The sequence below is a fragment of the Phoxinus phoxinus genome (assembly GCF_949152265.1).
Source record: "Phoxinus phoxinus genome assembly, chromosome: 19".
Lineage (NCBI taxonomy): Eukaryota > Metazoa > Chordata > Actinopteri > Cypriniformes > Leuciscidae > Phoxinus > Phoxinus phoxinus.
In genome coordinates, this window is record NC_136894.1 from 16165156 (window position 1) to 16309334 (window position 144179).

The window sequence follows — 144179 nt, forward strand, 5'->3', positions numbered from 1 at the left end:
GGAGTTTGGCTGAATGGATTCGAAAACGGTAAAACTCAACTGTTTAACTCTAGGGGAGTTGGAAAATGAGCCTATTTCCAAAAGAAGTGGAGTGTTCCTTTATGCTGTAATTTTGCAGCAGGCATGGATGATCAGGCCTATCATGAAATTTGTTCAGATGTCACGGCCTGTACCTTGCACATTATTTCCTTTCAAGACCTCTATATTTATAGTTCAAAAGTAACATTCAAAAACTACCATTGAAACTATCATGCAGATTGCGATTTGTTGCATGAAATGTAAGCACTTTGTTTTTAGTAGTTTCAAAACAAATGTACTGTTGCCTGTTACTAAGTTTTTTGTCAACACTTCTGTTTTTAACATTACTGCAGTTTTAGCACTGTTGTATTAGGGATTCACAAACAAATGTATTGTGGGCTAATCCCACCTGTGATAGTTTTTTGTTTTTCATTTTCTTATATGAATGTGCAATGTTATGAAACTCAGCACTTCTGTTTTTACCATTAGTTCAGTTCAGTTCAGTTCAGTTCAATTTTATTTATATAGCACATTTAAAAACAATCGTAATTGACCAAAGTGCTTAACAAGATCCATCAAAGACTTTAGAACAAATTATCATACAGACAATAACACACAAAGTACAAATAAAAATAACCCACAGTTTAAGATGTCAAAGCTCAACTAGAATTGAAAGCCAAAACATAATAATGCGTCTAAAGCAAAGACTTGAATGTTTCGATAGTCTGAGCTTTCCTTATGTAAATGGGTAGACTATTCCAGATGTTCGGAGCAGCCACTGAAAACGCTCGGTCACCTTTATTTTTTTATTTTTTTATTAAAGCATTAGTGCAGTTTTAGCACTTGTTTTAATGATTCACAAACAAATGTACGGTGCCAGCCTATTGCCACATAAGGGCAATGTTGATATGCTGGATATTTATATGGCCAATGTACAATATGAGTTCTAAAATTTCTACAGAAACTGACTGTTATTAACTGACTGTTATTAAACATTTTCGCTATTTTTTTATGGAAATCATTAAAGATAAGATCAAAACAAAGTTATTTCTGTGTGTATTTGAAAGACGTTTTACAACCTCTCATACTGTCAATTAAATACTGCTGTATATGTTTAACTAGTAGTTTGAGCTGGATAATTTTGAACACTCAAAATAAATAAATAAGAAATCAATAATTTAAGCAGAAGTAACAATTAAATAGGGGTGGAATTATAAAATGTTTTATACTAATGTAACTAAATAAAATTGATTAAGTTCAACTAAAGGTGTTAAATGTATTATTAAGTAGAAGTAACAATTAAATAGGGGTGGAGTTACAATTTTTTTATACTAACGTAACTAAATAAAATTGATTAAGTTCAACTTAATGCATTTGTTTAAATATAGATCAAATCAATTGATTGCAACCACTTTCGATAATTTTTTTTATTTATTAATTTCAACTAATATTTTTTTTCAGTGTGCAGCAGTCATCATCACTTGATCTTTCAAAGGCTGTTGATTTAGGTCAAGCCTTGACAGACCTTGCTTGAGTACAGAAATGTTGCATTTTTTATGTCCTTTGGACTGAAGTGATAGATATAGCTGGAAAGTGTAATATTTCAGAACAACCAAATAAAAAAAGGCAGACACAGCTAAGTTCACAATTTAGTGGACATTGTGTTCTCTCTACAACTGGTGGGAGAAGGGCAGATGCAAGTGAAGGAGGTTTTCGTTCTTCCTTTTTTTACAGAGTGATTGACCAAATGCTTTCTGAGCTCAACATACGGTTCTCTACCCATAAGTGTAATATTTTGAATAACATCCAAGCTCTAAATTCCAAAAGTGACTTTCTCAAAGAGTTTGGCCTCTTTTCTTTGGGTAGAATGTATAGCTCAAATATTGAGGATTTGGGGCATGAAATACATCAGTTCACGAGTCTGTCTGCCAATGTAGTCTTAGCGTAAGTGGTAAACGGATTTGGCTTGTGGTCTGCTATAGAAGGGCTCAGAGAGGATATTCTACTCAAGTTCCGATTGCCCCCTATTACACAGGCAAAATATGGTACAAAAGGAGGAGAAGGGGAGGAGGAGGGATGCCGAAAGAACTAACGATGAGAAGTGGTAAGAGGCTGGTTTTTATACCTTGGTATTAATTAGAAGATTAGATGGGTGTACTCCTCCTGAAATTACGCAAAATCAGTGTTGCAATTTCAATCAGTACTGCTTCTTGTGAAAGGAGCTTCTCCACTCTAAAACTGGTAAAGACACATCTGATATCTACTATGGCAGATGAGAGAGTGAGCAACTTGGATGTTTTGAGTATTGAGTCCAAGCGTGCAAATAAATTGAATCTTGAAGAATTTGTTGATGTGTTTGCAAGGAACCACCAAAACAGCAGCATACAGCTTTTATGAATACATGATACTGTTACAGATTATCATAAACTTTTTCAGACGACAGTTGATTTTTTGGTTGTTCTGTGTTATCTTGGTTGATCATCACACTGCAATACAAAATAACTTGTCAAATAAGTTGGTTATACTTCCAAAAAGTAGAATCTGTGATTCTGAATGAAAGTATCCACACCGGCGTGGCGACTGACAGCTGCACATTCTCCTCAAAACATTGGATTCATATGCTCTGTGTCGTGTCGACGCACAACTCACGTAAAGTTGATAATTCCACTAATAACTGCAATTGCAGATTTCGAACAGAGATGGCGACAAAGATGAAAAACTGCGTACTGCAGCTATAGGCAGCTATAGACGCGTTTTTCAGGTTCGAAAACGCGAGGCGCACATCACACAGAATGTGCAGTGTGCTGTGTTTTTTATGTTGCTAGGCTACCACCGAAACAGCTGTCCTGTCAGTAAACGTCAAATCAGATTTTTATTAACTTTATTTACTTTCTGTTAACATTGTGGTACAGTAGTTACGGTCCGTGAAGTCGTTAGCTCCTGGTAACCCGCGAGAGCACCACAAGTTTATCCTCCCTCAACACACTCTCCGGGCGTTCAAAGCAACTGTAGCTTTCATCACTACAACGGAAGGTCCGCCTCTCCATTCATTCGATTGGACAGTGAAAAAAAACGCGATGACGTCAGGCACTTTTTACACTCGGAGTTGATTTTTTTTCAACTGCAAAACGAGGCGCAGCAGGCGGTAAAACGCGAGGCGCCCGGGGGGCATAAATAGCGTGCAGAACGCTCACTGCCTTAGGAAAACAATTTAAAAAAGGCGCCTCTCACTGCAAAAAACGCGTCTGGTGTGATTGGGGCCTTAAACTGGACTGTGATGGTATTTTCTTCTGGAAACAAACTTTGTTGCATTATTTTCCTGTTATCTCTGTTAAGCTGCTTTGAAACAATCGGTATTGTAAAAAGCACTATAAATAAATGTGACTTGACTTGACTATTGACTGTTGTTACACCGTGTTTAAACGAAGCGACCATTATAGCTTCATGCCACAACAGCTGTCTACAATGGACATGACATTGTAGATTGCATCTGGATTGCATGTCCATTTGTCCATCGAAAACATAAGTAGTGCAAGAGCTTTGAGTATGTCAGGAATAGAATTTGGCATCAGTTTACTGTCTGGGTTTTGTTGTGTCATGTCATGCGTCGCCCCGCATCCAGCGTAGTATCACTGATTATAATGGGTTCTATTGTCTTTGTCCGGTCTAAACAGTGTTAGGAAATACCAGTGCCTGGCCGCATGTTCTCAGTGTTTTGCCTTTGAATCCTAGACATCAAGCAAGCTTAACCTGACATATTCATCTGCCATTAACAACAAAGTACAGGTTCATCTGGTACAGTGGAACCCCGGTTGTAGACGGCTAGAAATTTTAATACATGGCTTAGTGTGGATGGCAAAACCAAAATGACATATTACTTAACAATTAGTTAATAGTCATGCTCCTCAACAAGTCATAACATAATGATAACTTTGCAAATCATTAGATAATGATTAATTAAAGCAGACAAATAGAAGTTCAAATACATGGCTTTGTGGTAATTAACACATTAATTTACATTTACATTTACATTTAGTCATTTAGCAGACGCTTTTATCCAAAGCGACTTACAACTGAGGACTACAGCAAGCGAGTCATCGTGAAGAGGCAAAAATAACGCAAGAAGTGCTCAAAATACAAAGTTCTGGCATTGCTCAGAGTAGCATAAGCCAAAACAAGGGAGGGTAAAGGAGAGGTTTGTTTTTTTATTTTATTTTTATTTTTTATGTCAAGTGCTCACGGAAGAGATGAGTTTTCAGTTGTCTTTTGAATGTGGTCAGGGATTCTGCATTCCGGACGAGGGTAGGGAGGTCATTCCACCAGCAAGGAACCGTGAATGAGAATGTTCTGGAGAGTGATTTTGTGGCTCTCTGTGATGGTACCACGAGCCGTCGCTCATTGACCGATTCGCAGGCTTCTGGTAGGGATGTAGACTCGTAGGAGCGAGTGAAAGTAGGAGGGAGCTGAGTCTGTGGTCGATCTGTAAGCAAGCGTCAATGCCTTGAACTTGATGTGAGCAGCCAGTGGTAGCCAGTGCAGAGAGATGAACAGAGGAGTGACGTGGGCCCTTTTGGGCTCGTTGAAGACAAGACGGGCTGCAGCATTCTGGATCATTTGTAGAGGTTTAATTGCACATGATGGAAGACCAGCCAGAAGAGCATTGCAGTAATCAAGCCTAGAGATAACCAAGGCCTGGGCGAGAAGTTGTGTTGCCTGCTCAGTTAGGAAAGGCCTGATCTTCCTGATGTTGTGCAGTGCAAACCTGCATGATCGAGCTGTCTTTGTGATGTGGTCTGTGAAGGTCAGATGCTCATCAAATGTTACTCCAAGGTTTCTGACCGACCTTGATGGGGTGATTAAAGTTGAATCTAGCTGGATAGTGAAGTCGTGCTGTAGAGACGAATTGGCAGGGAGGATGAGAAGCTCAGTCTTTGCCAGGTTGAGCTTCAGGTGATGTTCCTTCATCCATGCCGAGATGTCCGCCAGGCAGCTTGAGATACGTGCAGCTACTGTGGGATCATCAGGTTGAAATGAGAGGTAGAGCTGGGTGTCATCAGCATAGCAATGGTAAGAGAAGCCATGTGCCTGTATGATGGGTCCCAGTGATGTGGTGTAAATGGAGAAGAGGAGGGGTCCAAGAACTGAACCCTGAGGAACCCCTGTAGTCAGTTGATGTGCTTTGGATACCTCGCCACTCCATGCGACCCTGAAGGACCTACCTGTGAGATAGGACTCAAACCAGTGGAGAGGAGTTCCTGTGATGCCCAGTGATGAGAGGGTGGACAGGAGGATCTGATGATTCACGGTGTCGAAGGCAGCAGACAGATCCAGGAGAATGAGAACTGATGATTTGGAGGCAGCTTTTGCGATCCATAGGGCTTCTGTGACTGACAGCAATGCAGTCTCGGTTGAATGCCCTTTCTTGAAGCCAGATTGGTTTACGTCTAGTTGGTTGATTAATGAATCTATTTAATTTAATCTAATCTATTAGTTAATATATATGTTATTAAGGAATTATAACATTATGACATTTAATTAATAACAATTCATGTATTACTTAATATAGCATCTTTATTAATTGCTGATGCTGTAATCATTAATAAATTATTTAGGTCTTCATGACTCATACATTAGTCATACATCAGTCGTACATTAACTCGTGATTATCTGTGCATTAGTTAAGCATGAATGAATGCATTAGTGCACCCGTATTGTAAATGTTATGGTTCAGGGTGAATTATCGGCTTCACTTGTTGTCTGTCACTGTCCTGTCATTTTCTGCACATTCTGGTCTATCCAATCACTATCTAATACTTGGAGTATAAAAAGATAGTTACTTACACATGTTTGAGTTCGCAGATGATAACATAAACATTAATCTCCATCCTCCCCACCACCACCGGTATAGTCCCTGTCCATCTTCAGGCAGGATATGCAGAGTCCGCTACCCTCCAAATGTGAACTACGGACGGGGCCTGTACCAAAGAACTTTACCATCCAATATTGTTGTTTTCATTTTATGGTCTATTAATTAAATGTCATTGTGATATAATCTTGCCTTCTGAGTCTTTCTGGTGGAACTATGCCTTACCTGTGTTTGCTGCTGTGCCCAGAATGTTTAGATGTCTCGTTCCCCATCCCATTGGGTGCTGCATCTTGGGTGTTGGTCCGTTGGTGGCTCTACAGAGAGCTCTGGAGCTCCCATATTTTTCAATATCTGTTCATGTTTGTCACTTCACTTTGGAGGTTGCTTTTCCCCCAAAGTGTTCAAGTCTCACAAACTACCTTAATTTAGTCTCTGTTCACCTCCTCCCTGCAAGTAAAGTGTCACCGAAAAACTAAGTAGGCTACGAACACCAATACAATTTTTTTAAATGTTTTAACTAACCCATTGCTAGCTTGTTGACAATGCATATCAGACTGTAACCAGTAGAAATGTAAAAAGAGTACTTTGACTTGAATTCGAGTACAGGATTCATATTTTTCCACCACTGCATACATTGGCTGTTATTTGCATAGGACATGTGATGCACTGCAATTAGCAAATGTGAACAAAGTGTTGGCTACAGCATTTCTAATGTGTGCAGCAGATAATTGGGATTCATACAGTAAGTTCTTTCCTTGACCAACATGTCTTCTCGGTCGTCCTCATTATAATACTCTCTGAGTCTTCTTGCAGCATATGCATAAAGGCTATACTTCTGTTCAGTTTGAATCAATGCAGACCAGCTAATGAACTGGTGTTGATAGCTGTCTCTTCAAGGGTTAGCCAATCCTTAATATAGCTGCAAGATATCAGACTAAGGCATAAACTTCAAGAGAAAACTTCTTAAAAAGGAAATTGTTACACTTTACAAAACTTTGTGTAGAAAGAACTAATGCTTTGATCAGACACTGCTTAGTTCGCAAGGCTACCATACGAATAATCCATGCACCTGCTTTATTCTATTTTTACGAGGAATAAATACAACTGGTTGCATCAGGCCATGTCTGTTAAAGAATATTCATATTGTGTTCAAAGGTTTTAAACAATGATAAAATGAATGATGGAAATTGTGGAAATTGTTCCTTTAAGCAATCACACTTACAGTGTGTTGTACAGGTGAGGTGGCATTACCTGCTCTGGCTTTCCAGCCTGTCGCACCTCCTCCGGTGCCTTTGGGACAGCTGCAGGGTCATCAGCTGGACACCGCCGTTCATAGATGTTTCGCCCTCACGACCAGTACATCTCCAGGCGGGGGGATCCTCTCCCAGCACCCCCGTGGCTTTCCTCAGACTTGAGCCTGTTACGCCCACTCCATATAGCAGCTGGACTGCTACATTAGTTAATTTGTCTTCAAATTGCCAGCGGAAAATATAAATAGCTTTGGCTATTTAAACAATAAGGGTTTAACTTACAAATCAAAATTGTATAATAATCAGTGAATGAACAGGCAATATTGAAACATTCTGTTTTCAATATAAGACAATTCATACTAGATACAAATAAACAAAGACTTGTTAATCTACTTTTTTTTTTTTACTTTTGTTTCACTTGTTAATTTAAACTGTTTCAATGATTTAAAAAAGAAGACGACAAAACTACTAAAAGTCAATTGTTTAGAAGGGCCAAAAAAGTGTTATTGTACATTACACATTATATTTTAAATCCTTGCTAATCAATGACTAGAAGATAACTACACATAAGCTACGTAAATTCATCAACTAACCATTCAGAAATGTTGTCTAAAGTTTTCACATCTTCTTGAGTCTCTCCATCTTTCTGAAAGTTTTTGAAATGTCCAGTGCATGTCTGAGGTAAAAGGACACAAGCTCTTGAAACTCCGCCCCTATGTGCCGGGAGCAGCAGCTCGTTTGCATTTAAAGGTGTGTTTTTGCTCACCCTCAAAAAGTGAGAACTTTAACATGCTATGTATGTGGTGTATTTTGAGCTAAAACTTCACACACTTTGGAGACATCAGAGATTTATTTGGCATCTTGTGAAAAGGGCATTATACCACCTCTTCAGCAGAATAAATAAATGAATACAGGTTTGAAACAACTTGAGGGTGAGTAAATGATGACAGAATTTTAATTTTAAAGTGAACTATCCCTTTAATATTGTACTGGGAGCAACTAATTCTGTTTTATGTTGTATGGTGCAATGATTCCCGCTGAATCCAGCACATACTGTAGTGGATGATAAGAAGCTGTGGCGGATCAAATTCAATTAGTTTAAATTAGAAGATTAAGTATTCAGAGCCTTCCTGATAATACACACTGCCAATGAGAAACATGTGTTCATAAACTGTTTTAGATATTGATACAGTATATACAGTATTAGCCTGTTCAAGCAGGCAGTTCCTTTGATAACAGATAGACTTGATCACATGCTCCAGTAAATCTCACATTAGCTGCACAAATCTTGATTGTTATTAACCGTCTAGGCAAAGCAATTAAAAACGTTGCCATTGGTAACGGCTACATTTGAGAGACCTGTGGGCGGGCAGAGGATGTTGGTGGCATGAGCGTTAGAACCCTGAGATAGTGCTCAACAGAGGACAGCAGAGCAGGTCTGCACTCTTGATGGATCGCTTTACTGTGCTGCTGCATGTTGAGGCTGGAGGGGGTTTCTAATGAATGCTTGTTAAAGTGTGAACAGCAATACTCACTGTATAAACAAATGAAAGCCAAAACCCAGTAGCATTGTAATGGTTAACAGTTTATTGGAGCATTAAGTTAATGCTTCAGAAGATATTAAAAACTATAGATCCATAGGAAAGAAATATATTTTTAATATCTCAGTTGTTTCTCCTTGATAGCAGTTTAAGACTAAAAGAGGAGTTTTGTTTGTCTCCTGCTTCTCAAAATAGTTTTAAGAAAACTAATCCAGTAGTGTTACCTGTCTCTCAACGTCACAATGCCACTCATTTAAATAATCCCCACCCACGGAATATACAGAAAAAGGAGTAAGGCATGTTGTGCTATACGCTAGAAAAAACAAAGAAGCAGACCTGCTTTAGCGTGTTTTTTCCAGGTTGAATAGACTCCAATTCCACCCCAATTCCAAAACCCTTTTGTTTGGCCTTCCTAAGGTGGGCGAACTTAGAAAACAGTGGTTAAAGTATATATATATATTTTTTTTTGCACTGTTCCTGAACATTATAACCACAACATGTATCTGTGTGCTGCACACGGAGGACAGCTTTCAGAACCTAAGAAAGTACAATGCTGGCTACCCACAAAAGATGAAACACGGAGCAATTCTCACTTTGTCGGAACAATCAGTTGTTTATGGATTACAACCTGTAAATATGTTTGTAAACACTTTCTATGAAACCCCTGGTTGAGAAATTGTCTACAACCTTATAATATGTTGTAACATCTGATAAATAATAACAGTTACAATACATATTACTATACTATTTGTGGTTAAAACTAGTACAATGTATTATAACAATAGATGAAGACTGCATTTATAATCCATCATAAGAGTATACTATAATGCAATATTAATAATGCCTTATAAACAACCTTATAATGTGTTGTGTCTGATTATAATGAATAATCTTAACACCAGTAATAATACTTACCTATGTGTGGTTATGACTATAACCACATGATGGTTATAGTATGTCGATTTATAACACACGATTAACATAATTGTATCCACAGTTTTAGTGGATTATATATCCCATAGTTTCATAAATTGTATTTTCAGAAGTCTCATATCTTGACAGTGTTTACTTAAGATCTGCACAGTATCATACTACATCTTATGTGTGGTATTTTACTGCTTAAAGTGACAAAAACTAATTCTTATTTTAAATATTTAAAACGTTTTATCATGTCGTTATTATATCCATATAGTGGTCTTTGTCTGCTTTAAAGCTACACTGTGTAGGATTTTCTCCCATCTAGCGGTGAAATTGTATATGACTACTAACTGAATATTACTTTCTAGCCCCTCGTATTCCCAGGGCTTTTTAACTCCTTCTGTAACGGTCATCAGCTGGAGTGCCCTTGAGAGCCACCTGAGGGCACTCCACATCAGACTATCATTATTCACTCACAACTACATTTCCCATAATTCACTGCCCAGACTCATCATCCCTGATTATCACATTCACCTGTGTCACATTATATTGTTTATTTCACCCCATATAAGCCTGGTTCACCTCATCATTCCCTGCAAAGTCTTGTACGTTATTCCACTGCATTTCTGAGTGTTTCCTCTGTTGTCATTGTTCCTGGTTCTTGGTCTCTGCCTGTGTCCTGGTTTTCCCGTTATTGCCTCACCCTCTGGATGTGTCTGTTTGTTTGGATTGCCTGCCTGTGTATGACCTTTGCCTGGATTCTGATTACGATTTTGATTTACTTTAATAAACTGCATTTGGATCCTCAACCTTCGTGTCTCTAGACAGTTCGTAACACCTACGGTGGGCGTATTATTCCAAGATTAACATGGCTTCCAGTTCGACTTCGTCCATGAGTGTTCCTCGTGGTGACGAGGTTACCTATTATACACAACCAGGCAATAGTTAGCTAAGCAGATTAGTCGTGTTACCTCTTTTAGCCGGAACTGTTGCCCCACACACTCTACAGGGTATACTCTATATATAGTTTGCTGCTGTTCGTCGGACGGTTTAAATCCGAACCAAGTCCAAATAATGGATGTTGCACCGGTCTTTTTCACCAGCTCCTCCATTACGCTTTCAGCCATGTTTACTCAAGGTTGTATAACGATCAGTGAATGACTTAAAAGCTTGATTAACTTTTCTTATTTCTTCATTTTTGTGAATCTCGCCCCAGTGTGTTATTTTTATTTTTAGATAATAAAAAATAAAAAATAAAACATCTGAGACAAAGTTGATACTTCAAAGTAAACCCCAACTGAGTACACAATTTAAAAAAAAAATTCTTTGGAGAGACAATTAAACCATTAAAATCTATGTGGAAATATATATGGAAACTAATATTTCCTGCAGATATTTGGGAAAAAAATATTTGTAAAGTAGTCATGGTACAACAGCTGTTAACCCTCTGGGTTAGGCAATCACGCCGGCGTGATCTGCTCGCTTTTTTTCTTATTAGTGCAAAACAGACTCAAAATACTCTGTTGATTTTGATCTTACATAATCATGTTGGACATCATGCAAAACTGTTAAATGTCTTCTTTTATTTGTGTACACTCATAATAAAAACAAAATGTTGTGTTTTTCGTAAAATAAAGAAAATAAACATGATGCGCGTTCTGCCGTCTCTCTCAATGTGAAGGGTCAAACCCAGAGGGTTAAAGCTCTGTTGAATTACAATTACCTATGGCTATTACATGTAACAGTCCAGTTGTCCAGCCACAACATATTCAATATATAAACAATGTCCACTACTATTTCAAATGCACTATATGCATGTACTAAACATGTGAACACATTCAGTCATTGTGCACCTCTATCACAGTTCACAGAGTATACAGTTTACACCGGGTTTACAGCATACAGCAGCATCATATGTACTTTGGGAGTAATACGTATGCGTAAACTAAACTAAAAAGGGACACTAATAATTACCCATATGAAGCCTCTCTGAAGAACAACACAGGATATTTTTAGTTTAAGGCACATCAGTCAATCACCCAGCATCCATTTGTGAGTAGCAGCAACCCTGTCCTTATTCCTGAAGCAACCATTCCCCATGCAGCTCATGTTCCCCTTTTCCATTCACTTGTTTTCACCTCTTTGTTTTTCATTATGAACCCAGTTTATGCGGCAAGGCGAAGACTTAATAGATAGTGGGCTACTTCAAAGCACTCCACCTGAAAGGCCATCATTCACCGGCACTGAATTAGCATTAGCAGGAGAGCTTGTGTGATAATGCAACGCGCTCCTCCCCTTGCAAACAGAGGAGGTAATGGAGCTCTTCAGCACTGCACAAATCATTTGCCAGAATGGAGTTGGACGCCAATAAAACATACTTGGCAATTGATGGATTCATCGATAGAAAACTTAAGGCAAAAATAACTAATAGTGATGTCAACTTGATTAGCCTGAAACATTTGTAGATGTGGGTACTGAATGCTTCGATCCATGTGTTTTATTACTGATTACTGCTAGCATGATTAGCATGTTGCTAGCATGTTATATTGTGTTTCTAGGCGGTTGCTAGGGTATTCTGGGTGGTTGCTAGGGTGTTGCTATGGTGTTCAGAATGGTTGCTGGCTCGTTGCTAGGCAGTTGCTAGGGTTTTCTGGGTGGTTGCTAAGTGGTTGCTAGGGTATTTTGGGTTGTTGCTAGGCAGTTGCTAGGGTGTTCTGGGGTGTTGCTAGGCAGTTGCTAGGGTGTTCTGGGTGGTGGCTAGGTGGTTGCTAGGATATTTTTCGTGGTTGCTATGGAGTTTCTAGGCGGTTGCTAGGGTGTTCAGGGCAGTTGCTAAGGTATTCTGGGTGGTTGCTATGGTCTTACTAGGTGGTTGGTAGTTATCACAGATGGTTACTGTTGGAGTTCTTAGCATTTTCTTGGCATGATTTAGCACTTAGCTAATCACTATTAGCATGTAGCTATTCACTGCCAGCATATGTAGCATGTAGGGAGTCCTGTTTGCTAGCATGAGTCAAAAGAGGCAACCCCCATTGAAAGAGACCCCCATCTCTAGCTGATGTTCTTATGCAGAGATATTGGTCTTGCAAAATGCTAGGGTACTCTGTTTGGTTGCTAGGGAGTGGCTTGGCAGCTGCCAATCATGAAACTCCAAAGGCTGCTTGTCAGTATGAATAATATAAACCAACTCCCACGTCTCTGTGACATTTAGAATGGAAGGTATCCCTCTGTGGATTTTGGTTACTAAGGTGCTAGACAATGGTTGCTAGGGAGGGGCTAGGAAGTGCTGATGTGATTCATGATTGGCTGTTTGCTGCCCCGAGTCAAAGAGACCACCCTCATGTTTCTATGACTCTTTTATCCAAAGATATCCCTTTGATCTCTTTCAATGGAAGTCTATGGAACTTGCTGCTAAGGTGCTCTAAATGGTTGCTAGGGCGTGGCTTGATAGCTTCACAATGATCCTGAGAGACTGATTGGTCGTGCAATGTTAAGTCTATGGGATTTTTCGCCCTTGGGGAAAACACAGCACAATCTCTCATAAAAGTCATAGCACACCATTCCTCAATAGGCCGCACGATTTGACACCTCATTCAGGGGTCTGTGACAAAAACTGCGGGAGGAAATTTTGGCGGAATAAAAAGAGCAATAACAATACTGTTGCTAGCAAAAGCAAGCACCATTAATAACTAAATCAACCTACAACCATCTAAAAACACTGCATGAATCAGATACTTTGTGTCCAAACAAGAATAAAAGAAGCTAATTTATTTAGCCTATTACCAGCAGGGTAGATTACTGCAGTGGACTCGTCGTGTGCCTTCACAAAATACAAAATGCTAATACAAAACACTGCACTGCCAGGCTCCTAACCAATACCAAGAAAACGGTGCTGCATATCTGTAGATATAACGGCGTGCCGTCAGATCACGCACAGAACTTTCCACTCCCATCGGCACTGTTTTGGAATTGCGCTCTCACGCTAATTTGCCCTGTTTAGCAAATCTAAAGTCAGAAACAGGTGCATGTGCAATAATTGTTTATGGCTGATTGATCAAGCATTAAAAACATTGTTTAAAACATTTCCAATAATATATATATATATATATATATATATATATATATATATATATATATATATATATATATAATTTATATAAGCATTAAATAAAGGCTTCTTTCACTCTGGTGGACTAAAAAACACAGAAGGAAATAAACAAATATGGAATCAAGCAGGAAACACTGTTTTTCATGGACAGATGGATATTTTGATTATATATTGAACTCAAAATGTAAAAGTTTCATACTCACCTGATCATTTCCTATCAGCACACTTGTTTACTCAAAGTGCAACTTTGACGTGAAATTGAAAAGCTGTTATTCAAATCAGACACAAGTCAGGCGAGTAGCTAATAATAACAGAATAGAAAATAAGAATATGTGTTGGACACACACTGCACAGTAAGATATAAGTAGCAATTTTTGTCCCAGCTATCTGTGATGTACAAACTCTGTGGCAGATGGAATGACGTGCAGCTAGGGCAAAGGCAAGAGGAGGGCAATCGATGCATATGGAACTTACCCCAGCAACACACAAACACAATTACACAGCAAGTCGACTCATTCCGGTCTGTTGTGTCTGTTGAGATTAACAAATTTACTCGTGTCAGTCTGTCCTTCCTGTCCCACTGATCTGGCTGTGCACGTTTAGTACCTCTGTCCCCCTTCTGTCCTTTTCTCAACACCTCAGGAATCAGATGATAGACTGAAAAGTCATTAATCTGTTGAAATACACAGATTGATATTAAGAGTAATTTTTAACAGCTTTTCAGCATTAAGATGGTAGATGTTTACAGGGTTTGCCCATCTTGCTCGAAAAGGACAAGTGTCTGCTGGTAATGTCTGTGCAGTTCTGGCTTGTTCACTATTGTAATAATCAAAGGCTAAGATGAATTAAATGTAGTCTTAACCCTTTACCGCATAGTGTCGCCATATGGCAACATACCCTTTATGTTAATTTCCTTGCCACTGTCTCTTTAAGAAATCATTCTCGTGTTTTTTGTTGGAATGAGAAGACCTTAGTTTAGCCAATGATGTGCTTTGGTTAAGTCACATGACATGCAGTTATTTTCTGTGGCATGGTTTTTGACAGACTGCGGTCTCTTGTCGGTAGTTGCTGAAAGCAAACTAAAACGTCAGTAACAAACAAGGACCAGCCCATATCACATACACAAAAAAAATCGGAAACATCACCTCAGGTAAGTTATGATGACATATTCACCACTCAATTTTTTTTAAATAAAATTAGTTTTTGGTAAATCGATAAAATGTCTGTGTTGCCAAGCGGCAACCCTGTACAATAGTGGAATGACATTATTGCAATCGTTTAGCTATAGCTATACTAAACAAAATTATAAATGCAACATTGTTTTTGCCCCCATTTTTCATGAGCTCAACTCAAAGATCTAAGACTTTTTCTATGTACACAAAAGGTCTGGGGGGCACTGGTGCGGTATGGGGTATGGGGTATGGGGGGGGGGGCATTAACCAATTAATAACGAAGCAAGTGGCTTTATGTTATGAATCATTGACTAATGATTTGTTCAAAGCTGCAGATTCGTTCACAGACACTGCGTGCTGGAGTTCTGCTGTGGCTTTCGTTGGAGCTATTATTTTGTTGTGAAAAATACTGACAACTGTGTTGAAAATGAACATGACTTAGTATTAATAATTCGTTTGTTGAACTTTTGTATAAAATCAATGTCACATTTGCAATCGTGGAAACACAGGAACTCACACAGGGTATGTCTTTGTATCGAAGAGAGTTTGAATCTTATTCGCCCTCTATATTGGCCAGCCGCCCCTGCTTAAATAATCACAAGGTCAGCACTCAAAAATAAATCAGACCTGTTGCCCAGGCAATACGGCAGTCGGAGGCTTTAGAACCAATCATTGTTCAAGACACATCGCATTGTATCTCTCTGTATGCAGATGACATTTTAATTTTTACAAAAAATCCCTCTAAATCCCTTCCACATCTTCTTGAAATTTTTAAGAATTTCAGTAGTATTTCAGGCTACAAAATAAACTGGACAAAATCGGCTTTATTGTTGTTGGGGGGACTGGATGACCAGATACCACTTTTTAATATTCCAGTTGTTATAATCTTACATATCTAGGAGTGTCCATCAGTCCCTCACTCAACTTGTTAACTGCTGACAATTATAATAAAGTTCTAAAAAATGTGGAGGGTGACCTGAATAGATGGGGGACGCTCCCTACTTCTTTTCAGTCCAGACTTTCAGTTATTAAGATGAACATATTGCCTCGTGTTAATTTTGTGAGTAGTATGATCCTCCTAGCTCCACCGGGTGGTTACTGGAAGAAGCTACATTCAATCATTAGCTCTTATTTATGGAACAGGAAAAAACCCAGAATCAAAGCATCTACTCTACAAAGACATCGATTTTCAGGAGGTGTAAATTTGCCCAATTTTGAGTGGTACTCCTGGAGCTTTGTTTTGCGCCAACTTGCTATATGGTCGAATCCAGAGATTTTGGTGTCATGGTGTCCCATTGAAGAACGTTTAACATATCCATATTAGTCTATTAATAATCCATATCAATATCCTAGTCTGGTATATTCTAATATACCTCATAGTATAGTTAAACGTGATCTTGGGCCAATAATCTCTTATTTTTTCACGGTGTGGCATAAAGTCCACCGATGTGCCAAAATTCCAAACAAATTTTTCGCTCAATCCCCTATTTTAAATAATCACTCGCTTTTAATTGATAAGAAACCAATTATGTTCCCTCAGTGGCGCAATAGAGGGGTCTGTGTCCTTAAGGATATCATAGGGGAACAGGGTCTTCGTGCATTCCATGACCTAGAGAGAGCTTATAATCTGCCGGGCACTTTCTTTTTTTATTTACAGTTACGCACAGCTATGCGCGCTCAGGGCGTTCCTTGGGGTATTGAGTTGGGGAATCATCCCCTTCATGTAATTTTTGATACTAAGGGTAAAATCAAGGGTATTGTTTCAGAGTTATATAAATTCATGACTACAGCTTCACATAAACCTTTATCATTTATCAGACTCTGGAAGACAGATATTAACATCTCCCAGGACCCAGACTGGTCTGTGGTTTGGTCAAATATTTATTTATCATCTAGAAACCCAGATCATCAAATTATACATTATAGATTAATTCATAGGTCCTATTTAACCCCGCGAAGATTACAGCAAATGAAATTTAGAGACAACCCATATTGTGATTTCTGTCCAGACAATACCATTGCTACTTTTTACCATATGGTGTGGCAGTGTCCAGAGGTCAATAGATTTTGGCATAGTGCTTCATCCATCATGTCTAGTATCATCAAAGGACCCATTCCTTTCTCTCCATGCTTGCTTCTGCTCAATGACACATCGTCTTTAAAGCTAAGTATTAACGATAGGCATCTTCTTTTGGCTGGTTTGACAGCCGCCAAAAAAATGATAGTCTGTCGTTGGAAACCCTCACATACATTGTCAATGAGGAAATGGCTCTCCTTCTATAGGGAAATTGTTCAATTAGAGCACGTTTACATTATGCTAAAACAATATTGACTGTTGGTCAGAGGTATTAGAGAAAATAAATGAAATGATGTAGATAAGGTCAGACTTTTTCTTTCTACTATTGTTTACATCTGATTTTTCTTGATTTTATGGTGTGAGGGAAGAGGTTAGGATGTGCTTGATACTTTCAGGTATGAGATATTTATCTAACATATACACAATATCCAATGTCCTGCTCTGGGTTCTATGGTGTGGTGCGGCTCTCTGTGGATGTCAGAGGGGTGGACGGGTGGCGGTGGGAGGGGGCTGTGTGTGTGTGTGTGTGTGTGTGTGTGTGTGTGTGTGTGTGTGTGTGTGTGTGTGTGTGTGTGTGTGTGTGTGTGTGTGTGTGTGTGTGTGTTTTTTTTGTGTGTTTTTTTTGGCTCAAGACCTTGAGCGAATCTTGTTAGGGGTTGGAGGTTTTTTTTTGGCTGGGTAGGATATGGGGAGGAGAAGAGAAACGGGCATCAGAATAAATAACATTTTAATGTGCTTATGTATATTCAATGATGATGTAATTGGCCTATTTTTCTCTTGTGAAGGTGTTTCCTCTCCAGTGTGTATGATTGTAAGAAAATAAATAAATAATTGATCACAAAAAATAAATAAATCAGACAGCAGGACTGAGTGTGGCCAGCAGGGGGACTCAATGGGCACCATTTTTACATTTACATTTATTCATTTAGCTGACGTATATATGCTCTGCCTTTAGCCGTGATAGGCTTACTAAATAGACCCCAAACAACCAATAGTAGCCTGAAGCTTAAAGGGCACCTATTATGGAATTTTGAAATTTACCTTTCATGTAGTGTGTAACATAGATCTAAGTGAACAAAAACATCCTGCAAAGTTTGAAATATGAAAGTGCACCGTATATAAAGTTATTGTCTTTCAAAAGTGAGAGTCGACTCTGAGTCATTTTTATGAATCGTTAGAAGACCGAAGCTTTTTCTCTGACTAGATGACGTCAACTTGTCAAGTTATTTGAATACGATACGCCCACTTATTGCGCTCCAAGGCCAGGGGAAAACATCAGGGCGACGAGACGCTGTGTTCTGAAGTGCGGCTCAAAAGCAAACTTTTTTCATCTGCCCAAGGAGGAGCATTTGAAGACTAAGTGGCTACAATTCACTATACCACAGAAGTATAGTCCGAGCCTTGTGCTTTGTTCGCGTCATTTTGAAGACGATTGCTTTTTAAATGCAATCAAACTTGGATTCGCGAGCTGGCTGATATTGAAGGAAGGTTCAGTTCCAAGTGTATTTGTATCAGCTTCCTCCTCCGTATCACAACCTGTAAGTGTTATTAATAATTTTTGCTTTTATATTTTATGTAGCATGCTTAATAATTATTTTGTTTGTTGTGTAAGCACCGTTTAGCTTCTAGGTCTTCAATGACAATTGTATTGAGATATGTGAAGTGTTTGTCGTTGTTTTCGGAGTTGTCTAAAGAATAGAGTAAAACTACCTCGTAGTAACGTAACTGCATTTTTTTTTTTTGTAAAAACGTTATGTTTATGCATCGGGCTAATGCAAACAAAGACTGATTGTGCTTTTACAATATGAACTCTGGGCTATGCTCGCTAACATAACATTAAATTCTTTATCTTATTTTTCGTTTTTTACTACAAACTATAAAGCAGTGGACTATAATCATTATTATAATACAATTTAATTGATAAAAGCATCATTGCACTCCATGTTAAAAATAAGTATCATCTCTGTAAACACTGCTGGGTCATCTGACCAATCAACGCAGATTAGCGTCGCGCAAAGGAGGGGTTTGGAAAAACGAGTCGTTGAACGAATCATTTGGGAGTCGGTGAGCAAATCAGGTAAAAATAAATGCATATTATATACGAAAACAAAAGTGTTTTTTGTCTTTGCATGCAAGTAAAACTGTTGTTGGGGACTCCCACAACAACATTAGGAACATTTTAAATGTCATAATAGGTGCCCTTTAACATCCATACTGCCACATACAAATCTTACTAACATTGTAAGTGCACCACAGGAAACAATAAAATTATAAAAAAATAAATGGAGTTAATCACCCCTTTAAAATTAAGTTTCAGTTGGCACATGGAGAGATTACATTCTAAGATGTCCACTGTGATGGAGCTGAAGCCCAGAGACACGGTCGATCAGCAGATAGTAACTCAGCGGTTTGTTGTGTGATCAGCAGGTAATGAGTAATGGTTCTCCCATTAGGTTTTGAAACACAGTCGACCCCTTAGGCTCAGGTCAGCACATTTGCAAGTGGTTTGGCGTGTTCATTACTAACACTATCACAGGGACACTGTGTATTTTTCACAGGGACACTGTTTTTCAGAGAGTGCTGTTATGAAAAACATTGTATGTGCATCCCACAGTGACAGCAAATTAACAACTTTAATGATGGTGTGTCTCATAATTTGTCGATTTGCATATTTCTCTCCCTTCTTTACTTTTTCAGTTTTGTTGGTTGCTCTTAATTTGCTGATAGCTGGAGGTGTCTGACTCTGGAGTGTGTTTTTTTTACTTGGCTGGTCCACTGAGTGTACCTACACTAGCTTACTGAAGCTACAGTCACGACCACTCTGTCTCAAGAAGATTCCTGACTCTCTGATGATGCCCAGAGGCTTTAAAGGCTACGTTACAATAACAGACACAAGAGCGAAATCGTTCAGACGAGTGGTCCTCAAACTTTTCAGGCCTCTACAAAAATCATACCACCAAAGTCAAAACATTAAATGCAATCCTAAATGATTTGTTCACCCAAACATGACAATTCTGTCATAATTTACTAATATTTGTGTTCCAAACCTATAAGTCTTCCATTCATCTTCGGAACACTATTGAAAATATATTTTTTCATTATTTCATTGCTTTTGTCCATCCAATGAAAGTCCACACAACCAAAATTTTAACACATCAAAAAGTACAAAAAACATATTGTTAAAATAATCCATATTTTATCAAGAATTTGAATTGTCTACTAACTACACTGAACAAATTTATAAACGCAGCACTTTTGTTTTTGCCCCCATTTTTCATGAGCTGAACTCAAATATCTAATACTTTTTCTATGTACACAAAAGGCCCATTTCTCTCAAATATTGTTCACAAATCTGTCTAAATCTGTGTTAGTGAGCACTTCTTCTTTGCCGAGATAATCCATCCACCTCACAGGTGTGGCATATCAAGATGCTGATTAGATAGCATGATTATTGCACAGGTGTGCCTTAGGCTGACCACAATAAAAGTCCACTCTAAAATGTGCAGTTTTACGGTATTGGGGGGGTCCGAAAACCCCCCTAGAGTGACCACCATTTGCCTCATGCAGTACAACACATCTCCTTCGCATAGAGTTGATCAGTTTGTTGATTGTGGCCTGTGGAATGTTGGTCCACTCCTCTTTATCACATAGCACAATGCCACAGATGTCACGTTTTGAGGGAACGTGCAATTGGCATGCTGACTGCAGGAATGTCCACCAGAGCTGTTACCCGTGAATTGAATATTCATTTCTCTACCATAAGCCATCTCCAAAGGCGTTTCAGAGAATTTGGCAGTACATCCAACCGGCCTCACAACTGCAGACCACGTGTAACATGCCCTGGACCTCCACATCTAGCATCTTCACATCCAAGATCGTCTGAGACTAGCCACTCCGGACAGCTGCTGCAACAATCTGTTTGCATAACCAAAGAATTTCTGCACAAACTGTCAGAAACGTCTCAGGGAAGCTCATCTACATGCTCGTCGTCCTCATCGGGGTCTCGACCTGACTGCAGTTTGTCGTCGTAACAAACTTGAGTGGGCAAATGCTCGGCGTCTGGCACTTTGGAGAGGTGTTCTCTTCACGGAGGAATCCCGGTTTTCACTGTACAGGGCAGATGGCAGACAGCGTGTATGGCGTCGTGTGGGTGAGCGGTTTGCTGATGTCAACGTTGTGGATCGAGTGGCCCATGGTGGCGGTAGGGTCATGGTATGGGCAGGCGTATGTTATGGACAACAAACACAGGTGCATTTTATTGATGACATTTTGAATGCACAGAGATACCGTGACGAGATCCTGAGGCCCATTGTTGTGCCATTTATCCATGACCATCACATCATGTTGCAGCATGATAATGCCAATATCCAGCAACTTCGCACAGCCATTGAAGAGGAGTGGACCAACAACTCTATGCGAAGAAGATGTGTTGCACTGCTTTTGCCTCATGCAGAAGTCACCTTTTTCCAGAAGTCACCAGAAGTCACCGCTTTATTAATACTCTGCCTGATCAGTTTCATCTCCTCAGCATCCCAGATAGCTTAGAAGAACTCAATATTGCAATAGAAACTATTGACTCTCTCTTTTCCGCTCCTTTGAACTTGACCCTCCTGTTACCCTCAAATCTACCAAGATTTTTTACCCACAGCAATTAAACCCCCAGAATATGATTTGTTTTCCCCAAATGTTTAAGTCAGGTACTTTTATATGTATTTGTTGACTACTTAAATAGCCCTTTATTTAAATCAATTGACACTAAACCACATTTTAGATTTGCTTAATTTTTCTCTATTAATTCAATCAATTGTTTACATTTTCTTTGTTAAGATCTTCAATGCTTTTGAATGGTTCTACAAATAACAGGTGATAAGTTAGTATCACTCAAACTCAACTACTCAATCACACAACTCAAATTCCCCACACACAGGGTCACTATAATTCTAACAAAGTATAACCTAAAAAATTAATAGTTCTATAAAAATATCTTCACAGAAAATTCAGTAAAGCCTTATAAAGTATCAATTTCTAAGAATTTCCAATTATTACAAATGTTAGGGCACACTTTCGGGGTGAAACAATACACTTTGAAAGCAAACACAAATACGGTAGTGGTACCCTACACAAACACAAAACCACTGTCAGCATTTTCATCATGTGCATTCAAGCACCATTTCACGAAAATCAATTATAACATACACATGATATTATGCACGTCATTCACATTTGTTTAGCACATACACATTACATTAACGACTTACCGAACTCTTTTATACAGACTTCGTAATGTTGGTCACGTGCATCGATCAAACATCTCCGGTCATCTTGAACTCTAACCACAAAAAACACATTATACATACACTGGATGAAACTAACACAGCCTATTACACCAGATTAAATGATGATCATCACATTTACTCACATAGAACATCGATTAAATCAAGGAGGATGATCAATTTGACACACGACTGAATTAGTCTCTCATGCACTGTTTCAGCCATAGACAGTATATAAGATGGACACAGCGACCCCATAGATTTCAACGGAGAAAAGTGAAGCCCATCTGAAGCACTCACTTCCTGATCGCCAGGCGTACTGCGCAGGCTCAATCTGACCTTGACGACGTAGATTTGACGTGAGCAATCTGTCTGACAATTATAAGTCTTCTAGTAGCTGTGCCAAGAGAAATCTGAATCATTCCCTTCCGAATCTCGCAGAGACGGAGAGCGTGAGTATTAGCTGTCCATGAGCTAGCAGCAGGATCAACTTTATCACTCTCTGGGCTTCTCCCTTGACTTTATCGGACTTTATGCCTCTACGTCAACTCCGATTGCTTGCGAGTTTCTCCGCCTATATATGGTAATTTCTCGACTGTGCGACAGAGAGTCGCATTGTTATGACGCAATCGTTAGCCTATTTTTACAAAAACGGTTTCTATGGGGCCATAACGTAAGATAAAGTAATGGAGCCTTTTATACATTGTCGTGTTTCTTTAGAAATAAATAATGGACAAATGGAGTCTTTAAACGTCTCAGATGTAAAGTTATTCACTGTCAAAGTGGCGCCAAAATGAATGGGAGTCAATGGAATGCTAACAGCAGGTGATGTTCTGCTACAATGGAAGCCCCCGGGGAGGCTTCAGTTTCCGGCGAATGGATTACCCCCTTGGTTTCAGCCGTCTTTCTCTGTATCGCGCTATTATCACGTCATCATCAGGGCTCACTTTTCTTAAAGGGGAAGTACTCTCTCTCTTATAACTTCAAATACTACCCGGCAACAATAAAAAAAAAAACTGGTTATTTGGTGCCAAGGACAAAAACTGTGAAATTTGGGGTTTTGAGATAAAGCTTTTTGCAAATATGTGTAGCTGGGTGGAGTAACTCCACCTATTGGGAGATTGTGCGCATCCGTGTGGCTTATTGGCTGCCCTTGTGTGGAATATAAAAGAAGTGGGTTTTGGCTACCGGATATGCGTCCTGGTATTGCCGTGGTGTGACGTCATCTGTTGCCGCAGAAGGTATGTGGAATGGCTGGGGTAAATCCGTGCACTTTGCGTTGTGCAGGTTTTTAACTTTGAGTTTACCTGTTGCTGCCAGGTTTAGACTGTAAGCCCCTGTCGTCCTGTCTACTGTGTGTTGCTGCCTTCTCCTCACCGGTATGTCGTTCAGCCATGTTATAAACACGATTGACCGCGTTTAGATACTATATGTTCTATTTCCAGTGAAATATTCATAGCATGTCATTTACAGCTGTATGTTTTTGATCGAGCTGCTGTATTCCCGCATGGTGCGCGACCATGAATGGTTTTGTTTACGTTGACCATCCGTGGAATGTATAAGTATAGCTTTGTTAATTTAGTAATTTGTTACTTTCTTTAACATATTTTTGTCATGCTCTGTAGGTTTATCTGCAGATCTGAGGGTCTCCCTGGCTACTTGCTGGGATTGAGTGTCCATATTAAATCGTGGATTATTATAGGAACTGTCTGCACTTTGTTGCAGTCGTCTCACGCCTCGGCGGTCGGGGGTGGTGTGACTTGCTGGCCAGTCTGTCTGCGCCCACTGCCACCTGCTAAATCTTGGTGGAGCATCAGCATTTTGTTACATATTTTGTTTATTATTATTTTGTTGTTATGGTTTATAATTCACTCTGGGCATTGTAATTTATAACGTCTGAACGTCTGAGTGCATGGTGCTTTAAATTTAATCTGTTCTTTCTAAAGAGAAAAGCCATTTGTATTTTTCTTTTGTCTTTGTTTTCTTTTGCTGTGTTCTGCTTATATTGTGTTTTATAAGTTTGTTGATTTGTGTTTTTGTGTTTTTTCTTTGCAGGAGCTGGGGGTTTCTGGAGAGGGGAGGCTAGTTGCTATTGTATGGTGTGTGGTGATTACACATAGTGTCATCCAATCCTCACGTGTATGTGTATGTTGCTGTGATGTTTTATCTATTTATTATTCAATGTTGATGAAAATCAAAGTGTACATTTTTCTATATACGACCCACGTCTCACCCATTCTTTTATAAAGAACCTGTGCGCCCTTAGGGCTGTTATTCCCCAGTATTCTGTGGTGGCGTAGTCGACCGTTATTGCTATTTTAGGTGTCTCCTTTGGAGTTTGAACCCTCCCCACTTTGCCACATATATAAAATGCCTCTGATCACTCTACAAAATAATCTAGAAAAATGTGAATCAACATCATAACAACTGAAGCAGCAAAATCTTCAAATTTGGCCACAGCTGTACCCTGTCATTCAAGTGGGAAGTGGGACCATAATATTAAATTTTAGAGACCATTGGGGATATTCAATTTAATTAATCAATGAATAATACTATTGATTAGCATTACCAAACATGGACGTTTTATTATTATTTTAATTTAATACTGTGAAGCTGCTTTGATACAATCTGTATTGTGAAAAGCGCTATATAAATATTCTTGACTTGACTGACTTGACCATAATAACATTCCATTTTTGGAAGGTAATGTATCTGCTACACAACATGAGGGTCAACACTAGGAGTATCATGCTCATCTGAAGAGGATGCCTCATAATCAGGGTCCTCCTCAACATTATCGTCTATCTCAGACACATTCTCCTCTGTCACGGTCACTTTCAAAGAACTATGACAAAGTGTAATTGACAGAAAACCTTTGCTTATAGGTAATTCTCAATTGAGAGAGCATAAAGAGAGAGCTCACAGAGCACAAAGAGAAATGGTTTATAAGGCTTATGTGGAAGCTTTCATATATTTGCTCCTCCTATATTATGTTTTCCCCTCCCCCACTGCACACATTATCTTGCAAGAATTATGTTTTCCCTTCCCTGGAAATATATAATTGGCACTGGAAATATCTAATTTCTTGTGAGAATTATGATCCCCCCCTCCACTATATCCTATGAACTATCAGTGGTTCTCGCAATACTTCAGGTAGGCCTATATGGTAATGTTAGGGCCCTAAAGCGGAGAGAAGTTTTTTTTTTTTTAATCATAAAATCTCAAGTTATAATGACCTCAATATCATCCAAAACAAATGTGTGATTTGTGCCAATCACCAATGTGTGAGAAAAAAAAAAAATTCGTACATTTCTTACGTTTTATACAGAAAAATTAGCCTGGGGTCAAATTGACCCCAAATAACACTGATGCTACAAAATGTGTACAGAACATTGAAAACATATCATGTTGATTTTATGTTTATCCAGTTGTCCCCATTAATTTAGGAAAAATGAAGCAAAAATGTTTTTTTAATTTTTTTATTATGTATTTAGAGACGTTAAACACTGAATGGGGGTCAAATCGACCCCAAAGGTAAATAGGAGGGTTAAATAAGATAGAAGAAAATAGTCCAATGTTGTGGTACAATGAGCACACCCGGGTCCCCAAGAGAGCAGTTCGAAAAATGGAGCGTAGCTTGAAGAAAACAAAACTAGAATTTTTTTTGCATTTCGTGGAAAGATTGCATATAGAAAGATCTTATTTAGATCTTAGATTTATTTATTTTTTAGATCTGCTTATTTTTCATCTCTCTTAGAAGAAAACAAACACAACCCTATATATTTATTTGATACAGTGCCTAAATTAACAATAAATAAAGCTGTTTCCAAACAGCATAGGAGTAATGACTTTATGAACTTTACTTGCAAGATTAATAATATTAGGGAGAAAATTATAACTATGCAACCGTCTACTATCAGACAGGTACCTGAGGAAAAATTATATTCATTCGTTTGCAATAGGAGAGGAAGAATTGTCTAAACTCTTTAAATCATCTAAATCAACAACATGCATGTTAGACCCTATATCGACTAAGCTACTAAAAGAGATGCTTCCAGAGCTCATAGACCCCCTACTTAAAATCATTAATTCAACTTTGTCATTATGATATATACCAAAAACTGTATATTATTAAACCTCTTACTATAAAAAACACAACTTGATCCTACAGAATTAGTCAATTTCATGCCAATCTCAAATCTACCCTTTCTGTCATAAATACTAAGAGGCAGTCTCCTCACAATTATAGAAATAAATGACATCTGCGAAGATTTCCAATCATGATTTAGACCTTATCATACTGAGACTGCTCACATTAAAGTTACAAATGATTTGCTCTTATCACCCGATCATGGTTGTATCTCCCTATTAGTGTTAGTGCTGCATTTGAGACCATCCATCGACCACAACATTCTTTTGAATAGACTCGAATATTATGTTGGCATTAGTTGAATTGCATTAGCATGGTTTAAATCATACTTATCTAACCTTTATCAGCTTGTAGCAGTAAATAAAGAGATGTCATATCGATCACAAGTTCAGTATTGAGTACCGCAAGGCTCAGTACTAGGAACATTGCTTTTCACCCTGTACAGTACATGCTATCCTTAGGAGACTGTTTTCACTGTTATGCTGATGATACTCAGCTCTATATTTATTTGCGCCCAACAAACTTTTTGATGTAAAATACTTCTAACATTATAAGTACACCTCAGTAAATAATAATAAAAAATGCAATTCATGACCCTTGTAATGCTGCCATCTGTTAACACCCATTTATTTGACAGACAATATGGCTCTGTAAAAGGTTGTTTGTGCTGAAGTCTTTGCTGCAGATTTCAGATGTTCAGACATATTGTGAGATGAATCATAGCCTGTGGTTATGCTATTGAACACAGTGAGAAATATGCATTATGGCATGTGAGTAATGCCCTGAGACCCTGTAAAATATCACCATACATTCTTCAATAGATCGAAAATCTTGAGACTGGAGTCCTGGCGGAGCAGCAGATGTTCATTTTGCTACAATATGTTTACCTTTATGTAGTTATATAATGTTTTACTCGTATCTCTTATATAAGTAGCCAATGTACACATACTTAAAAGGGTCATTATCAGTCTAAAGGCTTATAGCGGTATGTCAACTGTCACAAATACCAGATAAAATTCTGTCTTTTCCTCATACAATGCTATGAAATCGCTTCATACATTTTTAACTCCTTTTGTGTGCCATGAAAAAGTCAAATCATATTAATTTGCAACACTTAGTAAATAAAATAATTGTCCCAAAGTGTCCAAATTTACCACATATTTGCTTTAGCAATTGAGTGTGTGTGTGTACAAGGAAGAGAGAAAGAGCAGCAATATTCTGAAATTGTCATTGTGTCGTGTTTGTCATGTTTTCTTCAGTGTCTTTGTGACTTTTGGTTATTTTGCTGTAGTGGGCTGCAAGGGTCTTTGAAATAAATTAAATAATTTGGAGAAATAACATAAAACGTCTCGGTTACGTATGTAACCCTCATTCCATGAGTAGGGAACGAATGGGGTTTCGCATAGAAAGCCTCTCATCTTCGAGAAATAAAACGAGCCAATGGCAAAGAAATGCCATGGGTCTGCGGAATTTGCATAGCGTAACTCCGGCCCACCTCGTGGGTATATAAGGAAGTATGCTGGCAACATGCAGATATGTCCTCGCTGAGGAGCCAAGACTGAACTCAGGCTGTTCCAGTGGTTCAGCGGAATTGGCAGGGAGACGTAACGTCTCCGTTCCCTACTAAGGGAACAAGGGTTACATACGTGACCGAGACATTCCCTTTCATAGTCACAACTAGTTACGTCATGACGACGAATGGAGTTCCCAGTCTAATCACGCCACCTCGGCTGTGTTCCAGTGCCCTGCGTAAGTCTGAGCTCCCTGTCGTGAGACTAGCATGGACGAAGGACTCCTACTTAACAAAGGAATACCAAGGTAGCGCTTACAGTTTCACCACCTGATCTCAGGATCATGTGAGAGCGGGCTGGCCTGAATTCCAGGCACGCTTCGTCAACCGAAAAGGCCTGAATGTCCCCTACCCTCTTGATGGAGGCCAATACAACAAGGAGCGCTGTCTTAATTGATAGGAACGTAAGCTCCACTGATTGCAGAGGCTCAAAGGGAGCACTCTGCAGGGCAGTTAAAACCACTGAGAGATCCCAAGTGGAAACGACTCAGGAACCTGATGATCAGCACATCATGCGCCGCACATCAACGACGCAGTCGACGGTAAGTCCATGGGAAAGCACGACACTGATCGGGCATTTTCTGGGGTCTTCTTGGTGAGAAGAGCACCAGTTGTTGAAGAGGTTCCACTTCAACGCGTAGGCATGTCTCGGGGACGATGCTCTAGTGGAAGTGATTCCACCGCTTATGGTAGGGCACTCAAACCTGCCTTGTCCCGTCCAGGAGCCACACGTGGAGGTTCCAAAGATTGGGACGAGGGTGCCATAGGGTTCCCCGTCTTTGAGAAAGGAGGTCCTTCCTCAGAGGAATTGACCAGGGAGGTGCTGTACAAGTACAAGTTCGGAGAACCAGGTCCGGCTGGGCCAATGAGGCGTAACCAATCCGGGAAGAGGCTGAAGCCATGAGAGCTCATCGGCTTCACAGTTCAGGTCTCCCGGGATATAAATGGCACGAAGCGACCTCAGATGCTTCAGACTCCATAGGAGGAGGTGGTGGGCAAGTTGCGACATACGGCGGGAGCGTAGACCACCTTGTTGGTTAATTTACGCTACTGTCGCGGTATTGTCTGATCGGACTAGTATGTGCTGGTTCTTGAGTAGCGCATGGAAGCGGGGCAGAGCGAGACTTACTGCCAGCAATTCAAGACAATTGACATGCCAAAGGCGCTGGGGTCCTGTCCAGGAGCCTGTGGTAGCATGTCCATTGCACATGGCGCCCCAGCCAGTGGTGGAGGCATCTGTTGAGACAACAACATGCCTGGAAACTTGTTCTAGGGGCACTCCGGCCCGTAGAAAGCTGAGGTTCATCCACGGGGTGAAGGTCTGAAGGCAGGTCGGAGTAACTGGTACTCGGAGCGTGTCTTGTTGCCATGCCCACCTCTGGACTCGATTGCGAAGCCAGAGCTGAAGCGGTCTCACATGAAGCAATCCGAGCGGCGTTGCTGTGGCTGCGGATGCCATATGCCCCAGGAGCCTCTGAAATAACTTCAGTTGAACCGCACTTGTGCCCTCGAACTGTCTCAGGCAAGTCAGCAGTGACTGCGCGTGCTCGCTCGTAAGCTGCACGCACATGGCGACCAAGTCGAGTTCCATACCGATAAAAGAGATCCTCTCCACAGGGCAAAGTTTGCTCTTCTCCCAGTTGACCCGAAGGCCCAGGCGAGCTAGGTGCTGGAGCACTAGGTCCCTGTGTTCGCAAACCTGGTCTCGAGAGTGAGCTAGGATCAGCCAGTCGTCGAGATAATTCAAAATGCAAATCCTGTGTTGCCGTAGCGGCCCAAATGGGAGAACTGCGTACTGGTATGCCTGCACCTCGAAAGCAAACCGTAGGAACGGTCTGTGTCGAGGAAGAATGGAGACATGGAAGTAGGAGAGCTCACAAATGTGTGACAAGTATTCGCTGAGTTTTGTTTATGTTTATAGACGTGCTCAAGAAAAAAAAGTTCACGAGACGGAGAGGCAGAAAGCACACCCTGTTTAATTTCTTTATTTTACAAAAGCACAACGTTTTGTTTTGATTGTAAGTGGACACATACAAAAGTAGACATCTCACAGAATCTTTTTTCATATTTATTAAGTCTGTATGACCATACCTGACGGAGTATTTTAAGTCTATGTTGCTGCTATGTAAAAAAAAAAAAACAGCAAAACGCGCCCGCGCGTTTGCCGACCCCAAAAGGGTTAACCCTCTGGGGTCTAAGGTGTTTTTGGGGTCCTTGAGATGTTTTGACATGCCCTGATATTTGTATTTTTTTTCAGTTGCTTATAAATATATTAATGGCAAAGGTGTAATTACACTCCATTTAGCACGAACATGGCTATCATAATATGTGAGCAACATGTATGTACATGTTTGCATTTTTGAGAGAATATTATTTATGCGTGGTTATTCAATAAAACTCAAACTTAAATTTTCTGATACCACAAACGACCAACTTCACATATTCCCACAATACTTTTGACTAATGGATGTTGTCGGCTAAAGTGTTTACTTCAAAATGATCTGAAAATCATCCAGGCTAATCATTCACATTAAACAATAGATTGATTTAAATTTTGTAAGACACTTTTTGTTTGGAAAGGCAATATGCAGGTGGGCGTGAATGATCCAACAAGGTCATGAATAATGTCCTAATTCACACCTGAGAGAAGACAAAGACCTGCTAATGCTGCATACTAATGAGCCTTTCACTGAGCCACAAGAAAGAATGCCAAGACAACATATATACACACACACATATATACATACACACACACACATATATGTATACACACATACACACATATATATACACACATTTCTAGTAATTGTGCAGTTAATTCTCATTCGTATTATCAGAAAGTTTTGCAATATGTAGGCTATCCTCTCCCCAAATTTGTCACTAATAAAACACAAAAATAATTTAGGCTTATATTGACCTTTTAAGATTTTGTTTGCACCTTGTAAATTAGGTTTTGATGTGGCAGTAAAAACTTTATAATCTATCGAAAACGAAATGTTGTCTTTCATATTTCGTCTGTAACATATCGTCTTTTATAATATATATTAGGGCATAAATGTTAATTTGCAGTTTAATATGTTGCTTATACAAAGACATTTTATTTCAATGTATTCAGTCGATTTTTACTCATCTTAGTAGGCAATATAGATAGTTTGCTAAAAGCGATATTCATTCACACAGACACGCGTGAGCTGTAGTAGCTAAACAACAACATGCATATGTGCCGTTCATTCATTCAAACAGAAACGCGATTCAAATTTAAACAGTCTTTTGCGGTTTACAGACACCATTTCATATCGCGATTAGAACAAAGCACTTACTGATGATCTGCAGCTGGATCCGTTGTTAGGCTACTCCAGCACGTTTGAGGTAAAATTTCCAGGATTATAACGATATTATTATTCCTCACAGCGAGTGTGTTTTCCAGCTGTTGTGGGCGTTGACTGGTTTGTGTTGCTTCAGATCTGCGTCTGAATAGCGCGCGCTCTCCATGGGCGTGTCACATTAGCAGAGTAATGAGCTTGCCAGAACGATAATGAGAACGGCTGATCTCTCGCTCTTTATATATAGATTACATAAACAGAGAATATTTCGTTTAGTTTTGAATTAGATAATTTAAAACTACACACTTAAATGATTATAGAGATATGTATCTCATGTCTGAGTGAATAGTATTCGCTGAGTTTTGTTTGAGTTTAGAGACGTGCTTCAGAAAAAAAGTTCACGGAGACGGAGAGGCATAAAGCACTCCCTGTTTACTTTCTTTATTTTACAAAAGCACAATGTTTTATTTCGATTGTAAGTGGACACATAAAAAAGTAGACATTTAACAGCTTATTTTTAAATATTTCTTAAGGCTGTATGACCAAAACTGACAGAGTATTTTAGGTCTATTTTGCTGCTACGTAAAAAAAAACGAGCAAAACGCGCCCGCGCGTTTGCCGACCCCAGAGGGTTAAGAAGGGTGATCGGCTAACCCCCGTTGCTCTAGCTCTGCAGGAGTAAGGTTCTTGGAGTTCTGATGTAGAACTGGAGGCCATGGGAAGCAATCCAGCTGAGTTCTCTCTTTATCTTTGGCTCTATCCTGATCACTTGAAGAATATTCAATGTATTGGTCTGCTGCCACCTTGAACTCTGCGGAGCTCTGACACATTATGTCTCAGCTTGGCCTTGGCTCCTTAGACATTTACAAAATATATGGATGCAGCTCTGGCCCTGTTGAGGCTCAAGGGCAGAGGTGTTGGTCAGACTCTGGCCCTCGAGTTTAGCTCCAATCCTAGTCAAATACACCTGAACAAGCTAATCAAGGTCTTCAGGATTACTAGAAAGATACAACCAGGTGAGTTTGATCAAGTTTGGAGTTAAATTCTGCAGACTCAAGTGCCACAGTTCACCAGCCCTGCTCCAGGGCATACGGGTACTAATTTCAATTGGTAGTCCAATTGACCCTTCGCAGGGAGTTTGATTGAGAGGCGATCTGACCAATCATAATCTGCCATCTGCCGAATCCGCCATTTTTGTCCGACACAGCAGTCAGGAGAGTTAGTAGATTAACTCTTGAAGATTTTAACTTGAAAAATGGAGTATACTGATATCTTTCCGTGGTAAAAACAACATTCCTTCTTATGGTCATTCATGTTTATTTTATGCTATAAATTAACTAGAAGGAATAGATGATCGGTTCACGAGCAGCTTTAACTGAGGCTCTACAGCAATGTCAGACATATTAAAGAGCCACAAAACGGTATTTATTGTTTAGATTTCTTTTAAAAAATTACCACATTTTAAATTACCACATTACCACTTATATCAAAAGTAACCTGTGCGTTGTCAGTGTGCTCTCTTCTCCGCAATCAATGTATTTTTTACTGAGTGAGAACATAGTGGGGCGTGAGAGCGGCGTGGCTTGTCAAACATATAGCAACAGTGACTAAAGGGGACGGGTCTTTGCGAACGGTCAATTGGCAGTCCAAAGTCGGATTTAGTATTCGATCTTTTGCTAAGACTGGGTTTGAGAATAAACATTTGGAGAAGTGTGCTACCATTAATGCAGCAGATGGCTTCTGCTGATGGCTCCGTTTTAGCCATCTAAACAAAGCTTGGTTCTTGATCTCTTGTTGCTTCTGCGGGGAACCTCCTTGGGAGGTTCTGATCAAAGAGTGCCTTCTTTCTCTGGCTCGGGGCTCAGGGATTTTCTATCCCAGACTGAAAATAGGGTTTGTTTTGACCTCTAAACAAAGCATTTGACCTTTCATTTGAACCAACACCATTTTAAATGCAAGAGCCCCTTCCACAAGGCATTTCTAGTATTTAAATATCATCTTTTTAAATTTTGGTGCATGTAACAACTTTTAAATCCAGTTCACTGCTCTGTAGGTCCAGTGCCGACTTTTCTACAAAAGCGTTTTTTCTGCGAGTGTGACCCTAGCTTTGTTAAAGCAGAATGTGGCAGCTAGTGCTGCTGAGCAAGTGCCCATTAATGGTGTCATGGTTTGTGTCATGAGCTGGGTTTGTTCTCTCTCTCTCTCTCTTGCTTTGGCTCTGTCTATTTTCCCACCTGTTCATCGTTGAAATTAGCGTTCGCGCTGCTTCTCTGTTACACCTGTTCTCACTTTAGTCTCACTTTCTCTCTACCTCTACCGTTTGTTCCCCTTTTTCCATGTCGGATTGTTTTGTGTGTACGTGAGTCATGTCTGTGTGATATTTTATCTGCATGTTATCTTTACCTTTTATTATCCTGTCTAGTCTAGAGAAGTTGTGCTCGTCTTGTGTGCTTCATCTGCCCTGTCATCCTGCTGCTGGTCTGCTAGTGTCTACTTTCTGCAGCTTAGTAGCTTCTTCAAGGACTTTGTTACTGCCACCTGTGTTACCAGCTCTGCAATCTATAACCTAGGCCCCGTTTACACGTACATGGTTATTTTGAAAAACGGAGACATTTCCCTTCGGTTGTGCCCCTCGTTTACACGCAAACGGAGAATTCTCCTCTGAAAACGATTCTTTCTAAAAACTCCGGCCAGAGTGGAGATTTTGGAAAACTCCGTTTGCACGTTTGCATGTAGACTAAGAAACACGGAGTTTTAGGCAGCGACGTCACAGTATGTGACTATTTTCGTGATTCTGGTTGGCTAACATGGGCTTGAGCTTTTCCTTACACTGCCACCTACAGGTTTGGCATGCTCTTGACGGCATATACACGGGATCGTGTGCACAGGGTTATTTTTGAAAACGAAGAGGGGTGAAATGTCCGTTTATGAAAATAGCCGTCCACGTGTAAACGTAGCCCTAGACAGAAGTCTTCCGTATTGCTGATCTTCTGCAAAGTTCATGATATTTGAGTTATTTCAGTTTTGTGTCGTTGTTTGACATACTGCATTTGTTTCTTCATTAAATAACTATTGCAAGAACTTGCCTTTGCACTTGGATACTTTGATTCTTCTGACAGGTTTGCCTTTTAAGTATGGGGTGAGACGGTTGACGATCCATGGTTTTGGAGGCTTTGACAAGTCCTACATTTGAACCTCAGATGATATTCTGACTTTTATGGATAGTTATAGTTATTATTACATTTGACCGTCATATCTATTGTCAGGTACACACTGCACGATTTTAGCTCCGATTTTCACTTGTCAACAGTTTGGATGAAATCGATGACAAATGCCGAAATCGAAGGGGAACGAAATATATGGCAGGCCATAATGCTCGTACATAACCCTTTTTTTAAACCTAAAGGGTTGACATTCTACTAACTATAAGTAACTTTGTAACTACATGTCAACTACCAGTCCTTGGAGTATTAGTAGACTGTCTGCTTAACATCTGCTAACACTTTATTTTGATGGTACCCCAACAGACATGCTACTGGCAATAAGTAGCTTTGCATCTAGATGTCAACTTATTTCACTTACCCAAACCCTAACACCTAAACCTAACAGTCTCAGTCACCTTTATTTATATAGCTTGTGATTTCATTGTTCATTCATTCATTTATTTTAGTTATTGCTATTGTTCTTGGTGTACATGCATACAGGCCATATCTGTAGGCTGTTTATGGTTACCAAGCAACTTAACAACATGCATTAATTTACTGTAGAATGTGCAGTTACGATGCATTTATCTTCAGTGGCTCAGAGTCAAAATTATATATTTTTGTTATAAATATTTATATACTTGCACAAAACCAATTGCTGTTCTGTTTTGAATGAAGAAACTTTCCCATTATGTATACCGTCAAATCAAGTTAAGGTTTTCTGAATGTTTATGGATGTTGTCAGACAGTTGGAAATGAAACCGAAAAGGAGACACCCACCTCCATCGCTAAAATCAGTCCACAGACGAACTGATTCTATAAACCTAATTCTCTGTCATCCGAGAATATGGGAATATGAAATCAAACTTTTCTTTTCACTTTTCTATTTCCTTTCTCCTTCATCTTTTCTATGCTCTCTTGCAATCTGACTTTGCCTCTGTATTTCACACTAGGAATTATTCAGACGACAGTCAAGCACTCTGCAGGGTTAAGCTTAATACCGCACACCAGCAGTGGAATAAAAAGAAGAGGAACTTCAATGAGCCTTTTTTTTATTTATATTTAAGTTCCTCCTTGTTCAATGATCTGAGTGTTGGTTTTTAGGGGTAACATTTGACTCTAAATTAACTTGGACAGATCAGGTAAGGAAAGTAGAGGAAAAGTGTAAGAAGATTTTGAATATAATGAGGTGCTTAACTGGGATAGAGTGGGGTTCTAGTAAAGGAGCCTTAAGAGGGGTGTATGTGGCTTTAATAAGACCAGTGATGGAATATGGAAGTAAAGTGTTTAGATCTGCATCGAAAACATCATTAAAGAGACTGGAAATTATACAAAATCAAGCACTGCGAATTTGTTGTGGAGCTATAAGGTCCTCACCGGCTTGTGCATTGCAAGTTGAGGTGGGCGAGCTTCCATTAAGTTTAAGATTTGAACAACTGATGATGAATTATTGGACTAATGGCATAATGGAATATGGCATCCTACAGTTAAGTGTCTTATCCCTTGTTGGGAAAGTGGGAAGGCTAAGATAGAATGCTTTGCTTGGGCATAGTAAAATAGCAATTGAAATGAAATAAGTTCAGTCCTAATGTTCCCTTTTCAAGTATGCCGCCTTGGTTGTTTTCGCCACTAATAGACTTCTATATTCAAGGAGAAAAAAAAATACTTAATGGGAAAGGAAACTGGATAGGAAAAGTGGAGGATAGAATAAGGTCTATATATAATTCATTTATAGCTGCATTTACGGATGGCTCAAAAGATCCTAAGAGTGGGTTTACGGGTTTTTCATTCACTATTCCAGAATAAAAGATAAATGTTAAGGAAAGAACCTCAGATCATTTGACAGTATTTACTGTGGAAATGTTAGCTATTTTAAGGGTATTACAGTGGGTAGAGGAAAACAAAATTACCAAGGTTTTAATTTGCTCTGATAGTTTATCATCACTAATGTCCCTTCAGACGTTATCATCTAATAGTAGACTTGATATTGTGTACGAAATATATGAGATTGTATATAGACTGCAACATATTAATGCAGCGGTCAGATTTTTGTGGATTCCGGCTCATAGGGGGGTTGAGGGAAATGAGACCGCAGATATGTTGGCTAAGCAAGCTTTGAAACTCGATAGAATTACAAAAGTGGCACTAAGTAAAGCTGAAGTTAAAGTTAAAATAAAGGAAAATATTATGAAGACATGGCAGAGACAATGGGATGAAGGGAAGAAGGGGCGACATTTATACAATATTATGCAAGAAGTAGGGAAAAGGAAACTATAGATCGATGTACTAAAGAAAGTAGCATTATTTCGAGGTTGAGATTAGGACACACTGGATTAAATAAAACTATGTATTTATTGAAAAAGCACCCTACAGGTTTGTGTGATTGTGGAAGGGGAGAGGAATCAGCTGAACGTGTGATTAGTGAATGTGTCTCATATGAAAATCAAAGGAAAAAGTTAAAAGAGGAATTATTGAAATTTGGCGAAAATATGTTGAACCTTAAAAATCTTTTTAAAATTGGAGAGAAGATAATGGGAGATTTGTTTAACTTTTTGAGAGAAACTGGTTTAATGAAAATGATTTAATTGATCAGTGAAGTTATTATAAAGGTAGAAAGAAGGTAAAGTAGAGGTTGTATTTTTTTTTATTATTTTTTTTATCGTGATAAGATGCTTATATTTCTGGCCCACACTCCAGCACAGTAGGTGGCGGATATGCATCTTAAATGCCGGTTGCCACCCGCCAATAAAAACAAAGAAGAAGAAGATGTTCTGAGTCAGTATTATTGTTTGTGCTTTGCACGCTGTTTCTGTTCATCGTAGTATTTAGTGTGAGTAAACCTTCTGCCTGTCTGTACCAGTTGGATTATTGTTAGTAAAACATTTGCATTAGAACTTCTGAGTCTTCGTCATCTTCTGACTACACCACACCGTTACAGAATAACGGACCAAAAACGAAATATGGGTATTTCCCACACCCATCTCTCTTCAATCGATCGTCTACTGACCTGTTTCCAGGATGGCCGTCCGTTTGAAGGGGTGCAAGATTTCCTGGAGAATTCAAACGAGGTAAATTGGGCAGATGATGATCGTCAAGACCGTGCCAGAAAATGGTCTATGGGACATTTGCACCAGCAAGCTTCAGCAGCAGTGATCCCGGGCATGTTCACTCAATATCGGGATTTTGTGCTGTGGTTGAGCGGTTCAGCCTTCACTGTGGGTGAGGCTGATTTTAACATTGCCGCTCAACCACCGTCACCAACCTCCATCTCCACACCTACTGTCTTCACCCAGAGCCCAAGGACAAACCCTGCCGAGACCACCCCTCCCGAGTCTCGTCCTGCAGAGACAACCCGTCCTGAGTCTCGTCCGGCCGAGATCGCCCCTCAAGAATCCTCTGTTCTTGTCCTTGTTCAAGGTCCTGCCAAAATTAACTTAATTGACTTTGCCACTCAATCACCATCACCAACCATCTTTCTCGCCACACCGCCTAAACTTCCTTGCGTCACACCTGACCAGCCAGATCTTCACGTCACGCCTGACCAGCCAGATCTTCACGTCACGCCTGACCAGCCTGATCTTCGCAACATGCCTGACCAGCCTGATCTTCACGTCACACCTGATCTTCGCGTCACGCCTGACCAGCCTGAGCCTCTGCACGTCATGTCTGCCGAGCCTGGGTTCCTTCACGTCATGTCTAACGAGCCTGAGCTTCTTCACGTCATGTCTGTCCTGTCGAGCCTGGACGTCTCGTCTATCCTGCCGGGCCTGGGTCTGTCTATCCTGTCAGTCCTGACTGTCCACGTCATGCCCGCCGAGCCAGAGACTGTTCACGTCATGCCCGCTGAGCCAGAGAGTGTTCACACCTTGTAAGCCTCCACTGAACCCTCACCTCCAGCCAAGATGTCCGCCTCGCAGCCTGAACCATCAAAGCCTGTCCCCGAGAAAAAAAACATTTTATATAATAAATGTCCTATGTTTGGGTCATTTTACAACACATAAAACCTGTATTAACAGGTACTCATCTCAAAGATTAGTACATGTCAATACAAGCTAACCGCTTATTAACTCTTAAAATCTTTTTTAAATTAGCGTTTACCTTTTTGTGACTGGGTCTGCCTTGCTTCTGAAGCATTATACTTGTACATTATAGCATTATACATTAAATTTGACTAGTCAAATCTAAATTACGACTAGAGCCAGGTGTATTAAATGCTAAAACGGCTTGCCATAAACAAACTTATTAAACAAGTGCTTTTAACTGTGCAAGACCGATAAAGGGATAGAGACAGTGTATGGATGAGAGAGTGCAGTGCTGGAGTTGAAGAGGTGTTCGGAGAGCAGTGCAAACCCATTTAAAATTCATGACACAAGAAAACTTTAAAATGTCATGATGGGTGGGCTGTTCATAAACATATCAATAAGGGATGCACAATGGCATCCCTCTTTGCAAGCTTATTAATTAACATTTCAAAAGCTTTCGAGTGCTCATAAAAAGAGATTTAACTCCGAGATGAAACCACAGCTGACGATCACGCTTTTTGATACTTTACGTTTTAAACAAGATGCTATAAGAATAAATATGGTGGTTGATCATAAATGCACGACTATTGCAGAACAGTTTGAAACATACATATATCACATATTTAAGAACATCTTGATCAGACAGGAAAAAAATTAAAGGTAATGGTAAAGGAAACACATGACAAGTAGTAATTTTGAGCTAATCTATAATGCCATCTACAGGCCACAATAATGCAAATGGCTTTATAGCACAGCATACGTTGTTACTTTAGCTTGTTTCCCCCACACAGTCCAGACATCTTGTTATCATCCATCCATCCAGTTAATTTAGCATAAGGTAGAACACAGGCGGTTCAATGTCAGGCATTAGATGGCTTAATACCATGGTACTTCGATATAAAAAATGGTATTACCATAATACCAACCATCATTATACTTTGATATCTGTACCTTAATAGTGAATGATTCTCATATTCATTTCAAAACGTTCCAAAACCTGTGACAACATAAAAAAGGATGGAAAATCTGACACGTTTGTTGGTGTTAGTGAACACATTAATGAGGCATCCAAGGAACACTGATATGTTCCATGCATCAATACACTGGGATGTCTTATGTAAAATAATAATAATAAAAAATAAAATGAACCAAATGATACTCACAGTTTAGGTTTTAATTAATGTGAAGTGAATGTACATGTATTAATTGAAAGACCTTTAAAAATACCTTTACATAAAATAAAAAAAAATTAACTATACAGCTGTTCTGTATCAAATTATTATATCACTTAACCTGTAGCCATACTGTTTGCACCTTATAAAAACAGGATAGTGTAATACTATAATTACAATTAAAACAAATGTTTGATGTCAGGAAGACGAGATATACAATATAATCAATCTACAGCATGTCTCTATACAGTGCACAGGTGCCCTCTGGTGGCCTACAAAACAAAGTGTACCATAAAACCAGCAGTGACATGGGAAATAATTCACGTTTATGTACCAGTCAAAAATGCACCAAGATTTTTCACAATGATGTAACATCAACCATTTTGTTTTAAATTGTTCAATGAACTATATTCATCATCTACAGCTGAATCTTGTGAAACCGGTCAATAACATGTCCAAGTCATATTTCACCCCAATACAAAACAATACAAAAAAGAAAAAAAAAAGAAAAAATGTGTTGGCTAAAGAAAATTAAGCTTAAGATCATTAACATTTTTGGCATTGTGAAAAAAAAAATATATATAAAGCAGTAATATGAAAACAAATTTAATTTCCATTATGGTAGCGTGATAAAAAAAAAAAAATTCTTCACTCATTTTAATGCATGCTAATATGAAAAAGTATTGAATTACAGTATTGCATTGAAATAAAGTAAAACAAATTATTATCAGTAACAATTGACAAAAATGTAGAAGAAAAAGTTACAACAAATTATAATAAGAATATTTTGGGGAAAACATGCTTAAATGTCATGAAAATAATGTCACAATGCTAAAAATCGTAGTGGTTTCAAGGCTTAATTTTCATCATGCCAAAAATTAATTTTTCTTATGATTTTGGGGTAAAATATTGCAAGTTTTTGTGTGATTAAGCTTGAAATATCTAAAGTGAAGTGCTGTTAAAATAGAAGAATATTAAAGAAGGTGGTTTAATCTGTGTGAAAAAGTAAAAAATTATGATAATTTACAGTAAAATGCACATAGAAAGTGACACCGTGTGCTGACGTCCTGAGAATGACAAAGATGAGCTTTCAGATCAACACACATCAATGTGTGTTCAGGGTGAGAAACAGTGTTATATGCAGACTTTCTTCTGTATTACTCTATGCTCAGGCTAAAAAAGTCATTTCGTACCAGTGTTAAGGCATGAGTGGACAGCATTTATAAACACACATACACACACACACAGTCTCTCTCACAATCACTTGCCACTAAAAAAAAATTTATCACCAGTGTCATAATTTCCATAAAAGTATTATTGTTCGAGTACACGCGCCTATTCTTGATCACAGAAATGTGTGTACCATAAAGACAATTAAACACCCCCAATCCACACAGTTCTGTCCTCTTTTCCCTGAAATACTCCAACAAAGTGATCCGGGCCATGGGAATCATGGGAACTCTACATTTAGCTGGCACTTCAAACCTGCTGCCCAAAAGTGTCTGAAGTATCAAGTACCAGTGTCCTGCACACACCCACATCACTTCCTCCTCCTTTTCACTCTAAAGCACTGAGCAGCTGACCTGGGCACTTATCAGTATACGCTGGAGGATCATGGGAAACAGGATGCTGGAGTGAGATGGAGGCTTTTAGCTGCAGTTATAGGGGCAGCTTTTATCTGTCTAGGGTTTCCTCTTCAGGAATGCGGATTATGGCCGATGAAACCTGCAAAAGGAATCGAAAGAAGACATTTTGTTATGCACATTCAGTCCATGTGATGGTTAAAGACAATGATCATGTTCACATGCAGATTATTTTAATTATAGCCTTTATTTAGAAAAAAAAGGAAGTTTGGGAATAAAACGGTAGCCGCCCCCCTAAACTCTTTCATTATTATTCTGCAATCAGCTCTGTATTTCTCCATTTCTCACTTTGTTTAATAAAAATGTCTTCTTTGTGTATCCTACCATTTAAAAGTGTGGGGTCAGTGTGATCAAATAAATGCAGCTTTGGTGAGCAGAAGAGACTTACCCAAATATTTAAATGGTTCCATAGATACAGATATAAATGAAGATCCCATGTGGATATTCTGAATTAAGTGTATATAAGATCCAGAAAGTAATATAGGCATATGAAAATTTAGAAAATTAAGTGAAGAAAGTGTCAGACCTGGTGTATATCTTGCTTTCCTGATGAACTTCCATTTCTGAGCTCTTATACTCGTTCAACTCTTTTCTTATGGCCGCCTAGAGGAGAACAAAGAACACAAGAGTAAAGAGAAAGAACAACCTGAACACTCATTGTGCTTTTTTAAATAAGCTTTGTTTGGCAAAGAGGTCTTGCTTTATTAGACTAGACATTTTCAATTATGTGCAATTGTTTTATGTAACTCTACAATTTACATAAGTCAAAATTGAAATGATCTTATATCGGTCACCACTAGGGGGCAGATGAGACCAGTAATTTGTTCAGACCTTGTCAGCAGGTGTAAGTTTGGTCCAGGGTTTGTCAGCACGCCGGTCATAGTCTTGAGCATGAGTGCACTCCACATACTCATGAAAGCGCAGGATTTTTCTGGCCTGGAGCTCAGCCACTGTTGGCCTCTGTGACAACTGCAGATGTAAAGACACAACAACATTTACTTTCACGTCATGCAAGATTAGTACCTACTTGCACCTCACTCAAAATATTTTTGACACAATTAGAAGCAGTTCGTAACCGTTCATGTAACTTGGTTAGTTATAGTTTTTGTGAACTATGCATTGATAGTCAGAAGTGAGTAGTGAACAAACTTATTTTTATTTTAATATTTATTGTATTACAAACTAACAGAGTGAGTATGGCCGCTTTTATTCTGGAAAAGGATAAGAAAATTAACTTGTTAAATTTAATTATAATTTTAAATCACTGCTGATTACCATAACGTTAAACAAACAGAGACAATTTATACAGTACAGTTAAAAAAATTGGTGTCAGTAAGATTTATTTTTTTCCTTTAGAAGAAACTGATGCATTCAATTGATCAAAACTGTCAAAGACATTTAAAATGTTACAATAAATAAGTAAATAAATGCTGTTCTTTTGACCTTTCTATTCATTCACCTTTTCCACACTTCATTAAGCAGCACATCCATTTTCAACTAGTTATAATAATAATCATAATAAGAAATTTGTCTTAAGCAGCAAATCAGCATATAATGATTTCTGAAGGATCATGCGACACTGATAGACTGGAATAATGGCCGCTAAAAAATAAAATCAGCTCTGCCATCACAAGAATTAATTCAAAATGTACAACATTTTAAATAGAAAACTTATTGTAAATACATAGTAATAATATTTCACAATAGTACAGTATAGTTTTACTGAATTTTTGATCAACTGAATGCAGCCTTGCAGCATAAGAGACTTATTTCATAAAAATTCTTACTGTCACCAAACATTTGAACGGTAGTGTATTTGTCTTTCAAACTAATTCTAAACATGTAAGCCTTTAGAGGTTTTCATGACAAACAAAATGAGTCAAGTAATGAATGTGCTTCCAAACCTTTCTGGTCAGTCTGCGCTTGATTTCGCTCCTTTCTGCCCGTCGGTCCGCTTCATTCTTGGCTGAAAAAGAAGAACACGTAGATATTGAGACATTTTATTTTTTGAAGCATTCAAAGATTGCGATTACCAGGTATGACTGATTTATCACTATGGAGGACTTGAAGACAAGGGGTGTAACTGACCTAGTAGGATATTTCTCTGCTCAAGTTCTTGTGCGGAGGGTCTCTGACTCAACCTCCTATGAGAACATACAAAATACACACAGTGTCAGTGTGGAAAGGACAAAGACCCCATAAAACCCATCTGAAGACACAGGCAGACCTTGTGAGGGTGGTGCTGATCTTGTTGCGGACAGCTTCCCACTGCTCTTTGTTGTTGTTCCAGGGGATGTCCTCCTGGTCCTCAGACTGCTCTTTCTCCTGCTGACGCTCCAGCTTTAGTGCCAGAGTATCCTTTCGCTTCACACGGCTCGCAAGACCACCTGACAAGATGCACCCATAATCCTCATTAGGGGTTTTCACAAACTTTGTTTTGATCTTATGTGTGTGCAAAGTTGTAACATTCATGATCTAACACAAATATGGTTAAAATGTTTCTGACATAAGAAATCTGTTAGCTAGAAAAGAGTTTGAGCAAATCACTACGTTCTGAAGGAGATTACACTTACTCCATCACATTTACTTTTAGGCCAATGCGACAAAGTCTCAAAAATATCATTTCCACCAAGGACGGTTAAAAGTACACTACTATTCAAAAGTTTGAGGTCTGTATTAAAAAAAAAAAATGTTTTTTTAATAAGTATCTTATGCCCACCAAGACTGCATTTATTTGACCTAAATTATTATTTCTGTGACGCTAAAGCTGAATTTTTAGCAGCCATTACTCCAGTTGTCAGTGTCACATGATCCTCCAGAAATCATTCTAAAGGCCCTTTCACACCATGGGCAATAACTATAACTAGTGTTTTAAAAATGTGTTCACACCACAACTATAACGATATTGACAACAGAGGATCAATATAGTCAGAGTCACTTCCAGAATGTTTTTTTCCAGCTGAACAATAAAAAACATTGAGAGCCAATCAGAATCCATTCTGCTTTAAAGATTTCGAGGTTTGAGCATTTAAAGTTAGTTATCGTTATACCGGTAGTTATTCTTGGTGTGTGAACAGGATGCTTAATGTGAACCTAATATGCTGATTTGCAGCTTAAGATTTTTTTTTATGATGATCAATGTTGAAAACAGTTGCTTAATACTTTTCTGGAAGCGTGATACAATTTTTTTTCAGGATTCTTTAATGAACAGAAAGTTCAAAAGAACAACATTTATTTGACATACATATTTTGTAATATTATGAATGCCTTTACTGTAACCTTTGATCAATTTAACGCATCCTTGCTGAATAAAATTATTAATTTCTTACAAAAAATATTATACTGACCCCAAACAAACACAATGAGAGTTTTAACAGCATTCAAAAAATGTTTAAAGTGCTGACTGTCACAAATTATTTATGCACATATTAGTGCAGGACAAGTGCAACATTCCTAAATCACAAGTATAGACTAGTCAGACAGAGTTAAAGCATCCTACTTGTGGGAATATCCTCCTCATCATCATCTTCCTCATCATCATCTCTGTAATTAATGGGTCCGTCAGAATCGCTCTCATCCTCGTCCTCACTGTTTCCAGGGCCTGCGTCCTCAGGAATGACAGTGACTCGAGGGTCTCCCACCAGACCGCGTCGGCTGCGTGGCTCCAGCTCCAGCTGTCGTGTGGGCCGAGGGACTGGACGCAGCTTCTGCAGCTCTTCTTCCATGTCAAAATCATCATCCTCAGGCCTAAACACATCAAAATCATTAAGACACAGTGAGCATGTGGCATATGGTGTGTGGTTGTGTGCTTTAAGATTTCCAGGTACAGTAGGTCTAATAGTATTCAGGTACAGAAATCGATTACTCAAATGTAAAATAACACTGTTCAGCATTGACTCTTCTCTTTATATATTAAATATTGATTAATCCTTGTTAAAGCTACAAAAGTTAGGCTAATCATTCAAAAAAAGTCAGTGATTTTGTCTTTGTCTTTTGTTGTTTAATGAACATGAATGACACAGACATATATTAGTCTGCTCTCACTTTAAGACCTACAGTAGTGCATGGATCCAATATAATGATAAACATCCAATTTCTCTGTCAACTGTTTATGTTCACCTAAGACATTACCGACTGTGTTTACGAGGATACTCGCAAAGAGGGATTGAGAATTGATTAATTTTAATGTGTATTTGTCTGTTCAAGCGCAAGATGTGAAAGAGAACTCCATTTGTCTTCACGGGCTTAAATGGTTTAAAATCGTTATAATTTTTTTAAATGGCAAGACTTAAAAACTCATGCAAATTATAAAAGTTTGTGACAACTGTCACAAAACTGTCCCAATTGTCTTTTATGCTGGCTGCCATTGGGCAGTCCCTATTGTTGAGCCATGTAACATTTTTTTCTGGGGTGTAAAAAGTACAAGTTTTTCAATCTGTTACAAGTAGTACAAGGGCAGAGAACATTGTGTTCTGAGATAAACTGATATATACACTCACAGTCGCAGAGGTTCGATAGTGACAGGAAGCGAGAATCTCCCCCCTGGTGGAGCCTCAGCGAGAAAGTCTGGAGGTGATTCAAAGAGAAGTGAGTGAGCTCGCTGGGATCCTTCCGGGTTGGGCTGGACCGGGCCTGGACTGTTCAAGGCTCTCTGGATGCGTATGTGCAGAGGTAAGGGCAGCTGGGAGGGCGGGTCTGTGGTGGGGCTGGGTGGGTCCACGCGGGGCACTTCAGGAGGTGGGTGGGAGCGAGGAGGGGATGGTGGAATATGGGTTGGTGGAGGAGAGAGTGCTTCAGAGTTTGAGTTTCTGCTGTCATCTGATTGAGCAGGAGGAGGGGCAGACACAGGGGCTGGAACTGGGACGGAGGAAGGACCTGGGGGTGGAGGCTCAGGCTGATTGGCCGAAGAGTCGTCTGAGTGGCGTTTGGTCACAGGGGTCACCCTCTTTGGGGGAATGGGAGGAGACCGCTTGACTGAGACTTGAGAGGGATCCACTGTAGAAAAAAGTCAAAATTAACTTCACAGAGAAAAGTGTTAAAGCACATAAGTTTGTACGGAAGTGCCAAGCTAGGATTTTATCAGCCAAGTTATTAATGTGCATGCCATGAAATTAATCAAACAGTTATTAGTACAGAATGTGGAGTGATTTAATATTCTATGATAATAGATTCAATAATATATAATAGATTCTAATATTCTGGGATCTTGTGTTTGATATGTACTGTAGGTCTGAAACATTCCACTCTAGTCAAGTTTGTGAACACACAAGGCTTCTAGCTAGAAAAGCATGACTTTTCATAAATGACTGTTTAGAACGAGCTACATTCTGAATGCTGACACAAGAACGTTAGAGTGAACATCAGAGTAAAGGCCTATTCACACTTAGGATAACTGTTATGATAATAATACCTATACAGTTTTAATAATCATATTACATTTATGAGAAAAGGAACGTCCACACCCTAACTGCAATGCTAATGATGAAAAGAAGAAAATAATGAAGAAAAATTGTCTGAAATATTTTCCAGCTGATGAATGATAAAGTGTGTGCTTATAATAATAATGTTATAGTGGTATATAGAAAGTTATATTGGTGTGGACACAAATACTGTTTTTGTACTTGGTTCTTAAAGGAACACTCCTTTAACACTCCCACACACTTTTTGGGACTTTATCCTATTCAACTTATCCCCCAGAGTTAGATAAATCCATACATACCTTTTTCATCTCCGTGTGTGCTATGAGTCTGTTTGACGCACCCACCGCTAGCCTAGCTTAGCACAAAGACTGGATGTAAATGGTTGCAGCTAGCATACTAATCCAAATAAGTGACAAAATAACGCAAACATTTTCCTATTTACATGTTGTGATTTGTATAGACACAGAGTGTACAAAAAACAAAGTCAAATGAGACACAGACATATTTTAACCGTATAAATACTGGGAACTATATTCTCTGAAGGCGAAGCACTGCTACTTGGGCGGAGTGATAACCGCAGCACCTGAGACGCGCCGTGGTGAGGAGCAGAGAGTTCGTTCAGAGCGCGTCTCAGGTGCGCTGCGGTTATCACTCCGCCCTATATTCAGGGAATATAGTTCCCAGTATTTATACGGTTAAAATATGTCTGTGTTTCATGTGACTTTGTTTTTTGCACACTCTGTGACTATATAAATCACAACATGTAAATAGGAAAATGTTTGCGTTATTTTGTCACTTATTTGGATTAGTATGCTAGCTGCAACCATTTACATCCAGTCTTTGTGCTAAGCTAGGCTAGCGGTGGGTGCGTCAAACAGACTTATAGCACGCACGGAGATGAAAAAGGTATGTATGGACTTATCTAACTCTGGGGGATACGTTGAATAGGCTAAATACATCCTACTTCAGTGGTCAGTTTTCTCAATCAGGCCTTAGTTGTAGTGAACATGAAATCAAAATTGACCCTACTTAAGATTCTTAATACATGTTCCTGGTCTTGTTGTGCATGATTCATCAATGCGCGTTATTGTAGAGAATAACATCTCAGACATGTAAAGAAGTCCTAAGACAGTGCACGTTAAGTTTGCACTTGCAATGTGTCGGCCAAGCATTCACGTCTCAGTTAACATGCTTGCATGCCTAAACGCAGGCCAGTTCCACACTGAATGTCAAAAACTCAATGTTAGACACTGCCACTGCCTCCAAACTTACTCCAAAGAACTTGTTGAGTGACACTCAGTCAAGTTGTATGTTCTGTGAGAGGGTGAAATGTTAGTATACAGGTGCATGTTCAGATGTCATTCAGATTGAGTCTGAATTTAATCTTCATTACTGGTTATTGGTCATCTTTAACACTGGTTACATGTAATGGTCACATATTTTAAATAGGATGGACTGAATGTCATTCATTTGTTCTCCGTAATCGTAGTGATTTGGAGAATAAATCAAAAAGATGTTGAGTATGGGTGTGAAAAAAAGCATGATTGTGTGAGGTTATTAGAACTTTAGGACATGCATGCCAGCTGGTGTGGGATAGGGAGACACCAGGGCTACCTGGGTGGAGCTGAGAGCCCATTTGGCTGAGGTAGGTGGGCAGGGACAGATAGACTCCAGACTTGCCCTGCTGTCTCCAGCTTGTCCAATACTGAGGAGGCGGAGCTTTGTGATATCTTTGTAACGTTGACACTTTGGGGTGGATGAAGGGTTTCATTATGTTTAGCATCTCATACAACAAACAGGTGACACCTATTAAAACCTCCTGCTTAAAGGGTTAGTATAGGCTTTTTTCACATATAAACATTGACCAATGCACATAAAACTCAATGAATTTGGTAAACTGAACTCAAGCATTCCTGCTTGACACACAAGAACCGATTAGGTTTGTTCCCTTTCGTAGGGAACTCGCACTGCGTCGTTGAAAACGACTCTTTGGGGACGCTCCCTAAGCGTGCGCCTCTGAAGTATGAATGAAACTAATCCAATCCTGATTGGTGTTGCGTCGTGACGTAACATGTGACGGCATAACCGGATGCATAAAAGTGTCGCCGGCGCACACACACATTAGCTTTTCGCTCTTCAGCAAGCGCTCTCTGTTTTTGTCTGTCTTATTTGGTGTTGTCTGTCTGATCCAGTCACTGTATTATGGCGAGTGAGCAATTCATTAGATGTGTGCACCCCTGCCCAAAATATATTACGAGTGGGGACACGCATCAGTTGTGTGTGAATTGTTTTGGAGTGTAACACACTCACGGGCAGCTCTCGAGGGGGCTGTCTGTGATCTCTGTGAAACACTCCCTATCAGTACTGCGCTCGCGTTCCCCGTGGTTCAGGTCCCGCGTCCGTTGAGGCGGCGCGGTGACTCAGATCGCGGGGTTCGCAAAGGGATCTTGCAGATGAGGATGAGACTGCTGCGGCACTTTCTCATTCTTCATCTGAAGGTTCTAAGGCTCTCGTTCATGGTGCAGAAGCCCGCGCTGCGGCTTCTTCTGCCCGTGACGAGACCTCGATGTTTGAACTATCTGCTTCCGAGGGAGTGGATGTGTTCAGCATCGAGGCGGCCGGAGGAGCGCGAGTTAAATTCACCAGCTCGCGTTCCCCGCGGTTCGGGTCCCGCGTCCGTTGAGGCGGCGCGTCGACTCAGATCGCGGGGTTCACGGGGATCTTGTAAATGAGAATGAGACTGCTGCGGCACATTCTCATTCCCTATTTGAAGGTTATGTGGCTCCCTTTCATGGTGCAGAAGCCCGCGCTGCGGCTTCTTCTGCCCGTGATGAGAACATGATGTTTGAACTATACACTTCTGAGGGAGTGGATGTGTTCAGCATTAAGGCGGGTGAGCGTGAGTTAAATTCACACAGCTCGCGCGCGGCGAATCAGATCGCGGGGTTCGCGATAGGATCTTGCAGATGAGAATGAGACTGCTGCGGCACTTTCTCATTCCCTATTTAAAGGTTCTGGGGCTCCCGTTCATGGTGCAGAAGCCCGCGCTGCGGCTTCTTCTGCCCGTGATGAGAACCTGATGTTTGAACTATCTGCTTCTGAGGGAGTGGGTGTGTTCAGCATCGAGGCGGATGAACGTGAATTAGACTCGCCAGCTCACGTTCTCCATTGTTCAGGTCCGCGACTCAGATCGTGGGGTTCGTAAATAAAATAAATAATAAAATATGAATTTTGCTGATGAGAGTGAGACTGCTGCGGCACTTTCTCATTCGAATGGTTCTAAGCCCGCGATGCGGCTTCTTCTGCCCATGACAAGCACCCGATGTTAAAATAAAAAATCTTCAACATCGAGGCTTAATAGCGTGTTGTGATCCGTGCTGTGGCCAGATGAAAATTAACTGGCCACATGTTAGACAGGAAGCGCTTAATAAATAACTAAGAAAGGAAATAAGTGAACACTTCCTGCAGCAACAATCACAACATCAGCGCCGGAGCTTACCATTTTTATTGATTTATTTATTTTTCCTGACTTGTATAATGAGTTATCTAAGTCATGGGATAAACCCCACTCCTTCCTCTAGAGCCCCTCCCTCTGGAGTTTGGCAACAGATAAATTTATCTCGCTCTTTTGATCAGAAGGATGACCTGAGGGCCGTCCTTCAGGCAAGAGGGCTTCAGGAAAGAGGTTCTACCTGAAATAAAAATTAGACCCTTTCCCTCCCCCCCGTTGTAGAGCAACTGAGGTTGTTCTCACAGCGGAGCCCTCAGGAAAACTATGTGGTTGCCCGCCGTCCAAGACGCTTCGGGCCACATCAGTTTCCAGCGAACGCATACTGTTGTGTTCGCTCCAAAAAGCTTGAAAAGGAACATTGACTATGGTTACAAAATCGGTCTCGACTAATCCCTGCCGGTCATCTGCTTCAGGGGGTCGAGAACAATGCTCAAAGAATACCCGAAACCAGCCTCAAGGGGCTGGTTCCCGTAATAGATTTTGTTGAAGCGTGTCAAACGCTTACCCAACATATCTGCATGGGTCCTGCGTATAAGCAGGATTGGGTGATGGAACAAAAAGTATACTCTTTACTGGTCAGAGAGGCCATATGATGGGTTCCTCCTCCAGACAGGGAGTCCGGATTTCTCAGCCGGTACTTTATAGTTCCAAAGAAGGATGGAGGGTTCCTGCCGATTTTAGATCTGAGTCACTTAAATCGTTCTCTGAGGAGCTTCAGGTTCAAGATGCTCATCGTGAATCAAATCAGGTCCGAGGACTGGTTTATCACGATAGGTCTAAAAGACGCATACTTCCATGCTCCATCCTTCCAATATACAGGAGGTTCCTGAGGTTCGCTTTCGGGGGCGAAGCGTACCAAATTCGGGTTCTTCCGTTTGGCCTAGCACTCTCCCCTCACAAAAGCTCCAAGTGTATGGATGCAGCTCTGGTCCTACTGAGGCTTCAGGACATCCTCACACTTAATTGAATCGACGACTGGCCCATTCTGGCTCAGTCTCGAGCAATGGCAGTTCGGCATCGAGATGTCGTCCTTGGCCGTATTCCCGAGCTTGGGGGTGAGACTCAACACGAAGAAAAGCGTGTTGGTACCAGCTCAGAAAACTACGTTTCTGGGCGTGGTATGGAACTCAGATACAATGTGGGCACATATGTCTTCCGCGTGTATCGAGTCCGGGATAAAGCTAGGCCAGGCCATCACTGTAAAGCAATTTCTAAGACTGCTGGCCCTCATGGCAGCTGTGTCCAACATAATACCTTTTGGACCTTCTACACATGAGGCTCCTTCAGTGGTGGCTGATAGCCAAGGGGATTTCCCCAAGGGGGAATCCGTTCCGAACAATCAGGGTTACGCGCCGATGCCTTCGTTTCCCTAATTAATATGGAAGAAACCTTGGTTCCTGTCCCAAGGGCCAGTGTTAGCAGCGTCATGTCGCCGGAAAACCGTTTCGACAGGCGCCTCCCTCACTGGCGTGGGCGCGGTCATGGATGGCCGCTTTGCCAGGGGTCTGTGGCAGAACCATCAACATGTTTGGCATATATTTTGCCTAGAGATGTTGGCTGTGTTCAGGGCTCCGAGGAGCTTCCTCCCAGACATCAATTTGTCTGAACCGACAAGGGGGACTCAGATCGCGCCCTCTATCCAGACTGGCGCATCAGATTAATCTATGGTCCCAGGGGAAATTATTATCTATTAGAGCAATATATGTCCCGAGGGTTCAGAATCAGGGAGCAGACATCCTGTCGAGGCAGGGGCTGAGGCCCGGGGAATGGAGACTTCACCCAGAGGTGGTGAAGTTGATATGGCAGAGGTTGGACCAATGGAAGTGGATCTGTTTGCGTCTCGAGAGACGTCCCACTGTCCACTTTGGTTCTCCCTCACTCATCCAGCCCCACTGGGGTTGGATGCCATGGTACAGGCTTGGCTGAGGCTTCGCCTGTATGCTTTTCCCCCGATCGCTCTGCTCCCGGGAGTCCTGGAGAGGGTCCGTCAGGAGGGCATCAGTCTTCTTCTGATAGCCCCGTTGTGGCCGGCCCAAGTATGGTTTTCAGACATATTTTCACTTCTGATAGCTCCGCCGTGGCAGATTCCTCTGAGGAGGGATCTGTTGTCTCAGGCGGAGGGCACAATATTCCACCCTCGCCCGGAGCTGTAGAAATTGTGGGTCTGGCCCCTGAGGGGGTCCAGTACCTAGATGCCGGTCTATCAGCTGGGATGGTCAAAACCATACTTTGCTCTAGGGCTCCGTCTACTATGAGATTATATGGCCTCAAGTGGTAGGTTTTTCCACTTGGAGTAGAGAACATGAGTTAGATCCAGTTAACTGCCCAGTGGCTTCAGTTCTGGAGTTTCTTCAAGATCGTTTCTCTGCGGGTCTCTCCCCGTCCACACTTAAGGTGTACGTGGCTGCCAGTTCGGCGGTCCATGCACCACTGAGTGATGGGCCTTTGGGGAGGCACCAACGGGTCATACTATTTCTCCATGGTACATGGAGGTCAGGTCCTTCCTGGGACCTGGTGGTGGTTCTCGAAGGGCTATCCCTGGCTCCCTTCGAATCCCTCCAGTCGGCTTCGCCTAGGACCTCACGTTCAAGATAGCCTTTCTCTTAGCTGTTTCTTAAAATTATTAAGAGAGTGGGAGATCTCCAAGCCCTGGCACTAACGCCAGCTTGCTTGGGGTTTTGCCCCCGGCAGAGTTAAGGCCATCTTGCACCCGAGACCCGGCTATGTGCCTTAAGTGCATTCTAACATGGCTAGGTCCATGGTCCTGCGAGCATTTCATCCTCCACCTCATGTGTCGGCAGAAGAAGAGAGGTTCCTTTGCTCTGCCAGTCAGGGTTCCGAGTATTTACCTTGAGGGGTCCTCTTCTTCGAGGAGGTCGGACCTACTGTTAGTGTGTTTTGGGTCACCTAATAAGGGGCTCCCGGCATCCAAACAAACCATAAGTAGGCCTACAAGGTGCGCAATTTGCCTTCACCTTTGGCCGTAAGGGCTCATTTTAACAGAGGCATGGCGTCCTCTAGGGCCCTCCGTTCGGGAGTGCCCCTCCAGGAGATCTGTGAGGCAGCCGGTTGGGCTACCCTGCACACTTTCATCAGGTTTTATTGTCTTCACCTCCTTAGTGCGTCTGGCGCACGAGTGCTCTCGTCCTAGCTTAAGTGCCTGAGATCAACTTCACTCTAGGACAGGCTTTTTCGGTGCGTGGCCTAGTGGGTATTCGTTCCCCAAAGAGTCGTTTTCAACGACGCAGTGCGAGTTCCCTACGAAAGGGAACGTCTCGGGTTACGACTGTAACCCTTGTTCCCTGAGGAGGGAACGAGACACTGCGTCGTCTTGCCACGCCCCTTAACGCCTGGGAGCGGCTTGCTTCATCGCGAGGCTAATGTGTGTGTGCGCCGGCGACACTTTTATGCATCCGGTTATGCCGTCACATGTTACGTCACGACGCAACACCAATCAGGATTGGATTAGTTTCATTCATACTTCAGAGGCGCACGTTTAGGGAGCGTCCCCAAAGAGTCGTTTTCAACGACGCAGTGTCTCGTTCCCTCCTCGGGGAACAAGGGTTACAGTCGTAACCCGAGACGTTTTCCGCATCAAGCTAATATGTTTGAGCTTCCGTTTACCATATTTGAGTGATCTATGTCTGTTCGCTGATCAATGTACATCAAAGGAACACACCACCATTTTTTTTAAATAGGGGTTATTCACCGTCTCCCCTACATTTAGATAGGTGGGCAAACGCTCAGTATCTCAGTGCATGCATTGTCTTAGTCTGCCAGCGCCGCTGATAGCTTAGCTTAGCATAATGAATGGAATCATTTGTTGCCGGATAGCATGTCGTGAGTAAAAGTGATAAAAATGTTTTTTATTTTATTTTTTTATTACTTCTTGTGGCCTGCGTATTCACAACGAGTACAAATAACAATGCAGATTAAGACAGATATAGACTATATTGGGGTAAAGCACAGGCGGAGCACTGGTACTTGGGCACAGAGATCACGCAACACCTGAAATCCCCCAACTTCCGTCAACATACCGGAGTGACCTGCACCGAGTATCTTAACTTTTGGATTACGTTGAGTTTGAGAAGTTACAGTTACAGCAAACATGGCAATTTTACAAACTCAAAATGTATTGCTTTACTGGTGCTTATGTGTATTTAAATGTCTTAAACCTAAAATAAACATTATGAGCTTGAAAACACTGCATAGTTGTGAAATATGACAGCACTGAGCTTGTCCGTCTCTGGCTCAGTGCCAGCCAATGCGCGAAAGCACAGTTTGAATCTGGCAGTGATGTCACGTCACTGTTCATTATAAATCCCATGTGTGGGACCGTAATCTCAGGGGCACAGAAATAAAAACCCCATATATGGGACCGTACCGCTCAGGTGTTGCGTGATATCTCTGCGTCCAAGTAGCAGTGCTTCGCCTGTGCTTCACCCCAATATAGTTCCAAGTCAATATCTGCCTAGGAAATCACCTAGTCTTAACCCTCTGGAGTCTAAGGTGTTTTTGGGGTCCTTGAGATGTTTTGATATGCCCTGATATTTGTATTTTTTTCAGTTGCTTATAAACATATTAATGGCAAAGGTGTAATTACACTTTATTTAGCACGAACATGACTATCATAATATGTGAGCAACATGTATGTACATGTTTGCATTTTTGAGAGAATATTATTTATGCGTGGTTATTCAAAAAACTCAAACTTAAATGTTCTGATATAAGACCACAAACGACCAACTTCACATATTCCCACAATACTTTTGACTAATGGATCTTGTCGGCTAGAGTATTTACTTCAAAATGATCTGAAAATCATCCGGGCTAATCGTTCACATTAAACAATAGATTGATTTAAATTTTGTAAGACACTTTTTGTTTGGAAAGGCAATATGCAGGGGGGCGTGAATGATCCAACAAGGTCATGAATAATGTCCTCATTCACACCTGGAGGAGACAAAGAAGACCTGCTAATGCTGCATACTAATGAGCCTTAGGTGTCACTGAGCCACACAGAATGCAAAGAATGCAAAGACAACACACACACACATATATACATACATACACACACACACACATATATATATATATATATTATATATACATACATACACACATATATATATATATTACTACAGAATTGGTTCAGAGTTGGAAACATCTTGAAAAAAAAGTGTATTTTTCCACAAACTGTGTAGGCCTATGCTTGCAAATTGTATAATATCCAAGGTAAACATTTCTAGTAATTGTGCAGTTAATTCTCATTCGTATTTTCAGAAAGTTTTGGATTATGTAGGCTATCCTCTCCCCAAATTTGTCACTAATAAAACACAAAAATAATTTAAAGAGAAGGCTTATATTGACCTTTTAAGATTTTGTTTGCACCTTGGAAATTAGGTTTTAATGTGGCAGTACAAATTTATAATCTATCCAAAACGAAATGTTGTCTTTCATATTTCGTCTGTAACGTCGTCTTTTATAATATAGCCTATATAGGGCATAAATGTTAATTTGCAGTTTAAAATGTTGCTTATACAAAGACATTTTATTTCAACGTATTCAGTCGATTTTTACTCATCTCAGTAGGCAATAGATATTTCATTCACACACACAGACACGCGCGAGCTGTAACGTTAGTAAACAAACGCGTGCACATGTGCCGTTCATTCATTCAAACACAGAAACGCGATTCACATTTAAACAGTCTTTTGCGTTTTACAGACTCCATTTCATATCGCGATTAGAACAAAGCACTTACTGATCATCTGCAGCTGGATCCGTTGTTCGGCTACTCCAGCACGTTTGAGGTAAAATTTCCAGGATAATCACGATATTATTAGCAGAGCTATTCCTCACAGCGAGTGTGTTGTCCAGCTGTTGTGGGCGTTGACTGGTTTGCATGTGTTGCTCCAGATCATCTGTGTTTGAATAGCGCGCGCTCTCGATGGGCGTGTCACATTAGCGGAGTAATGAGGTGCCAGAACGATAATGAGCACGACTGATCTCTCGCTCTTTTTATATAGATTACATAAACAGAGAATATTTGTTTTAGTTTTGAATTAGATATTTTAAAACTACACACTTAAATGATTATAGAGATATATAGCTCATGTCTGAGTGAATAGTATTCGCTGAGATTTGTATAAATTTAGAGACGTGCTTCAGAAAAAAAGTTCACGGAGACGGAGAGGCATAAAGCACTCCCTGTTTACTTTCTTTATTTTACAAAAGCACAATGTTTTATTTCGATTGTAAGTGGACACATAAAAAAGTAGACATTTAACAGCTTATTTTTTCATATTTCTTAAGTCTGTATGACCAAAACCGACGGAGTATTTTAGGTCTATTTTGCTGCTATGTAAAAAAAAACGAGCAAAACGCGCCCGCGCGTTTGCCGACCTCAGGGGGTTAATCTGCATTGCTATTTGTACTCATTGTGAATACGCAAGCCACAATAAGTAATGTTTTTTTTTTTTTATCTTTTACTCACTACATGCTATCCGGCAACAAAGGATTATATCCATTATGCTAAGCTAAGCTAGCAGCGGTGCTGCCAGACTAAGACAATGCATGCACTGAGACAAAAATGCGTCTAAATGTAGGGGAGATGGTGAATAACTCCCATTTCAAAAAGCGGTGACGTGTTCCGTTAAATTCAATATATTTATCATAAAGCAATCACGTTCAAACTGATTTTTACAATGTATTTATGTACTTTTTGAAGCATTAAGATTTGGTGTAATAGATTTGGTGTAATCAGGTTTCATTTAATATTTTAAGTGTTTCGAGGGTGAGTAAATTATGAAAGAACATGTAATCATCTGGCTCAACCAATAGCAAGAGCACAAAAGAAGACAGGGGACATTTTAGATTATATGCAACTCTATTTGGTCTTATTAGTGGTCCAGAAAGACTAGAAAATATTATGATTTAAATACAAGTATGAAAATGCTCAGCAAAATTTCCAACAATGAAGCCAGTATATAAACACTTAATTGCTCAAATGGTACAGACTATACAGAAATGGGATTGTCCTTGTATCTGGACTAGGGAGTCTATAAATGGATCCGGTTGGAGAGTGGTAGTGTACTGTGTTTCTAACACTTGAGCAGCTGCTGCCTGCCTCTCATATCACTGGGCCACAGCATGTCTAAAGTTATCTTTCCTCAATGACACTGGTCAAGCTGTCAGAATGAGATCTCATCTATTTTAAGTCAATCCAAATAAACAGCATATGAATGCAGCAAATTATGGATTGAACTCACTAAATCAATTAAACATCTAAAACAATTGTAATGGCAGTTTCTTTAATCCATGATTTGGTTCATGACTCTTTACTAATTTTCTGAAATAGAGAAAATGAACAGGAAAAAAATACATCTGGAATCCAGGTGGCTAAAAAAAAGTGGGCGATAACTGATAACAAAAGTACAGGGAGTTCTTGTGTCTGTGAGAGCAGACAGAGCATCAGATGCTATGGAGGACAAACAGAGACACTTGAGTCATATAGGAACAACCAACACACACACACACGTTTTTATAGCGAGCTAATGACATTTTGTTGCCCCTAAACCTTCTGCATTCTTACTTTGAAAAACAAAACAAAATTTTAATTGTTTAATGATTTGCTGTGAAACACAATGTTTAAAACCTGTCTTACAACAGTGCCTCAGTGTAGCTGAGAATTTCCTCAGAACTGTGGGCAGAAGCCAGGGCTCCTGCAGCACCCAGAGACAGGTGTGTCATGAGACAGAAGCTGCTCAGTGAACATTGTGCCAGCAGAGCAGCACAAACAGCACAGAGACATGTCTAAGCCTGCCCGTCTCGCTGGAACACACATCTGTCTCTCTGCATCAGAGGGAGGGAGCAGCAGACACTAACACACCTGACTCACTTAACACATAGGCCATCATTCCTTTTCGGCGGGATTGCCACCTTGTCGTGGTGGAGAGGCTTGTGTGGTCATGTGATCCCAACGAGCAATGCCGTCTGGAGCTATGCTCCTGGTAGGGCCACCCATTGCAGTAAGGCCAATGCAAGGTCAGAGGTCCCTGACAGAGAGCAATCCAACAAAGACCTCAACCGTGGAACAGGCAGAGGATGATGGCTGGCCTTAGAGGAGTGTCACAACGGCTGGGAAGGAGGATGAAGACTGCAGCTGAAAAGGGCCCCCAGTCATCTTGGACTCCATAACACTGGATTCTGACCCAGATCTGTCAAGGACCGTGTGGTGACTGTCTGTGCATCAGTCTCCACACGTTAAACAAAGTCACGCACAGGACCCCTCTTTGGGAAACCACCATCCTGATTTAAGTCCTATTGCAACCAGAAAGTGACGGGGCAGGATTGTGAGATCTGGAAGCCCCTAGTCATATACTGGACATAAGGCGGTGAGTGCTAGACCTCAAACCTCCCGACTGGATTACTGCATCCAGAGGGATCACCATTTGCGGTCAGAAACACAAAACTATAACCTTTGGAGTGTGGGCCTGGAATGTGCGCAAACTGATAGATAAGTGCAACCAGTGATAGAACAGAGCGGAGAACCGCAATCATCACTAGATAACTGAATAGATATTTAAGGATTGGCCTTTCTGAAACCCAACTAGTAGACAAAGAACAACTGAAAGAGAATAAAGGTTGCAACACTTAAAAGCTTCTGATGAGCACAGGATCCATGGTGTTGGAATTGCCATTAGGAACCAGCTTATAAGCCATCTCTAAACACTAACTTCCCTCAGAACTCAGGAACGCTCTAATAGTGACCATATTCAACAAGGGGGAAAAGGCTGAATGTGGAAATTACAGGGGCATTTCACTCCTGTCAACAACAGGCAAAGTCCTTGCTCGTGTCCTTGCAAACTGACTACTACCACTGTCTGAGGGAGTACTCCCATAATCACAGTGTGGCATCCGCCCATCTAGAGATACAGCAGACATGCACGACAACTACAGGAAAAATTACTAAACGCAACTAAAGGTAGCCTTTGTACATGGCCTTTATAGACCTGATAAAGGCTTTTGACAAGGTAGACCACCAGGTCCTGTGGAACATATTATCAATGTACAGCTGTCATGACAAACTTATCAGAATACCGAGGCTTCTACATGACGGCATGTCAGTCAAAGTGCTCAGCAACGGCGGCTCCGAGTCCTATATCAATCTCCACCCAACCTGCCAGCTACCCAGCCAACCATAAAAGTGGACAACACCACTCTTGAAAATGTGGACCACTTCCCTACCTTGGCAGCCTTCTTTCCTCAAAAGCTGACATCTGACTCCGAGGTTAACCAACGCCTGAGTTGAGCCAGTGGAGCCTACGCCAGACTCAGAGACCTAATAGCCCAAACAAAACTTCTGGTCTACAGAGCCATTGTCCTCCCCACCCTGCTGTATGGAGCAGAGTCATGGACCACCTACATCAGGCACCTGAGAGCCATGGAACAATACTATCAAAGATCCTTACAAAAGATTCTGAGGATCAACTGGGAGGACAGACGCACCAACATCAGCATCTTGGAGGAAGCGAACATGACCAGCATCACCACTACAATAATGTAGAACCAACTTCGATGGACAGGCCATGTCTTCTGCATGTCCAATATCACGTCTCCCCAGACAGATCCTGTACTCCCAGCTGAAGGAAAGTAGTCGAGCAAATGGCGGGCAAAATAAACATTACAAGGACAATATCAAGGCCATTCTGAAGAAATTCCATATCACATCGAGCAACTGGGAACACATTGCACTGTACAGGAGCACCTGGAAGAAAGCAGTGAGTGAAGGTGCAGCACGTCATGAAATAGAACTCTGCAGACCCACAGAGACAAAGCGGCAGCTTTGCAAGGAGAAAGATAAAAAGGCTCTCCCCTGCCCACACAGCACCAAAGTATGTGGATTGCAGATTTGCCACTACAGCCATCTGAAGACCCACAAGTAGATCCAATGGAGAGAACAGGCCATCATTTATTATTAATTAACCATTCTGGCCGGGGGAAAATTAAGAAAAAAAGTTAATTTAGCTTGTAACATTTAGAGCTGCTATGCCCCTATGGAAACAAAGCATTCCCCCTCTTCTTTCCTGTTTCTCTTCACTGTGCTATACATTACAAACACACAAAGCCTATAAATAACATTTGACACCTGCCAGTTCAGATTCTGTCCAATGGCAGCGAAATTTCTTCATTTAGTATGTATGTGTAAAAAATAATGATAAACTGCATTCCTTCTATCACTGCAATGACAAATACCACCAAGCGAAGCAAGTAACAGCTGTTTGTAAAAGGATAACCTAAAGGTAGAATGTATTGAGATGCCTTAAAGGGATAGTTCACTTTAAAATTAGAATTCTGTCATCATTTACTCACCCTCAAGTTGTTTCAAACCTGTATTAATTTATTTATTCTGTTGAACACAAAGGAAGATATTTTGAAGAATGTCGGTAACCAAACAGTTAACTGGTCCCATTGACTTCCATAGTAGGAAAAAATATATACTATGGAAGTCAATGGGACCAGTTAACTGTTTGGTTACCGACATTCTTCAAAATATCTTCCTTTGTGTTCAGCAGAAAAAAGAAGTTCATACAGGTTTGAAACAACTTGCGGGTGAGTATACTCTATCCCTTTAATGCATTTCCATCTTTGATTTAATTTCACTTCATTCAAATGAACTGAAAAAATTGCGGCTGACAAATTTAAGTAGCCTACTTAAAGGAGAACTCCGGTGCAAAATGAACCTTTGGTCTAATTACACATTGTTACCTAGTCAACCGTTATCTGAGATTTGTTTTCATGATTATCGAATGTAAATAGTTTTATCTCTAAAAACAGTTTAGCCTATAACGCTAGTATAACGCTAGTATATGGGGCATGGAGTAATGACAAATAAAAATCGCTTGTTAATACCACTAACAAGGCTCAAAATAGCCCCACACTAACACGGTAGCATAATGAGGGTCCCTACATGCAAACCGAAGCATTGAGAACTTTGACAGTGTCCAAACAGTTTAATAAGAAGATATTTTATACATACAGTCAACTTCACGTATACAAGCAGAATCCATCTTGGAAAAACAGTCTCTATCAATCGATCTACGAACCACCGATCCAAATGCGCTGGACCATATGAGATTCTACACAGTTCAGCGCATTTGGATCGGTGGTTCGTAGATCGATTGATAGAGACTGTTTTTCCAAGATGGATTCTGCTTGTATACGTGAAGTTGACTGTATGTATAAAATATCTTCTTATTAAACTGTCTGGACACTGTCAAAGTTCTCAATGCTTCGGTTTGCATGTAGGGACCCTCATTATGCTACCGTGTTAGTGTGGGGCTATTTTGAGCCTTGTTAGTGGTATTAACAAGCAAATTTTATTTGTCATTACTCTACGCCCCATATACTAGCGTTATACTAGCGTTATAGGCTAAACTGTTTTTAGAGATAAAACTATTTACATTCGATAATCATGAAAACAAATCTCAGATAACGGTTGACTAGGTAACAATGTGTAATTAGACCAAAGGTTCATTTTGCACCGGAGTTCTCCTTTAAAGGTGCCGTATGTAAAAATTTGTCCCTTCTGGAAAATGGTTTATACAGCCCACATACATAGAACAGGCAGATATTTGGCTATTGAATGTTGTGTAAGTGCAGTTTATAGGAAATGGGTCTAATATCCAGTTTATTTTCAAAATCAAAATATCGGCTTATAAATCGTCTCTTTTCGAGTTAATATCGGCATCGGCCCCCAAAAATCCATATCGGTCGGGCTCTAATACAAACGCAATTAAGAGAAAAAAAAGTCCAAACCGCGTAGCGCGTGCACGGCAGAGAGGGAGAGAGAGAGCAAGAGACCGTGCGCGTGCCTCATGAAACGCGTGTGCCTCATGAAGCGTATTTAATATTCTGGTTGACAAACTATACAACGCCAACACTCATGACATGGTTGAAGGCTGTTTCGTCCGTTTTTTGTAATTATAAAAAAAATATATATATATTTTTTAATTTTCATTTATCGGCCATTATAAATGCCGATACCGATAGTTTGGAAAATGCCTAATATCGGCCGATAATATCGTATCGACATTGCAATTACTGTATTTTTGTTGCGCTGCTCACACTCAATTAAAGTGAAAGCACACTTTTGATGGACAAAATAAATATGATCTCACACAAAAAGTGCCCAAAATGCACAGAATTTGCATGTCTAGTGTGTTTTAACAAGAACTGGAGTAGGCTATGTCAGAACACTCAAAAAATGTGTAGAAAATTTACCCATTTAAACTTTTTTAATCATTCAGTTTGGGTATTGCTTCTATAGTTCTCATTTGTAAGTCGCTTCTATTGTTCTCATACTGCTTCTATTGTTCTCATTTGTAAGTCGCTTTGGACAAGTGTCTGCTAAATTAATTAATGTAAATGGTAAAAATATATGAGTTTTATAAAATAAAATAGAAAATAAATATTTGTGTGTGCTGTAAAGTGGTTGGAAAAAATTAAATTGGAATCGGCTAAAATATTTATCGGCAGGTCAAACTCAAACTTCAAACTCGAACTCGGAATCGGCCTAGAATATTGTAATCAGTGCATCTCTTAATTGCGAGATATAATTGTGAGTTGTGAGATAAAAAGTTGCAATTACCTTTTTTTTTTTATTATTCTGTGGCGGACACAAGCTTCTATAGTTTTTAGTTCACCTTGCATTTTAAATAGTTTATTTAACAGAGCCTGTCTCAGGATGTTGTGGCCTTTTGCATTCATTTGCCATCTGTCTTTCTTGCACTTTTACTGTGATAGCGCTATCAGAGTGAACATGTCATGTATAGCATGTAATTATAAAATTTAAAACAAGGTCTCTATTTGAGTCACTTCTGTAGAGTTGTTACTGCATTTCGAATTCAGCAAAAAGTCACATCACGTACAATCATTGTTTACATGACATTTCATTAGTGTCGCTTCATATTCATAGTATTATTGAATTGATTGTATTATTGTATTATATAAGTATTAATATGTATTGACTAGAGTTATTTTTGAAACATTTTAAACAACCCAATTAATTAATTCCACATCTTACGTTTAGGATTTTAGGCAAGTTGGAGGTTATTTACAATGATTACAAATAAATAAAAAAATCTTTACAGGAATTCAAAATTTGTACGTTTTGTCTTTAGAACAATCTTAAGAAAAAAGAACAATGTATTTGGTAATACAAAATATTCTTAACTGTATTCTTAGGACCCCTGACCTGTTCAGTTCAGTACCCCAGTCATGCAGCACTGCACAGTCTGTAAGCAGCTGGTCTGGGCTATCACCATATATAGTGTACTTGTCCTTGACTGTTATACATTGGCTTCCTTATGGATTGTCATTCTGTAGATACTATTCCATCCTGTTAGGTCATACTGTGGTTTCATAGTTTAAGTAATCCAGTATATTGTTTCCTGTCCTGGAGTGTATTGTTTTGACTCTGTACAGATTTGTGTTTAATTCATATTTATCAACGGTATTTCTTTTTAATAGTAATACTTCATTTGCCAGTACACCAGTACCAGTTTACTCATTCTCATGACAGATACCTGCATGATTTCCACTAAAATGTGATTCTGGGTCTTCTGAGTTATTTTTACAACTATTTAAATTCATAGGATTACAAATGTTCTATCAGAATAAAAACATATTGGTAACACTTTACATTAAAGTTAAATGTGTTAAAATTATTCAATGCATTAGATCTAACAATAAATTGCTATGTTTTACAGCATTTATTATTCAAAATTAATGTTAATATATAAATGTAATATTGTTTTTTCATAATACGGTAATATTAATATGATTTTATACAACCTATTAAAACTGTATTAGTGTATGTAGAAAAAAATAACAGTAACCTAGAATAATACATGCTGTAAAAGTATTATTCATTGTCATTCCATGTTAGCTGTTGAATTAAATTTAATCTGTATAACCTTATTGTAAATTGTTACCTACATATTACATTAGCAACATTTAATTATTATTTTAAATAATGTCCATACATATCTTTCATATCTTAGAATCACAAAAAAGTCAGAATTGTGAGTTTATATCTTGCAATTATGACTTTATTTCTCAAAATTGTGAGTTTATTTCCTGCAATTCTGACTTTATAAGTCGCAATTGTGAGTTTATATCCCCCAAAACTGCCTTTATAACTTGCAATTGCGAGTTTATATCTCGTAAATAGTTATAACTGTATAAAACTTGTTTTGGCTGCTAAAAAGCCAAAACAATCTGTTACCTTAAATTATACGTTTATCTCTGTAAAGCTGCTTTGAGGCAATCTACATTGTTAAAAACACTATAAATGAAGATGACTTGACTATATGTGGGTTGTCTGTCAACACACCAGTGTGGATTTTCACTATACATCATAATTACAGTGACTACGCCTTGAAAGTATATCCAAAATAAGAAGTTTCACCGGAAAATGTCATCTGAACAAGTAACATGTCTGGCCCTTCTGACCAACTGAAAAAAATAAAGTGTTTTACAATAAATCAGGCTACCAATGGTGATTAAAACTAACGACAGCAAAGTTAGCTCAGATCACGTCAAACAGTGCAAATTATAATTATTGTTATACTTTGTTCTCAAATTGTTAATGTTACCAACATCAACATTGCGTGACTACGTGTCTTTAGTGTGTATTAGCGTTATCTGTAGATATATCTTTCTGTGCAGTCTAATCTCTGTCATACCATTCGAACTTCATCTAAAGCAATTGTTCTTTTCACCTCAAAAAAGTAATTGTATGTTCCTTAGAACTCGCTCTCTTTGAAATACAAAGCTTTTGTAAACAACGTATTCCCATGTATCTGTAATCAGAAGCACATTTAAAACTAGAATATAATCTAATTTCAGTCATTTACATGTGTCTGAAGTCTTTTACTTTTGACTACTGGTGATTCCCCAGTTGTCAACGATGACTGTCGTTTTGAACTTTCAGGATTACAAGCCGCCATGAAAACGACAAGTTTAATTCCAATCCAGCAGCTGCACGAAGAGGCTACAAACAATTCACCACCTGCAGCATCCACACACGTGATATACTAGCCGGGACTACTTCTTTATGTATGTACATGACGTAAAGACGCAAAGACGAACAGCGGCAAACTCGTATTTCCCTCTTGTCCTAACATGCTCTAATTGATTGTATTTCCTTTATTAATTTGCTTATCTTTTCTTGTATTATTATTATTATACATTTTGTCTGTTTTTTTTCCTGTTTTTCTTCATTCCTCTGGTGTTTGTTCCAGTTCTTGTTTTACATGTTGATAATATTTGTTGTCTATTATATGATTATATCTAATAAATCTAATAAAATAAAATAAATACGACCTGACCAATCAAATTAGAAAACATTAATACAAGCTTACCGATGTGAATCTAAGGTAAGGAGATAGTTTTAAACACTGCTTGGTTATTTACTTGCTTAATAATTGATTTTGGATCATTTCTAACGAAAAATGGTATACCTGTCTAATAAAACACATACTATATTAAAGTGTCTTTGGTGTTTCCATGGTTTCTATGGAAGTAAAGAGGAAATCAAGGGTAGCACGGATATGACGTGATTTACAGGCGACGCCATGACACGTCTCTGTTACACTGTTTAAAATGGCAGATTTTTCTGGATTTAAACATCTGGGACTGTTCTAGCGGTTTCTGGAATTTTTTATCCAAATATCTTACCTTGTGCCTTTAAGAAAATATTTGAAAATTTTTAAAAAAAAATCAAGAACTTTTGGAATTTATCTTTAAAAAATTCTTAATTACTTAAGAAGATTTTCATAAATCCAGACCCAGTTATTCTAGACACAGTTTTTTTCTAGTCATTCATAATTACAGGATAATGATTTTAAAAAGACAAAATTAGAAAACATTTTATAATATAATTTTATGGTGAACTCACAAAAACCTTTTCCCGCAGGATAATTTTTTTTTACAAAAATGTAGAATCACTATAAAAATTCCAGCTGATCATGAATATTGCACAATCATTTTTTGACATTGAACGGGCCAAACTACCATCCCTCACAGTCGTGTCTACTCTGGCTAAGGTCTATGAAGAGAGCAGCATGAAGCCACATATAATCTACAGTAGCAGCTTTGAAGCAGAAGCCAAAAACAGAACAAATATTGACTCACCTTGCAGTGCAGTGTTGCTGTTGTGATGGACAGGTTTGGGAGGGGGCACTGGTGGCTGTTTAGGAGCAGTAGGGGCAGTAGAGGCCGCAGGGGTGGAGTGGGCAGCAATAGAGGGTGGGGTGGAGTGGGCAGGAATGGCAGGCAAGGTGGAGTGGGTGGGAACAGTGGGCGGGATTTCACGGTCTCCTGCTGTTACAGGGGGAATGGGATTAGTGCGGGAGGAGTCGTCTACATTTAAAGACACAGTTCGAGGAGGAGGCTTAGCAATGGGGGGAGCAGCAGAAGACGATGCTGTTGAAGATGACGATGATGACGAAGAGGAGGGGGGTGAGGACGGGACTGGAGCAAGCTCTGAAGAGGAGGAGGCAGCCATCAGCCATTTGGGAGGGAGAATAGCCTGTTTATTGGGTGGCTGTGACTCTTTAGTGAAGGCACTTGCAGGTTTGGGCTCAGGAACAAATCGCACACCCAGTGATCCTAATGGTGAGCACAAGACACATGCACAAACATACATAAACACAGCTAACAAAATACACACAAGTGCACAGCACAGTCACAACAGCAGGCACAAGTACATCAGGCATAGCATGTGAACAGTGGCGGTGAGGTGCAGGAGCACTTTAAAGACCCCATTAACCAAAAAATGGGAGATTTTTGGCTTTAATTTAGAATTTTTAAACAACATACTTGGGATGAACCCATCAATATTTCCCACCTCAACGGTTTCAATTGTTAAAATCCCAACACTGGAATCTAGCTGTTTCATGGGGTCTTTAACACCATTGTGCTTTGAGCAAAACTTCAGCCACACAGCGAGCAACTGCATACAGTATATCCCCCCACCCCCACCCCCACCCAAATAGAATTGCATGAATTGTATGGTCTTGAAACTCTTTGGTACAGCTAAGCTGTTTCTCGAGAACCTAATATAAGCTGCTTTGAAGAGCTCAAGTAAATGTATTTGTGGCACAGACACACTACAGTAATTGTATCCTGACAGCAAAAACAAGACACCATACTGCCATCTATAACAATCACATTAATTTGAAAAACTGGTTGAAGCGCTAATGAAAGATCATGTGTGATAAAAAACTATGATGCCTTGTATGATATTCTTGTATAGACATATACAGGGCTTGGATATATAATTGAACTATCATTTAACTATCATAAAAATGGTCAGTTCTGATCTTAGATGGTGTTCACACTGTTGTGAAAAAACAAAAACAGATTTGGATCACTTTTGCCTATTGTCTGAACGTAGCCTAATCACGCTGCAACAGTTTGAGCCTGTCTACACCAGTGTCTAATCCCTGAAAGGGCTGCTTTCCTGCAGAGTTTATGTCCAAAACACCTGGCTGGAAGTTTCTAGTGATATGCAAGACCTCGATTAGCTGGCTCAGGTGTGTATAATTAGGGCTAAGCTAGGGTGCGTCACAACAATGAATAAGTAGATCATGTACATAAATTTGGGCACTGGTAAGGGCAGTAAAGACCCTGGCTCACTACACATTGAGACACTGATGACCGGAGACAATGTCCTCACTGTACAACTACTATATGAAAAACAGCAGAACTGATATCTTTCTGACATTATTTTTTTATGTTATTTATGATTATGATAAATGCTTGTTACATATACATGCAACATTACAGCCGTAAATAAATAATACATGTTTGCTAGATTATGTTCATTACCTGTTTAGCGATGTGTGTTTAAGCTGAAATATAATTCAATAATGGTTTGTATTTTAAAAGACATCTATCGCGTGTCATTATGTGTAGTGAGTTGGCTCACGTGAGTTGTGTTTCGCGCTTCAGAACTTTCATTAAGGTAACATAGTAATTTTTCATAGTGCATTGTTGGACTTTTTATGGAGCAAACATTTCAGTGCACTGGTGTGACTTCGCGATTGAGACATTTAAAATGGCCGACTCCATCAGTGCCCAGACTACTGAACTAGGGAGCTGATTAAGACGCACCACTAAACTAGCTAGATAGTGTCCCTCCAGGTCTAGAATTAGACACCCCAGGTCTACACTGAATGCTTCAAAACTTAAGTTCCAAATTAATTTGTCTTCTTGTCGGAAGTAGCACAAGTGCAACACATCCAGTGTGACAGTATTTCTGCTCAATTTGTTTTATTCAATGTTATGAGACCACAAATCTATTGTCATGAATGAAGCAAGATGGGTGGGAATTGTACCTGTTCGTGCCCTTGATTCTTCTTCTGCAGGTGTGTATCGTGGCAGTGTGCTGCTCTGGATGGCCTCCGATACCGGCCGCAACTTGGGTCCAATGTCAGACGAGCTCTTCTGAAGAATGTTCCGCATGTCCTGTTCTGACTGAGGCCTGATTAGTTTCCCATCAGACACCTGTTTCATAGGTTCTGGTCTCCTGACATCTCTCCTTTCTCTGTCATCTTTTCGATCTTTTTCCTCACGTCTATCCCGTTCCTCTCTTCTTTCCCTGTCTTCCCTCCTTTCAATCAGCTCTTTTCGCTCTCGATCATCTGCCCTCTCGGGCACATCTCGCCTTTCGTGATCCTCTTTCCTGTCTCGTGGCTGTTTCCTGTCCCTGCTCTCCCTCCAGTCTTTTTCTTCCCGTTTTTCTCTGTCATTCCTCCTCTCTTTCTCACGTTCATCTCGCTCACCTCTTCCGTGCGAGTCCTCTTTATCCGGCTTCCTATCTCGTCTGTCTCTATCATCTCTACGTTCAAGCTTTACGTCCTTGTCATCTTTTCTATCCTTTCGTTCTCTGTCCCTACCCGCTTTCTCGTCTCGGTCGTCCCGCCGATATCGTCCCTCCTCCTGTCCTTGTCTCTCTCTTGGTAACGATCCTGCAGGTTTTTCCAAGTCCGACTCTAGTCGGCTGCGTCGTTCCGTTTCAGGTGGTAACCGTGTTCGAGCATCCACATCCAGCGGCTGACGGTTGCGACTGACATCGGAAGGTGCTCTGTTGCGCCGCTCTGGTTCAGGTGCAAGGCTATTCCTCTGTTCTTCTCCGTGTGGTCGTGAAGATGGTGCCTTAACTTCCAATCCTGTGTCTGACCTGCGTTCTCCAGGTAGTGGAGCAGTGTGGCCATTCTTAACTGGAGGAGCTTTATGATTCACGTCATTACTCTCTGAAACAGATATAGGTAATGGATTGAGACAGAAACCAACAGAACAAAGAAAAAACAAAAACAAGATGTTTCATGTGTCAAAATAGGAAAGAAAAGAATAATCGCAATTTCCATTTTTGTAAAGTAACCTATTTTACTGTAGAATCATATATAATTTTTTACATTATTTTAAATGACAATTCAGCACATAATACATAAAAAAAATATTCCCGGGACATGTTTATGAAAGAAAGAATCTGATAAAACCTTTGGTTCCGCTTTAGTGAACCATTGACACTGCTAATTTGCCATACCATTCTCTGGGATGTCCTTAAGTAACCCTCGCTCTATCAGCTCCTCCCTAGGTTTCCTCATCGAAATCTTCCTCTCCAGCACTAATCATACAGAAAGAGAGCAGATATGCACATCAATCTCTCAAGCAGCAGGTTTTGGAAGACATGTTTTGGTGAGTTTTAGGGAATACTTTAATTTGCAATGCTTTGGAAAGTTGCATTGGTAGTGTGTATGCTACTACTAGTGTAGAAGAAGAAAAAAGATCAGAACATGAGTGCTGGAGTCACTGTTTTTCATAAAATGCATATAGGATACTGTTACCTCAAAAGTTAAACAATTGCCTTTTTTTTTTTTTTTTTTGTCATTCCCCTATTTCCAAAATAGTTTAATTTAAACCACAAAATAATAGAAAAATGTCAAAGGTCTTACATTTAAAAATGTCAAATTAGTAAAAAAATTTTTGTAACAAATCAAAACATATCACTGTAACTTCCAAAAAAAAAAAGGTTCATCATATCAGATTTCGGTTTCAACAGTATTAGCCTTATATGACAGCAATTACTCAGTTTTACTCTCACAAATCAGACAAGACAAGTACCTTCTGATGTTTCCTTGAACTTTTCACTGCTTTTCTTCTTTCTCCACTTCCAAGGTCTGAAGATCTTGCCCAGGTTGGAGAACTTGCCCTTGCCCTTTGCTGAAGTGGTTCCTGCTCCTGGATGTCCTCCATCACTCTCTGGCATACTAAGATCGACTTCATCGTCTGGGGAGGAGTAGGAAAGAGAGAGAAGTCGTTTGCAGGCATATAACTGGGTGTCCATTTACATTTTTTTTGCAGATTTTGTACTTTCATCATGCAATTAAGTTAAAAAAATATATATTAAAATGGCTAATTCTAATGTTGTGCATAGGTATGTAATCAAATACTGATAAACAAACATTTAACAAAATATAATATTTTATAACAACCGAATGCATTTTATATTTTAAATTTGATCAGTTTTAAAGGCATTTTAAAGTTGTCCATTTAGGACATGTCATTTTTACAATAAAGACATTTTATTTAAGGAGTGCCTCGGCTATCAGAGATTTCTTTTCTCTACACTGCCTCTTAAAATTTGATTAGTTATTTGAAACATCATTTGAAACTGTTTTTAGTAATGCACTTTATATACAGTGCGTATACAACTCAGAAAAATGTATCAATGCCAAAATTACTTTGGTTAAGATAAAATGACTAATGCATGGCCTCATGGATTTTTAGGGTACACTAACGTCACTGGTAGTTCCTAAAGTGCTGGTTTAGACCCTACTCAGAAGTATGAGCTAAATTAGTTATTTCAAAAGGAGTTCCTAGAACTAAAATCGTTCCTAGTTCCTGCGGAGTGAACACGCCAAAATCCGGGTACTTCTGCCAATAGTTTAACAACTATGAAAAGGTTCCTCATGGCAGCCCACAGAACGGCTTGGGGGAAAGTTGGTTTGATTTTCACTAAAATTTGCTTAGATTATTTTAAGACTATGTCAGCCAAAAGTTATTAAAACTTTGTTTGTGATTAACCAAACAGTTCTCGAACAGATCAACTATTTTGATGGCATGGTGCCAAGCTGATTCTGATGCTGTAACACTGCAACAAATTGACAACAAACTTTTTATGTGTCATTGTCTGTTCACACTGACCACATAATTTCAATTCGGTGACAGCGCCACCAATTAGTCAAAAGTGAAAAGGAAATAGACTCCGTTTCTCACAATATGATTCAGTATACTTAACACAATAACTGTAATTCCCTAAATATTTATAGTCTGAGATAACACCGTGTGAGTGTAATATGTTGCTAAAATAGATTGACATTACAATTACAATCATTTCAACAACCTAATGATGAGTCACATTTAAAAGTAACAACAGTGGGTAGAGATTCAGAAAAGTTGTATGGATACTGAAACTCTGACTCAAACATGCCATGAGCTCACTGTGATTTACAAGACATCAAACCATTTTGCATGCAGTGACACCCAGTTGAGGTTTACAAAACCTTTCTATTAAACCCAGTATCTGTAGCGATAAGGACAGGCCACACTATGCAATGAAGAAAGATATGCCTCAGTTTCACTTTAACATAATATAATATCTAGATCTAATCATAGCACATCAAGTCAACTGGCCAGTTTCATGGTATTTCATAACATCCCACAGGAATCTAAAAGGTGCAACCCTTTGAATGTGCATTTCAGAAGTAAATATAATTGGCATATAAATATTAACTATAACCACAGATCTATTGCCCCCTTCTTGTTTAATTAATGCCGAATTAGCATGTTAATCAATTAAGCAATTTTGATATTAGACCGTTTCTAAATTAATGGATGATTTGAATAACAATGTGGTTTCTTTGATTCTCTACTTGTCTAGTTTCTCTATAGTCTCTTTATTTATAGGTATAGTATCTTTGAATAACTTGTTCCTCTGTATATAAATAATGAAATGCTGTATTTATAACAGATGCTTTTTTACTTGTCTGATCAAGTTTAAAAATTCTCCGAATCCCCATCTAACTTTTACCTTAATATGGATTTTTTGAATAATGTTTTTGATTCTCTATGTCTTTTCATAGATGGTTTTCCTGACATACGGAAAGTATTTTTGAATCTCTTAATTCTTTCTGTACAAATAAGGTATTTTTCTGATTAAATGATGTACCATCTGATATGTGTTTTACACTGGAATAAGAGATAGGGTTAAAATATATATGTTAGACAATTTAACAGGGGGAATCAATATGTAAATATGTAAATATATAATTCTTAATCTGTGTTGGACACGGTGTATAAATATGTAAATATCAATGCATGTTGATGGGTGTATCCAATTTGTGTGATGGTGTGGTCACGTGATACAGACTTTAAAAGGTAACTGTTTGTATACTTCCTGTTAGTCTGAGGAAGGGCCATGTGAGGCCCGAAACGTCACTAATAAAAATTATTTGAATTGGGAGCTTATTCGGTGTGCGGATCTGTTACTTACTACTACAAAGCAATTATGGTATAAAATAGATTGCTAAATAAGTGTTCCAGGTTGTTAAAGTCTAACGACAGCATTGTAGGGCATTTATATTTATATAATATGTATAATTCCTAAATTAGTACAATGTGGTGTGTTAATGTGTAAAAAAAAAAAAAAAAAAAAATTCCTAAAAAGGTCAAATTAAAAAAGATTAGCCAAATACATGTCGTCACAAATACATTTCCGTCTTGCCAAGTATTCAGGTAAATATGGTCTGTTTTGTAACATAAATAGCTAGTGGTGTAACAGAGAAATCGCATGTGGTGTAACAGTCTATTGGATCAGTGCATACGCTCTTAAAGTGACAGCACCCCAACTGAAACAGTAGCCACCTTTTACAGTTCCTCCTGAACCAAAACAACAAGCTTATGCTGCGTTCACGCTATAACTACCGTAATTCAGAAGAGATGGAAATACTTGTCATGACAGGAATCATGTTATACTTGGGGTGGTTTGTGACTCGAATGTATGCATTTCAATTGCAACACTTATCAACACCGACATGAACCTGCTGCAGTCAGGTGGTACAGGTCAGTGCTCTTTAAGTTGTTTATGTTCAATATTATTGTAATGTTATGTGCTTTTAGGTATGAGATCGTTTAACACCTTATCTAGTGACGCATTTGTTTGCACCCTGCTGTGTGTGTTTATGCGTTTTGGAGGAGCATTGGCTTTGGAAAGCACTCTGAAGGAAACTAGCTTGACATTGCTAGCCTCTACGAAAATTGGCAAACCTACCTGTATTTTTTATTTTTTTTACAATGAAGACTATCCAGTTATTTTAAATTTACTTCCATTTCTGTAGGCCTATTCCTTACCTGAACACTACTAATAGACCCACCTGAAACACGTAAAGCCATGTTTATTTCATGTGTCTCTTCATTCAATTGTATTTATCTGAGCCACTGTTTATAATTTGTTAATTTGTTCTTATTTTATAACTGACTGCTTACTTGTGTTTTTTATTTTTATTTAGTTTAGTTAAAGCAACACCAAGGAACTTTTCCTCTGCAGTCACCCTACACAGGTTGGTAGCGGAATTATCCATTACCGCTATCGTAAATAATTTAGCCTACTGTCGCACGCACACTCGTTGTTTATCCAGCACCGGCTTTGGAATGAACGATGTCCACAGACAAGGTAGAGTATGTTGCATGATTTCATGATAGTATGATGTATTGCGACATCAGAAACAAAGAAAAACAAAATAATTACTATTGTAACGCTTTGACGTAAAGCAAGTCAAATTTGTAGTTTTCTTATGTCTCATTAGAACTACAGAAACGCGACCTGATCTGGCAATCTTACATAGTGTGGTTACAGCAGATAAAGGGCCGAGCGGAGGCATAAGTGCCTTTCACCCTGTTACGACTTGATGAACCACTGAAACGATTTTGAAAACATTATTTTTTAAGTTAAAAAAATATTCCTTAGTGTTGCTTTAAACTATTAGGCTAAAGAAAATATTCCCTGTTCTGTTCGTAAGCTATTGCAACAAAATTATAAAAAATATTTATGAGATAAATTATCTCTATGGCAGTATATGGCAGTTTTCCCTGAGGTATCAAAAATGGTATCGAATATCGATATATTTCAAGCTATCGTATCGAAGTTAGAAATTCCAGTATCGTGACAACACTAAAGGCAAGCATAATTAAATCCTCTTGATTTTTCCTCCCTTACACTTGTTCCATAGATAGATTGCACAGTACATTCAATTTTCCTTTGTTTGAATAAAAATGTTGTAACAGTAAAGAGAAGGCCGTGTCTATATAGCATGAATAATGTATTGAGAGAGAGAGAGAGACCGTTAAACTGGTCTGGAGACACAAGGCAAGGCAAGGCAAGTTGTGTATGACACATGGGGAGGTTTGGAATGTTTATGGGTTTTGGCAGCTCCATTGGCATAGATGCCCTTAACTGATTAAGCAAGTGTTTGACAGCACATAGACCTAGTTTACTTCACTCAAATGGGATTTTCCAACGAAAACACTTTTAACAAGGGTACACAAATCTTCAAATCAAAAACTACAAGCTCCTCTGATGAAGGTCTAGCTTTGACCACGACAAGACATGGCGGTGTTACAACAACCTCCTACTGAGCAATAAAGACACATAATTACCACACAGATTTGGCTGATAGACAAAAAAAAAAAAGATCCAATCATCTCCTGACCACAAGCTCTTAATGTCACATACTCAACTCGTCTGTGATGTCTCTAATGCTCACCAAAGCTGCTTTTATTTGATGCAAAAACAGTAACATTGTGAAATATTATTATGATTTCAAATAACTGTATTTTTACATTTTCTGAGTAAAATGTAAAAAAAAAAAAAAATGTTTTACATTGTACCTATATTATAACAATGTATTGTTTCGTAAAAAAAAATCATCCACGTCCAAGCCCTACAATTTTTTTTTATTTTTTTTTTATTTTATGTACCACTCATTTTTTAATGAATTAATTCTGTAACTTTTCCCATGAAACCAATGCATGAATAGCCCCTAAATCTTGACTGGGGGTCTACTTAGGCTACTGCTTACTGGAAAAACACACTGTCCTCATGCTGATTGGAAAAAGAAAGACACGGTGACAAGAGAAAATAATGTGACTTGTTGTCATGGCACCAAGACCTTGACAAAATGGAATAATAAAGTAATCAAAGTGAACGTCGCACAATAAGAGCACAGGCCACAATATACCCAACAACCTCAAGCACTGATCTTCACCTAACACACACACACACACACCTCAATCAACGCTTATATGAAGCGCTGCCTCACACTCAATGAGCTCTTTGTTTAAGGAAGGCTGCACATTCCTCTCATATCAGTGACAAACGTGAGAATTGGATCAGAGTCGACTGTCCTGAAAACACGGAGTGTAATATACAGCTGTGTTAATGGTAGAGGTAGGACTTCACACAAGGACATCAAGGACACTGCTTGGTGTATAAATAAACACATAGGTCAATGGGAGAAGTGAACAAGCTTGTAAAATGATCAAACACTAAGTGAGAGGAAACTAGTGAAGAGTATTGTGCAAACAGAAGATTCATGGCAACACCTTAAAATAACATGACAAGTCATCAGAAGGTGAACAACTACAAAAAAAACTGGTGGTTATTTGAAACCTAATAATTAGGGCTGTCAAAATGTACGTTCACACCGCGAGCGAGAGCGTCAAATTGTCCGCAAGCCATTCATTTTCAATGAGAGCCGGCGGCGAGCACCGGCGAGGGCGGCGTGGCGCGTCTTGGACGGCGAGAAGAGTTGAAATTTGTCAACTTTATGATAATAAGCTATGACACGGTTCGGCGGCAACCAGCGGCAACCAATCGGAATGTAGAAGTCCTCAGCCTAAAGGGATACCAGAGAACACAATCCTGTAAACTTTGGTTCCGACCACATTAGTTCCTAAGCAAAATGGAGGAAAAGTTAATTATTTCTGTTGCGGGTTTCCCGTTATTGTACGACTTGTCCCTGTTTACATACAGGGACATTAACAAAAAGAACGACGAATGGAAAAAGGTGTCTGAAATTGTTGGTGTTTTGTTACTTTCACATTTAAAAGATTTCAATAGGTTAACTTATACCCTACGTGTGGCCAGTGTGCACAAAATATAATACTGATTTATGTTCAGTTCTTCTTATTTGCTTTGCGGCTCCTTTAAATAAAGTTTAAAAAAAAATCACGCATTCTAAAATCTACGTCAGAGCGCCAGAGAGTCCCCGAATCTCACGACGTCGATGGCAGGGCGGCGAGAGCGAATTTTGCCGCTCTCGCCGGCGGCGGTGTGAACGTACAGTAAAGATTAATCGCGATTAATCGCATCCAAAATAAAAGTTTGTGTTTACATAATATATGTGTGTGTACTGTGTATAACTATTTATATATAAAAACACACACAATCATGTATATATTTAAGAAAAATTGGTTATATTTATATATAAAATATTTATTATTATACATAATAATTATACACCGTACACACACATACATTATACAAACACAAACTTTTATATTGGATGCGATTAATCACAATTAGTTTTTTGACAGCCCTACTAATAATACAACTTTTTAAAAATGTGTTTGAAAGAAGCCTCGTGTCCACCAAGGCTGCATTTATTTTATCAAAAATAAATAGAAAAAAACTAAAAAATAAATAAAAGAACAGTAATATTGTGAAATATTATTGCCATTTAAAGGTCTTGTGATGGCAAAGCTGAATTTTCAGCATCATCAGTTTTCAGAACCACATGATCCTTCAGAAATCATTCTAATATGCTGATTTGCACTGTATTACAGTGAAAACATCTGCGCTGCTAAATATTTTTTTTGGAAACCATGACTAGGATTCAGGACTTTTTGATGAATAGGATTAGGAAGTTCAAAATAACAGCATTTATTTGAAATAGAAAACTTTTGTAACATTATAAATGTTGTGACAAGTCACTTTAAGCATTAGCTATTGATGAATACACTTAAAATGTATTTTAATGGAAAAAATAACTAAACTAAAATATAACATAAAATACAGACAGATTAATTAAATAAAATTTTAACAAAAATAAATTTGTAATAGGTATGTTGACTGTTAAAAGTATTTTATGGATATATTTGGAATGAAATACAAGCATGTTAAATACTATTAAAACGTTTAAAAAGCATTATGTGAAACATTTCAAACAGTACAATATTACGGTCACGTGACCTCAGTTTAACTAGTGTCTGCATCAATTTGCATCCAGTCAAATCAATGTGTAATATGTCAGTTTTTGTCAATCCCATCGAAAATAAGAAAAAAAAACTTACTTCCAGTTAATTCAATACCTATACATGTACATGCCATGCACCATATAAACACTATACACAGCAGAAACAAGTACTATGCTATTCAAAAAATAAGAACTCCTTCACAACAAAATTGTGCTAATCATTCATAAAACCGCATGTAAACTAAAGCATTCAATAGGCTACATTTACAGGTGAAACTCGGAAAATTTGAATTTTGTGCAAAAGTTCCTTTATTTCAGTAATTCAACTTAAAAGGTGAAGCTAATATATTAAATAGACTCATTACACGCAAAGTGGGATATGTCAAACCTTTATTTGTTATAATTTTGATGATTATGGCTGACAGTTTATGAAAACCCCAAATTCAAAATTAGAATATTGTAAAAAGGTGTTCATAGCTGTAAGCCATAATCATCAAAATTATAACAAATAAAGGCTTGAAATATCTCACTTTGTACGTAATGATTCTATATATATTAATTATTTTATATTATTATTAATTATTACTGAAATAAAAGGAACTTTTGCACGATATTCTAATTTTTCGAGTTTCGCCTGCATGTAAGAATATATTTATTAATGAGGCCCAGAGCCTCTACTTGTTCGTCTTGTCTTAAAGCACGTAGTAAAGGAAGGGCAAGGCATTATGTTGGGTTCGAATTCATAATGCTGCAATTTTTACGGTTGGAAAACAATGTAACAACAAACCACTTGAGTCAGTCTGAAGCAATAGACAGCACAAACAGGTTTTCTCCTTTAACACTGCTGCACACAACTCCTCGACCAAACACATGGTCATACATGATTAAAAAGATGTAATATAGAGACTGCTATAGAGATCAACAGTCAGTTACAGCGAAGCACGTTCTTATATCTTCTCGTAAGGTCTAATCCGAGAGGAAGCGTGCCTGACAGAAACATGAGAATGTCCGATTGCACAACCGCCAAATTCCATCAGCGACAGCGTACATTGACCTGCCCCAGCCTGTCTCTTACTCCTTCCTTCATGTGAAACAAACGTACACCTGCACTAATTCAGACTAGTACAGTTGGCATCTGTACAGAGTATGCATAAGCCATATCATCTGATTGCCTCCAGCATAAAAAGCAAAACACCTAACCTTACCTAACATAATAAACCATCCAAAAGTTTCTGAATCAGCATTCTGTCCAAAATCCAGCTGTAACTCACCAGTTATGTAGGTAAGATTTGGGTTTAAAGTCTGAGTACTTGCTCCTTGTCCCATAATCTTGCCCTGTACCCCCAAATCCCGTGTGCCCCGTCCTCTGCCAGTCCCGGGGCCCGCGGCAGGGAGGGCAAAACACAGTTCCACTATTCTCGGCGAGCAGGTACTCTCGCTCTGTAATCCTAGAAGTTCGTGCTCACGCTCGCCGTTTCGTCCCTCCTTCTTACTTCACAACTTCTGTTCTGGTGGTTCGCTTGCTCTTAGTCAACAACTCATGAAGGTCCCTCCCTCTCAGCAGCCCTGACTTCATAAATAACATACGCTGCTTGTCTGAAGTATGTCAGCTGGCCAGGATGCCAGTCATTCCCGGTGGCAGATTTTTCGGAGCCGAAGTTCACGGAGGGAAACTCTGGAGGGACCAGAGGAGGTCGGAGCCAGTCTCTACCTCTGCTGCTACACACCTTCATTTCCCAAAATGCATTAGACGCTGCAGTGTAACCCGAGAGTGGCTGCAACCTGAGATGGGGCGAGGTGGAGTCCTTGACTGGCAGGAAGTGACATCATAGAAGGCTCAGATTACAGTGAGTGAGACAGATTGTGAGTTGGCGTCACAGGCTGATTATTTGTGTGTGGGCATGAAATGAAGACCGTTCACAGTATACTTACATTGATGCTGAGCACCTTGGCGTAACCAAAGTGGGAGGTAAAATTCCAGACAATTATGCTGATGAGAACTTAAATTAAGAAATACAGTGGTGCAATGTGGTTGGTATAGTCTTACTCTCCTCCACTGCTCAGTAACATCTAATGAGAATATGCAAACTTATACTTTACATGGGGTGAATATAAATGTTTTGTCTTTTTTCGCTCTGATCAAGAACATACCAGAATTGTATTTAGTGAAGTCTGTATTTTGTATAAATTAATAAAATACAGCTTAATAAATATAAAATGAGATGAGTCTTGGAGGCAGTACCTTCACATTATCTTCATTGATAATAACTAACTTCTCTGAACAATTTTTGGAATGATTTTTAATAAACTGAAGTTAGCAATATCAGTGAATGCAAGTACAAGTTAGTTCTCCTCAGGTTGACACATTATACAAAGTGAAAAGTAACCATACAGGTGAGATTAATCATATGAACTATATCTATAAGTATACTGTTTACGGAAGCCATAAGGCCATGCATTATACTTTTATTCTTTCTTGTTTTTTCATGATTTCAACATATTCAGAAGACTCCTTTCCCAAAGGTGACTGGCTAAAATGAAATAATAGGATGGTTCTAATGTTCTTTTCTGAGAGTTCATTACACTAATACTTACTACTGATATTTGTCATCTAATGCAATGACATTCAACATAAGTGTGGCTCAAAAGTGTCTAGTAATTTCTAAAGGTCAGCGAAAAAAATAAAAACTACCTTTTTAAAAGTTTGGGGCCAGTAAGATTTTTGATTTATTTTTATAAATGTATTCAGCAAGGATGCATTAAAACGATCAAACGTGGCAGAAAAACCATTTAAAAATGTTACAAAAGATTTCATTTAAATGCTGTTCGTATGAACTTTCTATTCATCAAAGGGATTCTGAAAAAAAAAAAGATGTATCAGTTTCCACAAAAATGTTTTAATGTTGTTAACACTGATAATTTTTAATCAAATAAATTAAGCCTTGGGAAACATAGTAGACTTCTTTCAAAAACATGAATACCATCTCAAAAAAAAAATTATTGGAATGTATGTGGACATTGAGATTGAAAATCTCAAAGAGATTCAAAGAGAACTCCATGTCAACCAGTTACATTAGGATTTAACCTCATGTAAATCCCTCTGGAAAAGGGAGTTCTCCACACAGGACATGATGTGGCTAGTGTTATCATTACGTGTGGGAGTCTGGGATCAGAGAGAAGAGCTCTGGGACTAGGAGGAGAGAAAAGCAAGGCTGGCTGTGTTTAGTGCCAGTCAGAGGCAGGTTTTCCTGTGTGTGTGTGTGTGTGTGTGTGTGTGTGTGTGTGTGTGTGTGTGTGTGTGTGTGTGTGTGTGTGTGTGTGTGTGTGAAAGATAGAGAGAAAGAGAAAGAGAGAGAGAGAGAGAGAGAAAGAGAGAAAGAGAGAGAGAGAGAGAAAGAGAGAGAGAGAGAGAGAGAGAGAGAGAGAGAGAGAGAGAGAGAGAGAGAGAGAGAGAGAGAGAGAGAGAGAGAGAGAGAGAGAGAGAGAGAGAGAGAGAGAGAATATGTTTGGATAAAATCACTTAAGCTGTCAGGAGACAAAAGCCAGACAAGTGTTGAATGAACGAAGATAGATGAAACTGGATCATTAAATCAGACACAACTTAATGTTGGACATTAAATGCTCTTATAAACCATTTTTTAAATATCTATTAAAAGATCTCCCAAATATCCCACTAATGATGACAGAAATAAGACTTTACTGATCTGCATTTTAGATAAACATAGCAGACAGCTTTATTCTGCCAGTGGAGCATGTTGAACTTGACAGCACTGCCTTTTAAAACAGTTGAGACAGTGTACAACTGCAAAACATACCCACAATCAGTTTAAACTTAAAGGTGGGGTATGTAATTCTCTGTTTTGGCCATTTTTTCAAAATCACTTAAAATCCTATTCCTAACCCACTTACAGCCACTGAGTGAGAAGCACTGAAATAAAAATTAAGCAATTTAATCATCTGTGGAACGGGCAGGACTCGAAAACTCCAGCCAATCATTTCCAAGACCACCTAGAATCATTGGACAGTAAGTGCGTCAATCAAACGGTCGTACCATCCCTCCCTCCCCCCATCCATGTCCATGTTCTTTGAATGGGTGGAGTCAAAGAAAAGAAGGTAGGACCATTTGAGTTGTGTATTTTCAAAATCTGCCAGCCGTTTTGCAAATCACATACCCCACCTTTAAAAACATTTGATTTATTTGTATTAATTTAATTCATAAGAATAATTTTTAAGATAAAAGATAATTCTGCATTTGAAATTCCTCTTTAGAAATAACTAACATCACTCTGGTTCCCTCAACAAAAATCCATTAGTATTTTTCCAGTGGCTTTTGGATAATTGCAGAAAATAAGCTAGCTGTGACAAACAAAAGTCAATGTTTGTTTTGTTCCTCAAGATAATATTCACAAATGGACACAACTTTTATGAATTTTGAAGCCTAAATGCAATCGCCAGAAGTAAAAAGCTACAGTTAAGCAACGCCACGGTCATATTACTTCACCACAACTAAGAGAACTTCAGAAAACTCTTTCAATATAAAAAAACCCACACAACCCTTGATAGGGTTAGGCTGTGCTCTCTTTGTGATATTTTTGGAAATTCTGACTGCATTGTTGCATTATTTTGTAGAAAATGATCACTGTATAAAATTTGACTTGCATCTCTTTGGGATTTGTTTGATTGTTTAAAGATATTTTAATTGATTTCCACAGTTTTCATAAAAGTGCCTCCAGAAACTCCAAGGGCCTTATAATACATCTGCTGCAATGCAGCCCGACGCAGTTATCACTTTCATGTCCTGCTGTTTTGTTGTTTAAACAGCAAATACATTTGCGCCATTTGTGCGCCCATGGGCGGGATGAATGAGGTGAATGAGGTGTGTTCAGGCACATTGTTGGTGAGTTGACTTTAGACCAGGTTTTTGTTGGTCAATGGCGCAGTCTATTTCAGTTGTAATGTACGCCAATAGGCGGGTCCACAACACGCGTACACTTTATGCCTAGTTCACACTACAGTATTTTAAGGCCGATTTAAGCTCGATTTGCAAATCGTTGAGCTCGCCAACAGGTCGGGTTGTTATCGCGTGCAAATGGCGGGGGATTAGCGGCCGATGAACGCTCGCCAATCTGTTAGTATGAAAGAGCGAACAACGCATCAAAGACGCTCGCAGACGCGTCGCCGAGCCAAGAAAAATATCTAGCATATCCGGAGCGGTCGCACGACTCAACCACATGTGGATGTCATGAGCTACAGCCAATCAGAGCAAGGCATGGGTTGAGGTCACCGGGAAAATACGCGTTTTTTTTTTTTTTTTCAGAGCAAATCATTGTGCAAACAGTTTGCATTTGCAGCACTAATTTCTGTCTGACGTCCATATTCAAACAAAGACTCGCGTGTTGTGTACTTGTGTTCTTCTTCGTCTTCTTCGCTGGGTAGTGGCGCGCGTGCTGTATTGCGTCATTTCCGATTCGTTTTATCGCGTGATTTTTTTTGTGACAAAACGTGGTTTGTAGACAAGATAGAATCGTTGGGTGACAGAGTTGTTGTCAATGTCAACTCGTGTAGTGAGTTACCTCCTGTTGCGGATCAATCACGTTGTGTCGTGTGGTGTGAACAGCTCAACAATTTGAACACTCCTGATTTCACAGAGAGCAAGTCATGTAGTGTGAACTGCACAGTTCAGCCCGACGTTTTAAAATCCTGTAGTGTGAACTTGCCTTTAGGCGCTTTTCCACTACACAGTACCAGCTCGCCTCGACTTGACTCGCCTTTGTTTGGTTTTCCACTGTGTAAAAGTTGTATCTGTACCTGCTTCCAGATACTTTTTTTCGTATCACTTCCGGCGAGGTTCTGAGCGAGCTAAGGCGATACTAAAATGTGACGTGAAAACACGGCAGACTGCTGATTGGTCACATAACATATCACCGTTATTGAAAAAAAAAATATCGCGATACATATTGATATTGAATTATTGTCCAGCCCTACGTTACGCACTACACAGTTGTCCACGTCTGTCACCATGGTTACGTCATGGCTATGGCAGTACGAGCGGAAACAGAGGATAGCGCGGATAATTGCGTCATTGACAGGCAACATTTTTTCCCGGGACAGGCCATTATTTAAAATTGGAATTTCTCTGAAATAAAAAATCTTTGGAGACTTTTGGGATATTGTAAGTACACAACTGCAGGAAATATATCACACTGTGCAAGTGATTTTTGGATATTTTATTACAAAATTCTTACATATTGTACCTTTAAAGGTAACTTTAATCGCAATAAACAATCAACAAAACGAAAGGAGCAGCAGTGGCCGACTGTAGCATTAAAGCATAATAAAAACAGTAAAGTAAAATGTACCAGGCCCTGCCCTGCTTAATACCACAGTAACATAAATAAAACTATAATACATTAGCTCACCCATGAACATGATTTATGCCTGAGTCCCGTTGAATTGCTTTCCATTGGCAGTGGAGGTGAAAACGACAACTCCCATGATTCCATGTTCAAGCTACACCTTTGTTATTGTTTTGAATAAGCGCCCTTTAGCGGCTAAACTTACATACAGTGTGTTTAACCCTTTAACTGTACCCCCCCCCCCCTTTTTTTTTCCCCCACATAGACATGAATCACTATCCAAATCACTATCCAAACTTAAATGGTTGTAATTCAAGAATATAGACAACATTTGCCTGATTATTGTAAAATTGAAATAAATTATGAAAGTGAAACAGAAAAAAAGTTATACAAGTTTGATTTTATGAAAATGTACAAATTAAAAATATATATATATATATGACAAAATATATTTTTCTCTAAAACTGCAACAAAATGAAAGCCAAAAATCTGAACAAGTTGTGTTCCAAATTTTAGTTTTGGGCGCAGCTTCCTTACTGACCATATAAGGGCACCTCCATTTTTTGAGTGATCGGAACCATATTTACATAATTTTCATACAATATATGAATTAGACATCCTATTCAGAAGTAGTATGGGTGGTTTCTACCAATCTTTCATGATTTTTCATGTTTATTGCTATTTCAAAATAAAGGCCTACACACGCCTAATGAATATGAAATATTCTTGCTGCAAACTGATAAATTACTGCTCCTCTGTAAAAAAATTTTTTTAAACAGCCACCAAATATGAAAACTAGAGATTGAAGCTTTCAAATTATATATAGTTTGTCAATATTACTTTAAGTTGTTACTATATTATTGTTCTAAATATATAATGGCAACCAAGGGGTTTATAGATGTGAGAAACGTATGACAGTATGACTATATGACAGTAAGGTCTAATTCAACGCCTAAAAGGCTATTGTTCTACAGTTACAAAAATAAAAACTGTAAAGCAGATACAGGCTGACAGCACACATTTCCACTAGCTCTACATATGACCTCTTGCTTGCAGCAAAAAACAAATGACTTACACTAGTGCCATCTGAAGGACACAGTGTGTTAGTGAAATCCAAATTAATTAATTGAACTATAAAGCAATTCATCCAAACATTAATCATAACCCAAAAGCACAAAAACTAGTAAATAAAATAAAACGTCCCATTCATATTTCCAGCTAAACCAACTATTGCAATCAAACAACAGTACCTTTGATATACAATGACTGTGATACAGAATTGCTCATACTGCTCACCCCACTCTGAATTGCTTTGGCTAGTCATTCTTTTGATACACTGATGTGAGGCTTTAGAGGCATTCAGTTCATTGTGCTGCTCGACTGCTGACTCACTGGACATTAGCATGTGATTATAATGACGGAAGACCAGTGAAACCGTCGAGGTGAAGAGAACATTTAAATACATCAAACACATGGGGTGAATTCCCCATGCCATTTTGCACCAGTAAAGGACATGGCCTTTAATTGTTTTCCTGTAAAGTAGGCCTATACCATGGTGTCTTGGACCATTTAGCCAAAATGGCTTTTAACAGAGTTCCCACACCTTTGGACCAAAACATGTCCATGTCCTTTTCAGTCATTTGTGATCAGTAGATGAAGATTTTTTTATACTAATTTTGCTTGACTAATTCGTTAAGTCATTCAGACGGATTTGTGAACCCGTGTGACTAATTTAAAAGATGATTGAAGGAATAATTTGTTAAGATATTAGATATCATGACATGCAAGAAAATGGCAGTCCTCACAAGAGCAATTGGTAGTTAATGAAATATTCTAGATCATGGTACAGACAAATGTAAACAAACACAACTGATATGTGCATGTGATATGTCCCAGCATTAGACACAACACTATCTGTATCCCTGTTCTTTTCCTATCTGCTGTCCTGGTATCTCTCTCTCTGTCCCAATGCTGAAGACAAGAGTCATGGGAGGAAAACAGGCCAAAACACTGAGGCGAGTAAATCCTATCAAGGAAATCTCTTGGACTGTTTCCAGATCACAGCAGAAACTGATGCAAGTAAAGAGTAACTCCACTTCCTGGCACAGTCCCTGGAATATAACTTTCATTACTAACTAAAAGTATCAACAAGTACCATGGTATTATAATGCTTTTTGAATAAAGCAGGACTATGGTGTTTTTTTGGACAGATAGCACGGTGATTACATGTTATCATTCGCAATACCTATCATTGAATGATACTGTATGACGCATGTAGTTTTTAACACATTTTTGTCTTTACAAGTTCATTTTAAATGATCAAAAGAAAAATAATCTACGTGAGCCATATAAATAGAAAGGGCATAAACAGTGATTGAGCAAGAATGAGCAAAATACTACAAAATCTACAACCGTTTTAGATGGAGCATTGTTATTTCGACCCAAATAAGATTGGTGTACCACCGAATAGTAATATGATACACTAATATTCAAAAGTTTGGTGTTAGCAAGATTTTTTCAATCCTTTTTCAGGTTACACTTTACAATAAGGTTTCATTAGTTAAATACATACTAATGAACTGCAATTCTACAGCATTTATTAATATGTGTTCATGTTAATTTTAACATTTACTAATTATGAAAATCCAAAGTTGTATTTGTTAACATTAGTTAATCCACTGTGAAGTAACATGAACAAACAATGACCAGCTGTATATTTCTATTAGCCTTACTAAAGTTAACAAAGATTAACAACGATTAACAAATGCAGTTCGTGTTGGGTAATAGGCTACATCAATCCTTGCTGAATAAAAGTATACATTTCTTTTAAAAAAAGTCTTACTAACCCCAAAGATTTAAGCAGTACTGTACTAATGGAAGTATGATGGTGCATTATAATCTCAAACATCACTGTACTATGAACTTTGAAAGGTATCACATGGGCAAATACTCACATATCTACTGCTGTATAGTTCTCTAAAAAAATATGTAATATGAAACCAGTTGATTTTTATATAGAATAAACAGAGTTTCTTTGTAAAAATAAATAGTTTTTAAAGTACACGGCCATTTATGGTGTGTAATTTGACATGCTCAGTGCGGTGCAGTGCGGTTGCATAACTTCTGGGTATAGCTAAATTAAAAGGAATACATCCCTTTTAAAATGAATAACCCAAAATATGAAGGAAAAAAACAGTCTGTACCAACAAAAATGAAAGGCTACTCTATTTTTAAATGTTCCTCATCGTTATCAAAGAAAAGCATTTGACCCTCAATGGTAGACAACAGATAGTTACCCTGTTCCTCAGTCTGTAGACATTGAAGTGCGGCAAAAAAAGTGTTTCCTACCTGATGAGATATACTCCTCTTCTACAGAGTTACACTCTTTGTCCATAAAGGTAAGAATTCCCCACAGAAAAACAAAGCTACAACGTGGCAAATGAAAAGCGCTGAGTTTCACCTGTGGGTGTGTCGACTGGGCAAAGCGTGATCCGATATCTCACTCGAGAGCCAGCACACCTATGCGTCACATGGTCAACCTTCTTTATGAGGCTAACATTCCATATGAGGTCAGTGATTTTATAATATAACACAGGATCACTATCACCAACTACACCATTAAAACCAGACATTGTTTTCAATGATGTGGTTAAACAAAGAAATTGGTGTGAATATGCAACTATTCAAGGGGAACAACAAATAGCCTAATTGAAAAATATTCAAACAAGCAATAATTCAGATTTTCAAAAACTAGTTTTACTACTAATTATTGAGGTCTTTGCACTGTGCTCTGTGCATGTTTTGGACATAACCAAATAATTTATATCTTTAAAACAGATATAAAGCTGCAGCCCAAAACCAATTCAATCCACATGACCCTTGAAAGATGACCACTATGACAAATCACAGATATTTCTCCTGACTTTTTGGCAAGATTATCCTTCCATTGTCTTACCTCGGTTTTCCATCCCCACGTCAAGAACACAGCAGCAGGAAGAGGTTCCTGAGGAAATATAGAGACGGATGACTTGATTAGTAAAAACAATACGTGTATATATTCACAATACAATGGCTACAATGTACCGTATTTAAAACAACAGACCGCACATTGATTGACACAACAAGAACCCATGAATGAAGCCAACATGCAAGTACGATAATGTACAACACATCATTATTTCAAAATAAACAGCAACAACAAAGCAGAGGGTATCACCCTGAAGGCTTATTTTTTTGTGAAAAAAAATTAAATAAAAAAACTTGCAAGCTTGGACCCATTTAAGAACAAGGTAGTCAATATAGAACTATTATTCAACTATTATTTCCAATAACTTCTAACTAGAGGAAATAACACATCTTTTGTATTTTAATATTTAATCACAATATTTTTAAATACATTTTTATATTTATATTATATATTTTTATGTTAAAAGTATTCATTACTGAATGTAAAGTTTAGAACATTAAATGTATGTAACATAAAAAATGATGCCAGTAGGTATTTTTACAACTTTTTAACTTCCTTTTTGGATTTTACCAAAACCTTTTTTTTTTTTCAAACATGTTTTCTGTCACCTTCTGAAACTCCAGAAAACGTAATACGTTTGACAGTAAATACAGGCTTTCACGTGAATATCATCTGCATTAAAACACGTGTATTTGCTAAAACATGCTAAATTATAATGAATAATCATTCATTATGTTTACATCACTGCAGACTCTTATATAACTGTAACTATTCACTAATTTTCCAGACAGGATTAGTGCTTACAAAGCAGCATAGTAGTTACTAAGGAAATTAAATGACAGCAATTATTTTGTAAATGTTTAACAGTGTTTCCCACAGGATGTTGTGAAACTGTGGTGGGTGGACCTTTGTCCCTCTAGGGGAGTCCGGGGGCATTGTACCTATAATTCTTTTTACAGTTTTCTACAGTGCAACATATTTCCTGCAGTTGTGTAGGCTACTTACAGTTACAATATCCTAAAATATCTCAAAGATTTTTAATTTCAGAGAACTTTCAATTTAAAATGTGCCACCCCGGTCTCCCTGTTCACTTGTCGCCTGTCAATGACGTAATATCCGCGTTATCCCTGGTTTTCGCTCGTACTGTCATAGTAACCATGGCGACAGACGTGGACAACAGCGTTACATTTAGCGGCACGCTCACGCTGTTGTTTCGTTCAAACATTATATGGACTATGGCAAGCAGACTTTGTGACAAAAGGAGCATCAAAACATTGCATCAAAAACAGACAGATATTAGAATAAAATTTGGAATAAAGACCATGATGATCGGCAACAAAACGTTCATAAAGTGCTTGCAGACGTTATGGTTGCGGTCCCTTTAAGAAAATTTCAAGCTTGGCTTTAGTCGTCCAGTGCGTTCCTGACCTGTTCTGGCAGAACTTCAGAACATGATTTTTCGGAGAATACATTTAGTAAATAATTTATGTAAATAAATGCGGGATGTTATATATTCTTATTTTTTCACGTATGATGGCATGTTCTGTTGATTTTGTCTAATTGTATGTTCCCCTGCATAAAGCCCGCAAAAATTACTCAAGTCAGACTGGCTGTTATATGTTACTGATCGTTTGGGAAGAGCCCTCAGAAGTTTAGAATGGAGTTGGGGAAATTGTCTACTGCTCAATTAATAAAGGAGCTATTGCAGTTTGGCATAGAAGTCTCTGAAGAGGAGAGGACAAAATTTGAGGCGAGTATGTTAATTGTCACATGTTGAGATGTTTTAAGAAATTTGAGGCTTTTCTCAAGGATTCTTATCGGTGTGGCAGCGGCCTTTATAGACTATAAACTTATACCGTAACCTTAGCCTCTCATTCCTTATTTGTTTGATAAAAACGGTGGCCAACACTATGTACAGGGCTGACCATTGTAATTAGTTATCTCAGTTTACATTTTGAGACCAAAAATGTCCTGCGGTTTGGATTGCGACATTTTGTTTTGTTTATAGTCTCCCCCCCCCCTTCAGGGTACCACCCGTGACGGCCACTTGAACCTCAAAAAAGATACAGTTTTGCAATTGTTTTTCTGACAGTGTATGACAGTAATAGTCATATATTGTAAAACAAATGCACAGAAAAATAAATGAAACTTTCATAATTATTTTGTCCTAATTTATGTACATGCAAGAGATAAATGTAAGCTTTTATTTTGACGGAAACTGCAGTCGAGCTTTTATTCCTACCTGAAAACAAGTTTACAATCTCTTTGTGAAGCGCAGTCATTTGATAAGGACAAGACTTATCGCACTTTCGATTTTAGTTAGTTTGACAGCACCGTACCGTGACAGAACCGTAAAACATGACATGAAAGACCTTTTAAAATATTATGAGAAGTTAAATTTTTTTCGGGCTGCCACAGAATGGGAAGCACTGAAATCTATTTGTGTCAGTCAAGGTTGATATTGTGGCAGATAGACACAGATAAACCAATGTATGAAAAACACTGTGTTTGGCAACATTTTGAAAACAGAACAGAATCCCACAAACAAATCTTCATGTAGAGCAGTATCTTATCTGAGCTTATGCATCATTGAATTTTTTACATAATTGATCAACTTTACAACACTAACACTGTTCTTTTGCTGTGTATTGCTGCGAAGCTGCTTTGAAACAATCTGTAATAAGGCACACATAAAAATGACATGACACGCATACTCCTCAAAGCACGAAAACAATAAACATTATTCCAGATGAGTTATGGCGGAATTTTAAAGAGTAGCCAATTCCTTATGGCTTAATGGTTCTTTAAAATGATCAATCCCAAACACTCCTAAAAGTATATTATTTACACAACACAGTAAATTAATTATCATTTGAATTATCAAATCATACTGTAATTGTGGTGATCTTTCACTAGATGCAAGGGGGTTTCAGGCCGGAAAGATGAGTTCAAATCTGGCCATAAAAACATGTTTGTCTCAAATGGCGCAGGGGAGCAGGAAGTGGAACACTGTTGGTGCCCCGCTGAGCAATGAAACAACCTTGAGTGAATGTTTATGTTAATAAAAACCTAAATTTAATCTGTTTTATCATATAAAGCGATTGTGTCTTTAGCTTTGGTGCATGCAGCTCAAACAGCAAAGCACAGCATTAGAACTGTGATTGGGACTGTCATCTTACATTACAATATAACAAGAACACTATTGACAATTGTCCCATTCCGGTTTTCTCAGAAGCAAAAGTCATCATAGCTGGGAAAACTTCTGTAGCAGTGAATGAGAGACTACATCATTAGACTGATTTATCTCATAGGAAGCATTTTGTTGAATTAATTAACCCGCTAACAAAGCGCTTCAGTTCACCAGTGTTCATTCCGCTCTTCAGCTTCAGTGCACGCAGCAATGCTGTTATTTGAAAATGTAATATTTATTTTAGATGTTGCTTATACAAAAACATATGCATTATTAAAAACTAACACTTTTATTTTTTCATCAACAATATTGTTTTAAAGGGGTCATGAACTGGCTTTAAAAAAAATATTATATTGTTGTCTGAGGTCAACTTATGATATTCGCTTGGTTTTTACATTAAAAAACATCAAAATGAATAAGTAATATGCTATTTTCTACCCTGGTTTTGAGCCTAGCTCCTGAAACGGTTTTTATGGGCGTGCTGCATTGAAGACTTGGAAGTAAACGCCCAGTGCTATGATTGGGTTCCAATCCAAGGTTCCAAAAGCCAGCTGTGTGCCCTGTGATGTTAAATTCAGTGTCTTTTCGACAAGCTACATCCTTCTTAGTTGGACCCTTCTGTGACTACACACTTACACATAATCATTAGATATCAAACAATCTGTAACAATGCAATACTAGCAGATAAAAAAAAAAAAAACACTTTTACTCATTACATCAAGTGTGTTGCACCATTCCTTTCGGATCCAATATAGAAGGCACAGCATCGTTTTTTTTTATCTTAATCGGTCTGCAAATCCAGTCTCGGCCGGTGTGCTGTGTCTTGTTTACAAAACAATCCGCAGTGAAATGAAGCGAACAAACGCACAATATTTTACCCACGTCAGCTGGAACTTCATTAAAAATAAAGTTTAACCACACATTCATAATATTGGAATCCGAAGGAAGCTTATGCAGCGACTGTCTTCGTCTACAACCAGCCACAGCACAATATTTTGTAAACGGCATGTTTATTGCTTGGTAGCTCGATACGGTTTAGCAATGATCACCTCGTATACCTATGTTATTTAGCTATTGCATGTAATGCGCAAATCGGTGAGCGGGGCTAAACAGGCAGTAGAAGTGGAAGAAGTTATTGGCATTCAAATATAAATAATTATCAGCTATCAGTATAGGCCACAATGACCAGTATTGTCATATTGGTGCACCCCTAAAATAAACATGAATGAACATCTTAAACTAGAAAAAATTATGTGAAGAACATTTAGCTAAATATTACATATTGCATTTTTAGTTAATCTGTTATGTCTATGTCCTATATGTCTTAATTGAATAAATCCATTATGAAAACAAATTATAAACCATATAAATAATTGTATTTCAAATTGAATCAAAGTAGAAACATAATGATATCATTAAAAAGTTATTAAATTAAATGATAAATTATTAGCACTCCCTGTTACACATCATGTGCTTACTGTAGTTTTAAATAAATTAAGCATAATTACAAGCAACTAACCCTAAACAACACCCTAATCCTATGTAGCTGATTACAGTTGATCATGTTTTTCATATTACCAATTGTCAGGTTATTTTTGTTTTTTGCTATTCCACAGAAAGATAAACAAATCTCATTTTTAATTTCCCCTGTAATAGCAATGCTGAAATGTTGCAGTTCCGTATCAACAACACAGAATATACTACGCATACCATTTGTTTCTAAAGTGCTGTTAGGCTTCCACTAATAAGCCTCTTTAAACAGAATCTCTGTCTCAGTTCCCTTCCCTGTAGTGCTGGCGCAGCTTTAAGCACCAGGACTAATGTGCACTATGAACTCTGGGACAGCAGATGTGAAATATCCCCTTCCACCCAGAACAGGATGAAGGATAACAGATCTAATCTAGATCCTTCAACTGCACAAGCTGATTGAAGTGTCACACTGTCACTAGGGCATCTTGGATACTGGGTTACATGTGATCAAGCTAGGTAGGTGTTTACAGGAAAGTCAATCACAACTAGTTGTTAATAATTAATAAAGTTCTGGGGGAGGGGGGGGGGGGGGGGGGTTGATTCACATGAATCGCGATTCTATCTTCTACCTAGTTATCGGAGGTCAACTGTGAGTGCAGTGCAGCACCCGGACAGTTTAGAGAGAGTACCGGCTTGCAATGGGGCAGAAGCAGCATTATGAATGAAGCTCACTTGACAACAACAGTTAATATCCAATAGAATAGTTATACAGTTAGAATTACCTTAATGTATACTTTACTGGCACACTAACGTCAAGCTTTTCTTGTGGTCCTGCTGGGTCTTGTGTACCGGTACTTTTTACACAGCAAAACGCGTTCCACGTGGACACGCACGTGCTTTCCGTGCTAACGAACAATACCCGCTTGTAAAAGTGAATTAACAGATCCTGAATCTGAGGCGATATCAAGGATGCAATTTTCACGTATAAAACTCCAAACGATCGGCCACTAATCTGATAATCACTTTGATATACAGTGTCTCTGAAACTGACGTTCACTAGGCATGTGGCAGAATCAAATTTTACGTAATGTTATGATAATTGATTACGCTTTTATCATATGGTACTATCACAATATAGAAATAAGTTGCAAAGAAAAAGTGTTATACTATAACAGGTTAAAAAAAATTCTTTTTAATACAAAAAACATTTAAAACTGTACATTTAAATACAATAAACTCTGAACATTTAAATACAATAAAAACAATATGCAAAAAAAAAAAAATGTATAAGTAAAATCAGGCATGTGGTCACCTAAAGACAAAAAAGAAGGAAAACCTGGCCAATAATTCGAGTTGTAGGGTAAGTGTACCTATTAAGCCCACCAAAATCTAAGTGTAGTTTTTTTTTTGCATGGTTTAAGAAAAATTATTTGTTAAAATGCAATATTTATCCCTCATTTGAAAATGTATTATTTAGTTGATGTACATTTTAGGATATAAAATTAAGATATTTTAGGAATAAAGTCATATGTCTGTCAAGGGCCCGCATGTGTTCCAAATAAGCCCACATCATCATTGATTCACAAAATATAAAAATGTATTGATTTTAAAGAAGTAAAACATAAATTTATTCAGTGACAGGGAAGTATCGGCTTGACTGGAGTTGTAGCTGGAGTCAAATTGGAAGTTTGATAGGGTGTATCTCGGGAGCCAAGCCGAGTTGGGGTTCCATACTCTGGGGTTTCAGGGGATCTCCTAGAGGGCCCCCCACACCAGGAGTATGCGGCCTTAGGTCGGCTTGACTATGGCGTTATGGCCGGTCAAAGCTGGAAGTTTGACAGGGTGTATCTCGGGAGCCAAGCCGAGTTGGGGTTCCATACTCTGGGGTTTCGAGGGATCTCCTAGAGGGCCCCCCACAGCAGGAGTATGCGGCCTTAGGTCGGCTTGATTATGGCGTTATGGCCGGTCAAAGCTGGAAGTTTGATCGGGTGTATCTCGGGAGCCAAGCCGAGTTGGAGCTCCATACTCTAGGGATTTGGGGGGGGGCTCCTAGTGGGCCCACCACACCGGGAGTATGTAGCCTTAGGTCAGCTTGACTCTGGCATTATGGCCGGTCAAAGGTGGAAGTTTGACCGGGTGTATCTCAGGAAGGAGGCCAAGTTTGGGTTCCAGACTAGGGGGTTAGGGGGTCCCCTAGTTGACCCCCCATGCCTGGAGTATGGAGCCTTAAGTCGGCTTGGTTCCAGAGTTATGCCCGATCAAAGTTCCACAGGAAGTGACCATATCTCGGGAAGAAAGCAGAGTTAGGGCATACTCCCAGCATAGGGGGCCCACTGGGTGACCCCTCCATGCCCGGAGTCCAGAGCCCCAACTCGGCTTGGGTCCCAAGTTTTCCCCGGTCAAAGCTGGACAGGAAGTGGCGGTATCTCGGAGCCGGACAGTCCCAGGGGCTCAGGACTGTGGGAAATGTAGGGTCCCTCTAGCTTTGAACGCAAGCTAATAAAACTCATCTTTCCATTAAGGAAAATTATGTAAAATGATAAAGTACTATTTGTTCAATACACAGAAAACAATACATTTATCTCTCATTTACATAATACCAATGTAGAAGAAATGGCTGAAAATTGCAGAAATGTGTTGACTTTGTGTGAGGTCCCCTGAGACAGCATGGGTGGGGCAACTTAACATTGCCAAATGTGATTGGTATGCAATAAAAAAATCACTAACAAATCACTGGAAGTAACAAATCACTGGATGGGTTAAAATAATGAGCAGCATCAAATATTATTTTCTCTTTTTTTCAGAGTTGAAAGTGGGCGTAAAGGGTACATGGGTTTAATGGGTACACTTACCCTATTTAATCAGTCAATCAATCAATCAATCAATTTCTCCACACCGCTGCTCTTTCCTTTATTTTAGGTTGAACTAATCTTTAAATTAAATTATTATTAGTTTAATTTTCATAAAATTTTCTTTAAGATTAATTTGAGGTAAAATAAATAAAAATACAATTCAAGGATTACAATCAAATCTAAAATCAAATCTATGCATATCGAACTTCAAAAGATTCTCACCCCTAATGATTAATTTAAAGAGGCATCAGAGATGTGTCTCTCTTCAGCATTAATTCACAGGGTTACAAGGTAAAGGGGTACAGTCTGAGGCTTGACACATTCACGTTGTCAGATAGCGGGGAAAACAGTAGGCCTAAACAAGAACAACCCCATAATTAACCAAAACAAATTCAAATGTTTTTTTTATTTAAAACAAGAGAAAAATATCACAACCAGCACCTTCCCATTTTAATAATACCAAAAACTTGCTCACTTAATGAGCCAAAGCCCCAAAAAACTAGCCCAAAAAGGCTTTGAAAAAAAGTGCTCTGCTTAGCCTTCCAACAAAACAACTCCTCTGCCAATGGTGGTTTGGTTTTTGCAGAACTTGATGAGTTTTTGGTCTGTAGTATTCATTTGTTTTGTTTTCATTAACACAAGGAATCATTTGGGGGATTCAATCATGTATTTAAATGTGGTTGTCACTCCTGAAACTTTCCAGTGTGTAGTGACTTTTGTTCATTTGCCTGATTATGAAAACCAGAAACATTATTAGCATGGATGATTTGAGGATCAGTCATCGGCAGAGCAAAACGATGTGGCAAGCAACCATGCAAGACAACATTAATGAAACCCTATCCTTCTAATAGCAAAACAAACATGCTAGTATCAGTCATTATCTTTACTCTCTCCAGTGTAGTCCTTGACAAGTGGCAAACAGATTCATATATATATTTTCAAAACCAGAATTTTCTGAAAATACGAGTGGTGCTGTGCAACACAAAGGTATGACATGATGATACTCTGTCATACATGTCTTTATGATGCTCTCTAGTGTCATGTGTAAGAGCTGCAGGTGAAAATCGAATCACTTAGAAAACAACATTGCCTTAACAATCTGTATTGTGTAGCACAAATAGACAATGGTTATAAAGTGTCTGAACAGCACATTTTATCTTTGGCATGAGTAAGACTTCTGCGCAAGTAAACTGTGCAAGACCTAAAGTATACTTTGGTTTTTGTGTGTATAATAGCGTACAGATTAAGAAACAGTAGAGCTTAGGGGTGGAGCGGTACATGTATTCGCATTGAACCGAAGCGGTACGGGCGTCACGGTTTGGTGCATGAATTTTCACGAAGAATACACGGTATAAAAATAAATAAAACTCACGAGATCGGCTCTCTGCAGAAAAAGCAGCCAATTACAATTACCTTGTTGTACAGCCTACCGAAGAAGTTAATGAAAAGTTTATGATAATAATAGTAATATTCAAGTTGTACCAGAAAAAGTGCGTGTTCAGTGCTGGCGCAAGTGTCACGAGTCACCACAGCAATCAACTAACGTTAGCTCCTGCACTGGGATTCAAGCAGCTGCAATTTAAGGTAGGCTGACGGCGATTTTTAGAACAGCAGGGAAAATGTAAAAGAAGGCTTTATAAACTTTAATATATCCTTTTATTGAAACTGGTGCTTTTGCTGTGCAAAGAGACATTTCAAAACATTTCCCTGCTTTAGATACACATACAAATAGGGCCAAAAAAAAAAAATCACTGAAGCAATCGGAATTTACGTCATCTTCAATGCGCCTGAATTCACTCAGCAAGTATTTGCTGTATGTATTCAATAAATACATTTAACTGTAATCTGGTAATACAAAAAATGAATTGACTCCTTAATCTTTATTCTGAAGTTACCAAATTTGCCAGTTGGCAAAGGCATGCCTGTCGCACTTAATAGCAAGAATACTTTTTTTATCTTTTGTGGGGGAAGGTCTCGCCTAAGTAGGCTATACATTTTTGTTTTGTTATTATATGTAATTTGCACTTTCATAAATAAGAGATGCTGTATTATAATGTTTAGTTTTATAGCTGATTGTCTTATTTTGTTTACAAGTTACAGATGGAGTCTGGAGATGATGTGGGGTACTTACTGTTTAGAGTCCATAACATCTTTACATTTTTGTTTATTCACTTTAGGGCTTTGACCCCGAACTTCGTTATTCGAATATGATTCGAATATTTAAAAAAAGAATGATATTCGAACAAATATTAGGCAGCCTTTAATATTCGAACCTGTTATGGGCATTATTTTTTGTAAATGTTGTTTTCAATTCAGATTCCGAGGCTTTTTCACGCCTGGTGAAGTTATGAATCGCAAGCTCATTAGCAAGGCAATTATTGGTCATCTGGGCTCCTGTAGGTGACTTGTGCTAGACCGTTGAACTTTTAGTCATCATAACAACAGAGCGGTAATGGAGTGCATCAGAGCAGTATCAAGAATATAAAATATATTGCTGTGAAACCCTTATTTGCACCTTAAGTTTATTGCCAATAATAATGACAGGTTTGCGAAAAGTGTAGAACTCGGTGAGCTCGCACAAAACACATCTTCAGCACAGCGACTCATTTAAACGGCTCTGATTGGCCGATGCGTTCAACAGACATGTCTGTAATTGGCTACAATGCTCAACGTTGCAAGTACCTTTAATGCAAAGGGGAAAATATAAATAAAACTGTAATATGCACTTTTCATGATTAGGTAATCGCGGCAGCTGTAATCTTATTCACATCTGTTTTTCTGATTACCGTAATTGTTTTGCTCTATGAGAAAGACAAGGTAACAACATATATGAATATCGTTCATAAAAGTAATCAATATGGCTCCAGGCGGTTAATAAAGGCCTTCGGAAGCGAAGCAATGCGTCTTTTTAAGAAAAATATCCATAGTTATAACTTTATAAACAGTCATCACTAACTTGCTAAATAGCCTAATTTGTATTATTGATACAACCTTAATATTGGTTCATCAAAATGAGATTCGCTTAAAATTGAGAAATTATTAATATTTTTAACCCAGCCCTACTATTTCTCTCTAGAAGTTATGATGGAAAAATTTGTACTCTTTTAAATTGGTTGCACGTTTATCTTAACCCCATCCTAAAATCGCTCAATAATACCCTTTTGCATCTCCAGTAGTTTGAGTAGAGATAAAGACTGTGTTCAGATATTTCTGTAAGAACACACATCAACAAGTGACTTGACCAACATGTACCATCATTTGAAAATAATAAGGTTAATCAATCGTGCCTGCTGTTGTTTTGACAAATTGCCTAAAAAAGATATTCAATCTCCAGCATTGATCTTCATTAAAACAGCAAAGGATGCCAAAGTGAAAGAAAAAAAAGAAAAAGAAAAAAAAGTGCAGCTGGAGCACAAAATTAAGGTAGTAGTAATAACAAATTTGTAAGGCCTGACAAACTGGTCTGACAACTCCTGAACACTGTAGACCGTTGAAAAAAATGCAGCACAGCTGAAGTTAGCTTGAACAGTTCATGCTTAACAGAGGACATGTTAAGACAAATAACCTCTGAGGAAAAACTGACTGTTACAGGCCTGCAACCCAGCCCATATTCAAATACTTTACAAAGTAACACTGAACAGAAACTTGCACTAAAATCATTCAATTATCAATCAAGGTCCATTATAATATATGAACATTATTATCTTAAACAATATAAAGCAACAAAATAATCAACACTTGAATTATACAGAACATACACTGACACTCCTGCACCCCCCTCTAGAAATGGAAAAGTGAGCAAATAACACCTTGGACCGCCATTTTACTGACACTGTACAAAATGCAAGAGCAATCACAGGACAGCCAGTGCTGTGAATGTGCATGTGATGTGAACAGCATAATGTGGACTGCAGGGATATGATTATAAAATTAATAAAAAAACATAACAGTTAACGATACAGTTCCTCTACACATCCCCACAGTAGAGGAACTGTATCGTGCCAAAGCCTGACAAAAATGAGACGGAACTGGACTGACTGGTTGTGCAAAGTGACCTGCTGTCACTGCAGTATTTACATAGCTGTGAGAGTTTAAAGTACAAGCTAGATTTTAGTTAAAACAAGCCCCAGACATACAAACACATGGCACAGATCTAAAAGACTGAGACTGTCATACCACATTCTGCTCCAGCATTAAATTAAAGGAATAGTACAAGAACAGACTTTCTTCGGAAGAACACAAAATGAGTGAATTTGCACAATGTCCTGTGTACAGTTTTCCACACAAAAAGAATAGGCTAAATTAGGAAAGAGGTTGACAAGAAAACGGAACCAAATCTCTAGCTTTCTTACACAGAACAACTTCTGGACTGGTCATCTTGCAGGAATGAGAGGTAGAGTCATGTATCATCAGTGTAGCAGTGATAGAAAAAAAACATGTAAATTAAAAACACTTGAACAATGTGTTCAACCAAGTACCTGTGTAAGAAAGGTTTCTTGCGCAGAAAAACCTAATTTACGACAACCAGTCTGGATTTAAAAGTGGCCACTCAACTGAGACTGCCCTGCTCTCGGTTATTGAAGCTCTGAGACTGGCAAGAGCAGCTTCCAAATACTCAGTTCTCATCCTGCTGGATCTGTCTGCTGCATTTGACACAGTTAACCACCAGATCCTGTCAACCCTCAAGACAAAGGGCATCTCAGGAACTGCACTCCAATGGTTCAGGTCTTATCTCTCAGGCAGGTCCTTCAGAGTGTCGTGGAGAAGTAAGGTATTTAACCCTCTGGAGTCTAAGGTGTTTTTGGGGTCCTTGAGATGTTTTGATATGACCTGATATTTTTATTTTTTTCAGTTGCTTATAAACATATTAATGGCAAAGGTGTAATTACACTCTATTTAGCACGAACATGACTATCATAATATGTGAGCAACATGTATGTACATGTTTGCATTTTTGAGAGAATATTATTTATGCGTGGTTATTCAAAAAACTCAAACTTAAATGTTCTGATATAAGACCACAAACGACCAACTTCACATATTCCCACAATACTGTTGACTAATGGATGTTGTCGGCTAGAGTATTTACTTCAAAATGATCTGAAAATCATCCGGGCTAATCGTTCACATTAAACAATAGATTGATTTAAATTTTGTAAGACACTTTTTGTTTGGAAAGGCAATATGCAGGGGGGCGTGAATGATCCAAGAAGGTCATGAATAATGTCCTCATTCACACCTGGAGACAAAGAAGGCCTGCTAATGCTGCATACTAATGAGCCTTTCACTGAGTGTGTCACTGAGCCACACAGAATGCAAAGACAACACACACACACACATATATATATATATATATATATATATATATATATATATATATATATATATATATATATATATATATATATATATATATATATATATATATATACACACATACATACATACACACACACATCTACAGAATTGGTTCAGAGTTGGAAACATCTTGAAAAAAAAGTGTATTTTTCCACAAACTGTGTAGGCCTATGCTTGCAAATTGTATAATATCCAAGGTAAACATTTCTAGTAATTGTGCAGTTAATTCTCATTCGTATTTTCAGAAAGTTTTGGATTATGTAGGCTATCCTCTCCCCAAATTTGTCACTAATAAAACACAAAAATAATTTAAAGAGAAGTCTTATATTGACCTTTTAAGATTTTGTTTGCACCTTGGAAATTAGGTTTTGATGTGGCAGTACAAACTTCTTTCATATTTCGTCTGTAACATATCGTCTTTTATAATATAGCCTATATTAGGGCATAAATGTTCATTTGCAGTTTAAAACGTTGCTTATACAAAGACATTTTATTTCAACGTATTCAGTCGATTTTTACTCATCTCAGTAGGCAATAGATATTTCATTCACACACAGACACGCGCGAGCTGTAACGTTAGTAAACAAACGCATGCACATGTGCCGTTCATTCATTCAAACACAGAAACGCGATTCAAATTTAAACAGTCTTTTGCGGATTACAGACACCAGTTCATATCGCGATTAGAACAAAGCACTTACTGATGATCTGCAGCTGGATCCGTTGTTCGGCTTTGAGGTAAAATTTCCAGGATAATCACGATATTATTAGCAGAGCTATTCCTCACAGCGAGTGTGTTGTCCAGCTGTTGTGGGCGTTGACTGGTTTGCATGTGTTGCTCCAGATTATCTGTGTTTGAATAGCGCGCGCGCTCTCGATGGGCGTGTCACATTAGCAGATAATGAGGTGCCAGAAAGATAATGAGCACAGCTGATCTCTCGCTCTTTTTATATAGATTACATAAACAGAGAATATTTGTTTTAGATTTGAATTAGATAATTTAAAACTACACACTTAAATGATTATAGAGATATATAGCTCATGTCTGAGTGAATAGTATTCGCTGAGTTTTATTTGAGTTTAGAGAAGTGCTTCAGAAAAAAAGTTCACGGAGACGGAGAGGCATAAAGCACTCCCTGTTTACTTTCTTTATTTTACAAAAGCACAATGTTTTATTTCGATTGTAAGTGGACACATAAAAAAGTAGACATTTAACAGCTAATTTTTTCATATTTCTTAAGTCTGTATGACCAAAACCGACGGAGTATTTTAGGTCTATTTTGCTGCTATGTAAAAAAAAACGAGCAAAACGCGCCCGCGCGTTTGCCGACCTCAGGGGGTTAAGTCGCCTATCTAGCCTAGCGACTGGGGTCCCTCAGGTCTCAGTGCTTAGACCACTTCTCTTACATCACTAGGATCTGTCATTCACAAACATGTTTTTTCCTATCACTGCTACGCTGATGACATACAACTCTACCTCTCATTCTAACCAGATGATCCGACAATAGCTTCTTGCATATCGGACAGCCTGACAGAAATGTATTGGTGGATGAAGGACCACCACCTTCAACTCAACCTTGCAAAGACAGAGCTGCTTGTGGTCTCAGCCAACCCAACATTGAACCATATAGCCTAGGGCCACAGCGCTGTGGAGATCCAGTGAGAAATCGTTTGAATTTGCCACATAATTAACAACATCGCAGCGAGATCTAGTGGGAAGCATTCAAATTCGGCACAGAATTATAAGTTATAGCCTAAACCATAGGCTATCAGACCAAACACAGCTGATGTAAAAAATCAGGAGAAACATTGTGCCATGAACAAACAAGTCCACAAATCACCAACATTCACCATGGATTGTGGCAGAAACAAAGTCAAATGTTTTTACATTATTAATATCAGGGTTTGTACAACCTAGTCAAATGAAATCACTTTCAAGGGATTCCAAGTGCTTCACACTTTTTCCAGCACTTCAACGTTCTAAATATTATCCAATTGTTATGTTATTTTTATGTTATGTTATGTTATTTTGGGATTGTTTGTAAAACTAAGTTTTAAGAAAACAAAAAAATGTTTGACACTTTTATAAAAATAAAAACAATCTAGAATTACCACTATAACCAGTGGATGCCAGCAGAGGAGCACTTGTCTTATTAGCCATTTCCATTACCTAATATGTAGAAAAAAGTAGGAGTAGTCTCATGAAAAACAAAAACTTTTCTTCAAATTGCAGCTGAATTACACAGAAAACAAGTAAAGAGCACTCCTTTTATAACCACTGAAGCTCTCTGTGAGTTATGCATGATACTATAAAAGAACAATGGTATATTAAAAAGATTAGAATATTTTAATTTTTTTTTAAAGGTTTTTGTAATAAAAGTTACATTTATCTGCATCTCAATTGACCGTTCGCAAAAGCCACGCCCCTTAGTTATTGTTACTATGCCCGTCAAACAATTGAGAACCAGACACATAGCCATGGCTGGGTTGAGCTCCATACATTAAGTGATTGGTTTTGGAGTAATGCAGCAGACATATCCTCCAGGGCACGACAGAAAGTATAGACAGAATAGCGCACGGGAGCACATGCACAAAACAGTTTTGTCGAATTATATATCAATCATTTTTATTTGATCATATATCATTTTACAAAACTGTTTTGCACATGTGCTCACGCGCGCACTATTTCAGTCACAACACTGCAATCAGAGGACGCGCTGAAACCAACTCTCGATGCCGTTCTCTTCATTCATAACTCGTAGCCTAATGAGAAGGATATATTTGTGTAAATATTTGTGCAACTGCGTGAACTTTGTTTTGAAGTTTAATGTTTGAGTTCCAGAAGAATTTGTGACTGTGTTCCTGTTAAACCACATCAAAGTTTCGTAATTAGTAAGTCTGTGCTTTTTCTCTTTTTTTCCTCGTTTGCTGACTGATGAGGGGCCGCAGTGCCGTAGTGAAACGGTGTTTGTACATGTAGCCTATTTTTTTATTATAGTTATAGCAATCATAAAATACAGCATATGAAAAAAAAAAAAAAAAAAAAAAAAAGGTGAGAAACGGACCTCGGGTCGGGCTTAAAATATAACCGTAATGTTCGGGTCGGGTAAGGTTAAATTATTTCGGGTACGGGCTGGGCGATTTGATCGATTCTGCGATATAAATCGATATTTTTTTTCCCAAAAAAGTATAGATTTTTTAGCCGCGAGTATCGATACATACGTCCCATTCAAATCCCCTGTGTTTACCTCCGTTCGCGTTGCAGGAAGAGCGATTTGGTCAGCCATCCGCTAGTGTTGCTGTAGAGCAAGTTACCCATACTAAAGGCCTTTTTATGCTTCTCCGTCAACTCCACGCCGTAGCTACGCCGTCACTCCTACGGCGTCGTGGCCGTTTTATGGTTCTGCGTCGGGTTGTGTTGCATCGCGGTGCATTTCACCGCCAGAACGCTAGGGGGGTGGGGGTGTGACCAATCACAGCCCTTGTGGTCTGCGTCGCCTCGACGCGTAGTTACAATTTTTTGGAGGTGCACGTCGAGCTACGGCGGAGGAGTTCGCGTCGACGCAGAAGGGTCTGCGGGGGTACGCCGTCGATATGACGCAGAAGCATAAAAAGGCCTTAACTTTACACAGACGCAGACGTCTACCTCTTCCTGTTTACCAAGTCAGAGCGAGGATATTCGGAGAATGGCGGCGAATATAAATCCGGCACCCGCCTGCTTAAAAGCAGATGTGTGGGAGCACTTTGGTTTTTAAAAAAAGAAGGAAAGCAATGACTTGGATAAAAAGCGTTGCGGTTTGTAAGCTATGTGGCACTAACGCAGGGCTGCCAACTCACGCATCACACGCTCTCACGCTACACATCCATTTTCACACGCAGAAAAAAAATCGCGGAGCAAAGAGGACACTGACAAACGACAGACAAGACAGAGTAGGTTACTTTGATATAAAATAAATTATCAGCTCTTAGATTCTGTCAATTGTATTACGCAATTCAAACAATAATACCGTTTTGGCGCTTGTAAATGCGACGTGACAGATCTCTGTAGCGCCTCAGTTCAAGCGGCACGTGACCCGATCAACTCTAACTCTTCTTTACTATTATAAACCCAAACTTACCGAAATGTATGCCTCGGATCAATCAGTGTTTTTCAACCGCGGTAAGAAGTCAATAAAACAGGTAAATGGTAAATGTAAATGGACTGCAAAACAGGTAGGCTAGAACAATGTCACATAAGTTACATTTACATCAGGAAAGCAATTTAATGACCATTTATAGGCTGGAAAAATTAGCTATAGAGTTTTGTTAAATATGTCCACTATATTAGGCTACATATATTTTTACTTCTATCATTAAAATATTATAAAGTTGTTATTATAATAAAGAACGCATTACATTTTATTTAAGTTGTTATTTTTAACCTTATATAAATAGCCTAGGGCTCTCTATGTTTACAGCATTAGTGATTTATTTTTTAACATGTATCTAACTAATAATTATCAAAATGAATCGTAATTGTAACCATGCAGCTAAACACTGTAACATGTTGTCAGTAAACTTAATAAAAATTTATAAAAAAAACTTATTGTGATGCAAGTTTTTTTTTCCTCCACATACAACCCCCCCATACAACTTCTCAACACATCTTTGATTAATTTTGTCCAGCATTTATTTTGCAAGCTGTCTGATGTTTTTTGAGTTTTCATTTCAATTATTCCAAGTAAATGAAACACTCACAACACAAGATGTCACCGAAATCACTATGTCCCCTTTAAATCTATCAGAAAATGATGTAAGCGTACCGAATTATATAGGATCGTATCGTTGGCTGAATATCGTGATATATATATCGTATCATGAGCTGAATATCGTGTATCGTATCGTGAGATTAGTGTATCGCTACAGCCCTACCGTGCAGACCTCACTGCCATAGGCGCATTGTTTCACTCTCTTGCTGAAATCGCAATGTTTGACTGAGGTCCTTCTCCTTAGTTACAGTTGCTGAGCTAGGATTGGACGAGAACCGTTCGAGGGTGGGGTTTCGCGAATGGTCAATTCAAGCTCAGTGCTATCAAATTAGGTGCTGGTGCCATCATCTGTAGAACTTAGTGGCACTGGTGCTACTGCTCTCAAATGTTAGACTGGAGCCCTGTAGAGGCATGCAAACTTCAGGCAAAAAACACAAGTGCTTTTTCCACATTTTTGAACAGTCCCGTTGGCATATTGCAACAAAGATTGCTTAAGTCAACAGATTTTACTAATAGACCAACCAATCTCAGTGTACAAATAAAAGAATGATAATGCTATCTTTCTAAAATCATTTTTACCCCCCTGTAATCTGGCTCCAAATTTTGACCCCCTCTACAGAATAGTGGCTTACTCAGTAAATATATTACACAATATTTTATATTTGGCCTTTATTCAGAGAAAATAAGTTTGTAAAATGTGGCTGCTTTGACACGGAATGACCCAATTTATTTAACTGTACGGAGACGAAAACACAAACATTCTTACAATTTAGTTGGTTAGAATGCACAAATGCTTTGTGAGTAAAACCATGCAGTGAGAATCCTCTCATCAGCCACACTTGTTGTTGTGACTTATTTTGACGGTTTGGCAGACATTTATTTTTATGGCGCTAAGAATGCCAGAGCCCACATCGCTCCCATTCTCCATCTTCATTCGTTAACGATCTGTTTAACAGTCCTCTCAAATACATTATTAGATAGAACTGTTAAACAAAGAAAGTAGACCGTAGGCTATATGAAAAAGTATTATCATTTTTGCAGTGTGGTTGATGTCCAATGTCACTTGCTGAGCAGAAATACATACCGGTAATCATGTTTATCTAGGCCCCCTTCAAAGTTGCGTTGGATTTTCTCCTTAGCGTAAAGGTTGAGAGGTCCTACTATTATTCGTAGTAGTATTGTAGTGTAATGTAGACTGAGACACTCACTAGGCCTATATCACAACTAAAATAGGTTTGAGTTTCGTTTAAAGTTCAGGTACAAGTCACTCACAATGCACTTACTTTGTTCAATTTACACACGGGGGTACATATGGGTTGGAGCTAGGGCTGAACCAGGGGCGGCGCTAGGGGTGGGCTAAGGGGGCTTAAGCCCCGAATGTTTTGTCAAAAGCCCCGAATCTTTTAGTTAAAAAAAAAAAAAAATTCAACTTAGTTTCATTTCCTCTCAGTCTTTCTGACTGGAGCGGCAAAAAATGAAACAAAAGCTCTATTACCGTGCGTGGTGGCGGACGGTAATACATCGCGCATCACTCAGCTTGTTTGACAACTGCCAATTAAACTAACGAAGAATATAAATCTTCTTCTTCGTCGTTGTCATCAGGGGCTGGCGGGCTATTGTATGTTACACCGGCGTCGTAGCGAGCTTACTGGCTAATCGGCTGAAGTTAATACGGACAAAGTTTTTTATATGGAACACTAACAACCTCACCGGCCGGAGAGAGATTCAGAAGCAGCGTCGGACGAACCGCGGACAAGTGGATGCTGCGTTCACACCAAACGCGAATAGAGCGTCTGGCGCGAGTGATTTCAATGTTTAAGCCAATGTGAATACGCGTTTACGCGCGTCTGGGGGTCCTGCGGGGCGATTGAGGCGTTTACTAGCCCGGCGCGGTGAATTCACTTCTTTCACGCGTCCAGTTTTTTTTTTTTTTTTTTTGCCTAACTATCATCATTTTCCCAGATAGTTTATAGATTTTTAGGCATTCTATTATCTCAAACAGCCTGAAAAATAGTGCATTTAGCTGACGTAAATGGGAAAAAAATCTTCCCGGGGGAATATGCCCCCGGAACCCCCTACGTTTGGGCTAAGCGGCGAATGTTTACATCGTCTGGCTCCGCCCCTGGGCTGAACGATATTCGATTTTAACATCGACATCGCGATGTGCGAGTGAGCGATAGTCACATCGCCGGAACATGGAGTAGTATGAAGCTGCAGACTCGGAGCCTGCCGCATCTACAGTCCCGCACCCAGAGTCCCGCATTCTCAGTCCCCTCGTTTTTTGAGACAGCGCCACCTATCAAATTAGATCGGATAAACACATGGATAAACACGTGAAGAACCGTGAGTATCGTCAATTTTATTCAATGATTTATTTTTTAATCAAACTACTTTATAGCTCATCGATACACCAACATATGAACAGTCTATTTAATATGTGTTATGATAGTTTGTAACAAAATTTGAGCCGTTAATGTATGTTTTTTCGCCTTTTTCCCCCGAAAATATTTTGATAGCTAACGTTAGCCTTTAACCATGGACTTTTTGTAGACAAGCCATTGTAAAAAATTTGATTAAAATTAGTTGACATTAAAGTAGACCAATTAAATACATTATATGTGTTAATATCAAAGAATGTCATCATTAATTATTTAATCAGATTTACCTTTTTTTAATTATCGGAACTTTTCTCCTAAAACTATTGAATTAATTAATGCCGGAGTAATTATTTTACTTTATATAATTTATGTAGACTACTTAAATTAGTTCTTATAAAACGTGAGTATATAAAAAGGAGGTGTTCCTTCGTGGCCCTACTTATCACCCTGGGTATGCTTGTAATTTGCATTTGCAAAAAAAAAAAAATATTATTATACAATATTTTGACAATGGCATTCATCTTTTATTTTAGTGAAGTTGAGGAATTTGACCGGGTGATTGCAGAAAGAATGAGAAAAGAAGCAACATTTGCCTACCAGAAAGTAATTATTTTACCTTATGCATTTACATTACATTTTACATTTATTCATTTAGCAGACGCTTTTAACCAAAGCGACTTATAAATGAGGAGGTTTTTTGAATGCAATTGAAGACAAAAATAAAGTCACTAACACAATTATTTCTTCCTTTTTTCTTTGCTTTGTCCTGTTTACAGCAAGATGACAGTGATTACAGTGATCGTTAAATAAAGTACAGAATTGTTTATTATTGGTGTTTTGTCAATTATTTGAGTTTTGCTTCACATTCAAAATATCAAAAAACAGGTTTTGTAATGTTAGCATGTTAATTAGACCATTATATGTTGAACTGAAAGAAAAAATGGAATTTGAAACATTGTACAAAAACAAACTAAAACATTGTAGAAATATAATATCACAATATTTTTCAGATGATAGTTCAATCTGTATTTGTATCCGTTACATCAGTAATATCCTTTCAATATCCTTTCAATTACACCCACGCTCAAAAAATAAATACTGGGTAATTAGTAAGTTTGAGAACACAATGATTTTTTTTTTTTGGTACATGCATTAAGCAGGGAACGCAAATATTTATTTGGATAACTTTAAATAAAAAGAGAGCGTAATCTTGCATTCCAATCACAGACGTGATTTTAGGGTGTTATACGATCTTCCGAACGGCAGGAGGCGCTGTCTCGAAAAACGAGGGGTCTGAGAATGCGGGACTCTGGGTGCGGGACTGTAGATGCAGCAGGCTCCGAGTCTGCAGCTTGATAATGTTGGGAACATGCGATGTGAAGAGTAGTAGCACAGTAGCACCAGCTTCATGAGGCACGCGCGCGGTCTCTTGCTCTCTCTGCCGTGCACGCGCTGCGCGGTTTGGAGCACAGTCTCTGTCTCGCGGACGCGCTCGCTCTAGATTCCGGAGATTTTAACTAATTTGCGGGCATCAGTGAGCCGCTATCAATATGCGGGAGACTCCCGGAACTTCCGGGAGACTTGGGATGTCTGTATCTATAATAATATCGGCATTAGAATTATTGATTTTTCATTAGGCTATTTTTTTGGTGCTCCCTCAGCTCTTGATGCGCGTGGTGGGAGCGGCGACGCTGACAGAGGCGGTAAAGCTGCGGTTTAAATGTGTTCGGCTTTTCTGTTTACAGAAACATGTTCTTTAATCGGTTTAGAAGATTTAATACAAAATATATTAAAGTTTTATATCATTTTGTTTATTTCATAATTCATATGATTATGATGACCAACACCAACACTGTTTTACTTTGGCACTTTGGCTAAGAAAAGTTGACTTAAAAGATTGTTAACCAAAATGCTTAAGTTGTTTTATAAAAAATATATTTATTTTAAGTTATATTGTTGTAAACCAATCAGGGGGTTGGTGTAAAGCTGCTGTTTTATTTAAAAATGTGTTCTGCTTTTGTGTTTACAGAAATGTTCTAATTTTGGAATAAAATATTAAGTGACCTTTTTGTCACTTGTAATGAAGCTTGCTTATTAGTGAAATTATTAATATCATAGAATGGTAATTATTGTCTTTAGCCTGGAGTTATGGCTCTCAATATCGCAATATATATCGTTGGGGGAAAAAATATCGCAATGTAGGCTAATTTTTTTCCAATATCGTGCAGCCCTAGTTGGAGCTCTACATTTTGAACTCTCAAAGTGCACCAGATTTATGAATTTAAAGGCCCACTGAAGTGCCCTGGAACGCGCAGCTTTGTATGATGTGTTGACGTAATTTAACAGGAAGCTAAGGCGGGACATATTGAATAGCCCCTCCCCCTTTTCAAATATCTAATAGCGTTTAGTTTACCTCAAAGACTGCAAGTCGTACTTGACAGAACCATGGAAGCAAATTCGAGTGCTGTTGAGTTGAATTCAATAGTAGAGGTGTGAATAAATTCTAAACATTTCATTCTTAACCAACCTACAGTTGGAAAACAGAATAAAACTTGAGCGTTTGAGCAACCAAACACACATCTCCACTCCAGCCCATATTGCTCCGTGACATGTTAACAACATTGCACTTCTGGTTTTGCACTGTAGATCAAACTATGAAGAAGGACAAAGTGGTATGCAAACTGTGTGATTGTGAGTTCCCATATCACAGCAGCACTACAACTATGGGGGGCATATGCAGCTTCATCATCATCCAGATGAATATAAAGACCTAGACCCGGCAGAGCCTTATTATTGCTGCTTATTGTTTTTCGAGAATGTTGTACTCCTGTTTGTCATTGTGCATGAAACTTCACGCCAATAAATCATCAAAATATTGCTGACTTGTGCGTCTCAAGCACGTTCGTCCTAATGCATGTTAGTTGTCCGTGGATTGGCCTATATTTCGCGAAAATGGAAACGTCATTATTCCATGTCTAATGAGTCATGGAACATTTATGTCTCAAAAATCGAACAGGATTTCTTCACAAAAGTGACAGCCGTACTTCTGACACTCGCTTGCCACACAGAAGAAGAAGAGAGCCATAGTTTACGTGCTAGCCAAAACCATTCACACACTTTTTGCTAACTGGCAAACAGAACATGGATATAGCCTAAGTTACTCGTGTTCAGACACCAGAGACCAGCAGCTCTACATTAATCTTGCCTTGTTGCATCTTCTTCTACGTCTTCTTCTATCAATGTGTGCTCGGCAAGACGGTTTTGTGCTTGAGCGCCACCAAGTACTGTAACTTCAGCAGCTCCAGGCATGTGAACAAAAGCAACAAACTCATTGTTCGGCCAGTTTTTAACGCGGTGCGTCAAACCAACAAAAGGAACCAGAGGCTTTTTTTTTTTTTTGCCTACGCTTTTACCAAAGGGGGTAATCCATCAGATTGGGGGCTGTCACTGTAGCAGACCATCACCTGCTATTAGCATTCCATTGACTCCCATTCATTTTGGCAAATAACTTTACATCTGAGGCGTTTATTATTTATTTCTAAAGAAACACGACAATGTATAAAAGGCTCCATTACCTTGTATCTTACGTTATGGCCCCGTAGAAGTCGTTTTTGTAAAAATAGGCTAACGATTGCCTCATAACCACTCGACTCTCTGTCGCACACTCGAGAAATTACCGTGTAGAAAGGCAGAGAAGCTCGCAAACAATCGGGGGGACGTGGAGGCATAAAGTCTAGGGAGAAGCCCATATAGAGTCTTAAAGTTGATTCTGCTGCTAGCTCATGGACAGCTAATACTCACGCTCTCCGTCTCTGAGAGATTCGGAAGGGAATGATTCAGATTTCTCTTGGCACAGCTACTAGAAGACCTACAGCTGTCAGACAGATTGCTCACATCACATCTACGTCGTCAAGCTCAGTTTGAGTCTGCGCAGTACGCTCAGCCATCAGGAAGTGAGTGCTTCTAATTGACTTCACTTTTCTCCATTGAAACCTATGGGGTCGCTGTGTCCAGTTTATACTGTCTATGGCTTTTACACCTGCCGTTTTGTGCGTTGGTGTGCACTCTCACATTGGAGCCCTTTGTTTAGTCACGAGGCGTTAAACGCGTGAAGCGCATGAATGCAGTGTGAACGACCCTCAAGTCTAATTTATTCATACTAAAAGCTAAATTTAAAAAAATAAAAACTTACATTTTGATTTAAGCATGCCCCCAGAGGGACAGAGGTCCACCCACCAGTTTCACAAAAAGTTGCTCAGAGAACTAAAATTACATCACAACAGCAATTTCCGGATGCTCACAGTGCACTTCATCATCCTAAAGAGCATCAAGAGCTCTGACCTCAACTAACAATCCTTCATTGTCTGACAGTCATTGTTTGATGCGCTGACTAGATGAATGGAGGTTAAATGAGACACAGTCAAGCTTGAACTAGGCCATTTACTGAACAAAATCACTGCAACATTTGCAGGACACAGCCAAATTTTTCATTTATGATTAACCCCGAGTCCACTCTGTATTCTATGGAAGCTCATTTACACAGCATAAGAAAAAAATCCTGCTTTGGCGAATCTTAATTATGACATAAAGTGTAGCCTAATAATTATGACATACTCTCATAATTCATAATTATGAGATACAAAGTCAAAATTATAAGATAACTCCTAATTAAGACAGTCTGCTACTACCCTTTATTAGATTAAAATGTTGAATCTGACACCAAAAGTCAAAATGATGATGAGCTCTATAGCCACAACTATGGAATATAGCCTACTGTCATAACTATGAGATGAAAAGTCATAATTATGACATACTGTTAGTCATAATTATGAGATTAAGAAGATTAAATTTACACAATTGTAACTTTGACTTTTCATATCATAGTTAAGACATTTGATTTAGCCTAGTCAAAATTATGAGATAGTTACAATTATGACATAGGCCTACTAAGTGATATTTCTGGCATGCTAGCCTAAGTGATAAGTATGACGTACTAAATCATATGAGATTAAAAAGAAAAAAATCCGGACAAAAAAAATTAATTAACTTTCTAGATTTATCTTATCTTGATAAGGTCATCATTTTCACTTTTTAATAGCATAACTATGGCACAAAAAAAAATAAAAGTTATGACTTAGTATGTCATAATTTCACATTTTAAAATAATAATTTAAAATGTATATCTTAGTATGAAATAATGACGATTTAACAAACCAGAAATGGGTTGGATGGACACCGCCACCAGTAAAGTTACACAGCATTCAGTTTTCACAATACAAGTTATGACTTTTAAATGCAATAAGTATGACAAAAAAATATACAATTATTAGTAGCCTATGTCAAGTTCATCTTTTCTTTTTTCTTTTGTATCATTTTGACTTAGTCACTTTTGACAATTGTCCCTTCCCTGAACTTTACAATAAATAGAGATGTCAGAACAGCACCAGTTATTATAGAATATATAATTCATGCAGTATGTGTTTTCAATGTGTATCTGGCAGAAAACAAACCCTGGGGTTGCTTTTTCTGTGAGTTTCTACCTGAACATCACCTGTGCCTGCTGAAACTTGCCCAGGCCAACTGAAACCATGTGGGGAATGCAATGAATTCGTGCATGTCAACGACAAATTCATCTGACCGAGTCACAAAACACACGGAAAGTCACTCTACATATAAGTTAAATCACTGTTGATGAACACATGGTGAAAAGGTGAATCACAGAACGGAATGCTAACCTGACCCAAACATTAAGTCACGACTTAATCATTAACTAAATTACCTGACAACATTATTTATAAAATTATTCCCTAGACGTTTGTGTTTAAACGATTTTCTTCGGGTGTTAACATTCTTTTTAAAATTGTTTATTATTGTTAATCAATCATTTCCTGGTTTGCTCAGCTGATGGTGTTTTGAAACAGCAACAGGTTGTTGAGCTAATAGCAGTTAGCGGCTAATGTTTCACACCAAGTCAAAACATTAAAACATCACCTTTTATTATAAATGACGACATTTATAAAAATTAAAAAGCATTACCTGTGTGAATGTGTTAATAAAATCCCTCCATAAAACTTCTTAAGCCGTGAAGAGTTTTAAACGCGGGTCCCCCAGGTTAACCTTGCGGCTGTCAGTCAAACTCTGTCAGATCCACAAACTCCCGAGATGAGATGAGATGAGATGAGATGAAACAAAGAAAAATCCGAAATGTTCTTGGATTAATATGTCCTAATCCAAAACCCCCTCATGGCGTTGTTGTGGGTTGAGTTCGTTCGGCTAACCCAATGTCAACTCGCGTTTATCGAACGCAGCAGTTGGTTGACTGTCAGGTTTCTCTGATCAAACGCGAGATCACGGGTTGCCAGGTGTCTCACCTGGAATTCCTCCTCTGCAAAACCTGTGGCGGTTCGTTCTCTTCCATGGCTGGCAGTCTGGCAGATCACGTGACAAGGAAAAGCTCGAACTTGCCAGCAAAATCTTAAGGTTGCCAGGTTGCCATAACAAATCCCTCATTCTAAATTTATATTTTGCTCATTTATTTGTTTTACATATCATAATTACATTTTATATTTAAGTTGTAACATGTTATTGTATAATGTTTATGTTAATAATTGTATTAACTAAATATATTTTTAAATACTTTATTAATTAACTGTTATATTGTTTGACTGGACTGCAACCATGCATGTCATCATGAAATACATAAAATAAACTGGAAACTACCAAGCACTATTAATCTTAAACGTTTGTTCTTTACCAGTATGTGCAAAAATGCAAATGTTACTTTTGATTTGATGTACATGTATTTTAAATTTCAATAATAATAATAATAAAAAGTTGTGTTTTATTCTCTAAAACTCTCACCCTTTCTGTCTTGTTTCTAAATATGAATTATGAGTTTGGAGCCTTTACCCATTGCAGTGTTATTTTAGCATCATTGACATACTGTTATAGTTTTGTAAATATGTTTGTTTTTATTTTTATGTTAAAGATAAGTTAAAGTTTTAGTAATTTTGTGGTGTTTTGCCATTTGTATTAGTTTTTTATACACTCTAAAAAAAGATGGTTCTTTAAAGTTAAAGAACCTTTAAAGAACCATCTTTTTTTAGACGCAGAAACAGTTCTATTTAGTACCATCGTCCTGAAAAACCCTTGAAAATTGTTCGTTGTGTTAGAGTTTAGGGTTCTTTATTCCCGCCTTTTTGTTTTTCAAATCTGTAACTGTCAAAGCCTCCATTACTGATTTTCTGGCTGTCAACTCTCAACAGGTAAATTATTTATTTCTTAAAATGTCTATAAATTATAACTTTAAAATTGTAACAATCATTTCCTAACAATCATGTCTTTTTCTCTAACAGAACATGTAAGTGTGAGCAGCTCTGTTCAGTTAAAGGATAGCCTACTCATCTTCTCCACAAAGTAAGTAGAGATGGAATTTATGATCCATATTGTTTGAATTTTTTATTGTGACGTTATGCCTAAACATACCCAGCCACAAAAAAACATTAAAGATATATTACTTAATATCACTTTTTCCTTGTAACATGCTTAAGGGCTCATTCTGTCCATTTTTGCTAATTTTGACCTTCATGAACACAAGAGAAGAGACACAATGTAACTCTAAACTCAATTATTATTTTAGATGCTCTCCTGTATCCTCATAACGGGGATATCATCCCCATAACCTCATCATCTACTTAGAGAAACTGCGTCTCAGAATATACACATAATGAAGGATGTAAATTGGTAAAGATACTTCACTGGAACTTGGTCTTAATTACATCTAAATCGTGTTCAAAGTCAATTGTTATTTATTAATACATTCAGCTAACCTCTGTTGTTAAAGCACTATAATTTTTCCTACAATCTGCCATGTCAATAAAAATTAAAAGTACCTTGACACAACATGCTGGTTTAAAAAAAAAAAAGTAAACCCCAAATTGAGGCATCACACTATAAGACCAGGCAGATAGAGGGCAAAAAAAAATAATGATATGAATCATAGTAATATTAATAATATGAAGATACTAATATACTAATATTAATGAAAATAAATATTGTTGAAAAGGTTATTTATAATACCATTAAGGTCCTATAGCACTTTCAAAGCATGGTTCTTTATGGAACCTTATAAAAAGGGGTCTTTAGCACCAAAAAGGGTTCTGCTATTGTTACAAGCCGAGCCGATGAACCCTAATTTGGTACTGTTTAGAACCATTTTGTCTATATAGTTATTTATTATTATTTATTTCAGTTTTACTAGGTAGTTTTGTAATAAACTGAATGAAAATAAGAAATGTTGTCTTGGTCACAATTTGTTTTTGTTTTTACATTTTTAGATATTTTATTTTAGTTCAATAAACGTTTATTTTAATTCAAGTGAAGAAAATGGTTTTCATTTTATTTGACTATAATAATAACCCATGTTCATTGCACTCACAGGGCATTAATGGCTGGAAGGACGTCCAGCTGATGTGTTGAACTTGTTCCACTAATCACGCATGCCATCCAGTGGCCATAATTGAGACTGCAAGCAAAAATAAATCAATTTTCTCAGTTTAGAATAGGCCATATTAGTAAATTATTCTGGAAAATAAATAGGCTCTCTACTTTAATCATATTTTTAAAGAAAACTACCAGTTGACCTCTTCCGAGGTCAGAGTTGGTGGGGGGTCTAGGAGTTTGTCCGAATTAGAGTACACAATATGCTGATTTACGATGATAGATCTGATTGAGATGCACCCTTAACAGTGACACCAATGAAACAGAAAGGAAAAGCAGGAAACAATGAGAAACTAAAAGTCAATGAAACACGAAACTGAAACTAGACTACACGTACAGACGTATGCCATATACAGTTCTTTATGTTATGTATAAGTGAAAAGTCCATTAATTATTTTTATTTTTTACTTATGACAGTCTTTACAGTCATGAAGGAAGTGTTTTATTAACAAGTGGTTCAGAGGCAAGCAGCTCCTAAAACAAAACAAAAACCTTTCCTGTTCCTCTTACCATCATCAGATTTTCAAATGTGATTTGAAATGTGTAGCTTGTTACAGAAAACATTAAAACTAGCATAGATAGCATGCATACTGCATATTATGTTATACATAATATTTAAAGAGCAGAGTTTGTATAAAGTCTGCCGTCGAATGGATGGGCCCATTTTCATTTCTGCTTTTATTCAAGCTAAAAACATTTACCCTCACACATACTTATCTGTGAAATCTAAAACCGTAAGTCTCCATGTTTAGAAACGTTCTGAGATAAAAGACAAAGCAGTATGTATTTTTAATGGTATTTTAAGAATCAGTAGACAAAGGAAAATGAAGCCAGTGAAGTGTAATGGAACATCTATAAATTATGGCTCCTTCTGACAGCACCCAAAATATACACAATGTATTGTTTTCAACAGCCTATCCCACTGGGATTTGACTCTCTAAATGCTCTGCTTAAAGTTTAGCTTAATCTTTGTAACTAATGAAAATTTTCAGATCAGTGTTCTGAACATTTGAAAAAAAAAATAAAGTGTTTTTCTTAACAGTCCATCAAACAAGGTTTTTGTTTTTTTTTACTAAATTTTACCAACATTTTCCAATCTACAATAGTGCTGTAATCGTCACAGTTTGTCGCAAACACGTACAGGTGAAGATGGAGGATCAAAAGTACTTTAACACAGCTTTCAGGAACAGATTAAACAGCCACAAATTTAAGCATTGACAAGACAGGACAAACAGAACCGAAATACAGAGAACTTAAGTACTGGCGACAATGGGGTGCACACAATTGAGCTAAATGACAAATCAAATAACAACCATGACAACAAACTATAAACGGTGCAAACTGAAAACAAAGTCTGAAACGGTGTGAGTGCAACGGTGTTTCACAGCAACCCAACTCATTGAATCCTCCACACCTAAACAGTTACGCTAAATTGGCATTTCCCAATTTATTTCTAATTTAGCATATAATTAATTAACAAGTGAAATATTGCAGAAATGTCTGGTTCTACTGAGAGTGCCAGTCACACATATTGGGGTACTTTCTTAAAAAGAGATGAATGTTTCTGCAATGTCTGGAGATGTGAAAGGAAAACTGAAATCTACACCCCTGGAGGTAAACAATACCCCTAGGGAAGCAGGTGTGGTTAGTAAATGAGTGTCCATGATAACAGATTAATGGTGGGAAACTAGAACAAAGTAAACATGTGACTGAAGACAAACAAACTAAAAGTCCATGAAAATAAAACTAAACACACTGACCGTGACATTATATACTAACTCTAATCGGACTTACTTACACTCACCAAACAGTTTATTGGTGCACCTGTTCAACGCAAATATCTCACCAGCCAATCACATGGCAGAAACTCAAGGAACTTAGGCATGTAGACATGGTCAAGATGATCTGCTGAAGTTCAAACTGAGCATCTGAATGGGGCAGAAAGGTGATAGGTAACTTTGGTAACTTTGAACATGGCATGGTTGTTGGTGCCATGTCAGGCTGGTCTGAGTATTTCAGAAACTGCTGATCCACTGGAATTTTCACGTTGAACCTTAAAGCAGATGGGCTATAGAACGTAATGTAACCCCGCCCCTTTTTAGCGCTGCGCTCGTTGTCTTTTGTCTTCCAGTCTGTATTTTCACAGCGATCTTGTATATTTATGAATGAACGGCTCGTTTTAAAATCTCCCTGGTCTACTGACATTTGTTAAGATATCTGCTTTAAACATTACCATCCTCATGATAACAATCATTAACTTGACATTATGTAAATCCACTTCAAAATCTAATTAGCTACTCGTGGACAGCAATGCCATAGAAATATACAGAGCGACCGCAAAACCGGGAGTTCAAAGACAATATCCTAAAGAGGGCTGTGCGCTCGTTTCTCTGGCGCATAAGGTCTATAGGAGCAGAAGAACACACATGGGGTCACTCCTGTTAGAACAGGAATCTGAGGCTTCCATTCACACTGGCTCACCAAAATTGGACAATATAAGATTGGAAAAACGTTGCCTGGTCTGATGAGTCTCACTTTCTGCTATGACATTCAGATGGTAGGGTCAGAACTTGGTGTAAACAACATGAAAGCACGGGTCCATCCTGCCTTGTATCAATGGTTCAGGCTGCTGGTGGTGTTGTAATGTGTGGGGTGTGGGGGGATTTATTGGCATACAATGGGCCATCTTAGTACCAACTGAGCATCGTTTAAATCTACCTGAGTATTGTTTCTGACCATGTCCATCCCATTATGAGCACATCCCATCTTCTGACATTCTACTTCCAGCAGAATAACACGCCATGACATAAAACTTAAATCATCTCAAACTGTTATCTTGAACATGACACCATTTACTCAAATGGTGGAGGCACAGCCACTTAATTGGGAGAGCTCTGAAATAAAACAGTTGAGGACCACTGGTTTACACATTTCAAGTTTCCGTTTCACTAGTCACACTTTATCAGCTTTTGTGGCAAATCTTCTGACATCATTTCTAATGTGTTGACCACAGAGAATCATTCTAAATAGCAACTCATGGAGGGATATATGGCATTCTTATCAGGTCACACAGTTTAAAGTTAACAACAATGCATTCCTCCTAGACTTAACAATAAGTGATTATTCATAATCGTGTAAAGAAAATAATTGCAGACAGAAATCAACAACCAATCCACAGTCCATTTCTTCATATCCCCTTTTATGGATTGTGTAACCAATATTCTGTTGAAAATTCACAATCTACTGTATATCCTAATTTTGCTTGATAGTCGGCTACAGTATTATTCATGTATGTATGTGGTTTTGCTTTTGCCCATATATGACCTGCTTTAGTGATAATGATGAGTTCACACACTTCATATTGACAGTCTGAGTTGTGAAAGCAGCTCAATCGATGTGTATAAGTCTAGACTCTTAGACATGCACAAAGCATTGTCCAAGACCTAGACAATAGGACTAGATTTAATGTTAGCAATGTTGTTTAATTAATGACTAGTCAAAATCCGTCTAAAACGAGACTTTGTGACTCACACATCTAACGTCATTGTCTGTGCATAGCTGGAAACAATATGAAAGATGTCCAATTAAACTGTCTTTTCTCTCAGTATAGTTGCTGCTATAAAAAACGGTGGTGAAGGGAATACAACAAAAAGGATTTACACTGAAGTCAGTGTAAACTATATATTTTTTTTACATCTGTTAAGGATAGTAAAAGAAAAATCAAGTACATCACAAAGTAGAAAAATAATTACTAATAGACGATTACATTTCAAATGTATCCTTGTGAAAAAGTGTGCTTAGTCAAATTAAACGGTTTACTTTAAAGTATATTTGAAATAATTATGTTTTAATATATGTGTCACCATTATGTTCAGTGTCTTTAGTTTTCATGAACTTTTAGTTTATACATTCATCTCATGTGTTCCTTTGTTCAGTTCCCGCCTCTCCTTGGTAGTCATAGTTTCTGTCATAATGAGTTCATGTGTATCAGCCGTGTCTCGTTAATTATCTTGTTTGTATTCACTTAAGTTTCTCCTTCACCGTAATTCAGTGTCTGGTCACGTCTATGTTAATAAGAGTTGTATATCATGTTAGCCTGTCATTTGGACTATTGCCATAAAGCTTCATCTCCATCTGTTTACCTGCAACTACCCATGACAATATTGTCATGTTTTGAAGTGAAATTATTTTGATGTAATCATACTAAAGCATTATGCAAAAATACTTGATTATAATTTTAACTGTAGTGTGTTATTCAATATTACATCAATAGAAATTACATTAAAGTATTTTTTATTTTACTTAGGCTATGTCATATTTAAGTGGATATTCAAATAATTGCATTTAATGCAATGAAGTGTTCAAAAACATTACATTCAGTTTGCACTTAAGTATATTCTACGAAAAACGTAACATAAAATTGCTTGATTTCACTGTTATTCACTGATGGAAAGCAAGGTATTTTCCTGAAGAGTCCACTCTAAAAAAAAACTCCAATAAATAAGACACATTGCAACAAGGTGATAACCGCAGGGGTCGGCAACAGGCGGCCCGCGGGCCAAAACTGGCCCGCCAGCAATATTTTCTGGCCCGCCGGATTATTTTGGAAATCCGTTTTTTTTTTTTTTTTTTACTATAACGGTTTACAAATAGGCCCCGTGTATCAGTGATGCGTTGATCCAAAATGAGCGAGTGCCTGCGGTCACCCGCGGTTACGAGTCATCCAAAAATATTTTTAATGATATTCGGGTCGCGGTCGGTCGGGTCGTTTGAAATAAAGATGCCAATTAAACCTTTGTAATATAGTACTAGACCCAATGTTCTATGAAATACACAGGTCTACACTTTATTGGCTGAATAACATGGCGCGAGGATGACGCACGAGCTCAGTCTGCAGATAGAGATAAAAAAGTGGGAAATCCTTATTTTTTTCCCTTCTCTTCGCGGAGGACATCTAGTTCAGTCCGGACAATTTATGTTTGATTGAATGAGTATTCGTTCTGCTGGGACATTTGGTTTCTGGGGTTTAAATGTGTGTGGAATTGAGTTAAGGTATGCCATGTTTGTTTGATCTATATCGGAGCGCGGCCGCGCCTCCAGCGCTGAATATCTGTGTGTTGCCCGACGGGGTATAAACCTTATATATCTGTCAATACACGTTGTTGAACCTGGGTATTGTGGACTTTTCGTTAATGTATAATTATTTTAAGTTTATACATGTATGATTGATCGTTTATTTTGTTGATTTAAGGGGTTTCTTAACCAAAAGTAAGCTATCTGTAATCACCCCAGTAGGTATCAGATCCGCCCGTTACCTTATGTTTTGCGTGATGTAGCCTACTTTTCCCTTACTCTTTTAGTGTAAGGTAAATTGTTACATGTTGAGCACGTATACTTTTGAATAAGAGCTGGAAGTGGAAGCGGGTTGGGTACAATATTTTCTTTCTTTTGTTTGTGGTCCGAGTTGCGGGCGGGTTAGTTGAAAACGTCGGTCGGGTACGGGTTGTTTATACATTGACCCGCGCATCACTGCCGTGTAGCCTATCATTCGTTCAATCGTTTTTTTCCCCAAATTAAAATAAAAAATAAAAAAATTAAAAACGACTTGTTTTTGAGATTTGAGATTCTGAAAACGAGATCTAAATTTTTAAAGCAGGTGAACACAGAGTGTATTTTAAGCGGTTGCTGAATTGAACCTTGTGGGAGCGGGACGGGAAAAAACAGTCCCGCGCAGACCTCCTTAAACCTTAGGTGTGTAACGTTAGCCTATGTGTGTCCCGAGTAAATAATAATTTTAAAAAAGGAATAAAGTTAAAAAGTTGGACTGTATTTGGTACAGTCCATTGGTAATACAATGCTAAATCAGATAGATGTACAACAACATGTCCAACAATCGATTTAAATAGTAGCCTACATGGGGTTTAATTTATCGTTAATAAGATGTATCCGCGGCATTTTCTCGTGTGGTTCAATGGTCCAGTGGTAGAACTTTCGTCAAGTGTGTAAAAGGTTTTGGGTTCTAATCTGCATTCGTATAGTTGTTTTTTCTTCTTCTTCATCAAAACCGATTATGCTCATCAGTGGTTGTATATAAGTAGTAGGGACACGTTTGTGTGCATTATATTTTGTGATTTCACCGTAACGAATAGGCCTATTCCTTGTAGCTGGCCCGCCATCTACTGGATAAAAAAAATATTGGCCCGCGGCCAAAGTTACTTGCCGACCCCTGACCTACAGTCTATGTTTATTCACAACAGGACAATGACCATTTGATAAGTGTTACATCCTCTCTGAGATAAACTGTGATACTTTAGCCAAAAATAATCAGAATACGACTAAATTTAGAGTGGAAAAAAGCACCCTGACAGACCCCTGACGTGTGGCCCGCCGATACCAATATGTTTTCACAGAGGGAAACATAAACATGCATGTGTGTCTGAGGGTGCTGCATAACATCAAATAATGTACAGTAGAAATATGATCAGGGTTGAGTCACACATTATTTCACTGCCTTAAAGTACCTGCCTTTATACAGAGACAGATCAAAGCTATATTGAGCACAATGGAAAGTACTATCCATTGTTTTTTCATAACAAACCGTATCTCGCATTGTAAATCACATTTTAGCTCTTGTAGTTGTAAGAATGATTTGAGATATTTTTTTTAGAATGACCACATAAACAACAGGATACGCTCTATTTATCTGATGAAGTTCAGCACAACAGTAGCCAACATTCTCCTTATATGATTCCAATCAACTTTCACTGTCTCCATTCGGTGAAGCATTTCAGTGAATAGCCCATGTGTGTAGATTATATATATTTCGGATACCAAATAAAGCAAAGCGATTCATAGTGATAACATGAACTACGTGCCCATCTCAAGTATTGTGTTGTTTCATACAGGCTTTTTTTCCATCATTCATCAAGTTGAATAGGTCAGTGTGAATAGAAACTTGTGTGGATAACTGTATTTATTCATGCAGTGAATTATGTTATTGCCTGCAATAAAATATCTTATACAGAACTTTGTTCTGAAGTGAAGGCCAACACATTGATGACACGTGTGTGCTGGTGCACTATGGATATGTCTTCTGTAAGCCATTACATTTAAAGCCAAGTAGAATGTTTAAGTCGTGCAAAAAATTATACAGTGTATGGACATTTCTAATAACACCAGGATGAAATATATATATATATATATATTTTGATAGTTTAGTTTTGAGAGAAAAAAAATATATATAAAAAATACAACATAATATTTTATATTACTAACTAAACTAGAAGTTTACTACAGTATATTACTAGTTTAGCAAAACTATACAGTATATCATGGGAAAGTATTTCTTAAAAAAATAAACAAAAAAACTATGTATATTTAATTAACAAAGACATTTTGGCAAAGTATTCAGGTGTGTTTGTTTGTGTGTGTGTGTGTGTGTGTGTGTGTGTGTGTGTGTGTGTGTGTGTGTGTGTGTGTGTGTTCACTTTACAATGCATTATTACATAATACACCACAAACTTGCATGTGTAATTGGGTGAAAAACTTTTTTTCAAGTTCAAACAGCCTGGCTAAATTTTTTTTTTTTTTTTTTTTTTTTTTTTTTTTTACAGGTGCTTCTATCAGCACATGATTCAGTGATTGTTGTTCAGATATTTTTTGTTAATAAGGTATTTTAAATAATATTGTACATTATAAATTACTTTTCCACAAACTGAGAAACTACAGTTGAAAAGTTTTGGGTCAGTAAGATTCAAATAAATTAATACTTATTATCAGAAGGGAGGCATTCATTTGATTAAAAGTGACGATAAAGACATGTATAATGTTACAAAAGTTAAAAATAAATGCTGTTCTTTTAAACTTTATACACATCAAAAAATCCTGAAAAAATGCATCACGGTTTCCACAATAAAATATTAAGCAGCACAACAGTTTTCAACATTGATAATAATATAAAATATTTCTTGAGCAGCAAATCGGCATATTAGAATGATTTCTGAAGGGTCATATGAAGGTTCATATGACAGACACTGAAGACTGGAGTAATTGCTGCTGAAAATTCAGAATTGATCACAGGAATAAAAAAACTTTTAAATATGTTAAAAGTTATTTTTGTCATACTGGGTTGCAGCAAACAGACGATGAAGAGGAAGATCAAGTTAAAAGTCTTTAATAACACACTCAGAAGGCAAATCCAAATAACAAAGGCAAATACAAACAATTGAAACATTAAAGTGAGCAGACAAAAGAACACTGAAAAGACTACAACCTAAATACAAAGCAAATGAGTGAAATAATGACAAACATTATCTCCATAGTAACTAATAAGTGGCGGGAAACTAAACAATAAACAACAGGAACGAAAAGAAAGCAAACTAAGAGTCCTTGAAAATGAGAACAGAACCTAACATGACAATATTATGTTTTTACTGTATTTTTTTTATCAAATAAATGTAGCTTTGGTGAGGATACTTTTTTCAAAAATATGAAATCTTATTGATTTTTTGAACGGTGTAAATCAGTCAATTCGATATTAATCACCTTTTACACACCATTCTAAAATCAAACAGACGTACAGCAGTTATTTTTCATACAAGGTTTTTCCCATTATTTGCTAAAATGCCAGCTGTTAAATGGCAAAAAAAAAAAAAAAAAAAAACTACTATTAGTGCATTCCTCCGAATGTCCTTGATAAGCAACATTTAATCTACCACACAAACAATGTGCTCAACCATCCCACACCCTTCACCAGAGATTTACTCTCCCTGTCATCTGTGTCAGAGACTAATAATAGAACCACATGAAATCTCTCAGACATGAGCAAAGACAACTCTTACTAAGTTCTTGGTGACATTTTAAACCAATGACGTGTGATTGTGGGCTAATCAGATTAGATCACAGGAGAACGTGTCTTTAGGGCGGTCGTCAGGATTATAACAGAACCCACTGGATGCAGGTTGATGGAGCCTGATAAACATGTTCATGTGAGGTCTATGTGAGGCCTGATGGGGAACATGAAGTCTGTGAGGTCCGTGGCAAGAAGCAAAACTTGAGATGGGCACGTAGTTCATGTTACTATGAATAACTTTTCTTTATGACATCCAAAATGTATATAATCTACACACATGGTCTATACTACTGAAATGTCAATTCATGGAAAAATCTATTTTTTCAGAAAAGGAAAATACCTTTTATTTTTTTTTGTATTGTTAATTCAGTTCTATATTTCATCACACCATTACATTTTCATCGATAATCCACCACATAAACAACTAAAACAACATTTTCAGCCAGCTGTATTTCGTGGTTTTGAAAGAAGGATAAAATAACTCTATACACTATTATCAGTAACTTTTGTTTTGTTTTCAAAAACACAAGAAGATATACATAAATTACTCATAGATAAGACAAACCCCAGAATGCATTGCAATGGTGTTAGTCCAAAATGCCAGATTCAAATACACACATTTTTTTTAGAACATATACAACTATAGTTATTGTTTAGTGTTAGATTTCCAAAATAATTTAAACTATTTAACCTATTTATCTTATGCACTTTTTAACCCAATTTTTTTTTTAGCTATTGCTATTATCTTTTGTGTTTATACACTATTAATTGATAAAAAATGTTAATGATTGGAATCGGCTGTGAGCATTAGCTGAGTTTCTTATGCCGTTTGTGTGGCAGGGTTGAATAGAGCATTAATACCTGAATATCTGCATCATAATCCAAACTAATTCAATTTATTCACACGTGAAGTGTGGCATTTACTGATAAAATGTAATTAGATTTGCATAAATGCATAATAAAATATGTGATATATTTCTAACAACATCTAAAACATGCCATTTTTCCTCATCAAAGGTGTTTACATGATGACTTTTCATTGCAACTGAGATATCATTTTAATGTTAAAGTGTGAAGTAAATTTTTGGTTGCTTATGCCTATATAAACAGTAGTCAATAGTAAACAGTATAACTTGACTATGTAAACTGTAGACAGCTCGGTAGGTTTTGGAAGAGAGCGTATGTGTAAACTGTACAACATAGGCTTATCGGAAAAACATGCCTCTACAGTACCTCCATTTTAGCTCCAAAAACGTAAATACATAGCCTACAATTCACTGCAGTTTACAGCTGAAATAAAAGTAAAACACCAACAACGTTTATTCCGTTTACAGAAATGATGATTACGGGGGTGATTATAATTTACTGTAATAAAGACTTATTTCGCTATGTTGCACAATACAATATGACCTCAAATATTAACATTAAGACACTGTCCACACACACAGTTTTAGTTTGAAAGCGCACCTTTTTCTCTTTGTGTTGGCCTTCTGTCTACACTGAGATGCCATTTTATTAATGAAAACGAAGCTTTTTGAAAACGCTCTTCAAAGTGGATAAATTTGAAAACGGCATGTCCGCATTGTAGTGTAGACTGTCAAAAGGGGATATTTAAAACAAATGACGTAAGTTTAGTCATGTGACGCATATTGTACCAATTGATATTCATGTTTATACCGTTATTGTGCCTGCAATGTGAAACACTTTCACACTGTTGTTAAAATATGTTACTTTGCACACTCTTCATTTCACAGTCCTGCTAAGATGACAGAAAATGTACTCACATTTGCTGTCCTGCTGCAATACATGAGAGCAGTTGACCAAACATATGGTGACTGAGTGCGACCTGGACGCGTGAATGGTGAGATATTTTGCTAAATAAAATTATCCGGATTTGCTAAATAAAATTGCCAACCCGATCTCACGGCAATTCTACGAGGTGGCTTATTCGTACCAATTCATACGACCTCACTCATACGAATTTGTAAGATTTTTGCTAAATCGTATATATTTTACGAGTTGCCAAATTCGTATGAATTCGTACGAATGACCTACCCCGAGCCATAATATGAATTACCACATTTCATCCACACTGAAACCTTGGAAACCGGCTGAAACCGCTAGTGTAGACGGAGAGCGTTGTTAAACGAAAACGCCGTTTTCAAATGTATCCAGATTAATGTATAAGTAGCCTAAGTGACATGGTATCAGACACACAAAAGCCAATGGCACATGTCGCTAACGTATACGTAGCCTAAGTGACATGGTATCAGACGCACAGAAGCCAATGGCACATGTCGCTAACGTATACGTAGCCTAAGTGACATGGTATCAGACGCACAGAAGCCAATGGCACATGTCCCTATGCTTGGTGATCATCCGGTGGCACATTCTTCATTGGCCTTCATTGGCATGTGCCAGTGGATAGTGGCATTTGCCACTGACATTGTCACGCAACACTGACACTGACATGACGCCTGACTGACTGACCGAATCCAATGATCATGCCACATCATGTCTCCTGAGATACCTTCATCTGATCGATTTTTGAAGGCAGCATAAATGTGTCCTTCATTGCTTTTGATATCCCACAATCCTGTGCATTCCATTCCCTGAATGTTGAGCTAAAAAATAAAGATGGCATCTGAAATTTGAGGTTGGTGGTGGTCAGTTTGTGTGTAAAGTGTACATTTTGACCAACTTTTCCCACTTTTGATGACATTTCTAGAGAGGAGTTAGTATTGTAGTAATTAACATAATGTTGTCACTCACAGTGATCATGAGCACAGGCCTTGTTGCATCTGTTCTCTCCCGTCTACAGATCAGGGGTTGCATGATGCAATCAAGCTTCTTGTTCCCGTGTCGGTCAGGACAGAGACAGATGCTGTTGTTTCTAATGACGCACTGTACTGGTTCTCTGCTGCAGGTGTGTGAAATACAGTCAAGTATCTGAGTCCTCAACTCCAAACCATACAGGAATCAGATAAGGCAAGACAGTGAAGGCTTTACACTAAATAATCTCACCAAGTCTTTCGGGCAGGAGAAATGCATGGCCCAGATCATCAAAGTTTGACAAATACACACATTCACACTGATCTGCATTGTTCAGCTCCTAGTGAGATGATTAACAGCCATCTACTTACCAGCAAGTGTGTGCCAGCTCAATTAGGTCTTATCGTGTTATCTGTCAGATGTTTCATAGTGGACAGAAACATTTAGTTGTGTGCATATTTATTCAGGTAATGAGAAGTTGAATATGTGTCTAGAAACTCGATAAAACACACAGTTTAAAGGGCCCCTATTATGGATTTTTGAAAATGACCTTTCGTGTAACACATAGCTCTAAGTGAATGAAAACATCCTGCAAAGTTTTAAATCTGAAAGTGCACCGTATATAAAGTTATTGTCTTTCAAAAGTAATAGTCGACTTTGAGTCAATGAAATGAATTGTTTTTCAAACGAGTCATAAGCCGTGTCGTGGTGATGTCAAGATGTAACATTAGCCCGCCCACTTATTGCGCACGCAGACACCAGGGAAACTTAAACCTCAAACTGGTAGCTGATTCCTGTGGATACTGGACAGCATCATGTCGGGGAGACGCTGTGCTCTACAATGTGACGGTTTTCTTTCACTGCCCAAGGACGAGCATGTAAAGAATATGTGGTTAAAATGAATCTTTACCATGATACCACAGCAGTATAATCCTAAACTTTAGCTGTGTTCCCTTTATTTTACTGACGACTGCTTCTCAAATTTACAACTCGGATGTACAACTCAGCAGTACTCCCCATCCTGCTTCATGGCTCGGAGACTTGGCCCTTAAATAAGACACGTTTGCTGCTAGATTAGATGGCTTTGATAGCAGGGCTCTCAGAACCATCGAGAACATCAGATGGCCCCAGCGGATTTCCAATCAAGTGCTTAGATGCCTAGAGCATCCTGCCTAGCTGCGCAACGTCGCACCCGCTGGTTCGGCCATGTCCTCCGCCTCCCTCCTGACCATCCGACGAGATCTATTCTCCAGTTTGATCAGAAGGCCGCAGGCTGGAGACGACCACGAGGTAAACCCCGCAGCCGATGGCTTGACGTCCTTGCGGGCGACCTCCAACAACATGGAGTTGCTGTGGAGGATGCAGAGCAGCTGGCACAAGACCGTCAGCACTGGAAACAACTGGTTCATCTGGTCGGATCAACGCACAGGGATGGGACGCACCCCTACCAAAGCCCGAGCCAAAATAGATAGATAGCTTCTCAAATCTCAGAGTTCAATGCAGGATTCGCAAACCGCTTGCTCTTAAAAGACGGTGTTCAAAATACTAGTTTTGAGTTTTACATTGTGTAGATCTCCTGCTAACTGGCTAACTCATGTTATCACTGTCTAACTGAAATACTTCTGCTGATCAGTTGTGGGCCACTATTACATAAAACTGTGTCTATTAATGCAGATTGTCTGTCGTTCTCACTACTTTGAGGAAAGATTAACCATGGAGCAAGATTTGTTTTCCCAATGTTTATGTTACATCAGTCATTCACGCTAGAGCTTGGCTAATGCATTGCATACATGCACTGTTATTGATACAGTTTCCACGTGTTCACCGCAATATATTAGAATAGAAACATATAATGTAAATAAATTAGTACAAGTAAAATAATTGGTTGATGGACATGCACTTGTTAAAGCTAGGGTCGGTAATGTTGGAGAGCTAGCCAGATTTGAAAGTGGCACCTCTTCTAAGCTCCGCCCCCTCCTGTCAGTGCTCCGTCCAAAGCTATGCCCCCCCCCCCCCCCCCCGCCCCCACAAACATGAACGCGCATCCACATTTGGAGTCAGCTGCATGTACCTACCAGTGATGCGCAGGTTGATCCAAAATGAGCGGGTGCCTGCAGTTACCCGCGGTTACGAGTCATCCAAAAATATTTTTAATGATATTTGGGTCGTGGTCGGTTGGGTCGTTTACCTTTGTAATTTATATAGTACTAGACACAATGTTCTATGAAATACATAGGTCTACACTTTATTGGCTGAATGCGCGAGGATTACGCACGAGCAGTCTGCAGATGAAAGTGGGAAATCCTTATTTACCTTTTGAATGTTGAGCGCGTTATTAACTTTTGAATAAAAGCTGACGCGGGACAAAATGCCCAACACGTTGATTTCCCAACACGTTGAACTGAATAATGCCATTGTGCCATTTTAATAGGCTACTTTTAAACGCAAATAGCTCAGTAATGTCAGTTTTATGTAGCCTATTTGCTGAGAGGGGGTGGGATTTTTGTTGGGAAAGTCCGGGGAGAGACGCACACTTCGATTAGACTGGATAAACACATGCAGCATCTTAATTGTTAAGAAAATGAAACGAAATAAATGAATAAATCAAGCCTTTATTACAAAACACTAGGCTATATCATACAGCATTCTGAAAAATGCGCACCCCTAGTTCCTCCGTCTATGGCCCATGACGCGATAAGCATTTACTATAGCTACTTTAAAGACGGTCTTCGGTCATTTATGACCGGAAAATTTTCTGTTTTGAATTTCTAAAAATCACAGCTTCATCGGAATGTTATGAAACTTGGTGACTTTTATGGCATTAGGTATGTGAATACAAAAAAAAATTGAGGTCATGATCCGAGCATGTTAAGTGGTCGTGAAAAAAATAGTCACACTTGTGGTCTTCGGTCAAAAATGACCGACCCATAGGAAATGAATGGGAAATTTACAAAAATTCTAAAATTCTCCGTATTTTTGTGTGTACAATCCACAAATCGGATACAATCCAAAAAAAAGTACACCGCAGGAAAGGGGGGAAACTCTACAACATCAAGAGTGCAAAACAGACACACCCACCCACACACACACACATACAAACACACTTTTAGACACATACACACCAATAAATTCAGATTACAAAAAATATGTTTTGAATTTTTAAAAATCACAGCTTCATTGGAATGTTACGAAACTTGGTGACGTTTATGGCATTATGTATGTGAACACACAAAAAAATTGAGGTCATGATCCGAGCATGTTAAGTGGTCATAAAAAAAATAGTTACACTTGTGGTCTTTGGTCAAAAATGACCCCCATAGGAAATGAATGGGAAATTGACAAAAACACAAAAATTCACCCCAAAAATTTTTTTTTTTTTTTTTTTTTTTTAAGTACACAGCAGTAAAGGAGTGACACTCTAAAACATCTAGAGAGAAATTATTTTATTTTTTTTAATTAAAAAAAAATTAATACAATTTTTTTAAAAAAAATTTTTTTATATATATTAAAAAATATATATTTATATTTATATTAAACATCATTATATCACTAAGCCATGATGACATATTAGGTGGATTGTGTGATTTCCACTCTAGGATAATTTTTCTAGGCTTTCTAACACAATGTTTAGGTTTGACTAATCATAATGCAAAAACTAACACTTTAAATCACTATTTCTAAAAAAATATATATCTAAAACTTGATAAGAAATAGTTTTTGAGATTGTTTAAATATATATTCAAATCCACAAAAAAAAAAAAAAAAAAGTAAATGTGTCCATTAAACAGCTGGGGAAGTCACATGCCTCTCCATAGAGTGCTGTTTATGCCATCTAGTGGTTACAACATGGTTCTACGCTTTCTTTCCATACTCTCACCAGATGGCGCTAATCTGCTTCAACCATTTTTTTTTGAAGGCCTAGACTCTATATTAAACTAAAATACTGCATAAAAAAAAAAATAATAAAATAATAATAATAATTTTTTTGTATTATTTTCAATGGCAAAAATAGACTATAAATATTGCATAAATATTAATAAATTCAATCAAATTCTCTCAAAATACAAAATTAAAAAGAAAAAATATTATAGAACAAAATAAATTGGTTTTACTGGGATGGAGGAAATTGAATTTTTAGGTGTCCGGTCACTTCTGACCGGGAAGGCCCAGGAGGTGACTCCGAAACGAAGACCGTCTGAGGGTTAAAAAACGCGGGTCAGGAAGCGGGTCGGGTACAATATTTTCTTTCTTTTTTTTGCGGTCCGAGTTGCGGGCGGGTTAGTTGAAAACGTCGGTCGGGTGCGGGTTGTTTATACATTGACCCACGCATCACTGCTGTGCACGCAGTGGTGCTCGGGCATGAGACATGAAGGCATCTGATTGGTTCTTTACATTCGCACCGAATGGCAGTGATTGGTCAGAGTTTTTACTGTCCTACAGCTGCTACAGAGGTCAGATTTTTTTCATTCCTTTTTCTGAACACATAATGTATTGACTACTATCAGAATGGAAGGACCATTTCACCCAGTATAAAAAAAAATGTTTCTGAACAGGATTACCTACCCTAGCTTTAATGCTGATGTTGAGGAATTGCAACATCTCATAATGTACCTCAAACTGAGTAGCATATAACTGAAACGTCCTGCTCGAGTCGTCCTTGCGATGGAGGTTCGGGTTTAATAACTAGTTCTTCTAGTGTTTCATCATCGGACTCGCGCTCGGATTGATATGGTAAAATCGTCATTGTTTGTTACTGTGTTTAGTTTACGGTGTAGGAAGCCTCCTGCACGCAGAGGTGACGTTGTTATGGCAATGGGAGTTTTTGTTTTCGACGCGTGCTGTACGCGGTAAACCAATCACAAAAGACTGAGCTGTCTGGCCAATCAGAGCAGAGTAGCTCGCGGTAAGGAGGGATTTAGAGAGATTGATTCATTTAGCGAGTCGTTTGAGAATCATTGAAAATGTGGTGATGTGCAAATGTATATTATGAGAAAATGAAACAGTTATTTTTACCTTTGATGCATGTAAACTTTAACATTTGTTGTAATGGTTATGGAGTATAGAGGAGGAGTATTGGTGTTGCTTAGTTTACTAGGGACATCATTACAATAAGTCTAGAAACACAATAAATAACTGCACAAGTTTTATACAAAACATAAAAAATGAATTAGCCTTGGAATATGTTTCTTTAGAGGTTCACACAAAATAAAATATTCATTTTTGATTATAAAAAAAAAAAAAAGCAAACAGTGTCAAGCACCATGTCCCACTTACAGCATGCACTGTAAAAAATTGCGCTGTAAAATAACAGTAATCTACTGGCAGCTGTGGTTGCCAGCAAAGTACTGTTAATTTACAGGCCTCTACCGTTATTATACAGCTCTCCTTTTTTACAGCATGTTACTGTAAAAATACAATGGAAGGTAACTTGTATCATTTGGGAAACCGATTGCTTCAAACAGTTCAAGTTTAAAAACGAGTATTTAAACTGATAGTATTGTGAACTTCATTTGAGTCCACTGAAAATGAATATCTCTTAATATAATACTGCAAACATCTAATGTGTAATCGTGAATTAATTAAAAACATGACATTAACTAAATTCTTTGCAGTTAGCGAACAGTAGCACACATGTATGTGCTAAAGTATTTAGCAACGAGATTGTCACTGCATCAGCAACTACACAGTTCCTGCGTTTAAATAAAGCAACGGGCAGCATAACATCAGTGTTATTTTGCTCATGTTTGACTGAAGCACAGGCTTTACTCTCCAGCACAATGGTGACCCACAAAACTCATTAATTAAACTAAAAGATCTCTCCTGTATCATCTTGTGCAAAACACATAAAACACTTCAGTTTAATATTTACTCTCTTTGTCAGTTATTGACTTCGCAAAACTTTTTTCTATGAACTTTTACTAATATTTCAGTGAAATTAACTTATTTTGTTTAGTAAACCTGGCTGTTAAATTTTACAGAATATTGCTGTTTTTCCTTGATTTTACGGTAATCTACTGGCAGCTGTGGTTGCCAGTAAAATGCTGTTTTTCTACAGTTTTATGCCGTAAATTAATTTACAGTTGATTACCGTTAAATTACACTTCACTCTGTTTTTTATTTATTTGACACATTTAACCCTTTAAACCCCACTGCAATATCTTCAGTTTTAAACGAACACTTGTATGTCCACACTACAGGGTGTTGGAGTAACACTGAAGCAGTGTTGAAGTTAATTATATAATTCAGTGATTAATTAACTGATGATTGAGCATTAGTGATGAACACCTGACAAGGACAGAGAAACAACAAGAAGATAAAAAAGTGAAACACAAGAACTACAACTTACTTCAGCCACAGAAGACATGAAATCTCTGAAGATCTCAGCAGAGAAGGATTAAACAACTCTAAAAAATAGCATTACCAGCTTCACTTATTATTAACCAGATTGACTTAATTCATTTTTTCGTCTACTGAAATTCCTATTGAGAATTAACAGAGGTTTAGATGTTGTTTTGTTTCATTTGACATTACCATTATGGAGATCAGTGTTTGCTTTAGTTGGGCTCCTGACCCTTGACTTTAACATTAGTGTATATTTGGCTGTTTTAACTGTGTATGTATAAAACACATTTGTTGTGGCAGAAGCAAAGCCAACAAAACTGAGATCAGGTGATGCTGGTTATGTTTTGAATATTACGTCATGACATAATGTTTGTCTCTCTGATCTCAATCAGTTTCTAATTACTTATCAAAAATGTGTTTTTTAACACAGTTTAATTTAATATTACTACACTGTGAAACTAATGCAAAAGACCAAGCAGTGCTATGCAATCGGTTGTGAAGGATTTTTACACTCATAATTCATAAAAAAATGTTGAACTATGGTTTCAGTTAGACAAACACAGACATCAAGAATCAGCCAATGAATCTCAACAATGGTGACAATCAACAAAAAAGATAACATAAAATCTGAACATCACAGAATACGCTACTAAAAGTCAATACAAAACCAACAGCAAAAATAAAAGCAAAAAGTACAAATTAAAGAAAATAAACAGACAGTTCAGCTGCATAATTTATTCATGCTGCAATGCATGCTGGGAGTGGTGGCTGATTTTTTTGTACTATGCTGGTACCCAACATGCATTGCAGCATAAAACTTCTGATTGTCACCATTGTTGAGATTCATACTCCGATTATTGATGTCTGTGTGTGTGTCTAGCTGATCTGAAAATTCTAAATGTTCTCAGTATAAACTTTTGAAAACCGTCATATTTTCTAAATGCCAAATTTCAGAAAAATATCATTCTGTAAAATCACAATAACACCAAAATCAAAAATATAAAACATCAATAATATTATTAGACAACAAATGAGATCAGTGAATTGGGCCACTATATGATGATTGAGACCATTATCAAACAGCCATAGTCATATGATACTGTATTCTTTCAGCTTTTTCGCCATAGCAAATGTATTTTTAAGACACAGCTACCGCAGCCAAAGAAAAACTAATGTTCAAAGGTCAAGAGCCCAACTAAAGCAAACACTGATCACCATCATGGTAACATCAAATGAAAATAAAATGACATTAAACCTCTGCCACCTTTCAATAAGTGCTTCTGTAGATGTAAATAAAGTCAGGTTAGTAATAAGTGAATCTGGTAATGCTTTTTGTGGAGTTGTTTAATCCTCCTCTGCTAAGATCTTTTGCTAAGATTTTTCTGTTCCTCTTGTTCTGATAGAGGACTGATTCTGATAGTTAACAGCAGGTGTTCCTCAGTGTCTCAATTAACTTCGAAAATTAACTGAATTAACTATGAAATTATTCACTCAGTCAAGTAGACTGTATTAGTGAACTAGGCAATAGTGAATGAGGGTATAGGGTGTGATTTTGGAACACAGCCTCTTAGTGTCGACTTTGAGCTCTGTTAATTCACAGTATATTCCTGTAGGCTAGTTTCTCGAAAACGACAAATATCACCCAAAAGGCATTTTTTACGGTATATTACTGTTTTAATGAAAAACAGTATGTTACTGTAAAATTTGGCTGTTTTTTTACAGAATTTTTTTACAGTGTGGATACTTGCAGTATATACCCCAATGGTTAATTTTACATGACAAGTAGTTATGGTTATTTAATTTGTTTGGCCATGTGGCATTGCAATAGTTTAAAATAACAATTTCACTGTTTATATCCCTCTACCTCCATAACGGTTCAGACAAGAATATGTGAGCGGGACAGTGTGAGCCACTGAAGTGTGGAAAAGAGTTTTTGAAAGTCGTTTCTGAAAGAGTTTCAGAGTCTCGCTCTGAAATCGCTCTGAGCATAGTTGGAACAGAGTGATTACAGATCCTTTTGAGCGAGGAGGGGAAATTGCTGTCTGTGGCGAGCAGGACGAGGCAGAGGGCCGTGAGAGAATAGCGTAAGGCCGGTGGCGGGATTATTGATGAGCGAAGTAACAGTGACAGTGAAGATCGAGAGAGGCCAGGCCTGGATTTTACGTTGTGTTGTTTATGTGTTATTGTGTGGCAGCACTTGACCATGAGGGACTGCTGCCTTTACTTTCGTTTTGTATTTGTTTCATTATTTTATTAAAAGTCTGTAAACGTTCGCCGGTTCCCGACTCATTCTTCCCATAACAACATATTCCGTTACACTGTCGTTCTAGTCTGTACACTCTAAAAATGCTGGGTTGTTTTAACCCATTTTTGGGTCAAATAGGGACAAACACAACTGTTAGGTATAAAAATGTAATTAAAAAAATTGAACCAACGATTTGTATACATATTTTACCTAATCCCAGGATTTATTTTTGTGTATGTTGCTTGCTTACATCCAAGGAGTGATGCTTTAGCTTGTTTTGGATTTTTTTGTTGGTGGAAAAAAAAAATACTGTATGAACTAACTATCCAAATTTCCCCTGAAACTTTCACCCTGTGCTTTTGCTAAACTGTGAAACCTGAAACATGCCATATATCATGACATATCATGACAAATCTTACATGACAAAACCCTTTTCTTGCTAAATAAAGAAAGCCATTATTTTTACATCACTGTGAGTCATTTGGCCTCTGGTTCCTGGTTCATGCCTGTCTCCAGATCAGTCCATGTCCCTCCAGACCAGTGCACCCTGATATGTAACTATGACCCCTCTGCACTTGTATGCTAAATCTGTCATCTTTCCAAACCGTCAAGATGGGTCTCTGTCTGTCACATCATGGAAAACGATAACATGTTGTTTGAGGTGAAAGATTGTTTTTTTTTTAGCAGTGGAAAGCAGGACCAAATTTAGCAGATCTGACAGTCTGGAGATTGTCATATAGTCACACAGGAAAATGGAACAATGCCTTCAAGCTACTGAGGAATCTGGGTGTACCCAAGGGGAGCACAGACTGCCAAAGCACCAGACTTGATCTGGAGGGTGTTCAGGACAAGAGTTTAATAGATTACAAACTCCAGGTCATCAGCATCAGAGAAAGAAGTCTCAGATGTATTGTGGTGGGTCAGGAGTGGACAACAGCTAAAAATAATTAGATCAAGACTCCAAATCAGGAATGAGGGGAGAAGATGTAAACACCATCGCATGAATGTGTATAAAACATTAACTCTGTCGTTTTTAAAATACATAGTAAAATGTGATGCCTGGAATATTCTGTAAATGCACTGTGTCAGATTTATAACTCATGGTTGCATGTCAAGAAGTGCAAACTGAATGTAATGTTTTTGTACACTAATTGCATGTTAAAGGGTAAGTTCACCCAAAAATTAAAATTCTGTCATCAATTACTCACCCTCATGTCGTTCCAGTAACCCGTAAACCTGTAAGACCTTCGTTCATCTTCGGAACACGAATTAAGATATTTTTTATGATATCCGAGAGGTTTCTGAACAATAGGCAGCGACGTCATTGCAACTTTCAAGGCCCAGAAAGGTAAAACAAAACAAAAATAACAACTTTATTCAACTATTTCTTCTACTAAGAACTATTTCGTTCTTCTTGTTGACGTAGTAAACACAGTGCAACGCTTCCGGGTTCTGTGGCAGACTGCTGCCTCATTATTGGCCAGCTCCTGCCTCAGCATCACACACATGCTTCCGTGGCGCTCACGTGAACAGCGTCGTCCAATGACTAGCCGGCATTCTGGTGTAGAACTTGGAACCTGGAAGTAAACTATGTTTACTACGTCAACAGCGGATGGATGGTTCAGAAAGCAAAAAATATTTTAATTTGTGTTCTGAAGATGAACGAAGGTCTTACGGGTTTGAAATGACTTGAGGGTGAGTAATTGATGACATAATTTTTATCTTTAGGTGAATTAACCCTTAAATTGCTTAAAGTGGACACTTATTATAGTTTACATTTATATTAAATACAATTAGCTGAACCCATAGAGTGCTTTTTGATATTAATATACATAATAAGGAATTATGTAAATTTGTATATGTAATTCCATAATTACTTCTGTTTTCTGACTAAATACTGCCAATGATTTATGGTGAACTAAAATATCCAAATTTTTATTGAATCTTGTATTCCATGCATTTATATTTGTAATTACACATTTGTAAGACAGTTTAGTATATTTAAAATAAATGTAATATCAAATATACACTTGTAAAACGTAACATGTGCTTTAGTTTGTTAGTTAAAATAAAAAAGTGTACTTAAATGCATGACAAAAGATTCTTAAAAAATAATTGTTTAAAATGTACTTCGGAACACAAATTAAGATATTTTTGATGAAATCCGAGAGGTTTTTGAACCACCCATAAGCAGCAAATTTCAAGGCCAGGAAAAGTAGTAAAGACATCATTAATAAAATAGTCCATGTGACTACAGTAATTCAACCTTAATGTTATGAAAACAAAAATAACAACTTTATTCAACAATCTCTTCTCCTCCACGTCATTCTTCTACACTGTTGATGGAACATTAGGCATTAAGGTAATCTGTTCTCAGAATGTTGCCATTCCGACATTCCAGCTCAGTCAGAGTTCATATACAGGCAACTATGGCAAACATGGAAAACCCCACACTACTTCCTGAAAAGAATGTTTGTTTTTGATCACATTGTAGATCTGTAACTGTTTTAGAAACGTGTGGTACCTGAAACATAAGAGATTACAAGAAATCATTTGCCATTCTTTCTGGTAAAGCGCAGGCATTTAGGAAACAATTAATGTTCAACTTGTTGACATTGACATGAAAATGGTGTAACCAATATCTTTATGGCATACTTTTTGATTACTGTAATGGTGTTGCCATATAATGGTATGAAATGCACCTCTGTATTGGAGGACTGAGACACTATCATCCATTCACTAAAGGTTCCAAAAAAGGGGGTTTAGAAGAGCTATTTTGAGTTCCTCAAAGCAGGGTCGTAACCACCATAGACATTGAAGGGGACAAGTCACCCCCCTCCCCAATCATTAAAATTGGCCAATTTGTTCCTCCAATATTGTATATTCTTAATGCTGCTCTGCTGTACTCCATTGTGCATCACTCTATTAAAATGTAAACATTTTATGCTTGTCTGCCTCACCGGTCGAATAGCGCTCGTCACTGTCAGAATGAATGAGAACCATCAATACTAATAAAGAACCTTTTGTTTTTGAGAGCGTGTGTGTGTGTGTGTGTGTGTGTGTGTGTGTGTATGTGTGTGTGTGTTCAGAGGTGGACAGTAACAAAGTACATTTACTTGAGTACTTTACTTAAGTACTCTTTTTGAGTATCTGTACTTTACTTGAGTATTATTTTTTCTGGAAACTTTTACTTTAACTTCACTACATTTGAAAGACAAATATCGTACTCTTACTCCACTACATTTCTGTCAAGGTCCTTGAGTAGAAAGTAGTAACGTCAGGGATGATTTTGGTTGAATTTTGGTTGGAAATGAAAGTCGGGTTGACGTCAGAACTCGACTGATGTTGGTTTCTGACGTCAACCGATTTTCAACCACAATACAACGTCTGTCCAACGTTGGAGATTAACGTCAATCTGACATTGGATTCTGACATCAATATGATTTTAATTTGCAACGTTGGGTTTGGTCTTCTAAATCCAAATTGTGTCATTGTTTTGGAGCACACTAGCTTATTGATAACAGTAAGGCTAACATATTCATACTACAGTAAAAGCCAAAAAACTGTGAACAGCCATTTGGGTGTCCGAAACCATTGTGGACGTTATTGAGTAGGCTACACTTATTCAATCCCACGACTGGAACTGTGTTCTAGAAATACATGTGATATTGATATGAGGGTAGGCAGGCAGAGATTCAGAGGCATAAGGTACTGTAAATTGGCTATTACTGTACATGCAACAATGCAACGATAATAAAACAATGCATTGACATTGACATTTACTTTTATACTTAAGTACTTTTAAAAATGAGTACTTCTGTACTTTTACTTAAGTAAACATCGGTCTTTACAACTTTTACTTGTGACGGAGTAATTTTGACCAGTAGTATCTGTACTTTTACTCAAGTAAGGAAGTTGTGTACTTTGTCCACCTCTCTCTCTCTCCGTGTGTGTGTGTGTGTGTGTGTGTGTGTGTGTGTGTGTGTGTGTGTGTGGGCTTGGTTTATTATGCATTGTGGGAACCGAATGTCCCCACAAGGATAGTAAAACCTGAGATCACCTCCATTGTGGGGACCAGCCAGCGGTCCCCATGAGGGGAATGGGTTAATAAACATACTAAATTATATATTTTTGAAAATGTAAAAATGCAGAATGTCTCCTGTAAGGGGTAGGTTTAGGGATAGGGGCAGTGTAAGGGGATAGAATATACAGTTTGTACAGTATAAAAACCATTACGCCTATGTAATGTCCCCACAAGGATAGAAATGAAAGCTTGTGTGTGTGTGTGTGTGTGTGTGTGTGTGTGTGTGTGTGTGTGTGTGTGTGTGTGTGTGTGTAACTGTCGTCTCACCCAAGCCTTTTGATGATGGAATGGCGATCTGCACAGGGTGTTTCCCTGTCTACAGCCTGAGCCACTGGGATAGGTTCCAACATCCCTGTCACCCAACGCTGGACAAGCAATTTGAAAAAAATAATGTTGGCATTAGTTTGTTGTTCTCTTTGCTATATACAAACACATTTATATTGATATTCTTCCTTACTCCCTTCCTATTAGAACTGCATGGCTATTTTATTGATTTTAGCATGACATTGCAAGTTCAAAGGTTCTTATGTTTCATATGACCATAAAGGAGAGTGAAATGTGTGATGTTACTGATATGGAAAGGCACCAATGCCGAGTTTATGGCTCTGATCTGTCATACAAAATAAATCTAATCTTTCGTCTGAAATAAGTTACATAGTTTATGGATCTGATCTTTCATATCAATAGTTATTTCTAATCTCTGGATTGCTTGAGACACTTGTGAGGACAGCTTCTGTAGAATCATCCAAACTATAATTAAAACCTCTTTGTTATTCTTTCATACCTTTCTTTGATTAGCATTATTCTGAGTGCATGTCATGGAAAGCTGCATGCAGAACAACGCCCTTATACGGTTCTGTTGCTTACGCTTCTTCCTTCCTTTTGAACTAGAGCTATAGCTACAGACACAACACTAAGTCCACCTTCGTCCACCCAGTGAGTGAGTGTTTAGGTGTGTGTTTATTTGATATACATCTCCTTGGCAACCAAACATTTCCTAAATATCTCAAAAGAAATATCAGCACACCAAAATTTCACAAATTGACACAAACTGATGACCTGAAACAGGGCACAATAAAGCCGAAGCACGTAACAGGCACCCACATGCCACAACTAGTCAATCAGCCTTAATTACATTAGATAATAGCAGCAACATGTAGATTTATACAGTATTATTCTTGTAAAAAATACGTGTGCCTAACTGTATTGAATGTACACTTATTGTATACTTCAAATCTTAATATATTTCAAAAATGTGTAGATAATAGAATTTTACTATTGGGAAGAAATGCCATTAAAGTGTATCAATGGGATAGTTCACCCAAAAATGAACATTCTGACATTTTTTACACAACCTCAAGTTGTTCCAAACCTCTATGAATTTCTTTCTTCAGCTGAACACAAAAGAAGATATGGTTTCACTTTATTCTTATGGCCCCTTTAATAATTCTGTTGTCTATAATTAGCGTTGCACCTACATGTCTACTAACTCTCATCGAGTGTTAGTAGAGTATAAGTAGACTGGTGGATTTAGGGTTAAAATAAGTTGACATGTACTTGCAAACTATCAACAGTTTGGTTGTCGAAATTCTTCAAAATATCTTCTTTTTTTAATATCTGCGTAAATGATCATTTTTGGGTGAACTATCTTTAAGTATACTTTTTTTTTTTAAAGTGCACTTTGTGGTAATGTCAAATTAAAAGTTTAACTTCCAAGTACATTTTAAATAATTGTTTTAGTAATCTGAAGTACACTTATTTTGATGTGTTGACTAACATACTAAAGAACATGTGAAGTACTTGATAATAATTTTAACTGTAGGGTGTTATACAATATTACATTTTTATTGCAATATTACAATTACATTACATCATATAGGTGTTACACTACAACATTTAAAGTTAATATATTTAAAATGAACTAAATTGCAACTTCATCTCTACAAATGTGTAATTAAATATATTTAAACAGTATTTCATGACAGTAAGTTTCAATAGAAATGGCATTTAAGTATATTGTAAGTTACCATTACCACTAGTCAGTACATTTGGCAGTACACTTTACCATAATTTCAAAGACAATATAAGTAGTTATAATATTATATATAAATATGTACTTAAGTCCTGCTTAATTGGTCTTAAATTCAACTAATTGCTTTTAATACATTTAAACTATATACATGTGCATTTGTACTTGTAAATAACATGCAGTTAAGTGTATGAAAACATTACATTAAATTTTCAATCAAAGTGCTCTTTTTTTAATGCTAAAGTGCACTTCTTTTTTCACAAGGGTATACATTACACCTGTCCAGACAAATACACAAGACGCTGGGTCAATATTATACAATGTGCAACCCTATGTATCAACTAGTGGCAGAACTAATCTATGTTGCATCTGTTGTTGTTCAAACCCTGCTCTCTGTGCTTCTGAAGTTGAGTACCTCCAATAGAGTGTGTTTTGTTTTCTGATTTGAGGAGGGAGGATGTCTTTCATTTGAAATAGTTGCTTCTCCTTCTACAAAACACGTAATATTTCCCTGCGGGAAATGCTCTCTTACGTGACTCCCATGAGAATGTCTCCATTCTTGTGACAATTGCCATAGTATTGCTTCTTTTCACAACCTGCAGTAATGACTTCCTACAAAAACAAATATGTTTGCTTCTGCCAAGTGTTTAGACCTGTTATAGGAAACAACTGCATCTGCAGTCAACAGCCGTACCTTCATGCACCTGCTCGCAGTAGACGTGACTCGCAACATGAATCCAAGCAGATTCCACTACTCCAGGAGTCACTGGGTTTCCCTTCATTTTCTGGTAGAGTATGTGGATCAGGGTAAACCAGAGATGATTATCAATGTCAGGTTTGAATGAGAAATTAAGATAGTTATCCAATGCAATTAAACTGACAGATTTGACTGTTTACAGAGCTTGCTGAATGTTGTTTATAAAGAAGGTCTGACTGTCTGCAGTGTTGGAAGTCTGACTATCAGTTTTGGCTATCTGCTCTACGTGTGCCACAACAAAGGAATGACCGTGATCTGCATCTTGAGCTGTTATTCTCAAATATGTCTCAAGCCCAGACATGAAAAAGTCTGGAAACAGCAGACTTGTTTTGGGCTCTAAGAAAGCAGACGTCTGAATTTTGGCTAGTTTGAGCTCTGTTTCAAAACCCTTATGGTGCGTTCACACCGGACGCGAATAGCGCGTCAGGCGCGAGTGATTTCAATGTTAAGTCAATGCAAAGACGCGTTACGCTGTGTGGATACCTGTTAGCCATACTATCCGTGTTCCTAGATGTTAGTGTTTGATGATCGTTTGGAATGTAAAGTAAAACTCCTGTACTTAAATCCGCTTCATCACCTGCTTTCTGTGCTCCCAGAATTACAGAACAACTGACTTAAAATGGATCTAGCAGGATTATGTCTTATCTTTCTTTGTCAG

The 144179-nt window shown here is 38.2% G+C and overlaps 1 protein-coding gene across 8 annotated transcripts; it reads right to left on the reverse strand.

The window, feature by feature from the left end:
* Positions 1-37404: 37404 nt before the first annotated feature.
* On the reverse strand, positions 37405-114436 carry phactr4a (phosphatase and actin regulator 4a). Of its 8 annotated transcripts, XM_079590512.1 has the most exons (15): positions 113979-114436; positions 87935-87982; positions 70434-70598; positions 69856-69936; positions 68645-69562; positions 66438-66914; positions 48341-48472; positions 45806-46301; positions 44806-45053; positions 43534-43693; positions 43395-43450; positions 43211-43272; positions 42138-42275; positions 41833-41909; positions 37405-41388 (listed from the first exon to the last, which is right to left on the reverse strand). In XM_079590512.1, the coding sequence occupies exons 2-15, from the start codon at positions 87945-87947 to the stop codon at positions 41373-41375; spliced, it is 3039 nt and encodes a 1012-aa protein (XP_079446638.1). In that variant the 5' UTR covers positions 87948-87982; positions 113979-114436; the 3' UTR covers positions 37405-41372. The 8 variants fall into 8 exon arrangements, with proteins under 8 accessions (XP_079446638.1, XP_079446640.1, XP_079446641.1 ...); XM_079590514.1 differs by lacking the exon at positions 48341-48472; XM_079590515.1 differs by lacking the exons at positions 87935-87982; positions 113979-114436 and adding an exon at positions 78895-79371 and having other exon boundaries at positions 66438-66623.
* Between the last annotated feature and the right edge of the window lie 29743 nt (positions 114437-144179).

Bases quoted from the DNA above. Each gene is read 5' to 3' on its own strand.
- phactr4a (XM_079590511.1), bottom strand. From the start codon at position 78,949: ATGGGACAAGGAGCAAGTACTCAGACTTTAAACCCAAATCTTACCTAC. The intron at 70,599-78,894 runs GTGAGTTACAGC...ACTCCTCCCCAG, and splicing joins AAATCTTACCTACATAACTG to ACGATGAAGTCGATCTTAGT. The intron at 43,273-43,394 runs GTCAGTTACACC...CTTCTTTTTCAG, and splicing joins GCAGAGAAATATCCTACTAG to CCAAGAATGAAGCGGACCGA.